Source organism: Myxocyprinus asiaticus, chromosome 42, assembly GCF_019703515.2.
Source record: "Myxocyprinus asiaticus isolate MX2 ecotype Aquarium Trade chromosome 42, UBuf_Myxa_2, whole genome shotgun sequence".
NCBI classification, from domain to species: Eukaryota; Metazoa; Chordata; class Actinopteri; order Cypriniformes; family Catostomidae; genus Myxocyprinus; species Myxocyprinus asiaticus.
Window position 1 is genome coordinate 26,769,770 of NC_059385.1, and position 140,539 is coordinate 26,910,308.

Here is a 140,539-nt window from a genome sequence, read left to right on the forward strand (position 1 = left end):
AAGTGCAGGCTTTTAATTAAAATTCAGAAAAATAAACACAAGAAACCAAATCCATGAGTACAGAACAAACCTTTTTTTAAGGTAATGCTCTGTCGATTTTAATATCAACAAAACCGACCTCCCTACTTTAAACCTTAAACCTAAACCTAACCGATAGTGTCATTAAAGCAAATGTTAGAAGAATTATTTTTTTCTGAAGCAACTACGTCTTTTTGTGGTGTTCTGTGACACTTTCAGCTCACATGTTGACTTGTGTGCTTTTCAGGACTCATACCACGGTCCTGCAATGCACTTGAGTTACCGCACAATTTGATCGCACTTGAACAAGCTTTTAAATGTAGTTGGTTATGTGATGCAAACGTTAAAATGTTTTGCCTTACAAGTCATGTGCTGCAGTAAAAGTGTTTAGATGTTATAAGATAGTATTGTGTGAGGAACAATGTGAAAAGTGTTAATGAACTGGTAATCTGCCATTTTACTTGTGATTTGTGTGAAAGTGAATAAAAGTCAAGAAACTACCAGGATACGTACATCTATACAATTAAAAATCATCTCATAAAAATTTAGGTACTGTGTAGTAACGTGATTCTGTGAGAACAAGTTGGATTATTTCACAGACATAACTTGAAAACAAAGCAAAATATACAATTCTGCTTGTGCATATTTACTTACTACTCAGAGCCTCTGACAAAACTCTCATTCATAGATTTATTGTCACTCACCTGGAAAACTTTGGCAAACAACCATGGTACAATGTAAATACAACTTCCAGAAAGACTGTTGCAATCTGACTTCTGGAAGTTACAAAGCACCAGCCATTCAGATTGGAACTGCTGATTTCAACCAGACATTTGTGTGTGCAGTATGCATCAGATAGTCAGTGTATGGATTGTGTGCAGTCTGTGGGTATACCATCTGAGGCTGAGACCACGTTGGTACTAACCCCTAGATTACGAGTCTTGTCATTTTAAAAGACAAATGGTTTGTTAGTTTGATTTGAGAAGAAATCCATAAGTTACATTTGTAAAACAACTCACAGTACCTACATGGTAGAAATTACTAGTTTGCTCTCACATTCAAATTGATACATGTTCCATGTAATGCAATAGTTTATATATCATGTGAGCAATTTATACTTTCCATTATCTAATTAATATAACTCTGAGCTTCCTCTGATGATATGGACAATAATTATGCCTCAAATACACAAGTCACAAATTGATAACCTTATGGTTGAACACCTGTAATTTACAGCATATGCCTTTCATTTGTATGTGGATACATCACTGGATGTGTGGGTGAGATCCACTCAAGCAGCATACCTGTTTGCCATTTCCATGGTGATAAGATGCACCTTTGAGTACCTTTAATTCCATCTTTTTGTAGGGCATAGGGCATAATGACTAGGGCGGACAGACTAGTGCACACTACTTATTTAGTGATGTTGAATTCCATGGGTATATTGCAGTAGCTCACATTTCATTTTGATAATTACAATTCCTAGAAAGATTCTGAACACACCCATTTCTCGTGCAATGACAGAAACAAGTTTTAGGTCAATACATTGTTATGTTTGTCACGATTCACACAGCATAACTACAGCAACTAGATTGAACATATTTTGGAGGAAATGTTACTTTGGTGCTTGCCCATACAAAACTCACCATCACAATGTTAGGTGATAAACGTTTCTGATAAACAATGATATTCTGTACATTAGACAAAAGCTGTTTTTGTTAAGGGAATACACGTCCCTCCTGTCATATATTTGGATCGATGAGGGTTTACCGTTTCATTGATCCTTTATAGACTTATGACTCAATGGCCTTCATTTGTGTGGGAATTAATTATATAATGGCATACCTGCACGCTCGATCCCTCAACACACACACACTCAGACACATAGTATTACTCAAATAGACCTATGCAGTAGCCGTGGGGTTGCCAAGGGTAACACTTTGTCACAAACCACAAATAGAAAAATTATGCAGGGTGCATATGGCACAGCAGTGTTTAATGTTGTTTGTCTTGGAGTGCTTTTACTGAGTTTGATGTGTGACTTAGACATGAAAATAGGCTAGTTATTCTTTATAACTGGTGAATAAAGACATAGTCATGTATTTATTTTGGAATTAATGCAGAATAAACAAAAGCACATGTTTGCATTTACCAAATATCCCTCCAAGCGAGTAAGTTCAAATACAGTGATATTGATGGGCCTGGCAACCTTTGTAGTGCATTTGATTATTGTCAACATTCTGCGTATATTTTGCTTGGTTGTTTACATAAATTGTCAACAGGGTCTCAGGATTAGTATTTGTATGCAGTGTTAGGTATAATCTGATAACAAAATAATTTGTTACTGTAATCTGTTTACTATAATAATTTAAATTATCACAATCAGATTACAGTTACTGACTTTCAATTTAGTTTTAAATGTACTTTAAAAGTATTTTACTTAATCTACACATATTCCAAAAATATGAATAATGTACATATGTACATGTGTTTGTTTTTCTGTGATAGTGATAATAAACAAGGAGGAAACACAGACATCATTTTGAATTTGTGGAGTGAAAAAAAACAAACAATTTAAGCTCAATTGACAGCATTTTCCGATTAACACTTTTTATTGATTCAGACAAATGAAACAGAAAAGCAAACATATAAACACCAAATCAGCTTTTAACCCCCATTATTCCCTTTCCCCCTCCTAATCCCCAACCCCACCCTGACCCTTAACAAATATCCCTGTGGTCAAACATAAGAATACACACACACACACACACACAAAAAAAAAAAAAAAAAATATATATATATATATATATATATATATATATATATATATATATATATATATATATATATATATTTTTATTAAATAAATCCAAGCTTCCCAACCTTCTATATGAAATTTTTTCGAATGCTGCCACCCTGCCCATCTCTATGCACCACTCTTGAAATGAGGGCGCTCCAGCTGACTTCCATCCCCTAAGGATGACCTGTCTGCCGATCATAACACTGGCTAGGACCCAATTTTTTATGTATTTATACCCTATGTTAATGACCACCCCATCGCCTAAAATACAGAGTCTGGGGCAAAATGAAATTTGAGTGTCCAATACATCACAAATAAAACTCTGAACCCTCAACCAAAAATCTTATATCTTAACACACCACCAAAAAACATGGGTTGTGTCCCCATCTTCTGATTGGCATCACCAGCAGGTGAGTGTGTCTTTAAGAGTAGGCAAGGCTTTAAATACCTCGCCAAACTCCTCCAAGGTTATCTCAGAATCAAGAGAATTTTTTTGCTCAGTCGTCAGTTTAGGAAGTTCTAATGGTTCCACAAAGTTTCTAATATCCTCATCAGTAGACGAAGACGTGGAACTGTAGAGATCAAGATAGAATTCTTTAAAAGCAGTATTAATATCTATGGCCGAGGTAAATATTTCACCATGGTTTCGATGTAGACATTGATTTCAGTCTTTAGCATTTGTTGGAATTCAGGATTTTGCAAAAGGGATACATTAAAATGCCAGCTACATAATTTATTTTTCTCCATATGTGGCAACACCTCAAAACACACCAGGGCGTGATCTGAGACTAAAATGTTTCCAGTTGAGCAATCAACAACAGATGAAATGAGGAACCTAGAAATAATATATATATATATATATATATATAGAGAGAGAGAGAGAGAGAGAGAGAGAGAGAGAGTAAATCTTATGGAGCATCAATTTTGCTCTAGGGGGCTTGCACACTTTTGCTTCACTATGATCAAGGACTGAGTCCATCAAAAGATTAAAGTCTCCTCCCAATATTATATCATGAGGGGTGCCAGTGGCTTGCAACATCCCTTCAAGATCTATAAAAAAGCCCTAATCATCAATGTGAGGTGCATAAATATTAGGCAAAATAAGACTTTGTCCCTGAATTTCTGCTAAAACAACAATGACTCTTTCCTAATTTATCTTTACTCTGTTTGAGACATTTGAATTGTAGATGTTTACTGATCAGTGTAATGACTCCCCTGCTCTTACTCGAGCCAGCGCTATAAAAAAAAATGGCCACCCCATATCTTTCCAAATTTTTCAGCTTCCTGCGGAGAAAGGTGCGTTTCTTGAAGAAACACTATATCATATTTCTTACGCTTAAGAAGAGAAATAACCTTCCTTCTTTTTATGGGGTGCCCCAACATTCCACGTGGAGAGAGACAATCCACTCATATTAACATTTGACATTTTGACATATAAGAAAAAATAAATTGTGTGACAAAAACAAGATTAGAAAGACAACATTCCAACATTAGTGCAACCCTCAAAACCCGAACATCCCCCTGAACAAAACAAACAGAAAAAAGAAAAACATGCGCATTAACCCTGCGCACGACAGCGCCAACTGGCATCCATCCCTCCGAACGTGGACTGTGTTTCACTTGGATTTCATACTTGTTGAGGTTTGATGATAAGCTATAGAAAGTGGAAATGATTATTCCTGTTTAGTTCCATCTCTATGTTATTTATTTACAAATATGCCATTTAAGGGTCATTCTATTAAGTTTTCTTTCATTCACTAAAAAATAAAAATCCTGTTATGGGATGGTGTCGGAGTATTGAACAGGTTCACCTGCAGCAGTGTCCTCGAAAGGTTTGTGAATTTCAGTTCCAACCAGTCGTCAGTAAATTTGTAAAGATGTACAGTACATATGTAAATGCGGTGAATATATTGATATTGTATGTATGTTTCAGTTTCCATCCAAATGTACAAAAATGTATGTGTAAATGCAAACATACAAATCTATTTGAATACTAATGAGATCACACCAAAATTTTATATATATGACATTTTAAAGACTTGCTGCCCTTTTAGTTCCATAAGAGATGATGTTTTATTACTTTAAGCCTTTATATTTAATTATTTTGCCCCATGTAAATTTGTCCTTTATGCTTTATATTTGTTTTATTTTAAGTCAATTTTGTATTGAGCTTTTCTGTACACAGAAGGTTTATTTGTTCTTTTATCTGTTTAAAATTTGACAAAAAAATAATTTTCACTGCAAGCTAGTTATACTATATACAGAGCTATACAGAGAGCTTTTTTGCATATAAGCTGCATTTTAAGATACAGAATGTTATATGAGGCAACAAAAGTAATTAACAAGTTCACTGGTTCATGAAATCCTACTCCTGGAGCGCATTAAGGTAAACAGACTTTGCGTGCTGTCCAAAATGGATGGGCTCGAGCACAGGACTGGGCTTGAACTCTGAGATCACCCCATCCCATTATAAAATTAGAAAATTCAACCAAATAATTTGAAAAGCCACAACCATAAAGCTATCCAAATCTAGCAACCTGGTGTCATAGTGAAAACGTGACTATGTACATTTTTGCCAAACTTTTTATACATGTCTCCAGGTAAAATTCCCTGCAGTGGCCAGGTGAAATGAACACTAGAGGTGCTACAACAACTGTGTTTTATTCACTTTCACTCAAATCATGACTTAAATGGCTGATTATGACTTTTTAAATACTTATTTTTTTCTCTACTACTCAGACCCTGCTATTTTATGATATCCACATACTTTTACTCAAACATATCTTTTGAAAAACAATACATTTGAATGCTTGTATTACAGACTCACCTACATATGCACACTTATTCTAACATGACAAGCTTGCAGGGTAGCTCACCTGATAGGGCGTTGGACTTAGTGTCGGAGGAATGTTGTTTAAGTCCATTCATGAATTCAAGCTAACACGTGCCATAACAGAGTGATAGAAAAGGCACGAAATGAGGTGGACGAGGCTTCAGCATTTTAAAACACAAATGGTTAGGTTTAGGCATTGATTTGGTAAGGATGTCTTTTTTAAACGTTTCATTTATATTTGAAAACACTGTTGGTTAGGTTCAGGCAAAAGTTTAGGTTAGGGAGGTATGTTTAAAATAATAAATAATCTAAAATTCACCTTAAAACTGTATCTGAATACGACACCATTTTACTTGCTTTTGGCGCCCCCAGCTGGACATTTCACTGGAAACCTGCAGCCAATCGTGAAATGCAGCACGGAAATTTTGCATTGCAAACATTTTGTCATGTTCATGTAAATTTCATGAGACCAGGCTGAAATATAACCAAGGCTTTACGAAATCCTCTAGAGTTTAAAACAGCCAAGCAAAAACAGCAACATCAAAGGTCAATTTCTGTCTTTTCATGCAAAATTGATTTTGCTACAAAAGTTAATCTTGCTTATGTGTGAAGATCTGGATGTAGATCTTACAGTCATGTAGTCAGCGTGGGATGACAACGGTTATGCCTGCAAGTGTATCCTTGCACATGTATAGTACAGCCTACACAATAGTAACACATATATGTTGTATTATATTATGTAGCCTGCTTAAAAAAGCCAGCATGGCAGGTCACCAGCGTAAGATGCATTAGGATGCATGGGATGCTGGTCCCCCCGTAACCAGCAAGACTACCTTGGTCAGCCAGGCCTGGACCAAAAAGACTATGTTGGTCGACCAGCTTCACCAACTGGATTTTCACAGGTGTACAACATACTACGCTAAACCAATACCACACCAGCACTAACTGGACAAGAATTGAAATTCATACAGGGTGGCACATCTATATTCAAACCCCTTTGTGCATGCAGTTTAGATGTGTTCATCTGGAGATGTCTTGTTGAGTCACAATGGATTTCACATACAATCTAATCACTTGTGCAGAAATTAATGACTTTTGTAGCAGGTTGATGTCTCCATATGCATGTCTCCTGTCAGATTGTGTTCTTATTCTGTCACATGAATGGACTTGCCTGTGTGCCCATGTCATGCATCAATGGAAAATGTTTACTCTATGTAGACAAATTTGTGTTTAGTCAACACAATATTTCAGTTGTTGGCTGTGTGTTTCTGTGTTGTGTGTTGAACATGTAGGGCTTTACTGGTTGTTTAGATCAGTGTTACTATCAGAAATAATTAATAATTATTTCTTTAGTTATTAATTAACATTTAAATTAATTAATTTAATCTAACTCATTAAAACCTCATATGGGGCTCCAGTAAATGTAGTGCGCTACGTTTAGGAGCGGGTTTGGTTATTAGCAATAATTAATAATTATCAAAGATAATTATTAATTATTAAAATCAATAGAACATTGATGAGAATCAAAGTTAGCTTTTTTAATCCTTTAAATCAACAATTATCAAAGATAATCACCAATCATTAACATCTATGATACATTAATTAAAATTAACACTAGCTTACTGATCCTTCAAAATCAACAATCGTCAAAGATAATAATCAATTATCAAAAATCAATAGAATATTAATAAGGATTAACATTGACGGGGCACCACCCTGGAATCAGGGACTAATAACCAGATAGTATAACAGTCTCAATATTAGATTGTTTTCTTAGGAAAATCGACATCTGAAGAATATCGATTTTCGGGAAGAAAACAATGAATGAAGGCTTGAATCCGAGCACTGACATGCCGTCAGCATGACACAGGCATATGCAAAACAAACCAAAACACTTCTCTTTGTAATATAAACAAAGTTTATTTATGCAGTAATATCAATTAATAATTCATACAATGCAGTCAATAAACTTCCGATTTACAACTACAAACTAAACAGTGATATGATTAGATATGGAAATCAAAATAATCCTATAACACATGAGGGTATGTGTGTGAGAGTGTGTGTGTGTGTGTGTGTGTGTGTGTGTTAGTACGAGAGAGAGAAAGAATTAAGTGATGGCCCCAAAGCCGATTTCATGATCGTGGGAGAGAAAGCAGATGTTAGTTTATCACTCAGAGACGCGGTGGACGGCTCGTAAACCGTCCCGCGGTCTTTGATTCTTTAATGGATAAACTCAGTTTGCCGGTCTCACCCGCGATGGCGGAAATGCACAACAGTCCAATGTGGTTGGACTACAATACAGCAAATCAAATTTGTGATAATTAATACCCTGAGTATTAATAATGAGCGGACATGGCGGTCCGTAAACTGTACAAGCAAAAACCTTGATACACAAGAATAACACACTATAATATTCTATCTCTGCCCAGACGTAAACCTCTTACTTGAATCGCATGAGGACACAGGTAGAATGTGTGTTCATCCCTCCTTTAACTCCGACTCGGTTCCTCGAGGCTTGGGTGATGACGTTTCCTCGCTCTGTCGGCGGGCGGTACGGCTGCTGATTCTCGGCGGGCTAGCGGAGAAATTAGCAATGTCGACTTGATTGAAGATGGAAGAGAAATCTTTTCTCTCTTCACTTCTGCAGATCCGTTAGAGTGTTCGGTGGAACACAGAGTAATCTCAACTCGTCCAGCAAGATGGAGATTGTATGACCACAGTTTCAAGTCGGACGTTACTTCCTTGTGCCACGAGGATGCACCTGAGAGCAGCGATGAGCTGCGTCTACACACAGCGAGCAAAGTTGCTGGAAGCAAATCCCGGAAGCATTTCAGAGGTATTTCTACTCCTGATGATGTCATGGTTGAGGTGCGTTCTGTCGTGTGCCTCATCCAGTAGGAGTTGAGAGTTCGATCCTTTAGTGAGCAAGTTTTCATGGGATTTGTAGTCTGTTTTGGACTCCCTTTGTTTGATTTTGGTGCGGTTTTTATCAGTAAGATTTATGACTTGATATGGGGGCCTGAGTTAGGTTTTACAACTGTGTTAGGCCTGCCTTTGTCTTCTGTCTGAATACATGAGGCCCAATATACATATTTAACATATTCTTCATAGAGTAATGTAATTACAGTATCCCCGTGAGAGACTGCTACACACTAATGGATAACCTGTTTGGGTTCATTGAACTATAGTAACGTGCACATGCAAACTCTGTGCATAAATGCTGTATTTTTACTGGATTTACGCTTGACTCTGCGCTCATGTAAAAAAACAAAAAATGGAATTGTCACTTTTTAATCACAGAGTCCCAGTATTACTGATCTTTATAGGTCAGTGCTCACAAACAAGATCATCAAGAGTGTGCCAACGGGAATAGCAAACTGATTTCAGCCAAATATCAAACATTAGCTCTGACACACAATTAATGTTGCCTGCTAGCTGGCTCTCTCACAATCAAATGAAAACCAACAGTCCTGTTTCATTTCCAACCCGGATCGATTGATTGCATTCAGCCACAGGACGAATCCGATTAGAAAGGCCTAATTTGATTTTTGAGAGCAGAAGGACTCGAGGACAGCTTAATTGATTGGCCGAGACAGATGCCTCTCAAAATAAAACACTAAAGGAGTTTCAAGAAGCCTTCAGGGTTTGGAGGGTTAATTTTAAAATGTACTCTAGATAAAAAAAAATAATAATAATTAAAAAAAGCTGTAAAATGTTATTTGCAAGACATTCAGTTAGATTACTCACGGTCAGTAATGTAAACAAAATACTTTTGATTACTTATTTAGCGCTGGAAGATTTTTTCACTTGTTTTGAATATAACAAGTGGAAAACTCTGTTAGTACAGTCAGACAAAATAAACGTATATTAAAAGTACATTATCTGAAAAAAGCCTAAATATCTTCTGTAGCGTTGCTTCAAGTACATTTTTCATGTCCTTGTGCTTAGCAGTCTTTTGACGTGGGGGTGTTTATTAAATCATACTTTATTACTTAGAATTACATACTTTATCATACATATTAAATAATTATGTCAAATCCAACTTTTCACCCATAATAGCGCTCTCTGTCTGCTTGCATGAATGTAACTTCTTAAGAAAATTTTTCACTGCTGTTTAAACGTTCCTCAGATTGCATCATTTATATGAATAAATGTTTTTCAACTGAATAGACTAAATATTAAAGGTGCTGTAAGCGATTTTTTTTTATGAAAAGTATGCAAAAAATGTTCCTACTTCCTTAAATATATTAATAAGTGTCCTGAGATATCTCACTGGTCTCTGTGACAGCTGTAGACTTTGTAAACAGCAAAAAAAAAATATGTCCACGGACACTGACGCTTTTCACCTGTCAATCATTTTGCTCGTTCTCATAGTGTTGTATATGAAGCGGATCATTGAGGCAGTGATTCATAATGTTTGTCAGTTGAGGTCGCTATTGTGCCACTGTTGAATTTGACAGCCACAGGAACAAACAATGCTGCTATTTTGTTCGGTTTTGGTCTCAAAATTATTTTCATAGGGCGAGGTTTTGGAATGATGGGACGTGGCTAATTCAATGGCTCAGTCACGTGAAAGCTTCAGAACGCTAAAATCGCTTACACCTTTAAATGAAAGAAATAATATGCAAAATAGTCTCTTAAGTAATCAAGAACTTTTTTTTATGTAACTGTATTCTGATTACCAACTATTTAAATATTTACTTTTATGGAATACAGATACTTATTTTCAATTTTTATTTTAAATACGTAATGTCGTTGCATGGATTCTATCACTCCCCAAACCTGATAGTCTTTAAGACAGGGTAAAAATTTAATAAAAGGGTAGATTCTGAAATGTATGTGCTGTATCTGTTTTCCATCCCGAAAAGATTCCAACCCTTTTATTATAACAGCTTAGAAATGAACATTTTGGTGCAACATGTAGTTTATGCCATCCAACAGTTTGATAAGCCTTTTTACAACAAAACCATTTATTAAAGCAGTGTCAGACAGAATCTGCAGAATGACTTCTGAAAAATACTATCCACAACACCTCTCAAATTAACTTGTGGATTATGCATACCAGGAACATTGATCACAGCAGAGGATTTTGATGTCCGACAGTGAACAAATGGCGCTTCGTTGGCTGTAGCAGCGGTGCATTAAAGGACTATACGTAAAGAATTAAAGAGACAAAACTTCTCAGAGAGAAAACCTGTTAGTGTGGAACACTGCACAAATATAGCTCCCTGTATTTATCTATTAATAATTGTATTTATTTAATGTTTTTCATTAAATAAAAAAATCTATTTTTCATCACAATTTTAAAATAATTAAGAATCGCGATTTGTAACAGAATAAAAAAATTTTCCCAGCCCTACTGTGCAGCATCAGTCCACTCCATCACTGCACGAAGACCAGAATCTGCTCTTTAAAATGCTGAAAGAGCGCTTGACTGCACAGCATGTCTGGATACAGTATATGCCTGGTTATAACACTCTTCTCCATTAATTGATCATCATTTGATGAATTATTGCTGCCGTAATCGTTCTTTAATGTACACAAACATCTGTTTTATACAAAATTCCATTTACTGCCTGCTTTCTGCTTATGGTAATTTGCCATCAATTTTATTGCGTCAGGCAAATAGCGCAGACTTTTGTGAATAAGGTGCATTCTACTGTATAGTAAGCCCAATTTGCATAGAAATGAGTCCTATTTGCTCTGAAAAGAATGACAATGACTTAATAGGCCTTTATCACACTTCCGAAGCTTCAGATTGCAGTGTTATTCAACTACCATCAGAATCGGTATGGCAGTGTCAATAGTGTGGAATTATTGTGGTCTATTTATGTACAATTCATCTCAATTACTTAATATTACAGACCTGCCTCAGTTTTCAATCATTACTCAGGGATGATGAAGCAAATAAAAATTGTGTTTATATAAATAAAATGTTATTCAATGCATTTTATGATTTTAAAGGGGAGTGCGTATGTGAGTAAGCAGCACTTTGCAGATTCAAACTACTTTGCAAGAATATACAGTAGTACAATCAACAGTACATAAACCACATGAACAAGCACTGGGGGTATATTTCACAAAAAAAAAATAAAAATAAAAAAGATACGAGTAAATCGCATTGCTTTCAAGTCCTTGGTTTTAAATATAATCTCCAGGTATTTTATAAGGTCCATTTAAAAACATTCAAATAAAGGATTATTTCCACCCCAGAGTCCAATTAATGAAAATAACTGGTTCAAACCACTTAAACATGTAGTGATCCTCCCGGAGTCCCGGTTTGAGTGCAGTGATTGGGGAAGCGTTCACTAAATTGCAGTCATAAGGTTTTAGAAAACAGATTTTTCTAAAAATTTAGAAAACAGACATGAAAAGGTGACTGTCTGCTACTACATCATACCCTCATGCCATCCCAGATGTGTATGACTTTCTTTCTTTTGCTGAACACAAATGAAGATTTTTAGAAGAATATTTCAGCTCTGTAGGTCCATACAATGCAAATGAATAGTTAAGAAAACTTTGAAGCTCCAAAAAGCACATAAAGGCAGCATAAAAGTAAACCATACGACTCCAGTGGTTAAATCCATATCTTCACAAGTGATATAATAGGTGTGGGTGAGAAACAGATCGATATTTAAGTCCTTTTTAACTGTAAATCTACACTACACAGCCCTCCTGCACGTTCACAAGAGTTCTTCTTCTTCTGATTTTACCGATTAGCATTCTTCGTGCATATTGCCACCTACTGGGTAGGGCTGGGCTATATGGAAAATAAATTAAATCTCGAATTTTATCAAACTTATAGACGATTCATGATTCGATTTTTTCAACTTTTAAATGTACTCCAACGTGATTCAAATTGCATGTTCTTTATTAGAATGTAAGGCAACCTGGTTAGAGAAATCCAAGTTCTTTTCATTATAGGAAACAAAAGTGTGCAAGAACAATGTACAAATGCACCACAGGGGGAAGTTGTCAACAGAGTGTAAATGTAAAATAAATTAAAATCTAATAAACCCAGATGTTCAGAAATAATAGAATAAGAAAACTGCTAAATAATTGTGAGCCAGTGTAGGTATTCATTTTATCTAAACCAAATTAATCTAGAAAGCTATCTAGAAATCAATATCTATAAATGATCAAGTTAATCTAGAGAGTACTCATTGTATATCAAACAATTTGTGTGTATATTCAAAAACCCCTGCTGATAGTATGAACATAAATCAGTAGCAAAACTCGAGAGCTTGCATATTTGGATTTGAGAACTTGTACAATAAATATGTGTACTCGTAAATTGAAATTTACACTCACAGCAACGATGTGAAAACGTGTAAAATAACAATTTGAAGTTGAATGTTGCAAACTGCACTCACAGATAATAATTCAAAGCTTGTGTTTTGAATTCACAATTGCATAAAAGTAGTCACAAATGTGTAAAATGACATTCACATAAATACAACTACAGACACAAACTTGTATTACACATTAACTTTTGCACTTTAATTCATTTTCGCAGTACAACCACAAATCAGCACTTACAACCTCTCAAATCTGGCTCTGCAACAGAGGTCTGCCGGGCTGGAATGACGCACGCCCGGTCCCCAATCAGCCTGATGGGGCACGCGAGGGATAAAGGCGCCCGGGGACGACAGTTCGAGAGAGAGAGAATTACAGGCAGCTGCGCTGTGTGTTTATGGTTGTGTGTTTTTGGTTAAGTTGTTCATTAAATTATTATTTAAGTCGTCAAGCCGGTTCTCGCCTCCTCCTTTCCCACTGAACCCCCTTACACTGGTGCCGAAACCCGGGAGGGAGGAGGGATTCCCGTCGCAGAGTCCTCGACACTGCTGTCCACCCAGGGGAGCATCGCTGCCATCCAGCGGGGGACGGAGTAGCCCGACCACCCGGACGTGGGGAACAGCCGCCGTCCGCGAGGCGAGTGGGGACTGGACTCCCCGACCGCCTGGAGCGATGGAGCCGCTGCCGGGGGCAGAGGAGTGCCCTGCCGTCCCCCGGCAATGCGGAGGGGTCGAGAGAAGACCGCCGTCCATGGGGGGAGGAGGGAAGCGACTCCCCGACCACCTGGAGTGGTAGGGCCGCTGCCAGGGGCGGAGGAGTGTCCCCACGAGATGCCGGGAACGGGGAGGGGTGTTCTGTCCGCTGGGGGTCGGAGGTCTGACTCCGGTCCGCCCGGGGAGGAGCGGCTGCCGTCCGCCTGAGAGGGTGGAGGAGTGATCGAGGACCACGCGACGGCGCATCAGAGAACCAGTGAGTTTCTTTTTCTCTCTCTCCTCTCTCTCTCTCTGTCACTCCGTGTTGGCCTTTCCCTTGCCTATTTTGTTTTTGTTGTTGTTTTTCCGCTCCTGTCTCCTCCCAGGTCAAGGAAGGTGGGGATGATCCGCCAGCAGTCGGGGCGCAAGGCACGCCCCCCGGAGAGGAAGGGGGGATGTACGTCATGCCGGGGGCTACCCGGCCTGAGGTAACTCCGGGAGGAGTGTAGAGCCGAGGAGGGTGGGGCCGGGCTGGAATGATGCACGCCCGGTCCCCAATCAGCCTGATGGGGCGCGCGAGGGATAAAGGCCAACAGTTCGAGAGAGAGAGAATTACAGGCAGCTGCGCTGTGTGTTTATGGTTGTGTGTTTTTGGTTAAGTTGTTCATTAAATTATTATTTAAGTCGTCAAGCCGGTTCTCGCCTCCTCCTTTCCCACTGAACCCCCCTTACAGTACATTATAAAATACAATATAGAATACACATACAATAAAATATTATATATAGTATATATAAAATGTACAGTAGGTTGTATTGTGCTCTATTGACATTCAGGCTGTTGGTTGATAGTAAGTTGCCAGTGTGTTGTTAAGAGAGAATATAATTTATGACAGTCCAGTGTGAGATATAAGAGTAATAAAGTGCAGTGCTGATGTATTTTGATCATGAGAGATCAAGAGTTCAAAAGTCTGATTGCTTGGGGGAAGAAGTTGTAATGTAGTCGTCTGGTGCACGTCCTGATGCTGTGATACTGCCTGCCTGATGGTAGCAGTGAGAACAGCCCATGGCCCGGGTGGCTGGAGTCTCTGATGATCCTCCGAGCTTTTTTCACACACCGCCTGGTATATATGTCCTGGAGGGAGGGAAGCTTACCTCCAATGATGTGTCTGGCAGTTCGCACCACCCTTTGCAGGGCTTTGCGATTGTGGACGGTGCTATTGCCATACCAGGCGGAGATGCAGCCAGTCAGGATGCTCTCTACAGTGCTGGTGTAGAACCGTGTGAGGATGTGGTGGTTCATTGCAAACTTCCTCAGCCGTCTCAGGAAGAAGAGGCGCTGATGAGCCTTCTTCACAATGGCCTCAGTGTGGACGGACCTTGTGAGTTCCTCAGTGATGTGGACACCCAGGAACTTGAAGCTGCTGACTCTCTCCACTGGTGCTCCAGTGATGGTGATGGGGCTGTGTTCTCTTTCTCTTCTCCTGAAGTCCACCACAAGCTCCGTTGTCTTACTGACATTGAGGGAGAGGTTGTGCTCCTGACACCAGTGTGTCAGAGTGTGCACCTCCTCTCTGTAGGCTGTTTCATCATTGTCAGTGATCAGACCTACCACTGTCGTATCATCAGCAAACTTAATGATGGCATTGGAGCTGTGTGTTGCCACACAGTCATGTGTGTACAGGGAATACAGGAGTGGGCTGAGAACACAGCCCTGCGGGTCTCCAGTGTTGAGGGTCAGTGATGAGGAGATGTTGCTGCCCATTCTAACCACTTGGCGTCTGCTTGACAGGAAGTCCAGGATCCAGCTGCACAGTGAGCTGTTTAAGCCAAGAGCCCGGAGTTTCTCATCAAACTTGGAGGGCACTATGGTGTTGAATGCTGAGCTGTAGTCTACAAACAACATTCTCACATAAGTGAACACTCCCCATAGCGTCAGCTTCCTGATGCAATGTCAATTGTACTGAGTCATAAGGGAACATCTCAGGTTACTTGACTGTAACCCTTGTTCCCTGAAAAAGCGGAACGAGATGCTGTGCTTGATTAATGTGAATATGTGTGCTACACATCAATGAAATTGACTAGAACCTTTATAGCTTCTATTGGTGACATCATCAGAATGCGCCAGTACCAGGGGCTATAAATAGATGTGCCACAGGTGCATCATCAGGTATATTTGTCTGAAGAGCAGTCCTGGGACATCCTCAGTGCGGCAATGAAGCGCAGCATCTCATTCCGCTTTTTCAGGAAACAAGGGTTACAGTCAAGTAAATCGAGACATTCCCTGTCAAAAGCTACACTTAATGCTGCGCTTGATTAAGCACTTATGGGAACGAGAATACCGCCACTGCACTGTTGGTGTCTGGACCCCTTACGGTTGTGTAGTGTGTGCTCACAAGAACGCGAAAGGTCTCAGACATGAGCTTGTGACGTTGACTCAAGGACGTGAGAGCCCGGAGTGGCATGAACATCCAAACTATAAAATCTTATGAACGTGTGCAGAGAGAACCAGCCTGCCGCATTACAAACATGCTGCAGAGGGGCACCCCCACCAAAGCTTTAGAAGAAGCGACCCCCCCTGGTAGAATGAGCCCTGATGCCTACTGGCGAAGCTTGAATGCATGCCTCATAGGCAAGGGCAATAGCATCCCTCACCCAATGTGACATTGTCTGTTTTGTGGCGGCCGCCCCCCTGTTACAGCCCCCATGACAAACGAATAGTTGCCCTGACTTACACCACCGGCTAGTACAGTGGACGTAGGCCTGAAGAGCATGGACTGGACACAGTCTGTGAAGTCTCTCCTGATCTGGCGTTGTGAACGCCGGAGGACAGAAGGCTTCAAGAGTGACCGGATGTACAGTCGAGAAAGGAACCTTAGGCAGGTAGTCAGGATGAGGATGCAATATTGCTTTCGCCATTCCTGGGGCAAAGTCTAAGCAGGATGGCAAGACAGACAGAGCCTGCAAATCCTCAATTCTTTTTAAAGAAGTGATAGCCATAAGAAAAAACATCTTTAGAGTCAGGAGCTTGTCAGACACCGACTCTAGTGGTTCAAAGGGGGTCTCAACCAGACCCTCAAGGACTATAGCTAAGTCCCATCAAGGGATCCTGGTTCTAACGGGATGCCTCAGTTGCATGGCCCCACGGACGAAGCGAGCAAGCAAAGGATGTTTCCCCAATGGCACCCCATCAATCAAGGCATGGCAAGCCGACAGAGCGGCCACATAAACCCTGAGAGTGGCGGGGCATGTGCCTGCTGATAATTTCTCCTGCAGGAAGTCCAGAACTGAAGCAATCTGGCAATTAGCTGGATTTGCATTATGTGCAGTGCACCACCTTTCAAAGTCACCCCATTTATTGGCATAACTTTTTCTGGTGGAAGGATCCCTAGCACTCAGAATGGTCTCAATAACTTCAGGTGAAAACCCAGTGTCCCTCAGTTGGTACCCTTCAGGGGTCAAACATGAAGGTTCCACAGCTCGGGCTGGGGATTAAATATTGTCCCCTGCGCTTGAGACAGAAAGTACCTCCTCTCCGGTATCGCCCAAGGCCTGCCGTCGAGGAGAGATATTATCTCCGAGAACCATACCCTGTTCGGCCAACACGGCGCTATCAGTAAGAGGCAAGATCCTTGTTGACGAACTCTGGCTAGAACTCCTGGGAGCAGAGAAACTGGAGGAAACGCATACAGGCGCATTTTGGGCCATGTATGCACCATCGCGTCCAGAGCCAGGGGGGCTGGGTGACTCAGAAAGAAGTAGAGGGGACATTGCGCTGTCTATTGGGAGGCGAAGAGGTCCACCTTTGCTTCGTAAAATCTTAACCAGATTTGTTTCATAACCTCGGGGTGGAGTTTCCATTCTCACGTTGGTATTTTTTGTCTGGACAGTAAATCAGCTCCCACATTCAGGCATCCAGGGATATATACTGCTTTGAGTGACAGGAGCTTGCCCTGGGCCCAAAGAAAAATCTGCCCGTTGAGGGGATGTTGGGTGTTCCGTGTCCTGAGCGACAACAGGAAGCATCGGGACACTCAACATTTCACTGGAAACCGCTGCCCCCCAAAACACCAGAGGCGGTGGGGATGGAAAGGTTTCGTGGGGGTGTTGGGAAGGAGTGGGTAGATGTTTTGCACATCCCGTCAAGAGGGGGGCTACCCCCACAATGCTGTGCGCAAGACCGCCAGGACTTCTTTTTGGAAATAACGGTCCTGAGGTCTTGCTTTGGAGGCTGCTGAGGGTGACGAGCCGGTCCCCAATCTTTACAAGGAGGAGGGTGACTTGCCACACCTTGTTTTTGAGCCTCCCTTCTAGAAGGACCAGGGCGAGGCTGGGTGGCCGGTAGCCCCTCCCCCTGAATGCGGCGAGGAAGGAATTGCACAAAGGCTTCCTCGTGTTTTTTCACCTCCCGAAACCTGATGATGACTGTATTCACCGAGTCGACAAACAGGCCGGAAGGTGAGACCGGGGCATCAAGTAGGAATACTCTGTCCTTATCCTTGATGCCCGTGAGGTTTAGCAACAGATGCCTGTCCGTGCTGACCAAAGCAGCCATTGAACGGCCGATAGCACGAGCCGTCTGCTTGGTTGCACGGAGAGATAAATCTGTGGCTCGTCAAAGCTCTGAGAATGCTTCCTCGTTGATTGTACTACCCGCACTCAGGTCCTTCAACAGATCAGCCTGGTATCCTGTAACACCGCCATGGTGTGTAGCGCAGCACCAGCCTGACCTGCTGCTTGATACGCTTTCCCCACAAGCATTGAGGCGGTTCTACACGGCTTTGTGGGGAGAGTTGGTCTTTTTAATGATGATGTCGAACCAGGCAAGAGGTAGCCCACAAGCATCTCTTTTACCTGTGGCATCATTGTATACCCCCGTGCCTTAGCACCCATGATAGTCGAATATGTCGACGTTGAAGGCACAAAGATACGGGAAGTATAAGGTATAAGAATAAGAAGAGGAGAGACTCATTTTGTGTTCCCTTCCCCTGGCCACCAGACAGAAATCTGTCTTCTAGTTTCGATCATATGGGGGTCTCTTGTTCGCATGGCCAGTCTAGCTGTAATCTGGCCACCGCACAAGTAACCACCTCGAGTAATTCCTCAACCGCTTTGTCATCACGTGAGGAACATTCAGAGGTGGGCAACTCAAAGTCTGCAGACCCAAGAGATTCATCGTCCCCTTCATGAACTGAAGAGGCACCGGGGCACCTGGAGAGAGAGCGAGGGACGGACCCGTCTCTCGCTCCTCAGCCAGATCCATACACAAGCACCACAAAGGAATGGTGGGTGCTGGCTCTTGGAAGTAAGCGAGACAAGCGTGCAGCGTCTTCACTGTGAACAGCTCACAATGCTCACACTGTCCTTGCTCCAATGCAAGAGCAGCGTGCTCTTCCCCCAAACAAACAAAACAAAACTGGTGTGTGTCCGATTCAGCCATAGGACGTAAGCATGGAAACACACACCGTTTGCTTTTTTGATCGCTCATTTTTTCTTTCTCTTGTCTTTTCCACACTTGAATGACAGAGAAAGAGAAAGTTTTCTGCACACTGCCTGACAACTAATTAACTCCTATCAGAAGAAAAATAGAGAGCTGAGAAGCTGTAGAAGCACAAACACAACACAGAGTGGTCTGAAGACAAAAGACCTGATGATGCACCTGTGGCACATCTATTTATAGCCCCTGGTACTGGCGCATTCTGATGATGTTACCAACAGAGGCTATAAAGGTTCTAGTCAATTTCATTGATGCGTTGCACACATATTCACAGCTGGTTACTTCTAAAGACATTCCCATAAGCGCTTAATCAAGCGCAGCATTAAGTGTAGCTTTTGACAGGGAACTGGTGATTACACTTGTCAGAGCAGTAAAAAAGTGGAATTATTTTATTTGCAACATTAAAGTATCATAGGCTGAAATGTCTCAATAATATACTTTCAATTTTTTTTATTTCTTTATAATGAATAATGACTTAATTATCCTGAAAATCAACAAAGTTGTTTTAGAAGGAGCTGTGATGCTGGTCCAGTGGTTAGGCTCACTGGTAGTACATTCAGCAACCTGGGTTCAAATCCAGGGCAGATAGGATACATCTGTAGCTTTGCTGCAGATTTTGATGTATTTTTAACAGATATAATGAAAACAATTTTGTAAAACACACATACACAGACAAACAATTTATAAAATTGTTTTAAATAAATCAATCAAAATTGTAACTGAATCTGACAGCCAATCTATTGAATTTTCTGAGAATGCTTGAATTACTGAGAAAAAAAAATATGAACTACGTTTTCCATACATAGTTAAGTGGCTTTTTAAAATTGTCAAACCAATTTAAGATTTAAAACCTTAAGATTTTGCCAAATAAACAGAATTATTACGCTTCTGAAGAAATTTCTCATGCTTTCTCAGGGTTTATTCTTATTTATGCTCACCCATTGGTCAATTTGGCATTTGTACTTGCTCTCCACAAACAAACAAAAAAAAAAGAAAAAAAAGAAAATGTGCTGTTCTGAAAGATCATTTTTTGGCAGTGTCATGGGTAGTTTTGAACATATGACATTGTCATGCACAGAACCTTTGAAAAGTAAAAGATGCTCTTATAACAATGTAAATAAAAATGCAGATGTTCACAGGAGATTTGAAACTAGGCCAATATATATGGTTAGCAGACACATTACCACTAGACCAACAGAACCAATAATAAGAGATCAGTCATTTTATCAAGATATTATTTTTCATACATAATGTAATTTAAGTGTATAGGCCAATTATTGAGACATTTCAGCCTATGATGCTTTAATTTTGCAAATAAAATAATTCCACTTGCGATTTACTGCTCTGACAAGTGTAAAGTCCCATTCAAACCAATGTCCCACATTAACATACTTTACCATGTTACTTTGTGAAACTGTTAAAATCACTCTTAAACAGTGTCAAATTCATTAGAACAGACATCAATGAATGAAAGCGGGTTAATAATGTTACCAAAAATTTTTATAATGTGCAAAACGTCTTTACTTTGCTCCTTGGCAATTCACATTGAAGGAATCTGCTAAAAAAAAGGCAAGTGAAATGATTCTTATGCAGGTGCACATCCCCAGTTAACACGATCCACATCGGTGGCATTCATTGGCTAGGCATCAACCAATAAAATGACAAGTGAGTGCACAAGTGAGTTTTGCCACAGGTTTTTCGCAAAAGTAGTTGCAAAAGTCAAGGCGGGAAGATATGAAGTTGCAGTGCCAGATTTGAGAGGTTGTAAGTGCCGATTTGTGGTTGTACTGCGAAAATGAATTAAAGTACAAAATTTCATTTGTAATACAAGTTTGTGTCTGTAGTTGTATTTATTTGAATGTCATTTTATACATTTGTGACTACTTGTCTGCAATTGTGAATTCAAAACACAAGCTTTGAATTATTGTCTGTGAGTGAAGATTGCAAAATTCAACTTCAAATTTATATTTTACAAGTTTTCACATCAGTGCTGTGAGTGTAAATTTCTACTTAAGAGTACACATATTTATTGTACAAGTTCTCAAATCCAAATATGCAAGCTCTAAAGTTTTGCTACTGATTTACCTCCATAATATAGAGGCACACCCTCTAGCAGTTCACGCTGAGCAGCATGAAATAATTTATCATAACAATTCAACTATCAAAGCTTGTCAAAATGATCGCTTGCCAAATGTTGGCTATAGATTCAGTCCACTTGAAACACGTCACAGCATAAAGCAATAAGTGAATTAGTGAATTTGCCCTCTGTTCTGGTTAGTGGTAGCGTAATATTTAAGGATCTAAGCTGCTAAAACAAACATTGCAGATTGAATTTTAGCGGTTACTCCAGATTCAGAAACTGAAGTGGTACTGTAATTACTATGCCGCTCTTGTATAATTACTCCTTTGAACAAGGCACTTAACCCGAGCATGGATTTCCCCTCTCCATATTCTGCTAAAAGACAACCAGATCTTCATCAATTTAAAATACTATTCTTTTATTCTCTCTCCATCAACCACACCTTTTTTTCTTCATCTTCTATATTATCTTACCCGTCCTTTTAATCAGTCATCTGAGTCTCAGTCAAAAGGTATCTCTCAGTCATTTCCTCTTCTTCTGACCTTCATCATCTGTTTCTAGGGTCTATTCGGTTTCTCTCTTCCGTTTGTTCTATCCATTCACATTCATCACACTCAACATGATTTTAGTATTCAAATCATAAGTGCAGAGAAACGTTTATCATGCTAAAAGGTCCATAACATTCTTCTGATACATTTGATTGAAGCTAATGGAGTTCAATAGCACATGCAGCGATTGTATGGAGGGTTACTTTGATGTCATCAGCAACTTCAAGGACGTTTCTTGCTAGTCTAATGTCTATTGCCTTCTTCATTTCTATAACTCTGTTTTCTTTCTCTTTCTCAGGGTGTTGATGGAGAGGCTTTCGAATGACAGCCGGGACAGTGGTTATTACAGGTGGAATTCTAGCTACAGTAATCTTACTGTGCATTATCGCGATACTGTGCTATTGTAGGCTGCAGGTGAGACCTTGACTGCAACACAATGGTGCTCACGTCACAAAGAGGATTGCTCCTCTCTTGCCCTCTTTTGTTCCTCCATCTCTTTCTCATTTGGAGAACTGTCATGCCTGTCTTTTAGGAATAATGCATGATTTAGTACCTTTTCTCTTCCCTTAGAAGTGGTGTCACAGTCTTTGTTTTCTTTAGATCTCTTTAGATTCCAACAAGATTTCAAGGAGGTAGCTCATACTGTTGATTAGCCATGTACTCAATTCAATTAGTTTGAATAACTTTCATTGCTTACAACTTACATTACATAATTTATTGTGTTTTACTTTTGCCAGCAATTGTGTTAAATTCAGAAGGCCTAGGTCTGACATGTTCTTGTTATAAATTTTATCTCTCAAATGTTAGTCATGCAATAACAGTACCGATTATTAACTTAAAATGAGGTCATGAGCCTATCTACGTATTTTCCATTGCAGAGTTGCAATAGAAACTATTAAAGTTGGAGTTTTGTGGCTTTTAGTCCATGTCTGTTAGCTTTGCGGCCATCTATATATACTAGTGGACACCTAAAAGTTGACAATAATAACTTTTTTGCAGGTGTACACTAGTGTTGTCACGATACCAAAATTTCAGTAGTTGGTACCAGTACCAGTGAAATTTCACAGTTCTCGATACCAATTTAGATACCACAGCAAACATATGCTAATATTGTAATGTGCTGTTGAACACACTCCTTTAGACTATTTAAAAAGATACACCTGAAGGTAGATTATACATTAATACAAACGCACGTGTCCTTCAAGTGTTTCTCAAGGACGTATGCATTGCTTAAGTGTTTTTTACTTAAGTTTTTTTTTTTTTTTTTTACTGAAATCTGTTAGTTTTTTTCCCAAATCTTGTTTTCATTTTATTTTATTTTTTTCAGAATGCCATGTTTTGAAGTTTAATTTAATTTCATCATCAAAATGGTGTCTAATCAAATTATTTCCTAAAACTTTTAACAAATAAAAATAGAACAATTACTTCTCAACTTACCATTTAATTTTTTTAACAAACTTTTATTCAGTGCAAAAGCACTCTTACTTTTGATACATGCTTAATTATTATTATTATTATTATTATTATTATTATTATTTATGTTTTTTATGATTAACATTTTATTGATTCATACATCGAACACAGAAAAGCAAAACATATATACACAGAATCAACATTTAACTCCCAATACCACCCCTCACCATCCCCAACTCCACCCCGACCCTCAACAAACACCCCTGTTGTCACACATGGGCACATACACACAAAAGAAAAAAAAAAGAAAAACAAATATAATAATCACACACATTAACTACCCCTCTCTCTCTCCACTGCTCCACTCTGAGAACCCTGCAAGAACACCAAATATCTGCCCCATTTCCCAACAAATAAATCCAAATTCCCCAGTCTTCTATATGACCCTTCTTCAAAAGCCACCACCCTCCCCATCTCCAAGCAGCACTCCTGAAATGGGGGTGTTCCAGCTGACTTCCAACCCCTTAAAATCATTTGTCTGGCAGTCATAACACTGGTTAGGACCCAATTTGTTATGTATCTATTCCCTATATCGATGACTGCCCCATCACATAAAATACAATGTCTGGGCCACAGTGAAATTTGAATGCCCAATACATCACACATAAAACTCTGAACCCTCAACAAAAATTCTTGGATCTTAACACACTACCAAAAAACATGGGTTGTATCTCCATCTTCTGATTGGCATCGCCAGCAGGTGGGTGTGTCTTTAAGACCAAGCCTATACAATCTAGAGTGGGTCCAATAGAATCGATGTAAAATCTTCAGTTGTATAAGGCGAACCCTTGCATCTCTAAACTTGATGTTTTTTAGAATCCTAGCCCACACTCCCTCCTCCAATACCAAGTTTAAATCTTTCTCCCATAATCTCTTGACAGAAGTTAAAGCTCCATCTCCCAGACTCTGAATTAGCAGGGAGTAATACACTGATGCCTCATGACCTTTTCCAAAAGCAGTAATCACCACTCCCAGAGTATCTGCTGCTTTAAGGTGTGTATGCTACTCCCAAAGATAGTACAGAGCAGGTGGCGCAGCTGTAAATACCTAAAGAACTGAGATCTGGGAATCCCAAAATATTGAACCAAATTTTCAAAGGATCTCAACACTCCACTTTCATGGGAGTCACGTGGTGCCATGCGAGAGTCAGACGTGTGAACGGCGAGCTCTGCGCACTTTGCTAGTTTTTAATATTTTTTGTGTAATAAACCGGTGAGATTCGATACACCTTGTTCCACAACTGTTCTATGAAGACAATATTTCAAAGAATTTAAAATCCTCGGGCTCTGGAGACATTAAAAGACACAAACGTGCTCAAGCTGATACCCCTGAGAGGGCCGCAGACCAGGAACTCAGTTTAGACAGTGCGGTGGGAGAGATTCAGCGCCAACTATCGAGCATGTCGGCAATGCTGGTAGTTGCTAACTTGGAGGATCTTGCTGTAATACAGTATGTCGATCGACCACTGCCATGGAGACAAAATTCTCTGAGTTGATTAAAAAAGTGGGGAATGTCGAGAAACGGATCGATTATCTGGAGTCATCGGAGAGGGAATTAGCTGCTAACCCGCTTGCGACCAAGATGGACTTTTAGCGTGTTTGGGAAAAGTTGGAAGACCTTGAGAATTGTAACCGGCGAAACAAATGTCCGAATTGTTGGAATTCCTGAGAACGAAGAAGGCTGAGATATGGTGAAATTCCTAGACGAGCTCTTCCTGAGTCTGCTCGACATAACAGGCCATAAACTGGAAATCGAGCGAGCTCACAGAGTTCCGGCTCGGAGATCTGCAGAGAGAGACAGACTCCGATCAGTTCTGGCCAAATTTCTGAGATCATCTGATAAAGATCTTGTGTTATGCGAGGAGTAAAGGAAGGCTTTTGTGGAAGAACCATAGCATTTTCTTGTTCCCAGACTTTGCAAATTCAACATGAGAGAAACATGATCGATTCAAGGAATGCAAGAAACTCTTACATCAACAGAAGGTCGCTTTTGCACTGATGTTCAATGGCCAAATTGATAATAGATACTAAGGTTGGCTGCAAAATATTTACATGCCCACGGCAAGCAATGTCCTTCATAAAGTCAATGACTGAGTAAGTTATCTGTGGTTCTCATGTTACAGCTGAGTGGACCTGACTCACTGAACATTTACTTGACTGTCCGAGGAACTGAGCACCTTTTTTGTTTCTTTTTGTGCTGGTTCTGCCTAGCGGCTGGTGTTTGTTTTGTTTTGACTCTTCCTAATTTATCTTTACTTTAATTTATCTTTACTCCCCTGCTCTTACTTGAGCCAGCACTAAAGAAAATATGTCCACCTCATATCTCCCCAAGTTTTTCAGCTTCCTGCGAGGAAAGATATATTTCTTGAAGAAACACTATATCATATTTCTTACCTTTAAGAAAAGAAATAACCTTCCTTCTTTTTATGGGGTGCCCCAACCCATTTACATTCCACATGGAGAGAGACAATCCGCTCATATTAACATTTGACATTTTGACATATTAGAAAAAATAGATTTTGTGTCAAAAATAAAATTATAACAACCACATTCCAACATTAGTGCAACAATCAAACCCCGAACATCCCCCAGAATAAAAAAAATGAAAAAAGAAAACCGTGCGCATTAACCCCACACATGACAGTGCCAACAGCCGTCCATCCCTTTAAACTCAAACAGTCCAGGTACTCAAGGATTGCTCAAGTCCAGTGCTTCTATACAAATTTTGTGACAGAATTACACAACAGAAAATAATCTATAAAATAAACTCCAGCCAAAAGGAGGCATAAGCCCTAAGAGCGTGTAGATTCATCCACATAACTGTCCCAAAGGTGTGCTCCTCCACAAAACAAGCTCCAGCCGCTAGCGGAACCAGCACAAAAAAAAAAAAAAAAAAGGCGCTCAGTTTTCTTGGACAGTAAAGTGAATGTTCAATGAGTCAAGCCCACTCGGCTGCAAAGTGAGTATCACACAATGACTTACTCATTCCATTGACTTTATGAAGGACATTGCTTGCTGTGGGCATGTAAATATTTTGTGGCCATCCTTAGTATCTATTCTCAATTTGGCCAGGAACATCAGTGCAAAAGTGACCTTCCATTGATGTAAGAGTTTCTTGCATTCCTTGAATCGATCACGCTTCTCTCTTGTCAAATTCGCAAAGTCTGGGAATAAGAAAATGCTGTGGTTATCAGATGATCTCAGAAATTTGGCCAGAATTGATCAGGGCCTGTCTCCCTCTGCGGATCTCCGAGCCGGAACTCTGTGAGCTCGCTCGATTTCCAGCTTATGACCTGTTATGTCAAGCAGACTCGGGAAGAGCCCATCTAGGAATTTCACCATATCTCGGCCTTCTTCGTCCTCAGGAATTCCATCAATTTGGACATTGTTTCACCGGTTATGATTCTCCAAGTCTTTCAACTTTTCCCAGATGCGCTCCCAAGTTTTCCCAGATGCGCTCCAAGTCTGCCTTGGTCGCTAGTGGATTAGCAGCTAATTCCCTCTCTGATGATTCCAGATAATCAATCCATTTCTCAACATCCGCCACTTTTGTAACAAACTCAGTGAATTTCGTCTCTATGGCAGTGATCGATCGACATATTACAGCAAGATCCTTCAAGTCAGCAATGACCTTCATCAGCATTGCTGACACATTCATCAACTGACACCGAATTACCTTCACGTCACCCTCCAAATTGACTCCTGGACTTTCGGCCTGCTGCTCAGGGGCTTCAGCTTGAGCAAGTAAGTGTCTTTTAATATCTCCAGAGTCCGAGGATTTTGAATTCTTTGACATATTGTCTTCCTAGAACAGTTAAGAATCAGGGTGTCTCGAATCTCACCAGTTTATTACAGAAAAAGTATTAAAACTAGCAAAGTGCGCAGAGCTCACCATTCACACGTCCAACCCTTGCATGGCACTACACAACTCTCTCCCATTATTATTATTTATTGAATCATTTTTATGTACTATTACTATTATTACTCCTACAGTGAATATTACATTTTACTTCACAGTTGTAATAAAATTCTGTCGCAATTTCTTTAATTTCAGCCATCTGGCTTTTATTTTGAATTGAGCTTTTATTTTGAAGTGTGTTATTTATAGAAGCCTTACACCTCTGGATAAACATTTCACTACATGATCTAGTGTGGTCATTAAAGTGCAAATGCTGTGATTTAATTATATAAATATTTTGTCTACTGTACATGTGCTGTGCGCTTCACAGTGGCTTAGTGCCCTGCTTTGTCATCTTATACAACACGAATGATTCTCAATGTCTGTGGAGTCTCCAGTGAATGAGCAGTCTGCTTCAAACATTCATTTAAATCATGCAGACTAAGATTGAAGCCTTTAGCAGTTTAATAAATCACACTAAGACAAATCATCAAGATTTAAATTTGATTAATTTTGCATTAATTTTTCCCCAAATATGTCAAATTCGTGTGAGAGCATTTGGAAGCAGTCGTGTGTCAGTCAGACAGTGTGCGGGTATCGAATTTAGTCGGGATTACTGGCACTGCAGAAACACTGGTATCATGGCATCTTGTTCATTTTAGTACGACTTGTTTCCGAAGTACCAGTACTTTTGACATAGTGTAAGCATTTACATATTACAGTCCTTCTCTTTGGGGAAAACAGACCGAATATATTTCATGATTCATCTTTCACTCATTGGCGTGTCCAGTTTTTTAACCAATAAAATACTGCCTAGAATGAGAATGCCACTCCCCCTAATACCACCTTCCTCTGACTAGCTCTAGCATGAAAATATTTTTTTCACAACTGTAATGTATCTAAAACATTTATTATTTAACATAAAACATATTTTGGCTAAACGATTAAGTAAAGTTATGAGGTAGGGTTTATTCGGGGCCGCAGCTCTTCTGATAACATTAGGTGTCTCATCAATATTATGTGGTCAGTGGCGAATGATTAGACTCTGGTTGCGGCCATCTCACTTGATGCTGAAAAGGCGTTTGATATGGTAGAATGGGATTATGTTTTTAAGATTTTGGAAATATATGGGTTCGGGAATACTTTTATTGGATGGATTAAGTTAATTTATAGACACCCGGTAGCGGTGGTACAAACAAATGGATTAATTTCAGATTATTTAACTCTGGATAGGGGCACTCGGCAGGGTTGCCCTCTTTCCCCATTATTGTTCTGTCTTGCCCTGGAACCATTAGCAGCCGCGATAAGAAGGGAAGATGATTTTCCAGGGGTGGTGGCGGGAGGTGTGGCGCATAAGCTTTTGCTTTACGCAGATGATATTTTATTATTCGTCTCCGACCCCACTAGATTTATGCCTTGCCTCCACAGAATTATTAATTCCTTTTCTAAGTTATCAGGATACAGGTTAATTGGTCTAAATCCGAAGCTTTGGCTCTGACAGCGTACTGCCCAGTAATGGCTTTCCAGCCTGGTGCCTTCCAGTGGCCCAAACAGGGCATTCAGTATTTGGGCATTTTATTCCCAGCAAATTTGTCTGATTTAGTTAGTTAATTTTGATCCCTTAATAAAAAGTTTTTTGAGTGATGTGGTCAGGTGAGCTTCATTACATTTATCTATGATTTGGAAGGTTAATGTTATTAAAATGAATTGTATTCCAAAATTTAACTACCTGCTACAATCTCTCCCTGTAGATGTCTCCCTCTCTTGTTTCAAGCAATTTGATAGCATAGCGAAGTCCTTCATTTGGAATGGTAAGCATCCCAGATTACATTTCAATAAATTAAACAGGCCGATTGACAAAGGTGGGCTAGGCCTACCCAAGATTTTGTTATATTATTATGCATTCAGTCTCAGACATTTGACTCATTGGTCACTTCCACCTGAGAGAGCCCCTCCCTGGTTTTGTATTGAACAGAAGTTCTTGCCCCTATTTCGCCATTGCAAAGTATTAATAAGCCCCCTCTCTGCTGGTCAGAGTGGATTGTGAGGGAGGTTAATACGCTCGGTGACCTAAATGAGAGTGGAATGTTGAGATCTTTTGAAAATTTGGTTCAACATTTTGGGACTCCCAGATCTCAGTTTTATAGGTATTTACAACTGCGCCATCTGCTCTGTACTATTTTTGGGAGTAGCATACATCCCCCTAAAGCGGCAGATACTCTGGGAATGGTGATTACTGCTTTTGGAAAAGGTCATGAGGCATCGGTGTATTACTCCCTGCTAATTCAGATTCTGGGGGACGGAGCTTTAACTTCTATCAAGAGATTATGGGAGAAAGATTTCAACTTTGTATTGGAGGAGGGAGTGTGGGCTAGGATTCTAAAAAAAACATTAAGTCTGCATCTAGAGATGCAAGGGTGCGCCTTATGCAGTTCAAGATTTTACATACATTTTATTGGACCCTCTCTAGATTGTATAGGCTTGGTCTTAAAGACACACCCACCTGCTGGTGATGCCAATCAGAGGATGGAGACATGGCCCATGTTTTTTGGTGGTGTACTGAGATCCAGGAATTCTGGTTGAAGGTTCAGAGTTTTGTGTATGATGTGGTGGGCACTTGGGTTTAATTTTGCCCCAGACTCTGTGTTTTGGGTGATGGGGCGGTCATTGATGTGTGGAATAGTCTCATAGAGAATAGGGTTCTAACCTGTGTGATGGCTGCCAGGCAGATTATTTTGAGGGGTTGGAGGTCAGCTGGTGTGCCCCTATTTCGAGAGTGGTGCACAGAGATGGGGAGGGTGGCGGCTTTTGAAGAGGTGTCATTTGAAAGACGAGGTAACTTAGATTCCCTATCTGTCACTCACTCAACGTTGTGTCGATGTAGTGACACTAGGGATCGCTCTTGGGAGCCCGAAACACCTCTGGTCTTTGAAAAAAGGCCAATGGGAATTGGCGAGTGGTATTTGCATACCACTCCCCCGAACATACGGGTATAAAAGGAGCTGGTATGCAACCACTCATTCAGATTTTCTCTTCGGAGCCGAACGGTCGATGCTTACTGAGCTGAATTCCCACGGCTGCCCATTCACATCTGCTGGATCTGATGGCGCATTTCAGCGGTTTCTCCCCCTCTGCACTGGTGCACTGCAGAGAACGCCCCTGGGCAGAAATATTCTAAAAAAGAGTATATTTCTCTAAAAGAGTGGCACACACGGAACGTCTTTTTAAAGATGCCCTTCCGTTTGTGTGTTATTCCTGGTTGCAGTCATTACCTCTCGCCTTCTGACGTCACGATCGCTGTCTTTCGTGTCTGGGCGCTACCCACGTGGAGACAGCGTTCATGGATGGGTCATGTACTCATTGCGAGAACATGACCATGGCAACGTTGTGGTCGCGGCTTGCCTTTGTAAGAAAGCAAGCCACCCCAGTGGCTCCCCGCCTCGGTCCTTCTACCTATGGGTATGAGACCAGCGCGGCTAGCACTGGGGGCGATTTGGGGACCTCAATGGGACCACCTCTGCCGGGTATCCCCCCAAGGACCTTCCATTCCCCAGCACGCTCGTCTGCCCCGATCGGGCTTCCGGATGAGTCCGCCGGCTCATCTCCGCCCTGCATGCCATGGCTCTCCTGCAAGTACACCAAGCCTGGGTGCTAAAGGAACTGAACAAGGGTAGTTCCACCCCGAGATTGATTCAGGAACTGCGCACGGCGACCGACCTAGCCCCCGGGCAACAAAGGTCACGGCGCGGCCTCTCGGACGGGCGATGTCCACCTTGGTGGTCCAGGAGCGCCACCTTTGGCTCAACCTGTTCGAGATGGGAGAGGCCAACAAGGCACGGTTTCTTGGTGCCCCCATTTCCCAGGTTGGCCTGTTCGGCGACACTGTCGAGGACTATGCCCTGCAGTTCTCAGCGGTGAAGCAGCAGACGGAAGCTATCCAACACATCCTGCCCCGGCACGGCTCAAGATCCCGCACCCCGTCTGCTCGTTGCCAAGGGCATCCTCCGGCGGTGACTGCACCAGCTCTGCCGCAGCACGCCCCCGTGGCCCTGCCCTGGCATGGAGCCCTCCGCAGGAAGCAGACACCACCCGTCTCACGGCCGGCCGCCAAGAACCCGAGAAAGGCTTCGAAGCGCCACAGAGACGGGCGACCCAGGGGCAAGGAAACCCGCTGCTCTGGAGCTGGTAAGCAGACCACTCCATCCCCATGAGGGAGGGCCGGGAGGAGAATCTTTTGTTACCTTTTCATTTAATTTCGCCGCATGCCCAAGTGGCTGTGGTACCCAAAGTTTAACAAAAGAGAGGTTTCCTTGTTCCCTGGGTCACATACTGTCATCACGACCGCCATCCACCATTCCGTTTCGGTAGGTTGAGGAGAGAAAAAAAAAGGATAAGAGGCCACGACTGGGCTAGCCTGACCCTATCTTTTGGGCAGTCGACTTGTCCCTGAAGGGCCGTTCGACGCTCATAACAGCGTTGGGGGAGGTTACGTGTCGGCCTGGTGTGCTGGCTACGAGGCACATAGTGGTCTACCCGTCTCGCACCTGAATGAGTGGTTGCATACCAGCTCCTTTTATACCCGTATGTTCGGGGGAGTGGTATGCAAATACCACTTGCCAATTCTCATTAGCCTTTTTTCAAAGACCAGATGTGTTTTGGGCTCCCAAGAGTGACCCCTAGTGTCACTACTTCGACACAATGTCTCATTCCCTCCATCAGGGAACGGAGGTTACGAAAGTAACCAGGACGTTTGTTTGTTGGGAAATGGGGCAGTTATTTAGAGTTTTTGGAGGGCTCTAGGGGTGGGGCGTGGAGAGAGTAGTATAGTTTTAATTGAGTATGATTATTATATATATATATATATATATATATATTGTGTGTGTGTGTGTGTGTGTGTGTTTGTTTGCTTGATTGTTTGTTTGTGTTTTTGTATATTTACTCATGTGTGACCACGGGGATGTTTGTTGGGGGATGGGGTTGGGGATTGGGAGGGGGAGGGGGAGGGGTGGTTGTGGGGTTTAAATGTTGTGTGTGTGTGTGTGTGTGTGTGTGTGTGTGTGTGTGTGTATATATATATATATATATATATATATATATATATATATATATATATATATATGTATGTATGTTTTTGTTTTTCTTTATTATTGTAAGAATTCATAAAAAAAAATGTAATGACAAAACAAAATATAGGGGATAAACACATAATAAATTGGGTCCTAGCCAGTGTTATGATCGGCAGACAGATTGTTCTAAGGGGATTGAAGTCGGCTGGAGCACCCTCAGTCTGTCAATCTGTCTGCTGATCATAACACTGGCTAGGACCCAATTTATTATGTGTTTATCCCCTATATTTTGTTTTGTAATTACATTTTTTTTTAATGAATTCTTACAGAGATGGGGAGGGTGGCGGCATTCGAGGAAATGTCATGTGGAAGGCTGGGGAACTTGATAGGAAATAGGGCAGCTATTTGGCCTTCTTGGAGGGCTCTCGGGGAGGAGCAGTGGAGAGAGAAGTATAGTTATAAATGTGTGTGATTATTATTATTATTTTATATATATTTTTCTGTATACTCATGTGTGACCACAGGGATGTTTGTTGAGGGTCAGGGTGGGGTTGGGGATTGGGAGGGGGAGGGGTAATAGTGGGGGTTAAATGTTGATTCTGTGAATATATGTCTTGCTTTTCTTTGTCAATTGTATGAATCAATAAAAACTGTTAATCAGAAAAAACAAAGCAAAAATTCCTTCAATAGTCCTGCCCCAACTTCCTATTTTACTAAGAATTACATCAACATAGGAAAGAAAATGATGTTCATTAAGTGATTTCATGGGGTCTTTAAAAGAGTTTCTGTCGTCTCTGTTTTGGCATTATTCTAAATTATCTATGATGAGTCTAGTTGTTTAACTTTTAGTTTGTACTTCAAATAACACATCATGTGGCACTGGAGTGAGCTACTTACAGGCCTAAAGGAAAAATCAATTATACTCACCCTCATTTTTGGGGGAACTATCCTTTAACTGTATTTTATCCACAAGAGCACCACTACATCTTAAACCTCACATGTTTTTTCCCATACTCCCTGTTTCAGTATTATTGCTGTAAGAAGGAGGAGTCGGAGTCAGAGGAGGAGGAGCCTGACTTCGCCGTCACGTCCCGCCTGCCGGCGGAGCATTCAAACCACAACATCCTGGCGGCCACAGTCCCCACAGCAACCACCCCCAATGGGCCTGGCCTCTTCACGCCACCTCGGGCTCGAAAACTGACACGCTCGCAGACCTACTGTCCTTGTACGCATTATGATCTGCCCTTTTACCTGCAACAACCCGAGGGCCTGCGGAATGGCGGTGAACGCATTAGCTACCGCAGCGTGCATCAGCAATATTTGGGGCTGCCCACTCCAATACCCACTCCGCTGCCAACCTCGATGCCCACCCAGCTGCCAACACCACTACCCAACTACCACAAACTAAACCTCAGCCGCTCGGTCACCATGAGGGAAATGTTCCAACGGAGTTGCAGCATTAGCACTGACGTCTAGAAAGTCTTGCAACTTAGACTGGACATCCAAATGATGAGCTCTGGCAACAGATTTAAATGTCAAACAATGTACTTCAGTGTTTCATAAAACTCTGTCTTTTGCCTGCATAAAGTCAATGGACTCAAGAAAATTACTAGAGTGTCAAGTTTTCAGGAAGACTCCTAGTGCATTTGTTTGTAATACGGCCGCACAGCTATTGTTAATGCTGCTAAAGAACTACAAGGGCAAAATAGGATGAGATGGAAGATTCAGACCCCTTTGCCCTACTTCTACCCCTCTGTTTTAGTTCTCTTTCCCTAGTTTTTGTTTTTGTTTTTTTGTTTTCTAACTGGAAAGACTCTGACTAAAAGACACAAGGAGATGACTGTTTTTTATGCTTTCCTTGCATTCAAGACACACCAATACAAGGAAACTGCTGACATTTACCATTTTGAATATACAGTCTAAATTGAAACTTTTCTAATGTTCATGTGGCTTATGTATTGAATTGAATTTAGCTGAATTATAGCTTAAAAAACTGCTACCAACATTGATTTATCAAACCAACATATTCTGAAAGTCTTGGGTGGGCTGCAATACAACTGCTGAATTTAAACATGATATAAGCAGAACATTACATAATGTATTAGAGTTTGATTATGAGGAAACATAACGGGATGAGAGGCGTTATTTTTTACTGACAAAAGTTTTGGGGCACCACTCTGTGTGCTAATATAAATATTAATTGATGTTTTTCAAAAATGCTAAATATTTGTTCTGTTTTGGATGTTTAAATAATTTGTTCTGCTTTATTCACTTTTCTGGTTTCTAAAAGGTTCAGATTTTTGGTTCATCCAAAATGAAAATTCTCTCATCATTTACTCACCCTCATGTCATCCCAGATGTGTTAAACTTTCTTTCTTCTGCAGAACACAAACAAAGATTATTTAGACAATTTCTCAACTCTGTAGGTCCAGACAATGCAAGTGAATGGTGACCAGAACTTTGAAGGTCCAAAAAGGACATAAAGATAGCATAAAAGTAATCCATAAGACTACAGTGGTTTAATCTATATCTTCAGAAGCAATATGATAGGTGTGGGTGAGAAACGTATACAAATATAAGTCCTTTATTTCATATAAATCTTCACTTTCACATTCTTCTTTTGTTTTTGGTGATTCGCATTCTTTGTGCATATTGCCACCTACTGGGCAGGGAGGAGAATTTAAAGTAAAAAAAGACTTAAATATTGATCTGTTTCTCACCCACACCTATCATATCATATCAGAAGACATGGATTAAACCACTGGAGTCATATGGATTACTTTTATGATGCCTTAATGTGCTTTTCAAAGTTCAGGCCACCATTACCTTGCATTGTATGTACCTACAGAGCTGAAATATTCTTCTAAAAACCTTCATTTGTGTTCTGCAGAAGAAAGAAAGTCATACACATCTGGGATGGCATGAGGGTGAGTATATGATGAGAGAATCTTCTTTTTAGGGTGAACGATTACTTTAACATATCATAATCTATACTGAATGACCAAATTTACATGCACATCATTTTCCGATTTTAGTCCATATTCTGGTTAAACTTTTATTCTGAAAAAGACATTCACATGCTCCAAAGCTATTGGAATACCCCCTCTATATGTGTCATCGGCATATTGTAAATAAACTAAGACATGCGTGATCTATTCCCATTATTCTCATCAGGGAAAAATGGAGATTGTCGGTCTTGCCATTTATTACACTGCATTCGAGTAATTTTGGGTAGTAACTCATTTATTCTCATTTATGTCCTTATTTATAACACACAAGAGCGCAATGATTTGGAAAATGTAAGAGTTAAGAGAGAGAAAAAGTCTCCATGCTGTCCTCCTAAAATTCGATTCTTAAATAGAAAGTCTGTATCAAATACCACCTAGAATAACCTTTGTTTATACATGAGCAGATATATACAGTACTATAAATTAATGTTCATTTTCAATGGATATTCTGAATAAGGCATTTACATGACCCAAAATTCAGATTAATATAGTGTTTACACCAGCTATCTTGTCAGAATACTGACTTAATCTGGTTTTGCCAATCAGCTTAATCCACATACTGTACATGACATTTACATAATCGGAATATGACAAAATTCTGATTAATATTGGAATACTCTTGTGCATGTAAATGACCACATTTACTTGCACATCATTTTCTGATTAAGGTCCATATTCTGGTTAAGCCTTTATTCTGAAAACACATTTATCTGCTCCACAACTATTGGAGTATACAGGTAATCCGCATATTCTGAGTGAGTCCATCCAGCTATCTTATTCGGATTTCTAGAAACTGGAATATTGGCTTAAATGGATTATGGCAAACAGGTTATTGTGTTTACGTACATAACGCATACATAAACGGAACATGAACAAATTAGAATTTTCATGTTCACGTAAACTTGGTTAATGATGTTCATGTTTCTTGATTATTTTACAAACCTGGATGTGAGATCAATGCAAGGGCCAAGGAGTTGGATTCTGGATTTCAAGAGCTGCATTTGCTCTTTCTAATGCAGCTTGTTGGACTCAGAACATCTTCTCCCATAGGGATTTTTCACTGTACTTTCCATTCTTACAGAGGCATCAATCAGCCTATTTCCTGCCTTGTGTTATAAAATAAGTATATATTATAAAACAAGTTATGTTACAAGGTGATACAACTTTCCTCTTTTTAATAATGACATTGATGATCAAGAATATTTGTTCTCTCTTTTACTCCTTTGTTTCTAGCTTTCTTTCTGTGTGTAGCTACACACTACATTCCTACAGGTGACTTCTGTGATCACCATGTGGTAGAGTTGTGTTGGCTGATTTTAAATTTCTATCTGAGCTCTTCTCTTTCATTCATCATGACCCATTTATGCTTCACGCTCTCTCATGTGTGCATACACACGTTTCAGTGCCTGTTAACCAACTGTATAATTATTTTATGAATTTACTGATTTATTTTGCATCACTGTTTTATCACAGTATTTTAGTTTCAGCCATAGGTAAATAATATTGTTTTTATGTTCTAAGTGATGCCGAAATGTTACAGTAATGGATTATACAATTAAGAACACAATGTGGAAAATAAAACGTGTGAAATGTTTTTTGGATTTTCACTAATGGTGAAAAATGTGTTCATAATCATGGTTGGTTTGTTATAAGAGTGTTATTGCCTGGAAAAGCTGAATTTGTTGGTGGAATTATTTATGGTTTTCCGAGATATATATTCTACCTGAAATATAGAGTAGTATCAGAATTAGCAATTACAATATTCAAATGTTATGATATTACATCATAAACAGTTGGTTATGTCTAGTAAAACACATGATGTCAGGAATTCAAGCCACACAAGTTGCAGTTAGTGAAACCAAGTGCTAGAGCGTTTACTGGGACTCACAGGGTTTACACAGTGAGATCAGTGGTACAGGTGATTCACAAGGTTAATGTCCACAGAACTGAAGAAGAGGTACCTGGCAAAGTAGCAGGGTAAACACTGAACAGACATTGACGAAGATCAAAGCGCAAATAGAGACAAGGTAAATAAACACTGCGTGAGAGCAGTGCAGTCAAACTAGAGTCCTTTGTGAGACTTGACAATGAAGTGGAGTGAAGGTGAGTTATTTATGCGGGCTGTGATGTGCGAGAGAATTGAGTGCAGGTGCGGTAAATTAGAAATCGGGTGAAGAGGAACGGAACACTGAGGGAGGTGGAGAGCCCGAGGGAGGCGTGACACATGAACCATTGTCTCTTAATATCAACATTTTCCATTACATTTTTGAAGGGAGGGACACAAACTCTAGCCTCAAGTGTTTCAAGAGACATCGTGCACAATTTGTGAAAGTGAAGGTCTTCACATTTTACCCATGTTTGACTTCGGAATGGCTGAGCTATGATGATTGTGGCTACTTTTTTATTTATTTATTCATTTTTATCTCCTTTTCTCTCAATTTGAAATGCCCAATTCCCACTACTTACTAGGTCCTTGTGGTGGTGCAGTTACTCACCTCAATCCAGGTGGCCAAGGACAAGACTTTGCCTCCACTTCTTAGGCTGCCAATCCACAGATCTTATCATGTGGCTCGTGTATGACACAGCAGAGACTCCGCATGTGGAGGCTCATGCTACTCTTCGTGATCCACAAACAACTTACCACGCGCCCCATTGAGAGCGAGAACCATTAATCATGACCACAAGGAGGTTACCCCATATGACTCTACCCTCCCTAGAAACCAGGCCAATTTGGTTGCTTAGGAGACCTGGCTGGAGTCACTCAGCACACCCTGGATTCGAACTCGCAACTCCAGGGATGGTAGTCAGCATCAATACTCGCTGAGCTATCAGCATCACACACAAAGGATGACAGATAACTTCTTGTTATCTACCTGTAAAAATCTCAGTCAATGCATTTAGCTTTCACTATAAGTTAAAGCAATACTTCACCCAAAAATGAAAATTCTCTCATCATTTATTCACACTTATGCAATCCCAGATATGTATGACTTTCTTTCTTCTGCTGAACCCAAATTAAGATTTTTAGAAGAATATTTCAGCTCGGTAGGTCCATACAATGCAAGTGAATGGTGGCTAGAACTTTGAAGCTACACTAAGCACATAAATGCAGCATAAAATTAATTAATACAACGCCAGTGGTTTAATCCATGTCTTCTGAAGTGATATGATAGGTGTGGGTGAGAAACAGTTCAATATTTAAGTCCTTTTTTTTATCATAAATCTCCACTTTCACATTCTTCTTTTGTTTTTTGGTGATTCGCATTCTTTGTGCATATCACCACCATCTGGTAGAGGCTGGTCAAAGGTGGAGATTTATAGTAAAAAAATTTAATATTGATCTGTTTCTCATCCATACCTATCATAAGTGGGGCTATTATTATCAAAAGAAACAGAGGATCTGAAGTTTAGTGTGTCATAGTACAAGGTCTCAATACTAATGTAAGTGAATATATCAAAATTTCTTCACCTTAGATCTACACTTCATCATGAGCCAAAACTTCATCATGGCTTTGGTTTTATACAACAGTTCAACCAACTAGTAAATAATATTAAATGACTTACAATTCAGACAAAAATTGGCCAGTTAGTTCATGTATTTCTCCTTTGCCAGCGAAAATAGCTCCAAAAGAAACTAAGCATCTAGAATAACTTGCTTTCTGCACTGCACTCACACTCTTGTTTTGAACTAGTGGTGTTTCGTTCGTTAACAAATGAGTGTTTTTGAATTAATCTTACAAGTGAAAGAATCTTTCTCATTCACTTCCACTGTTTCTGTGGTGAATGATTAAATTGGTTAAATCAATGATTACATTTCTTGCCATTTAAATATCTTAGAGCTGAGTGTAACCACAAAAATATATATTCACAATAAAAACGTCCATGAATTTTAAAGATTTAAGTTCTTTCCATGACTTTTCCAGGCCTGGAAATCTCCATTTTAAAATTCCCTGATATTTTCAGATTTTCTGTGATCTTGAGAACCCTATATATATATATATATATATATATATATATATATATATATATATATATATATATATATATATATATATATATATATATATATATATATATATATATATATATATATATATATATATATATGTAAGCAAACTAAAGATGCTTTAATTATTTCAACAATTTTGTGTTTGCTTAATTTAAAATGGATGAAAATAAGCAAACACAAAATTGTTGAAAAAAAAAAGGGGGGGTCTAAATGGTAAAAACACATAAATTAGTTATTTTATTACAGTGTGTATATGTTTTAAAATGAATAAGAATTCAGATCTGAATTTTCAATGAAATTCAGTCTGTATCTTCCTGTAATGAATTATTTAAGACCACAATGTTCCCCAGCATACAGTTGGGATGGTCACTGGAGGAGTATTGATGTTTTATGACATGCCTTGAATTATCACTCCCCGAGATGAACCTCTTTCTCTCTCTCTGTATCGCCCTCCACAGAGAGCCAGCATAAAGGAGGGTATGTCGGGCTGTGTATTTTACAGTCCTTGACAGTGATATGAGTGAAGAGATGTATCTCAGAGGTGGGTGACCATATAAATTACAAACATGATGAAATGCAAATACACTGCAGGCTCTGCTCATGCTGTATCTTTTCCTTTAGGATGAAGCATTAGATTCTGCTCTAAAATAGTGCTTTAGGTAGGTGTACACTATTCTTGGAGCTTCTTGTCAGTTTAAGATGGTTGCAGACCCTTTCAAAGATAAAAGAAATGGAGTTCAGGCTCACTGCATTAGCTTGCCTTGTTTTCCAGCCAAGCATCAGATGCTGCCAACTAAATGCCAACTGAAGTTGTTGCAGTGAAGAGTGAATAAAGCAAGAGGCTAAGGTGAAAATAACAATAGTAAGAGATGAAAACACTATCATGCGAATTAAGTCTTGTTAGTTTGAATCTGGAGAAAGAGACTGGAATGACTGACTCTGTGAATTTTTCCTCCTCCTTACTCACTCTCCTGCAGCTCTTTGTGTGGAGAGAGAATAAATAAAGCATGGCTCAAGAGGGCTGGCCCAATGGACTAATTTGTCCTTTTCCTTTTATTTATTTATTTTTTCTCTTAGCCGAAACCCTTCTTCCTTTCACACTGCCCAGTCAAGCATGGGCACACGGCTCTTTTTACATCTACTGTGGAAATGGCCACGAGCTCTCGAGCTAGTCTGCGTCAGATAGTGGACTTAAACACATAATACAGAGCTGTGTCCCGTGAATGCTGAGTCAACTTGTGTCAAACAACCAAGAGCAAGATCAATCTGAATCAAACCATAAAATTAGTATTTTGCTTAGTTGTCAATGTTCACATCATAAACTATTGTAGAGTGTAGGGAATTTAGTTTAAGATATACACCATCTTTTATCACAAGACCTTTCAACTTTTAAACACATGCAGGATATGAATTACAGATATCCGTAATTTCATTTTCACTGCTAATTCTTGATTTCAGTCATTAGGTTTGTACTAGTAAAAACAATTTTTTTTGATATAAAACATAAATTCTTTCTTGAGTAAAAAACCCATTCTTGAGTAAAAAAACATAATTCTTAATATCTGTATCTGTATTTTCACTTGTTGAATTTCACAATGATCAGAAATTAAATCCTATTCAAAACCCAATTACAGATATTATTAATTTCTTCATAGTTTAAATTCCAATTTCACATAGCAGCAATGCTACTTACTAGTAAAAAAAAATATTTTTGATATCAATAATTACATTGTTACTAGTGCAATGTTAATTTCAGATATCTGGAAATGGATTTCAGATATTAGTAAATTGAAGAGTAACTACAAATTTTGTAAAAAGATTTCTTACTAGTTACAATAACATTACAGAAATCTGAAATTAACATTGCCATTAGTGAAAAAAATTGCATTTTTACTAGCAGAGACTAAAAACAAAATTTTTGCAGAATGTAACCAAAAACAGGAACGAAATCCCTTTCAGTTGTTCCAGAGTGAAAATATACTTATTATTTTTTTAATCCCCTTTTCTCCCCAATTTGGAATGCCCAATTCCCACTACTTAGTAGGTCCTCGTGGTGGCACGGTTACTCACCTCAATCCGGGTGGCGGAGGACAAGTCTCAGTTGCCTCCACTTCTGAGACCGTCAGTCCGCACATCTTATCACATGGCTCGATGTGTATGACACCGCGGAGACTCACAGCATGTGGAGGCTCATGCTACTCTCTGTGATCCACGCACAACTTACCACACTCCCCATTGAGAGCGAGAACCCCTAATCGCGACCACGAGGAGGTTACTCCATGTGACTCTACCCTTCCTAGCAACCGGGCCAATTTGGTTGCTTAGGAGACCTGACTGGAGTCACTCAGCACGCCCTGGATTTGAACTCGCAACTCCAGGGGTGGCAGTCAGCATCAATACTCACTGAGCTACCCAGGCCCGAAAACATTATTTTTAAATGCTGATAACCGGTTAATTTTGTTGTAATAATTTTTCATGAAACCAAAGACAGGGTTTATCACAGTAAATTTCTGAATTACACCTATTTCTGTTGCCCAATAAAACAAGGCTTCTGTCTTTTTAGAATAATATAAGCATGTACTTTGATTCTGAAGGACACTGCTAGTTTAAAACCAATGTTAAAAAAATCAAGATCATTCTGCGCACATAAGATGACCTTTAGTCCAAACGCACCCATGCAGTGTGTGCGTACATGCAGGAGAGAGAGATTTGGGCTACTCATTGATTTTAGGTGGCCAAATTAATATTTTAAATATTTTTGGACATACATTATATGGCCAAAAGTTTGTGGACACCATATGTGCTTGATGAATATTTTATTTCAAAACCATAGGCATCAGTTTCCCCCTTTGCTGTAAAAACAGTTTCCACTCTTTTGGGAAGGCTTTCCACTATACTGTATATTGTAACATGGCTGCAGGGATTTGCTCTCATTCAGACACAAGGCTATCAGTGAGGTCAGGAACTGAAGTTGGTCGATGGGGCCTGATTTACAGTTGCTGTTGCAGTTCACCCCAAAAGTCATCAGTAGGGGTCAGGTCTGGGCTTTGTCATGCTGGAACAGAAAAGGACTATACCCAAACAGTTGTCACAAATTTGGAAGCGCACAATGCCCAAGCTATTACATAAAGAAACATTACGATTTTTCTTTACTTGATTTAATGGAGTAACCAAATTCGTTAATTAGAAGGGGGTGTCCACAAACTTTTGGCCATATAGTGTATGTTTAATACTAAGAATAGATATATTGAAAAGACATTATTTTATATAGGCTACTGTATAACTATCCATGTTATGATTTCAATTCTGAAAATTGCCCCACGAGAAATAAACTGAATTGCTCGTTTTGGGTGAGGCAAGTCCCTTATTTTGAGATAGTTTTTCCAAAAGAGGTGCCTTGTTTCTCTTGTGAGATCTGGAAACACTGCAGCTGGTATTTCACCCACCCTTAGCCCATAGTACTGTCATTTTAAAAAGAACGTTATTAACCATTCTTTTATTTCATTATAACCGGTTACCATTTAGAAATGAGGCTGTGGAACGACAGGCCCGGAATGAAAGAATACTGTTTCTGTTTAGAAAGAACCGAAATGAAAAACATTTCGTTTTATTCCGTTTACTAGTTGTAATTCAATTGTTGATATCAGGAATGGCCATTTGTACTAGTGACAATGCAATTATTGATATAAAAAAGTAGTTTTTGCTAGTAAGTCATACACTGCTAATATGTAAAATAGGAACTGGTAAGAAATTATAGATTTCTGTAATTGTGTTTTGAACAGGAGTGAATGACAGATCATTGTGAAATTCCATTAGTGAAAATGTAGTTACAGAAATTAAAAAATACAACTTTTACTAGTTGAAATTCCATTTTTGACATCAAGAATGGGTATTTCTGCAAGTAATAGTGTAATTTTTGCTATCATGAGTTCACATTTTTACTAGTGCAAACCTAATTACTGATATCACGAATTAGCAAATTCACTAGTAGTAAATTTATTCCTGAAATCAAGAATGAAGCATTTTATCTAGTGAAAATGTATCTCTATAATTCATATCTTGCATTAGATGTCGAAATAGCTTGCAATACTGAGAGGGTACATAATTATTTTATTTATTTATTTTATCCAGTTCAGTGGGTGAATCTCACATATCCGGGGTCACGTTTCACTCAAAATCAAGCATATAATAAATTGCATAAAGAATATGAAGCCTACTTTGGGATCAATATTTTGACATTCATTTCATGACAGCTCATTTTCAGCCCAGTACCATGGTAAAATACATGTAAAATAGATATATACAGGACTGGGAGTAACGGATTACGTATTTAAAATACAAAATATAAGTATCTGTATTCCACTACAGTTACAATTTAAATCATTGGTATTTAGAATACAATTACATTCAAAAAGTATTTTGATTACTGAAGAGATTACTTTGCATTTTATTGTCATTTGTTTCATTTAATATTTAGATCTTTCAGATGGAAAACATTTATACATACAAATGATGCAATCCAAAGTGCATTTGAACAGCGGTGAAACACTTTCTTATGATGTGCTACATTCATACGAGCAGACAGAGAAGTCTGGAGCAGAAGAAATAGAAATAAACCTTGTGTAAATTGTAAGCATTACGCTAAGCTAAAATGCTATTTCTATCAAATCAATCAAATCAAATCACTTCATTGTCACACAGCCATATACACAAGTGCAATGGTGTGTGAAATTCTTGGGTGCAGTTCCGATCAACATAGCAGTCGTGACAGTGATGAGACATATACCAATTTACAATAACATCAAATTAACACAGCACAATTTAAAGTCTGATATACACATAATTACACACAACAATATACAAATAATAACATACACTGTACAGAATACAATACGCACAATATAGATACACATTATTCAATAAAAATAAAAAAATATATAAAAAAGTATATATTTCTAGCCATTTTACATACACATGTTAACCAGGCACGATCATATTTTTTTATCAAGAAAATTCATGTTGGATCATAATTTCTTTATTTCTAGTAAAACCTTTGATATTAGGGCAAAAATCTTATTCTTGATAATAATGTTTGTATTGTTTTCCTGTAAAAATATCTAAAAATCTTTAAAACAAGATCAGTTTGATATATCTTGTTTTAGAAACAACACTGCATAAGATATTTAGGTTTTTCAGAGAATGTATTTTTAACATGTGTATTTTGTCTTACCGTACTGGCAGAGTTTTTATAGTCAAAACAAGTGAAAAAAATCTACCAGTGCTGAAGAAGTAATCCAAAGTATTTAGGATACGTTACTGACCTTGAATAATCTAACGGAATGCGTTACAAATTACATTTTACAGCATGTATTCTGTAATCTGTAGTGGAATATGTTTCAAAAGTAACCCTCCCAACCCTGGATATATATATATTGTATTACAGTATAAAAATTGAGGGCAAATGTGCTTAGTTTTCATGAAAATAATGTCACAAAACAAGAAAATCTTTAGGTTCCTAAAACTAGGCCTAATTTTCTTTATTTCTTTCATTTGGGTGAAATATTACTTGAACATGCTCTTGAGAAGTGATTAATTTTATGCATTAGGCCCTCTGGATATCACTTCTTCTTTTATGTGAGGCCATCAGTGATCTGTTAGTCATGCAACATCCACCCTTAAAGGGATAGATCACCCAAAAATGAAAATTCTCTCAATATTTACTCGCTCTCATGCCATCCCAGATGTGTATGGCTTTCTTTCTTCTGCAGAACACAAACAAAGATTTTTAGAGGAATATCTCAGCTCTGTTGGTCCATACAATGCAAGTGAATGGTGATCAGACCTTTGTAGCACCAAAAATCACATAAAAGAAACATAGAAGTAATCCAAATGACTCCAGTGGTTTAATCTATATCTTCAGAAGCGATATTATATGTGTGGGTGAGAAAAAATCAATATTTTAGTCCTTTTTTACTCTAAATCTCCACTTTCACTTTCAGATGTAAAATTGAAACTAATTAGGCACCACATGTAACTTTCAGATATAAAAGTGCAAGTTAAAGTAGAGATTTAGAGTAAAAAAGGACTTAAATTTTTCACACCTATTGTTCCGGTCCGCCTCTGATGACGACATCGAGGTGTACGCTGATAGCGTAACGTGTTTCATAAGAAAGTGCATAGAGGATGTTGTTCCGACCAAAACAATACAGATCTACCCCAACCAAAAGCCATGGATAAATAGCGATGTTCACGCCGCACTTGATGCGCGGACCTCCGCTTTTAATTCCGGGAACGCGGAGGAGCATAAACAAGCCAGTTATGCCCTCCGAAACCAGTACAGGGACAAGATTGAAGGACAGTTTAACACCACCAACTCTAGAAGCATGTGGCAGGGAATTAATATCATGACAGACTTTAAAGGGAATAAAAACTCCACCATGAACACCGCTGCCTCTCTCCCGGATGAGCTAAATACTTTCTATGCTCGTTTCGAGGGAAACAACACTGCCCTTGCAGAGAGAGCTCTCGTGGCCGAAGCTACAGAGGTTAGTTCACTCTCCGTCTCTGTAGCGGATGTAACCCGATCCTTCTGACAGGTGAATATCCGTAAAGCCACGGGTCCAGACGGCATTCCGGGCCGTGTCATCAGAGCGTGCTTAAAACAACTGGCTGGTGTTTTTACGGACATTTTCAGCCTTTCCCTCTCCTTGTCTGTGGTCCCCACATGCTTTAAAACATCCACCATTGTGCCTGTACCAAAGCAATCCAAAATCACTTGCTTAAATGACTGGTGTCCTGTTGCTCTGACCCCCATCATCAGCATATGCTTTGAGAGTCTAATCAGAGATTACATCTGCTCTGTGCTGCCTCTATCACTGGACCCATTGCAGTTTGCTTACGGCAACAACCGCTCCACTGATGATGCCATTGCATCTACAATACACACTGCTCTCTCCCACCAAGAAAAAAGGAACACTTATGTGAGAATGCTGTTTGTAGACTACAGCTCAGCATTCAACACCATAGTGCCCTCCAAGCTTGATGAGAAACTCCGTGCTCTAGGCTTAAACAGCTCGCTGTGCAGCTGGATCCTGGACTTCCTGTAAAGCAGATGCCAAGTGGTTAGAATGGGCAGTAACATCTCCTCATCTCTGACCCTCAACACTGGAGCCCCACAGGGCTGTGTTCTCAGCCCACTCTTGTATTCCCTGTACACACATGACTGTGTGGCAACACATAGCGCCAATGCCATCAAGTTTGCTGATGATACGACGGTGGTAGGTCTGATCACTGACAATGATAAAATGGCCTACAGAGAGGAGGTGCACACTCTGACACACTGGTGTCAGGAGCACAACCTCTCCCTCAGCGTCAGCAAGACAAAGGAGCTTGTGGTGGACTTCAGGAGAAAAGACAGAGAACACAGCCCCATCTCCATCAATGGAGCATCGGTGGAGAGAGTCAGCAGCTTCAAGTTCCTCGGTGTCCGCATCACTGAGGAAATCACATGGTCCGTCCACACTGAGGCCGTTGTGAAGAAGGCTCATCAGCGCCTCTTCTTCCTGAGACGGCTGAGGAAGTTTGGAATGAACCGCCACATCCTCACACGGTTCTACACCAGCACTGTGGAGAGCATCCTGACTGGCTGCATCGCTGCCTGGTACGGCAATAGCACCGCCCACAACCGCAAAGCCCTGTAAAGGGTGGTGCGAACTGCCAGACACATCATCGGAGGTGAGTTTCCCTCCCTCCAGGATATATACCGTATACCAGGCAGTGTGTGAAATAAGCTCGGAGGATCATCAGAGACTCCAGCCACCCAAGCCATGGGCTGCTCTCACTGCCACCATCAGGCAGGCGGTATCGCAGCATCAGGACCCGCACCAGCCAACTTCACGACAGCTTCTTCCCCCAAGCAATCAGACTTCTGAACTCTTGATCTCTCACGATCAATATACATCAGCACTGCACTTTATTAATCTTATAATCTTATTATCTCACACTGGATTGTCTTAAATTATACTCTCTCTTACAACCGACAGCCTGAATATCAATACAGTACAATACAACCTACTGTATATTTTATATATACTATATATACTATTTTTATTGTATAATGTGTATTCTATATTGTGTGTATGTGTATTCTATATTGTGTGTATTATATGCTGTATATTGTATATTGTGTTGTGTGTAATTATGTGTATATTAGATATGTAAATTGCGTTGTGTAAATCTGATGTTTATTGTAAATTGGTATATGTCTCATCACTGTCATGACTGCTATGTTACTCGGAACTGCACCCAAGACTTTCACCCACTATTTCACTTGTGTATATGTTTGTGTGACAATAAAAGTGAAGTGAAGTGAAGTGCACACGGAGCTGGCCCAACCCTCCTATAGGGAAACCACGCCCCTCCTGGAATTACCCCGCCCTCTTTTGGATATCTCCGGGCAGCAGCTTTACCTATGGATAATCCGCTTCAACTACCACACTAGCAGTCCGTCAAAATGACTGACAGGCAGAAAGTTAAAGTTTTCTGATTGGCTGATCAAAGAACCTGTCTGTGACCCACTGTCACATTTTTATTTGCTGTTTAGTCTATTGCTGTCACAGCTAGACCGGTGAGAGAGATATCTCAGGACACTTATTTCAGTTTTCAAAATTTTTTGTATAACATTCCATAAAAAAATCACTTGCAGCATCTTTAATAATTATTCCCTAGTACTTTCAGAGGACTGAGTTTGAAACAGCTGTAAAATGCTTTTCCCTCATAAAATGTATTTAGCCTACATTGTGAAATGCTGCCATCTACCGATCAAAAAAAAATTGAACTGCTCTACAGTTACACATTCCCCTTCCTTCTTTAACTATTCTGTCTGTAAAAACCTTGTAAAAACTTAACAACATATTAAAGATAAACATATAACTATTTAAAACTTCAAGCGTTCAGGTTTTAATGGACATATTTCCACATTGCACCAAACTGTACGTGTCACGTGAACCGGAAGCTCATCGACAGACCAATCAGTGATCACATGATGAACCAATCAGCGAATTCTCATGTGATGACGCAGCATGGCGGGAATTTACTTTCACTGCCTGCGACCTTAATCCTCAACTACCGTGCAGAAGTCAAGTGAAGCAGCTGTTCGCATATTATAATCAATGTACCTGGGTTTTAAATGGATGAGACAGCGAAACTAGTCACGAGCGTGAGTGTTGATGACGCCTCCGTCAAATGTACGCCACAACAAGGGGGCGTGTCTTCAAGAAGAAGGTAAACAAATGCAGCCAGCAGTTTGTTGTGCACATTTTTGAGTACTTACTGGCATATTTTAATGAGTAGCATCGTTTGTTTATTCAATGCAGACCTCCAGATTCCAGATGTAGCGCCAGGAACGTAAATTCTGGCTTTAAATCTCCTGTAAGTAAAGTTGACTCTGAAACGTGGTTAGAGGGCTTCTGTAGTCATACAGTTGTTTTAATACTAATGGAAATTGAACAAGTAAAGGCCTTATAACTACAAGATTTCCATGATACTTGCTGATCTGTAAGATAAAGAAATCAGAGAAGTGATTTAAGAGTTGCATGCATATGTGACATCTAACAGTTATAAATGTTATGTGTGACAAAAACAGTAGTCTTTGGTCTATCATAGGTTCAGAAACCCAGTATGGTGAAATCTGCAGTCTGCCCAAAGGAAGAGGTCAAAGCGCTCAGGAAAACACTAGATCAGCTTGACTCTGAGATCGCCCTGCTGGAAGAGGAGTAAGTAGTGAATTGGGGAGACAGAGACCATTTGGAATAACAGGTGCCTTGAAGATGTTGTATGAATGTATAACTATTAGGCTTTGATTATTCTTAAATAATTGTCAGTTTAAGGTGGTTGGGAAACCATACAGTGGATATAAAAAGTCTACAGTCCCCTGTTAAAACAGCAGGCTTTTGTGATGTAAAAAATTAACCAAGATAAATCATATCAGACTTTTTGCACCTTTAATGTAAAAATGACAACCTATGCAATGCCACTGAAAAAAGTAACACATTTCAGAAAAAAAAAACTTAGAATAACTTAACTGCTATGTTCAGAATCAACCAATCATCCAGCTCATGTGAAATAGTACACACCTGTCTTCACCTGAAGTGACTCTGATTAACTCCAAATAAATCTCAGCTGTTCTTGCAGGATTTTTCTGACATCTTGGTTGCATGCTACTACAAGAGTCATGGGCCACAAAGAGCTTACAAAGCATCAACGGGATCTCATTGTTGATAGGTATCGCTCAGGTGAGGGCTACAAAAAAATGTCTTAAGGCATTAGATATACCATGGACACAGTGAAGACAGTCATTAACAAGTGGAGAAAGTATAGCACAACAGTGACATTTTCAAGAACAGGACATCCCTCCAAAATTGATGAGAAGACTGGTCAGGGAGGATGTCAAGAGGCCTACAGCAACATTAAAGGAGCTGCAGCTCTTTCTAGCAAGTACTGGTTGCTCCCTATATGTGACAACTATCTCCCATATTCTTCATCTGTCTGGGCTATGGGGCAGGGTGGCAAGACGCAAGCCTTTTCTGACGAAAAAAAACATCCTATCCCGCAAAAACCTATATCCAGTCTCCCAAAACCATGTGGAAAAACGTGTTATGGTCTGATGAGACCAAGATTGAACTTTTTGCCCAAAATTGTAAAAGGTATGTTTGGTGCAAAAACAACAGCACATCAGCAAAACAACACCATACCCACGGTGAAGCATGGTGGTGGCAGCATCATGCTTTGGGGCTGCCTTTCTTTAGCTGGAACTGGGGCTTTAGTGAAGGTGGAGGGAATCATGAATAGCTCCAAGTACCAGTCAATTTTGGCACAGAACTTTCTGGCATCTGCTAGAAAGCTGAAAGTGAAGAGACCTTTCACCTTTCAGCATGACAATGATCCAAAGCACACATCCAAATAAACAAAAGAAAGGGTTCAGCAAAAAAAGATTAATGTTTTGGAATGGCCCAGCCAGAGCCCAGACCTGAATCCTATAGAAAATCTGTGGGGGGGACCTGAAGAGGGCCATACACAGGAGATGCCCTTGCAATTTGACAGATCTGGGACGTTTTTGCAAAGAAGTGTGGGAAAATATTCCCAAGTCGAGATGTGCCAAGCTAATAGACTCCTATCCAAACAGACTGAGTGCTGTAATAAAATCAAAGGGTGCTTCAACTAAGTATTAGTTCAGGGATGTGAACACTTATGCAGTTAGGTTATTCTAAGTTTTTTTTTCTTTTCTTTTTTTCTATGAAATGTGTCACTTTGGTTTTCAATGGCAATGCATAGGTTGTAATTTTTACATTAAAGGTGCAAAAATTCTGATATGATTTATCTTTGTGCAATTTTTTACGTCACAAAAACCTGCTGTTTTAACGGGTGTGAAGAAATGTATATCCACTGTAGCTCTGTTTAACCCAGTAAAACACTACCTACAAGACACATCAATGCACAAAATATAGTATTGGTGGTCTGTAAAGTAAGGGAAATTCAGTCTGGGATGTTAAGTGAAAATCATGGACAGCTGTCAAAATTCCTGTCAATGCACCTTTAACATTTAATTAGAAACGCTTTAAATTGTGTGCTGCAGGAAGGTGTTTTTTGACCCTTAAAGGAATAGTTCACCCAAAAATGAATATTTTTAGCATAATATTTCAGCTCTGTTGGTCCACACAATGCAAATGAATAGTGACCAGAACATTAAAGCTTCAAAAAGCACATAAAGGCAGCATAAAAGTAATCTATACCACTCCAGTGGTTAAATCTGAAGCAATTTGGTACGTGTGGGTGAGAAACAGATCAATAATCAAGTCCTTTTTTACTATAAATTATCCTCCCTGTGAATGCGAATCACCAAAAACAAAAGAAGAATGTGAAAGTGGAGATTATAATAAAAAAGGATTTAAATGTTGATCTGTTTCTCACCCACACCTATAATATCACTTCTGAAGACATGGATTAAACCACTGGAGTCGTATGGATTACTTTTATGTTTCCTTTAAGTGCTTTTTGAAGCTTCAATGTTTCGGTCATTATTCACTTGCATTGTGTGGACCAACAGTGCTGAAATATTCTTCTAAAAATCTTCATTTGTGTTCTGAGGAAGAAACAAAGTCACACACATCTGGAATGGCATGAGGGTGAGTAAATGATGAGAGAATTTTCATTTTTGGGTGAACATTCCTGTAAATGAATACAATGAGGGATACAGTGCATCCGGAAAGTATTCACAGCGCTTCACTTTTTCCACATTTTGTTATGTTACAGCCTTATTCCAAAATGGATTAAATTCATTATTTTCCTCAAAATTCTACAAACAATACCCCATAATGTCAACGTGAAAGAAGTTTGTTTGAAATCTTTGCAAATTTATTAAAAATAAAAAACGAAAAAAATCACGTACATAAGTATACACAGCCTGTGCCATGACACTCAAAATTGAGCTCAGGTGCATCCTGTTTCCACTGATCATCCTTGATGTTTCTACAAATTGATCGGAGTCCACCTGTGGTAAATTCAGTTGATTGGACATGATTTGGAAAGGCACACACCTGTCTATATAAGGTCCCACAGTTAACAGTGCATGTCAGAGCACAAACCAACCACGAAGTCCAAGAACTTGTCTGTAGATCTCCGAGACAGGATTGTATCAAGGCACAGATCTGGGGAAGGGTAGAGAAAAATTTCTGTAGCATTGAAGGTCCCAATGAGCACAGTGGCCTCCATCATCCGTAAATGGAAGAAGTTTGGAACCACCAGGACTCTTCCTAGAGCTGGCCGCCTGGCCAAACTGAGCGATCGGGGGAGAAGGGCCTTAGTCAGGGAGGTGACCAAGAACCCGATGGTCACACTGACAGAGCTCCAGCATTTCTCTGTGGAGAGAGAACCTTCCAGAAGAACAACCATCTCTGCAGCACTCCACCAATCAGGCCTGTATGGTAGAGTGGCCAGACGGAAGCCACTCCTCAGTAAAAGGCACATGACAGCCCGCCTGGAGTTTGCCAAAAGGCACCTGAAGGACTCTCAGACCATGAGAAACAAAGATTGAACTCTTCGGCCTGAATGGCAAGCATCATGTCTGGAGGAAACCAGGCACCGCTCATCACCTGGCCAATACCATCCCTACAGTGAAGCATGGTGGTGGCAGCATCATGCTGTGGGGATGTTTTTCAGCAGCAGGAACTGGGAGACTAGTCAGGATTGAGGGAAAGATGAATGCAGCAATGTACAGAGACATTCTTGATGAAAACCTGCTCCAGAGCGCTCTGGACCTTAGACTGGGGTGAAGGTTCATCTTCCAACAGGACAACGACCCTAAGCACACAGCCAAGATAACAAAGGAGTGGCTCCGGGACAACTCTGTGAATGTCCTTGAGTGGCCCAGCCAGAGCCCAGACTTGAACCCGATTGAACATCTCTGGAGAGATCTGAAAATGGCTGTGCACCGATGCTCCCCATCCAACCTGATGGAGCTTGAGAGGTCCTGCAAAGAAGAATGGGAGAAACTGCCCAAAAATAGGTGTGCCAAGCTTGTAGCATCATACTCAAAAAGACTTGAGGCTGTAATTGGTGCCAAAGGTGCTTCAACAAAGTATTGAGCAAAGGCTGTGAATACTTATGTACATGTGATATTTTTTATTTATTTATTTATTTTCATTTTTTTCTTTTTAATAAATTTGCAAAGATTTCAAACAAACTTCTTTCACGTTGTCATTATGGGGTATTGTTTGTAGAATTTTGAGGAAAATAATGAATTTAATCAATTTTGGAATAAGGCTGTAACATAACAAAATGTGGAAAAAGTGAAGCGCTGTGAATACTTTCTGGATGCACTGTATATAGGTAGGCTTCCATTACAGATACATTATATAAATTATATACAATGTTATATTATACAACAGTAATATGATACCCTAAAAAATATCCAAAAATAAAAAATGCATTATCTGATCCTTTAAAGTCAATTAGAATGCTTGGCAGTCTTGTTTGTTGTTAATTACATTGTTATACTACCAGTACTAACTATTCAAAGCAAGTGCATCATTGTGATTAAATGTCTGATTAAATGGTGCTTTTGTTATTCTGTTGTAGAGGATTTGTTGTGCAGGAGTTGGATCAGCACATAGATTTATTACACGAATACAATGACATCAAAGACATTGGACAAAGTCTTCTGGGCAGATTAGGTAAGGCTTGTTGCCATTTGAATATTAAAATATGTTCCAAAAGTCAGTGGGAAAGACCATTTGAGGATGACACAAATTTAAATAAAGGTAAACATGCATGTGGGGCATTCATGGTTCGATCTGATTATACACACAACCTAGAAATATAAATTGCACATTTCATTCCATGTTAGTTGTTCATCTCATCTCCATAAACACTTGTGGCCTACACGCTTCTACCATCCCACGTATACCAGGGGGTTACAGCTTCTGTACGCTTGGCATTTCTCTCTAGTGTCAAGATTATGTTAATGGCATCCTCCAGGACTAAATATAATGCGTCCCTTTCAGGCTCTCAGACTGCTGAGTTTCTTGTCTTCTCTGGCCTCGTGGTGACTTCAGCTGGCCTGAGAGCTGGAGGGGGTCTGTGACATGTCATCCTGCCACATGTGACCACTGACAAAGACAACTGTCTCTCTGTCTCTCTCTCAGCCAGCCAGCGTGGAGCTACCACACGAGACTTGTACAGTCACTTCGGCCTTGGGTTGGATGACTGAGCTGCATGAGAGAGCTGTGGAGAACGAGAAGCTGGAAGGAAGGCCTCATTGAATACTGTGACGCTGTAAAAGCACTATTTAATTATTTTCTGACCCTCATGTTGTTCCAAACCCTTATGCTATTATTGCTTCTGTGGAACACAAAAGGAGACTTTTTGAAGAATTCCACACAGATCTTTTTCATATAATCTTCAAAAATTACTAAAAGAACCATAAAAGTAGTTCATATTATTCATGCACTATATTCCAAGTAATTTGATAGGTTTGTGTGAGGAATAGACTATAAGCTGTTATTCACTGAAAATCTTGCTCTCAGCCAAAGCTCTGAAATGATTCAAAAGTAGCACGCCAAGGTGTAATGAACTGCTTTGATGTCTGACACCAAACAGCATTGTTTCTTGCATGTGTTGCAACCAAACGTGACGCGTGTTCGAATATGTGGACTTGAGAATGACATTTGAGATCTGTGGAGTGGATGATTTTTAGTGAATAACAACTTAAAATATGGTTTGTTCCTCACACAACGCTATCATATGGATTCAGAAGACTTGGAAAATAGGGCTACTTTAAAGGTGATTTATATATATATATATATATATATATATATATATATATATATATATATATATATATATATATATATATATATTATTTATTGTTTTTATTTTATTTATTTTTTTGTGTCCTTTTGAGCTTGACAGACATGGCCACTATGAACTGTTATTATATGGAAAAGAGCTGTGTGACTTCTTTAAAAACAATCGCCTTTTCAGTTGCATGGGAAAAAACAGCATAAGGGTTTGGAACAACATGAGAGTGAGTAAATAAGACAGAATTTTCATTTTTGTGGGAATTATTCCTATAAATGGGTGGAATGTACCATTTGTGGCCTTGACTGTAGTCATTCATATGCAATAATTTTATTTATAACAAATATACTAGCTAGTGTTGTTTATCTTCACTGTGTTTTTGCTGAATATCTGCCTTGTTTCAGTGAAATGAACATACTCAAATATGTCAAGCTGATACTACATTGCAATTAATTAAACTAATGTATTATTGTTGTCCCAATATTGCTTAGCTATAAATTAGCTAAATTAAATTTCATTTAACAAATATTATTATTACTTTTAAGTGTATATACCATACTTGTCTGGTGGCTCAGTTAAGCTCTAAAGGTCATGTCCTGTAACTTTAAAATGGCTTGTCCAACTGTAGGAAAATTATGATAGAGGGTTATGGATTGTGTCATAATATTTGTGGATTGCATAGATAATACTGCCTGCTACACTGATATCAAGCTGCAAAAGATCGACAGTCATACAATACTTTGTGTTATCTAACATGATAATCAAGTTTGAGTATAGTTTTTGCTTAGTAGAGGTGGTTTTCAAATTAAGAAATGTGTGTTTGCTCTCTTTTTGGTAATGAAGCAAAGAAAATACTGTGCTCATCAATAAAGCATGAATTAATTTGATGAAAATTAATTTGTTGGGCAAAGCAGCCCACTGCTCTGCTTTTTAAAAACCAATTATTTATTTCTGACTTCCGACTGGGGGGGGAATGTAGCTCGGCTGGACATCATTTTGTTAACTGAGAATTGATTAGATGGTGAAAAGTGGTGTCTTACATGACAAATATGAAAAATAAGAGGGCTCGGTGACGTCAGCGGAAAAGGAAAGTACTTTAAGCATCACACAAAAGCAAAGGTTTTCGGTTACCGACGCCATCGAAGAAATTAGCTTTTTGCAGTCAGCCATGATTTATGTTCTGCGAGAGAAAGTGTCAACATAGAATTTATTAACTTCATGCATGCTTTGTGGTCTTAAACACCACATGACGAACAGTGGCCATTTTGAGCAAAAAATTTAATAAAACACACACACAAGTCTGTCACTCACAACCCTGTAACATTTCTCCTCTGTCGTCCTGTGACGGGGTTCAATGAATATTGTTCCAAAAATATGGAACAGTCAGTATATTATACATTACAAGTACTATGTATTTATTTACTTGAATGAAAAAATATTTGGTAGAAGCCTAGTGGTGGGAGAGTTGTTACGGGGTTGAGAAGAGAGTGACAATATTGGATAATTAAAATGGGAACACAATTAAAAATCAATGTTTGCTGAGCACAGCCTGACATCTTAAGGGCTAGCACAAAAAAAAAAGTTGGGGGTTTAGTTAAAAATCTGACTTAAAACATGTTTAACAAAAATAATGAGACTACAGACACAATTTGCCTATTTGTAGCTTCATCACATAAAAATGATAAAACTATCATAAATGTCATATTTGTAGTCATTAAATTGGTTTGAGGAACACATGAGCAGTAGATTGATGTTTATTTTATAATCAGTATTGCGTAGTCATTTTCAAACCACTTCCATAAATGTCGGTGACGGGGTTGAGAACAGGTGTCCAAAAAAAAAAAAAAAAAATTATATATATATATATAATTTATATTAAATGGGTTTTGATGTCTGAGGTGAGAAAATAGAATTTGTAGGAAGTTTAATATGTGCCTAATGCTGTGGAATATTCAGACAATTAATAAAATGTAGTTAAAATAATAATTATAAAGTTGAAATATCACCGAATCCAGACCCTTTTATTAGTCTACAGATACTGGAGTCTTCATCTCGTGTGTACATGATTTTTTTTTTTTTTTTTTACATAATTTTCAAAAAAAAGAAAAAAATTCTTCTTCCAATTAACATTTTTTATTGATTCATAGACATATCACAAAGAAAAAACACAATATATATACACTGAATCACATTAACATTTAACCCCCAGTATTACCCCTGAGACCGAATGCATAATAATAAAACTAAATCTTGGGTAGGCCTAGCCAACCTTTGTCAATCGGCCTATTTATCTTATTAAAATGTAATCTAGGATGCTTACAAAAAATGGTTCATTTTAATGTGTGTAAAACATTTGAACAAGAATAAATTACTGAGTGCACCTTTAAAGGATTAGTTCAGAAACAGATCAATATTTAGGTCCTTTTTTACTATAAATGCTCCTCACTGCCCAGTAGGTGGCGATATGCACAAAGTATGCAAATACCAAAAACAAAAGAAGAATGTGAAAGTGGATTTTTATGGTAAAAAAAAAAGGACTTAAATATTGATCTGTTTCTCACCCACATCTTCTGAAGACATGGATTTAACCACTGGAGTCTTATGGATTACTTTTATGCTGCCTTTGTACTTTTTTAGCTTCAGAGTTTTGGTCACCATTTAGCCTACTTGCATTGTGAGGACCTACAGAGCTGAAATATTCTTCTAAAATGTTTATTTGTGTTCTGCAGAAGAAAGAAAGTCATACACATCTGGGATGGCATGAGGGTGAGTAAATGATGAGAGAATTTTAATTTTTGGGTGAACTATACCTTTAAGAAACCCACTGGTAAGAATAATTAGGGTGTTATCATCTGGACCCCGAACACTTGACCATGTTAGCGTAAATAGGTAAAATGAGGACTGTTTCTCTGAAGGAAATTACCGGTAATATATTCTGAATAAAAATCATCAGTCTCATCCATGTATATATTGCCCTTGATTAAAACACATTTGAATTACCATATATTTTCTATCATTTTATTTCACACAAACAGCTGTTTTGCCACTACAATGGCCATCAGCTTGACATAAATGTGACAATCCCCCCCCCCCCACCACTCCTCCCTCCTCCCTCCTCCATCACGCCTCATGGTCCTGCAGGGTTTTGCAACTACCGGGTGGAAACTGCCGTGATGATTCGCTTGCAGTGCACCATTTCCTTGACAGGAGGTTAAGCCCCGCCTTTCCTGAAAGCAATGCAGCTCTCCGAGAACGCGATTGGTCCAGAGAGCTATCAATCACTATTCACACACAACGGCGAACAGAGAGGGGGCGGTCTCAAGTAAGAAAATTATAAGGTCATTGGAATTACCAGGGTTACAATGAAGCGATAGCAGATAAGAATGAAAAAAATGAATTAAACGGGAGCAAAGTCCAACCAAAGAAGCCGTACTTGTTAGGCAAACACAGGCGTGTGGTGGTTACACACCGGCACGTGTGAATCAGCGCAGGTAAACGCGGTGGAGGTTTCGCTTAAGCCGATCAAGGTGGGATTGAACGGAACAGGTTCCCCTTCTGCCTTAATACACGCGCTATCGTCATCACGGAGACCGAAACTGAGGTATTTCACGGAGCACAGACACCTACATTTACAAATATGCTACCAAATGTCCATTTCCGGAATCTCCTGAGTGATTAATCTTCATGCTCGCGGAGGAAGCCTCTGTCAACTGCCAGTTAAAGATGTGACTGTAAAGTCAACATACATTGTGTGGTGTTTGCCTATTTAACAATTTAATTGACCATAATCCATATAAAGGGAAACAGGATGCCAGCTATCCGCACTGGGCTTTTTTCCACTATAAAACACCCAGTACATCCTTAAGGGGCCGTTCACACCGAACACTTTTTGCGTCAGTCCGCGCTGTTTTCTATGTAAACATGCGCTATAGTCTAAACGGACGTCTCACACAGGAGCGCAGCGTTTTTTAGACGCCGTATCAGGTTAAAAAGAACGTCAACTGTTAAGAACATTTCAGACACCTGCGTTCTGATCTATTGTTTTTTTTTTTTTTTTTTTTTTTTTTTTTTTTTTAGCGCGTGAACGCATTTGGTGTGAACGGACCCTAAAATGTGCTTGAACACAGCGTTTAGAACGCGATTTATACATCTGATTGTTCTTAGACATGATACAGTGAATTTTATGATTAATTCTGATTCTGATTGTAATTGTAAAGTGAAGCTCCTTGTACTGCAGTGCTGTACGGCAAATGCGCGCGCTGTAATTTCCGGGCCCGGAGCAGCGAATCAGAGCTAGAATGCAGTAACCTTCGCGTAATGATGATGATTACACTTCTGAATTGCTATAATATGCATCCGGATCCACAACACGCCTGGTTGTCGTTCTTTTGTCTTGCGTCAACACATGGCTGAAGGATTTAACAAATGTTAAAATGGATTTTCCACGAGTAACCCTTATAGACAGACAGCCTGGCATTGCAGGATTCCCAGCGCTGCGGAGAAAACGTATGATAGGGGTGATGATGTGTAAACACCCGTATGGTCATTTCTGTCAGTCATCTGAATAAGAACATGTGAAATGGCTTAAATCTAATTATCAGTCCTGTTTTAAAGTGAAAGTTCACCCAAAAATAAAAATTCTCATCATTTACACACCATCATGCCATCCCAGATGTGTATGACTTTCTTTCTCCTGCAGAACACAAATTAAGATTTTAAGAAGAATATTTCAGCTCTGTAGGTCCATACAATGCAAGTGAATGGTGACCAGAACATTGACGTTCCAAAAAGCACATAAAGGCAGCACAAAAGCAATCCAGAAGACTCATATATAAAAATATATATATTTTTTGTTTTTGCTGTACATCTTGCCATTGCTGTCTCCAGGCACAATCATGATTTCGATCTTGATTACACTTCCTAGTGCTTGACGCATGCGCAGAATGCTAGATGTCGCTGGGAAGTGTAATCGAGCTTGAAATCATGATTGCCAAAGAGACTAAAGATTTATAGTAAAAAAGAAATTATATTTTGGTCTGTTCTCATCCATAATCAATTGGATCGCTTCAGAAGACATGGATTAAACACTGGAGTCATATGGATTACTATTATGCTGCCTTTGTGATTTTTGGAGTTTCAAAGTTTTGGTCAGAATTCACTTGCATTGTATGAACATACAGAGCTGAAATATTCTTCTAAAAATCTTCATTTGTGTTCTGCAGAAGAAAGTAAGTCATACACATCTGGGATGGCATGAGGGTGAGTAAATGATGAGAGAATTTACATTTTTGGCTGAACTATCCCTTTAACTATATAGGTGCCCACGTGATGTTTCTGTGGTAATTCAGCAGGTGTAAGCTGCCACTGCATTCAAATGACCTGTCCAAAACAATAGGACAGATCAGGTAGCTCTGTTGACTTTCGTCACTGAAATTCAACCCACCCTAGTTATTTTACAGGTGATTTCATCAGGCATAGAAACATCTCAAATACTTTTTTAATGCAAAAGGAGCGTATTAAGTGAGAGTGTGATGGACTGGCCACTTGTCCAGGGTGTTTCCCTGCCTTTGGCCCGAGACAGCTGGGATAGGCTCCAGCACTACCCACGACACTGCATAGGACAAGCGGCTATAGAAGATGGATGGATGGATGGATGGAGCATTTAAATTGATTATAATATTAAAACGTACTATTAAACCTTATATTCTGTCAAGTTTTGTGTGAGGGTTGGAGCACCCATATCTATCTAATTCACACCAGAGATTCAGAAACCGAGCAAATATACCATTACTAGTATATTTGTATGATTGGCAGATGTAACAATGACCATCACAATTCAAAGCAACATTGTGATTAAATCTATATTGCTTGATAAAATACTGCTGCAAATTTGACTTTATTCCTGGTTCAATTCAAGTTAAGCTCAGTTTACAGCATTTGTGGCATAATGTTGGTTACCACAAAAATTATTTTGACTCATCCCTCCTTTTCTTAAAAGAAAAAAAAAGAAAAAAAATCTGTGTTGCAGTGAGGCATTACAATGGAAGTGAATGGGGCCAGTCCGTAAATGTGGCTATACTTTTGAAACAGTGAATGTTTTAACAAGATGTAAACATTATACAGTACATGTTAACATGATTGTAGTGTGATTAAAATCACTTATTAACCTTATCTGTGTAAAGTTATATCCAATTTTACAACTTTACGTCGTAACACTGTAAACCCAGTAATCCCAGTAATTCAGTAGTTCTCTGTAAAAATGATGGTTTAAACAGCTTTACAGCTCAAATAATATGAGTTTTAACAGAAGAATTAAAGTGCTTTTGTAAAATTCTAAGTTTCACATTTCTACATTTAAACCCTCCAAAAATTGGCCACATTCACTTCCATTGTAAGTGCCTCACTGTAACCTTGATTTTAAATTCTTTAAGAGTAAAGGAGGGACGAGTCGAAATTAATCTTAAAAATGAAATTCAACTTAAAAACCTTTCGATCTCATCTAAACCTCCTTAAATCCTTGGTTTTGTAGTCAAATATGAATTGTGCCTATGAATACATTTCTTTACAACACGAACATTTTAGTTAATATATTTAAGGATGATTTGCTGCAGATAGTGAGGGGAAATCAGCCAACAAGTGCCCAACATACATATTAAACTCTTAATTTAGCTTGGTTCCATTGTATTCATTCTATTATGAACTTTTGCAGTGTCATTTCACTTACTATATCTTTTTATATTTAAATAATGTGTATAAGTGTTAGAGGGGTTGTCTGATTTTTCTCCCAGGTCACATAAGTCCTTTGGACGTTTATATGGTCAAAGTTTTTTTTTCTTATATCTTATATCTTGTTTTTATACAATTCTTTCTTATCTTGTGTTGATCTTTGAATCAGTGTATTGTAAAGCAAGACCTTTACTTAATCCTACCAAGGATTGGAATTATCAGGTTATAATGATTATTTTATGGCTTTTATCAATAATCAAGTTTTTTTCAGTAGCGAGTTATAATGACACAAAAGCCCAATAAAGCACCTGTGCATCATTTTGACCCACAAATAATCTAATGCTGTCGATAGGATAAGTGATGTTGAAATTGGAGATACAGTATCGATGATTGTCCTGACTGATTGTTTCTGTGTTTTTGTGTGTGTGTGTGTGTGTGTTAGGATGTTTAGGTTGGCATGCTCCACGGCCCTGCTCTTCATTCTCAGGCTGCTCATAGCCTTATCCTGGTTCCAGGTTGTACCAGCCATCCTCATTTTCTATCTGGGTTCTGGAGGATGGAAGACCCTCGATGTGTTCGTAAAGACCATTTACCGTGACTTGCAGTAAGTATATATATGTTACAGTGTAAATTTTAGGGCTGTCAGTAGTTTAAAATAATTAAGCTCTTGATTTGTCTTTGTAATAAATGTATTAAAGGAATAGCTCACCCAAAAATAAATTCTCTCATCATTTACTCACCCTCATGCCATCCCAGATGTGTATGACTTTCTTTCTTCTGCTGAACACAAATGAAGATTTTTAGAAGAATATTTCAGCTCTCTAGGTCCATACAATACAAGTGAATGGTGACCAAAACTTAGAAAGGATCCAGTCGAATTTGGGCGAGAACAGACCAAAAAAATAAATAAAATTTCACTGTATACCTTGCCATTACAGTCTCTAGGCACAGTCATGATTTCAAGCTCGATTACACTTCCAAGTGTTTGACGCATGCGCAGAGTGCCAGATGGTGCTATAGGACATGTATTCGAGCTTGAAGTCATGATTGCCAAGGAGACTGCTGATGTCAAGGTTTAGCTATATTGAAAAAGGAGTTATATTTTAGTCTGTTCTCAATCAAAACCCATTGGATCACTTCAGAAGACATGGATTTAACCACTGGAGTCTTATTGATTTAATTTATTTGTATTTTCTTAATTTCTTTATATGCTTTTTGGGGCTTAAAAGTTCTGGCCACCATTCACTTGCATTGTATGGACCTACAGAGCTGAAATATTGTTCTAAAAAAAATTGTGTTCTGCAGAAGAAAGAAAGTCATACACATCTGGGATGGCATCAGGGTGAGTAAATGATGAGAGAAGTTTCATTTTTGAATGAACTATTTAAACACATTCAGTTCCAATTTTAAGCTTTTAAGTGTGTCATTTCAGCACCACTTCATCAACAAACAGAAGTGCTGTACAGAAATAATGACTGTTTTCAAATAGGTTTCTCAAACACTTCTTCCATTGGTCAGAAGCAAATTTTCCCGCCCTAAACTCATGCCATTGGTTGAGCCAATGTTGTAATATCAGGCTGGTTGGGATGCTCAAAGAAAAATAGCAATGTTTTAGTTGTGCCACAGAGCCATACTGGACTACAAAGGCAAAACACAGGACCTACACCAACACTGAAACTCTGTGGATGTGGATTTTTTAGTTACTGGAATTTTCACACTAAGAGTTGTGTCTAAGGGACCCCATTTCAGTCATAACTAAATTTTGACAAAATGTGTAGTTACTGCATTTTGCATTGGCAGGGCAATACAGGATATATACCTTTTAAGGAAATGAATGGCTTACTTATATTTTTCCCTGCATATTAAGATAAGGAGAAATTGTTTTACCATACAAAACGCAGACTATGTATCTCAAACTGTCTTAAAAGGAATGCAAACACTAAAAAACAAATATTAAACAGTCTAACTAAAAATTAATTTATATCTACTTTATAATGTTAACTTTATATAAAACATACTGAACAGAATGAATGTAACAGAATAAAACCATGAAGGTTTTATTAAATTCATAAATCAGATTTATCATGGCATATGTGATTTGTAAATAATGGTCACATAATTAATTTGGGCTGAACAGTTACTTGTAAAAGTGGTTTCTCAACAAGTACAACCACACATTCCTGTATTACAAGCTGGACATTTCCAAAGGGGAGTGAGTGGTTGAGGTGGATTTCTGGGCAGCTTCCTGGCAGGTTTGACTTGTTTTTCCTCAAAGAGTAGCTTTTGAAATATCCATTGAGTAATCTAAAGCAATGATGTGTCTTGAGACATCTTTTTGTTTCTACAATCTGAACTTCCTTGTTCTGTGGTTACTTTAAAAAACAAAGTATAAAGGGGCCTGGGTAGCTCAGCGAGTCACAAGTTCGAATCCAGGGCATGCTGAGTGACTCCAGCCAGGTATCTTAAGCAACCAAATTGGCCCGGTTGCTAGGGAGGGTAGAGTCACATGGGGTAACCTCCTCATTAGTGGTTCTCGCTCTCAATGGGGCACGTGGTAAGTTGTGCGTGGATTGCGGAGTATAGCATGAGCCTCCACATGCTGTGAGTCTCCATGGTGTCATGCACGACGAGCCACGTGATGAGATGCGCGGATTGACTGTCTCAGAAGCGGAGGCAACTGAGACTTGTCCTCCGCCACCCGGATTGAGGTGAGTAACCGCACCACCACGAGGACCTAGTAAGTAGTGGGAATTGGGCATTCCAATTTTGGAGAAAAGAAAAAGTATAAAGTACTAATTTTAAAAGAACGGTTCACCCAGAAATTTCTCATTTTGTTCTCCACGGAAGAAATAAAGTTATACAAATATGACATGACATGAGGGCAAATAAATTATGACAATTTCATTTCTGGGTGAACTATCCCTTTAAGATCAATTTAAGACATTTAAGTGTAGGTCTCAAATTTCTACATTTTATCTTATTTAATTTGTTCCATTTGTTCAAATATAATCATAATCCCACTGATGTATTTGTTTTCTTTTACAGTGCAGCCAGTGTTTTGCTGAGGGTAAAACTGAATGTCAAAAAGCATCTACGTGAGCGGAACACCGTCCCCAAACTTTTCGCCAAGTCTGTTCAGAAATACGGTGACAAGACGGCTCTAGTTTTCGAAGGGACAGGCGAGAAATGGAGCTTCAGACAGTTAGATGATTACTCCAACCGTGTGGCTAACCTGCTTCTTCAGAGGGGCTTTAAGGAAGGCGACGTGATCGCTCTGTTCATGGAGAACCGCTCGCAGTATGTGGGCCTCTGGCTGGGCATGGCAAAGATCGGAGTGGAGGCGGCACTCATCAACTTCAACTTGAGACTGGAGGCCCTGGTTCACTGTGTTAACATCTCCAGCGCAAAAGCTGTGGTGTTCGGCATTGAACTTACAGATGGTAAGAATTTATTTGACAGAAGTTGCCAGTGCTGGATAAGCTACTTTAAAACTGTAGCTAACATGCTTTTCACGATTTAAAGTAATTAAACTACAGTCAACTAATATAGTAGCATAAGTTTCTAACTAGTACTGGGGAAAAGTATAGATTTTCCGATGCATCGCTTTCATTTGAACAATCTCAATATCGATTCTTTAATCCCAAGATTGATCTTTTACTCGATGCGCAGCCCTCTTCTATGCAAGTAATTCTTTTGCATATGCAACCAAATTTCATGACATAAAGTTTGTCATTAGCAACTGGCTGATAAATGTTCAAATTTCTCTCACCAGTGATTGTGTAGTATAGTGGTGAAGATGTTTAGCAGCGAGATCTTTTCACTGCGTATTGAGTAAAAGTTTGGTTTGACTGTAATGTTTGTCCAAAGGCGAGACTAATGCAATCCATTTGTCATTGAATAATGTCTCTTTTAATGTCCTTTCTGTTATTTACAGTCAGTTGTTTGATCAAAAACAACCAAAAAAAAAAAAACATTTCATTATAATCACGCTTAGCATGAATGCCAGTCAACTCCAATCTCATTAATATGTGTTCAACCAAAACACTTCTGTGAGATGCTCACTGAACTGCCACTATTCTTAAAGAAACAGTACTGTTTTATCACATGTTCTTCAAATCAATGTGGAAAACTTGTTAATAGTACAAATTATGGATGTAAAAAAATAAGCATGTAACTAAATATATATATATATATAATATATATACACACACACACACACTATAGCACTTTATTAGGTACACCTTTACACCTACTTATTCATGCGATTATCTAATCAGCCAATCATGTGGCAGCAGTGCAATGCATAAAATCATGCAGATACAGGTCAGGAGCTTCAGTTTATGTTCACATCAACCATCAGAATGGGGAAAAAACTGTGATCTCAGTGATTTCGACTGTGGCATGATTGTTGGTGCCAGATGGGCTGGTTTGAGTATTTCTGTAACTGCTGATCTCCTGGGATTTTCATGCACAACAGTCTCTAGAATTTACTCAGAATGGTGCCAAATACAAAAAACATCCAGTGAGCGGCAGTTCTGTGGACGGAAATGCCTTGTTGATGAGAGAGGTTAACAGAGAATGGCCAGACTGGTTAGAAACTGACAAAGTCTACGGTAACTCAGATAACCACTCTGTACAACTGTGGTGAGAAGAATAGCATCTCAGAATGCACAACATGTCAAACGGAGGCGGATGGGCTACGACAGCAGAAGACCACGTCGGGCACATTATTAGGGCCATAGTTTTCCTAATAAATTGCATATATGTACAATTTCAAGACATCATATTTGAGTACATGGATTTGTACTTTTAAAAAAAAAAAAAAAAAGCTAAAATTTGACCAAAATGCTGATTTAAAAAAAAAAAAAAAAAAACATTTGTAAAATTAAAATGTTAATGTATCTTGTTAGAAGGTCCCCTGTATAATTAACAGCATTAGCTGGGAGAGAATTCCTTCATACTGTATACAGTTGTGCTCAAAAATTTGCATACCCTGGCAGAAATTGTGAAATTTTGGCAATGATTTTGAAAATATGACTGATCATATAAATTTAAGGATAGCGATCATATGAAGCCATTTATCATCACATAGTTTTTGGACTCCTTTTTAAATCATAATAAATATATATAGTTCCATAATGTGACATATTGCTGCATGAAACAGTATATTCAATGAGGAAAAAAATTTAGTGCTGGACTTGATTCGTTTTAAAGCGCATTGATTTTGCTATGTTTACACCTCTCATTCACACTGGAATGAAACGCTTAAAAACTGAAAATGTTTCAAAAAAGCTCTTAATTGCTGCATCCTTTGGAAAACAATGACATTAGAAAACTGAGTTTTCAAATATAAATGGATTAGTATGGACGTGACCTTAGTTCTTTAATATTTTGCAAGAGAATAAAAAGGTGAATTAATGTATTTGATTGAAGTCCGCAACCCATTTTAGTTCCTTAATTTGACATTTCCAAGTGAAACAAAAATATAGGGTGTGACTTAATTTTATCTGTCTTGAATTGATTTGGTCTTGAAAAGTGGGCATTACACACCTGAATGGAGCCAGGAGAGGAGGGATTGAAAAAGTAAGATGCCTCGATGACATCAACCATCAACTTGTTTAAGAGGCGGAGCAAGTTATTGAATTTTGATAAAAGACTACGAAGACAAACATATTTTGGAAAAACGTGCACCAATTTATCATGCGTAAAAAGACCAGGGTGTGTATTAAGAAAGTAAATAGGGTAAATTTAGATTTTATATTGACTTTCCGGTTTTGTTTCTGACTACTAGAAACAAAAAAGGAACTGACACTTGTGCTGAGGTGAGAATGTGTGTACTGTGGAGAATAAATGAGTAGCGTAGAGCACAGATTTATAGAGGGCAGAGGTCACCAAGCGTAGAGTGAACAGTACGTCTGAGATGATAATGGTATTCTGAGACAGGTGGCTTAGTAGGAGAAAGGGAATTCATATCAGAAGTTACAAAATGTAGTAAATCTTAATGAAGTCGAGTTTCCTAGTTGCCTGTTAAGTAATTGGAAACTGACTCATAAAGCATGCCATGTTGAGTCCACTTTGTTTAGTATTGATTTCATACTGCTGGGCGTTTGTTTGTCCTGTGCATCATCTGTGGAATTTTCGAGACTCATTTTGTCTCCTTATATCTGTTTATTTGTCTGTCCGTGTGAGGGTGCTACATTTGTCTCACTTTTTCTCTCACTTTTTAAACATCTCAGCAATGTGCGAGGTGCACAGCTCAATGGGAAAGACTGTTAAGCTGTTCTGCTCTGGAGAATGGGACCCCAAACGGGTTCCTGAAGGAACAGAGTGTCTCGAACCACTCCTGGAGGCGGCCCCTACATACAGGCCCGAAGAACCAGATCGCAGCTTTACAGGTAAGATCGCCCAACATATACATGCAACTGTTTAAACCAATTCATTCAATACGAAAAGTGTCAATACAAACAGTTCCATCAAATAATCAAATCCTGTTGTTTTGGGGTCAGTTTTGACCCGTGAAATGTAATGAATACGTTATAAATACTGCATTGTTTTTGGTACTGGAACCAACCGTTGTGACTTTGTCAAGACCATTAGAACAAACAAGAGAGAATAGGTCAATGCTTTGAAACAACAGGTGATGTTGCCAGAAAGAAAGGATCTGGAAGGCCCAAAGCCTCTTCATGCAGGGATGACCACCTGCTGAAATGTACAGTTCTCAAAGAGAGGAAAAAATATAGAGCCAGATTTCTGCCAGAAGTAAACAAACAAACACAATCCGCTTCGCAAAGGAAAACTCGACTCTCAAACAAACAGAAAGCGATTTGCAAATACAAAGGGCCATTTGAGAGAAAATGAAGAGTAGATGTCATGTATCACTGTCTTAACAAACAAATGTGCTGTGTGTTACAAATATAAAAATGTGTTTCATATGAGCCTACATCATATTTCACAAATAAATACAATCTATTCTACAAATTCTACAGGATTGTTGAACAAATACAAAATCCGATGTGAACCAGTGGTTGTCTTGCGATCGACGTAATTCTTGCTAATTTCTTGACCAATGATTTGTTGTGAAATTTTACTGGTATTGGTCCTACTTAAATTTTGGTGTTGTGACAGCCCTACTTATGAGATGCAATTTCAGTTAGGATGCTGCCTAAGTAGGCAAGATACCTCACTAGGTTTTAAAGGAAGAGCCACCTTGTTTGAAATATTGTGGTGCGGGAAATTTCATATGAATACTTTTTTTCAGGAGTCCAAACTTTTTTCGAGAATGAAAAAAGTTCCTCATCCAACTCGATGTGAGAAATTCTTGTTTGAAAAATTGCTGCAAATATTGACTCTTTTTTTCTTTTTTTTTTTTTTGCATCGGACATAGTGTAAACAAGCCATTCAGGATTGTAAAAATCATGTGACCAACTTTTTTTTTTTCTTTTTTTTTTCCTAGATCGCCTTTTTTACATTTACACATCAGGAACCACTGGAATGCCAAAAGCTGCTATCGTAGTGCACAGCCGGTAAGAATATACAGTGAAGTTAATAGTTCTTCTCCCTCAAAATCAACTTTCCTGGTTTTCACCCCGTCTCTTCCCTCAGGTATTACCGCATGGCTGCCCTGGTGTACTATGGCTTCAGAATGAAGTCTGAGGATGTGCTTTATGACTGCTTACCACTGTACCATTCAGCAGGTACATTAATGAACACAGCCTGCTTTACACCCTCATGACATGTGCATTTCCTGTCAACAGTGTTTTGGTGAATGCTACTTCCTGTTCAACACTGTTTTGAGGTTGTTCGACGATGTCTAGATAAGATTCTTTAAGCTGTGTCCAGTGCTGTTAAAGCTGCGATTTTAAAGACCCCATGAAATTCACACATTTCCTATAGGATCAGGAAGTGAGGGTGGGACTAATTGAAGGGCCTATATCCTTTTTTTTTTTTAAATGACCAATAGGCTTTAGTTTACATCACAGCCATGAACCATGATTTGCTACTTGCAATTGCAAGTCAGTCTGAAGCTGGTGGTATTAGAGTGAGGGACATTCTCGTTCTAGAGAGTTTGATTGGAGAAAAAATTTGGTCATCATTAGTTTTGGTCCATTTTCCCAGAAGAGAAAGGCTGTTGCGTACATTAGCTAAAAGTGAATTTTGTCAACTTTTAGGAATATACTAGCATATAGGTAGCTTCAAAACTAAAAGACATAGAGTAAAAGCCACAAAACTTCAGTTTTGGTTAAAAAATTAGGCTTAGGTTTTTGTTTTTCATCTGAGGATGATTTGAGTCTTTAAACTGGAAGTAAGGAATAGGTATGTGCTGAGGTTAGATTTGTTCTCTGTCACAGGTAATATAGTGGGGGTCGGCCAGTGCCTGGTCCATGGAATGACAGTTGTCATCAGGAAGAAGTTCAGTGCTTCAAAGTTCTGGGATGACTGTATCAAATACAACTGTACTGTGAGTAATAATAGATATATGGAAGATTTAATTTTGTGCATAGATTTCTTTGTGAATAGAAAGTTGTTTTGAACCTTGAACATTCCTTTAAAGGAATATTCCGGGTTCAAAACAAGTTAAGCTCAGTCAACAGCATTAGTGGCATAATGTTGATTACCACAAAACATTTATTTTGACTCGTCCCTCCTTTTCTAAAAAAGAATAAAAGCAAAAATCTGGGTAACAGAAAGGCACTTACAATGGAAGTGAAAGGGGGCCAATTTTTGAATGTTAAAATACTCACTGTTTCAATATATAGCCACAAGACATAAACCGTATGCGTGTTAATATGATTTTAGTGTGATAAAATCACTTTCTAACCTTTTCTGTGTAAAGTTATAGCCAATTTTACAACTTCGTTGCCATGACGATGTAATATCGACAAACCCTAAATTGACTGTAAAAATTACGATTTAAACAACTTTACAGCTCAAATAATACATGAGCTTAAACAGTAGAATTCATGTAAGTGCTTTTATAAAATTATAAGCTTCACATTTCTACCTTTTTAAACCTTCCAAAAATTGGCCCCATTCACTTTCATTGTAAGTGCCTCACTAGAACCTTGATTTTTGCTTTTATTAAGGAAATGGATGGACGAATCAAAATGATTTTTTTGTGATAAATCAACATTATGCCACAAATGCTGTCGATTGAGCTTAACTTGTATTGAACCATTAATATTCCTTTAAGGCACAGTTCACCCAAAGATGAAAACTGTCATAATTTTCTCTATAAACAGTTCCTTTAAAATACACACAACTTTGAAAGTATAGCCTAAAGACTTAAACATTTTACGTGTTAACAAGAAACTAGTGTCTTAACGTTGTCTGTGGCAAGTTACATCCAGTTTTTCAACTCATGTCATGACTGTGCAAAGCCAATGAAAATGTTAACCTTTGCATGATGTGATTAAAGACACCAGAAAGGGTCTGATTGCATTGAGATAAATCCTTATGCAGATTATTGACAAGTAAACTGTAATGTTATAGTTGTATGATTGTAAATTATACCCATGTAGTATGAAACTCTGTGCAAGTTTTTGTGTGTTTTTGAATATAATTTCTGGCCTTGTCTCAGATCGTGCAGTACATTGGTGAGATCTGTCGCTATCTGCTCAACCAGCCAAAGAAGGACACTGAGCGACAGCACAAAGTGCGCATGGCCCTCGGTAACGGCCTCCGCCAGTCCATCTGGGAGGAGTTCACAAGCCGCTTCAACGTACCACAGATCGCAGAGTTCTACGGAGCAACCGAGTGTAACTGTAGCCTGGGCAACTTTGACAACAAGGTCGGCCCAAACAAAAGTGCACTTTGAACTGTCTGTAAAAAGCCTTTATCAGTTGCACGCTTTTAAATCTGAATGGATAATGCATATGCAAGAAGATACAAGAACATTTAAGAAGCTGCAGCAATTTTGAGGCCATTTGCGAGATGTTCAATATTCAGGCATAGCTGGATATGAGCCATTTCAGCCGATATACTTTTTATATAGCTGGGTGCTGTAATTTAGTTTTAAAGAGTCTGTGGGATGGGGTCAACAGATATAGACTGCGATTTTTAAGGGAATACATGGCATTTTGTCTACAGACGGGGGCTTGTGGCTTCAACAGCCGGATTTTGCCCTACTTCTACCCCATCCGCTTGGTGAAAGTGGACGAGGAGACCATGGAGCTGATCAGAGGACCTGATGGAGTTTGTATCCCATGTGGCCCAGGTACATTTCTTAAACAAAGTGAATGTACTTGCATTTTCTTGAGAAAATTTTAAAACTAGCTGTAGATGTGGAATAAAATTATCATTGTTTATATTTCCTAATTTTGTGTCTCAGGTGAACCAGGTCAGTTGGTTGGCAGAATCATTCAGAACGACCCTCTCAGACGGTTTGACGGCTACGTCAACCAATCAGCCACTAATAAGAAGGTTGCCAATGATATCTTCAAAAAGGGAGATAGTGCCTACCTGTCAGGTATTGTATATTGTCATCATCAAACACTCAGTGCACTCTCATATACAACCAAGAGCGAAAAGACAGCGCTAAACAAGTCACAGACAAAATGTCTATTTACACCAAGAGCAAAATGAAAAAACACTTCAATCATTTAAACGATTTATAGATACAATCCATCTGACAATAAAGATATCACTCACTTAATGCAAAATAAAACACATTTGCAGTGTTAATTTTTGCAGGTTTTTGTTTGTCTTGAAAAAAATGTCCTTTAAATTTATTGAATATTTTGCCCTGTCATATTCATTTTAGTAAATTTTACTAAAATGGCATGTAATTTTAGTCAGTAAAAAAAGAAAATCTTTAGTTGACAATAATGTGAAAAATGACAAAAACGTATCAAGCGGTAACAGACCAAATTTTTTAAAATATTTAAGCATTTGGAAAAATGCATAAGCATATACACCGATCAGCCACACCATTAAAACCACCTGCCTAATATCGTGTAGGTCCCCCTCGTGCCGCCAAAACAGCTCTGACCCGTCGAGGCATGGACTCCACAAGACCTCTGAAGGTGTCCTGTGGTACCTGGCACCAAGACATTAGCAGCAGATCCTTTAAGTCCTGTAAGTTGCGAGGTGGGGCCTCCATGGTTCGGACTTGTTGGTCCAGCACATCTCATAGATGCTCAATCGGATTGAGATTTGGGGAATTTAGAGGCCAGGTCAACACCTTGAACTCTTTCATGTTCCTCAAACCATTCCTGAACAATTTTTGCAGTGTGGCAGGGTGCATTATCCTGCTGAAAGAGGCCACTGCCATCAGGGAATACCATTGCCATGAAGGGGTGTACGTGGTCTGCAACAATCTTTAGGTAGGTGATATGTGTCAAAGTAAAATCCACATGAATGCCAGGACCCAAGTTTTTACTGCAGAACATTGCCCAGAGCATCACACTGCCTCTGCCGGCCTGCCTTCTTCCCATAGTGCATCCTTCTGCCATCTGTTCCCCAGGTAAACGATACACACGCACCCGGCCGTTCACATGATCTAAAAGAAAACGTGATTTATCAGACCAGGCCACCATCTTTCATTGCTCCATGGTCCAGTTCTGACGCTCACGTGCCCATTGTAGGTGCTTTCGGCGCCTGACCGGTTTGCGGCTACGCAGCCCCATACACAGCAAGCTGCAATGCACTTTGTGTTTTGACACCCCTTTATCATGGCCAGCATTACATTTTTCAGCAATTTGTGCTACAGTAGCTCTTCTGTGGAATCGGACCAGACGGGCTAGCCTTCCTCCCCACGAGCATCAATGAGCCTTGGGCGCCCATGACCCTGTCACCGGTTCACCGGTTGTCCTTCCTTGGAACACTTTTGGTAGGTACTAACCACTGCATACCGGGAACACCCCAAAAGACCTGCCGTTTTGGAGATGCTCTGACCCAGTCATCTAGCCATCACAATTTGGCCCTTTGTCAAAGTTGCTCAGATCCTTACGTTTCCAACACATGAAATTCAAGAACTGACTGTTCACTTGCTGCCTAATATATACCACCCTTGGCAGGTGCCATTGTAACGATATTATCAATGTTATTCACTTCACCTGTCAGTGGTTTTAATGTTGTGGCTGATCAGTGCACTGTTCTTGATGTGACAACCGAAGCTCATGAAATGATGGCATAAAATTAATATACCGAGGCTACTTTTTAGAAGTTACTGTGTTGTGAATTCTTTATTTTTTATTGACTGCTATTAAATTGCCATGATTTAGACTAGAATTAATCGAATTGAATGATTGTTTTTAAAATCTATTTATATAATTTTTCCTTACTATAGCGGGTACAGACACAGAGGCTACAAGAGTCCAAAATGAATAAAATCACAGTTGCATTTGTTCAACCAAAATCCTGGAACAAAATGAAGATTTTGTGCATAATGTGGTTAAAGTCCAAAACACAATGGAGACTCTTATTTTGAAATGATGGCCCCTTTGTAATGCTCTATTTGAAGTATTAACCAAATTAAGCTTTTTTTAGCCTATATATAAACTAGATAATTTGTGTGTGTGTGTGTGTGTGTGTGTGTGTGTGTGTGTGTGTGTGTGTGTGTGTATACACACACACACACACACACACACACTGGTGGCCAAAAGTTTAATAATGTACAGATTTTGCTCTTATGGAAAGAAATTGGTACTTTTATTCACCAAAGTGGCATTCAACTGATCACAATGTATAGTCAGGACATTAATAACATGAAAAATTACTATTACAATTTGAAAAAATGTACAGAACTTCTTAAACTACTTCAAAGTGTTCTCATCAAAAAATCCTCCACCTGCAGCAATGACAACTTTGCAGAACCTTGGCATTCTAGCTGTCAGTTTGTCTAAATACTCAGGAGACATTTCACCCCACACTTCCTGTAGCACTTGCCATAGATGTGGCTGTCTTGTCGGGCACTACTCATGCACCTTACAGTCTAGCTGATTCCACAAAATCTCAATGGGGTTAAGATCCATAACACTCTTTTCCAATTATCTGTTGTCCGATGTCTGTGTTTCTTTGCCCACTCTAACCTTTTCTTTTTGTTTTTCTGTTTCAAAAGTGGCTTTTTCTTTGCAGTTCTTCCCATAAGGCCTGCACCCCTGAGTCTTCTCTTTACTGTTGTACATGAAACTGGTGTTGAGCGGGTAGAATTCAATGAAGCTGTCAGCTGAGGACATGTGAGGTGTCTATTTCTCAAACTAGAGACTCTGATGTACTTATCCTCTTGTTTATTTGTACATCTGGCCTTCCACATCTATATCTGTCCTTGTTAGAGCCAGTTGTCCTTTGTCTTTGAAGACTGTAGTGTACACCTTTGTATGAAATCTTCAGTTTTTTGGCAATTTCAAGCATTGCATAGCCTTCATTCCTCAAAACAATGATTGACTGACGAGTTTCTTTTTTGCCATTTGTGACCTAATATTGACCTTAAGACATGCCAGTCTATTGCATACTGTGGCAACTCAAAAACAAACACAAAGACAATGTTAAGCTTATTTTAACGAACCAAATAGCTTTCAACCGTGTTTGATATAATGGCAAGTGATTTTCTAGTACCAAATTAGCAATTTAACATGATTACGCAAGGATAAGGTGTTGGAGTGATGGCTGCTGGAAATGGGGCCTGTCTAGATTTGATCAAAAATGACTTTTTTCAAATAGTGATGGTTTTTTACATCAGTAATGTCCTGACTATACTTTGATTAGTTGAATGCCACTTTGGTGAACCAATTTCCTTCCGAAACAGCAAAATCTGATAATAGATAACAAATAGATAATAAAAGTTGCTTTTTATTTCTCCCCCCTCAGGGGATGTGTTGGTGATGGACGACTACGGCTACATGTATTTCAGAGACCGTACAGGAGACACGTTCCGCTGGAAAGGGGAGAACGTCTCCACCACTGAGGTGGAGGGGACACTGAGCCGTCTGCTGGATATGAAGGACGTGGTGGTGTACGGAGTGGAGGTGCCAGGTAATCAGAAATTCCTCTCCTTTTTTTGTGTTTGTATTCTAGGGATAGGTTGATATATCGAATTTCAATATATCTAAAACCAAAAAAATGATGAACCATATCGAGGCAAAACTTTATATTCCTAAATTTGAAACATTGTTTTCTGTCCATGTGATCATAAATGAAATGACCCGTCAACATCATAATCTCTCTATCTCTGGATTTTTACCCCTACTGCACTTTTTTTCTAAACTGTTTACAGAGTTCACACAAGGTCCTTGAAGTTCTTAAAGTGCCTAAATTTAGCTTTTAGAAATTTAAGATCTGGAATACCTGGAAAATCGCCTTGTTTTGTTGAAAAGTGCTTGAGATTAAAACTGACCATTTCTTCTGTGTAATATGTATGTATCTAAGACGAGATCCCATGCTCCACTTTCATTGAATAATGTGTCTTTTAATATCCTTTCTGTTCTTTACAGTCAGATAAAAAGTAAAAAGAAATATTCATATTAATCACAAATAGCACAGATGTGCTAAAAAACCGAGACTTCTCTCTCGCTAATAAATTAACCGCAACAGCTGTGCGAGTCTGTGAGATGCATGTAAAACTCTTAAAGTGACAGTATCTTTATAGCACTTGTTATGCAAATAAATGTAAACTTAATGTTATTACTTGTAAATTGTACACATTATTGTTTACAGCTCATATCATTAATATATATTATATTTCAAGAAATAATATTATTAAAAGAAAGTAGTTTTAGATTTTTTTTAAAAGTTGTGATTTGATGTGATTATAATAATCAAGACAAACAAATTATTTTCACGTACTTTTTTGGGACAGGTTCTGTTCAGCTCTGTTGCTTATTCTGCACCTGATCTGCCTAAATGTAGTTCACTATTTTTGAAGGCTTATTTGTTTGTGATCTTTTCTTATAGTGAATGTATATGAGCAACTCTATTATTTAAACTTTGAGCATTTAAATTGTGAATTAAAGAACTTTATTTTGATGAGAAATTATCATTTGCATTTTGCGCAAACATTTTTCAAAAAATAAACGAAATTTTCTGCCATACTTTTTCATTAAGTGTTATCAAATCAAGATATCGAATCGTGAACCTCATAACGTGTATATAGATCCTGAATGCTGATAGGTCAACCTTAAAGATACGCTATAATCAGTTAAAAAACAGCTAAAGCTAACCGTAAAGGAAAAGTAGTATTCTAGCAGTAAACGTTTTGATGTCTTTACAGAATACAGTATGCTTCAGTTGGTTTTAGATCATTATTATGTATTAAATTTATAATGTAGTAACATGAATGATTGGCTGCCCAGCCAGTGTGCAGTGGAGAATAATTTAGATGAATAGAGCTGACTGCAGCATCTTTAGAAGACCTTTAGAAGGTCTCTGGGACTGCACAGCCAAACAGTCTTGCCTTGGCCCGCCTCTGGTTCTGCTTATTACACTAGATCTGAACAGGAGCGCTGAATATAGCGCTGTACATTTGAGACTGCCGGCTGTAAGACACACTTTCACCTTCACAGCAAAGGCATTAGCACTTCTTGTGAAGTTGTTGGTGTGCTATATATGGACATATGTGTGGGGGTTTTTTTTAGGGGTGGGGGAAAAGTGACCCTACCCAACTGGTAAATTTTAATCCTGAACTTGAAATCCTTCACTATTCATAAACTTGTAAACATTCAACTATTAATCAAAGATATAAATGCTTTACATTTTCCAGCCCTAGTAAACGTAAACAGTTTTGACAAGGCACGGCGGCGTCTTGGTTCACCGGAGTAAAAGTGGAAAAAAACATTGGCTCACCATTTATCAAGCACTGAAACTTTGCTGGGTCGCATGAAGTCCTCTTTGCAACCTGAACTTCTTCAAAACATTGAATATTTATGACATACAGCGCAACAAATGTAACCGAATGCAGGTGTCTCGAGATGCACTTCTAAAAATTAAAGTTCTTTGACAGTGACTAAGTGTCCAAAAAAGAGGTGGTCCTGTGTAAGATGCTGTAAAAACAGCAAGACGTGGTGCAACAGTCAAAGATGTCTGTCCAACATGTTTACAAAGGGAAAATAACTGAAAAACAGTGCAGATACATGCAAAAATGCATTTGGTGAAAACGGCCTCTACAGTTCCCATCTGGCTCTGGTTGGGTAGTAGACCTCTGGTTTACATGCGCGTCAACTTAAATTTTCATGTGTTTGTTCACACTTTTTTACAGAAGAATTATTATAAGCCCTTTTTGAAAATTCGAGCTTCACAATTCTACTTTCGCCCCTCTTGCCCCATAGCCTTTAATTTTAAGTTCATTACTGTAAATATTGTTGCTTACCGGTATTTTTACAAAATGAGTTATATTCTGTGGTAGTCAAAATTTCTCGGATGGTGTTGATAGAGCTAAAGTTGCGCTCAGCTCTCTTCTTGTTTGCAGCAGTTCATAGATCTCTGTTCTTAGACCAATGACATATGACCTGACCACACAATGATCTCCTTATCCTTACTCCGTTTATTTTAATCCACTGTGACTCAGCATCTCTTTATGCTAATAGGCATGGCTTATGCAATTTAGCTTCCTGTGGGGTTGGTACGGGACCTGAGATTGTCTGATGGTGAGGGAAAGGTGTGTAAATGGCTTCAAGGGATTTACATGGATGTTTTACCTCAGGTGCTGAAGGTAAGGCAGGGATGGCGGCCATTGCAGATCCATATCACAGCACAGACCTGGAGAAGTTTAGCAGGGATCTGGAGAAAGCTCTTCCACCCTACGCTCGACCCGTGTTCCTACGCTTCCTACCAGAAGTGAACAAAACAGGTGACCATCTGATGCATATTGTACGCTAAAATGGTGAAAGCTGGCGAAAAATGGAAAGGAAAAAAAAAGAATGTAAAAATTTGGTTTTTAATAATATGGACAGTTATGGACAGTTGGTACTGTACCAGTAAGATTTTATATCCTCAATTTAGAGGGATATTTGTGGTACACACAAATGTATAAAATTCTTTTTATTTCTTATTTATGTTCTTTCGGGAACTTTCAGGAACTTTCAAATTCCAGAAGACGGACATGCGACGGGATGGATTTGACCCCAACATCGTTTCTGATAAACTCTACTTCTTGGACTGCACTAAGGGAAGGTATATAGAGCTGAATGCAGAGCTCCACCGCAACATCGTCTCAGGAAAGCAGAAATTATGAGACCACTGCCGACCTCCGCCCATTCTCTCACTCTCCCTGAAACTCCGCCTTCAGCAGCCCTCAAACCCCGCACCCATCCAAGCCCGCCCCTCGTTACCTCAGCAAACACAGTGAGGGGCTGCAGGAATACATCGTGGTCATGTTCAAGTCCTCATTGGTTAATTTGGACACCCAAGCAACCCTGTTGTCGACAGCCAACCCCTTCTACGACGAGGATGGGACTGGGACTGGGCTGGGCGAGGATACGACCATTTTGAATGCAAAAAAAAAAGGTGGAAATATAAAAAGAATAAAAGCAATTTAGTAAACAAGAATAAAAAAAATAAAAAATTGCAATGAAAAAGCAAAAGGACCAAATACACATGTCTGTCGAACAGTAAAGCGTTCCCTTAGCCTGAGCTGCACAATGCTTGCCTAGCTACAAGATTCAGGATTTGTGATTGGCCCTGACTTGTTTTGATGGGTTTGACGAGTAGCTGCCATTGTGAATGCACCCCATTAAGCCATGACCAAAAACCATGTGAATAGACGTCCAATACAAACCCAGCACTGGCTCTGCACTTGTCTAGCTCCATGACTTGATCAGTGCTATTTATTTAAATGTAAAACATGCACCACATACAGTATATTTAAGTTGTAGAGTAGCTTCTCATCTATTTCTGCCATGATTCTGTGTGCTACATTGAAAACGTCTTGTACGATTGCACTGCAACAGTGTCCATTTATTTAAAACTTTAGATCCAAACATACTATACAGAAGTACATTAACTCATACCCTTCTGGCTATGTAAGCACATTTTTTATGTGTCGTTGTGTTACAAAATGTCAGACCGCAATTTGTATTGCAACACGTGTACACGCTGTATTCTAGTTTGTTTGTTTTCTAAACCGACACCAGCGTAAGCGGTCTTCTTTTATAGTACATTTTCAATTTCAAGTCAACTACTATCATGGCAGAGCAACTTTTTAAAGACATTCTTGTTGCGCAAGTTAGTTTTACATAAATATTATTTTTTTAAATGTGTAACCCATGTAATGTACTTAAAAAGTAATTCACTTAATTGAAAGTTAGTTACTGTAATCTGATTACAAGAATTTAAAATGTAATGCATTGCACTACTTTTTGACTAAAGTAATTAACTACAGTAACTAATTACTTTGTAATCAGATAACACCCAACATGATGCATCGAGTTTAATGGCACAAACATTTAAAGGTAACTCTATCGCTCCCTTGTGTACTGACTCTGAGGTTTGTTACCACCACAGTAAATACTGTATGTTCAATTGGAGCCTGTGCTTGCAGTGTGTTGACCAATCGTTCACGCTCATTCATTTGCATACTTGTGTTAAATATGTTTTGGTCCTTAGTGTGCACTGACAGCATGAAAACTTTCATTTTCATCAGTGTTTATGCTGATCGTTAGCGTGTGGCAGGGTGTAGGCCTGGTGCAACATTGTGCAGACTGGGCGGCATGGGTTTGCTTAGTTTACTAGACGTGTCGACCGTTGTGTTTTCCGACAAGGACATCATGGATTCTCTACAGTACACTATAGTGGACTTTGCATGGAGGCTTCTGGAAGTTGTGTAATACTCTGGTGCTAAAGAACGCATCTCTTTTCAATCTGCGTAGTGGGGGCCGACTTTACTGGATAAGCTGTGAACTGGCCTTGCTCCTTAATAGGAAGAGATTGGAAGCAGGAGAATGAAGGGAGTGTGATGTTTATGTCATCTGTACCTTCTGAATTCAAGTTTTTCTTTCAGCAGCATGAATGATTGATGCATACAGAGCACTGTGCCTTACTGTCAGGTCACCACGTAGTGTTATTGCTCTTGTCCTGTATCATTACACTCGACTCAGCCTGGTCATCATTCATTTAGCTTATTTACCCCATTCCATGTCACTTTAAAGCGATAGATCACTTAAAAAATGAAAATTCTGTCATTATTTACATCTGTCATCAGTTAACAGCCACTTAAGGGGACAGTTTTTTGTGAACAACTTAAATTTCAATCTTTTCCTCACACAAAGCTGTCAAAAAGAAAGTCATATGGGTTTGGAATGATGAGGGCGAGTAAATGATGACAGAATTTTATGTTTTTGGTGAACTATTCTTGTAATATTTTATTCTGAAGCTTGCTTCTGCTGTCCTAATAGGCATCCTTTCCCTGCTGTGATAATTTTTCCATGATCTTCTCTTACAAACTTTCCCACTCTCCCTCGTCCACTGACAGTTTATTTATATCGTAGCAAGTATTTAAGTGTGTGTGTGTGTGTGTGTGTGTGTGCACATGCGAGGAGATGATTTTGTGCGACAGCCCTTGAATTTCTCCAGTCACCATTTTGTTTGCCACTGCACATTAACATACAGCACAGATGAGAGGAAAACAATAAACTGTGTTGACATTTTATGGGTGAATCTCACAAAGAAATGTCAAGGTCATATTTTACCCCAAAATAAAAAAATTAAGAAATTTTATTGAACATAAGAATATGAAACTATTTTTAGTGCCTAGCCTATTTGTCATGACAGTTAGGCATGTCCCGTCCCCCCCCATTCTCATTTCCGTAATGACAAAAATAAAAAAAAATCTCATTCTCATTACCGTAATGTGAAAAATCGCATCCTCATTTACAGAACTAAAAATCTTTTTCAGATTACCGTTAAAACAAAAACCATTCTCATTACCGTAATGGGAAAAATTTTGTTCTCTATCATAACAAAAAATCGTATTTTCTTTGCCGAAATAACACAAATTTTCATTCTCATTACAGTAATGACAAAAAAACGATCATTCTCATTATCATAATGACAAAAAAAAACTATCATTCAATAATGATGATCTTGTCCAGACACCATGATTTTTTTCAAATCAACAAACTCTCTCTACTGTACTTCTCACATTAAAATCATATATATATATACACACACACTACCGGTCAAAAGTTTTGAAACACTTGACTGAACATAATTTCTATTTGTTTGTTTGTTAGATTTTGGGGTGAAATATGAATAGGGCATGTTTTTGACAGTTTAATGAGATTCACCTAAATTGTGGTACCGGAGATCTAGACATTTCATTCATCAAGCCCAGGGCACAGCAGTGATGTAACTGGTTAGTCAGCCATTAGTTTTCATGTGATTTGTCCTTTCATTATCGCTTGAATTTTTTGACTTGGATTTTTTAAGTAATTTTGTCAAATAATGAGATGTTCTCATTTGTTGTGGGTTGAGCTTTATTTTTCCTTTAAGCTTGCTATCTTTTCTGTTTGTCTTTGTTCTGGGTGTGTGAAATAGAGGGAAAGCACATCTAACACCACATTGAGAAAGATCTGAGACTTAATTTGAAGTCTGAAATCTACTCTTCATATCTTTCTCATTACGGTGTGTATTAGTGTTTGTGTCCAATGACAGCAAGAATCCTTACTAGGGAACTTTGCTGAGGCCTTTCTTGATAATTTCTCTCCGTTAAAAGGTTAGTTCACAGTTCAAAAAAGAATCTTTCAGCAATCATTTACTCACCTTGATGTCATTAATTTGTTCCAGTGGAATGCAAAAGAAGAATTTTAGAGGAATCTTTATGCAGCTCTTTTCCATACAACAACATTTCATAGAGACCACATCTTTCAAGTTTCAAAAAGGACCAAAAACACCATACGAGTAGTCTACACACTACTACAAGTTTTCTAAAGCTGCATGATAGCTTTGTTGATGAAAGATCAAAACTGAATACTTTTTCACAGAAAATCTTAAAATACTGATTTGAAATGACTCGAGGCTGAGAAAAATAAGGATACCATTTCCATTTTTGGGGTGAGCTATTCCTTTATAATCTCATAAATAGACACATACTTGCGCACGCACACAAAAACTACCTTCAGTTACAATAATTTCCTCATAAATTATGTATTGCTGCATAACTTTTGTATATTTGTAAACATTGGCTATGTGAAATGCTGAAGGCAGTGTTGTGAATAATTTTAAAGAATCAATTTAATGTTTTCAGTCTGAACATCAAAACTTTTAAAGGGATCACTTTGTGTGTGCAAGTGTGTGTCGGTTTATTTTTAGGTAATGTATGACGGTGTGTGCGCAAGGTCTTGCGTCTGTCCACGAGGTTGTACTGTTGCTCATTCAGTGGACCTCAGATTCACAGATTCCAGGCCCCATTCCACAAACCTTCCCTCTTCATGCTGAGATTCAGAATGGCTGTGCAAATCTCAATGCACTGATATTTTCATGATTTACATTTAACTTGATTATTTACTAAGGATTTTTCACATGTTTTGGTAATAGCTTTAATTTATGAAGCCACAAAGCACCATTTGCAATGGTTTGTTCAACATTAACATTATATTGCTTTATTTTTATATTGTTTTATTGAGCACCAAAGCCGATGCAAATTTTTAAGCAAGGAACACTGTTTGTATTATTTTTAAGAATTTTAGCTGTACATTTTATTCTCAAAATTGTATCAACTGTACCAATTTGTCACCATTTTCAAACGACTTAAATGCACTTTTGTTTTGCCATTTTCTGTTCGGTACTCAGGAACAACATGCAAAGGCAGATGAGAGAAGGCAAACGGTGAGCTGGCTGCTCCGTTAGTCAACAATGTGTCTGTGTGTGTGAGCGAGTGTGTGTTTATGTAGAGGTGTGTGAGGTGTGCCGTGTCACACTGATGTCCTCTTGTCTTTAAGACTAGCTGTAAATCAGGCTCTTTGAAAAACAATGGCATCCAAGAGTACATATTAATAAAACAAAAATATTAATTCTACAAAGTGTCTCTTTTATTTGCCCTTTTTTTGTGTATAACAAATGAAATTGTGTTAAAAATGACTGCATGCATTAGTGTATTGAAAAAAAGCAGGATATGTACAAGTGCACATTTTTATGATATTTTGTGTGCGGGAAGTCTTCATTTGGAACAGTTTAATTTGTAATGAAAGGCTCTGCTTGAAAAGTGCATGTGCTTTCTTTCTTTAAAATAAATGCCTCTTGATTTGATATTTAGTTTTTTAATGCATAGACATTCGTATATTAAGGGTGGCTTAAGTGTTCAAATATATTTGAGGCCACTGTAGAAATGAATGGTGCCTCTGTTGGTTGTGTTCTTTCATTTGATTGGCTAGATTGGTCAGTGGGAGGAGCCTATATGGTTGGCACCCCCTTTGGCAGAATCTGCATAGTCCAGAATCCCACTTTCCTGGCTGTTTCTCTTCCACGCAACCATGAAGATCACCTTGGTGACCAGCTCTTTGGTGATGCTCTTCTTGATAGATGTCCACGCCAATGTCCAACCACAGAAGAACTTTGACCTCCAGAGGGTGAGAACATTTGCCGTCTATTTTACATGGTGTTTTGGAGGAGAGAGCAGCTTTTCTTTTTGCATTGACCAGACATGAATAGGCCAGGTGTTTTGGTTTTTTGTGTTTTTTTTTCTGTGGAAGTTTAGCATGTAACATTATGGTGTTAAAGACTAGTAATAACAAAATATCATGATATATATCACAGCCATTTGAAAATCGTGTCATTTTTTTGTGGGTCTAGGCTGTGACACTTGCAATTTTGACACCTCTATAGACATTCCTTCAGTGATATCCCAGCTGAAATATGCCATTTAAGGAACTCTTGAGGTGTTTTTTTTTTTTTTTTTTTTTTTTTTTCTCTCAATGCTAAATATGGACAAATACAAGATTTTAGTGTCTGTTTAGATATAATAGAACAGGGTAATACTCGACAGAACAGCGATTGCAGTTACAGAAGAGAGAGACAGTGTAGACAAAAAGACCTCAGGGTCATGCAGTCAGTGTTGCAACAAGGAACGGATGATTTCTTCCAAGTTTTCAGGCCTCTAATAATCAGTGTTGGGTGTAATCTGATTTCAAAGTAATTAGTTACTGTGCTTTTAGCAAAAAAAGAAATAAAAGACTATTGTAACGCATTACAATAACCGGCAGCTGTGCAGCATACCTTTTATATTTTAAATACAAAATCTTTACAATATTTTACCATAAAATAACATGTATTGGTAAATATATATATTTTGTAATTTACCGTATACTATGTTACTGTAACTACCCGTTAACCAATTAATGTTTTTTTTTTTTTTTTACTGTAGCATTTTTATATTCGTTTACCATTAAAATTACGGATTTTTTTTTTTATAGTGTAGTAATCATTACAGCTACTGACGTTCAATGCAGTTAATCTCTTTTACGTACTGTACATTACTTGGACTACACATTTCTAAAATAGAATTATTTATGTAGAATTTAAATTATGTTCGTATGTGCGTCTGTTTGTGTTTCTGTGACAGTTTCTAATGACTCACTGAAAGGGAGAAATATAAGGTGCGTGTATGCGTGCAACAATGAAGAACGAGGAAATATACTGCAGACATTATTTTGAATTTGTTAAAGTCAGAAATTAACTTTCCTGTGAAAAGTGTTTTAGAAATTAACTTAAAAGTAAATTAGGAATGTGATTACTTTCGATGAAACAGTCACTTAAGTGAGCTGATTACAATTTTATAAAAAGTCATTTGTAATGTGTAGTGGATTGCATTTTATATAGCAACTTTCCCAATACTGCTAATAATACTGAGATGTTTCAAGGTTTATGTAGAAAAGTGCTGGTTCTTGGTTTGGTTTGTGTACATTAGTTTATACATGGAATTATTTGTTTAAAAAATGCCACTGGAGAACATGAAATATTCTGGGAAGTACAAATTTAAATGTGTGTACAACTCTTTAAGTACAGGAGACTGGTACTATATATAGATAGATATAAATAGATACAAGTATAAATCCAAAGGCATTACAACTCTAGACCAGTGGTTCTCAACAAGGGGGGCACAAGATGACTTAAATTATTTAAAATATGTTAGATTATAAGAATTTAGGTAAATAAATAAAAAATAATAATAAACAAAATTGGCTTAACATCTAAACTGGCATACTTTTTTTATTATTCAACAACTCAATGAAACAACTTGTTTGTTGATCATTCTGCAAAATTTGATCCATTTCAAAAAGGTAATTTTTTTTAAGTAAATTCCTGCAAGATTTTAACATTGTACTGGACAAATAATGTCTAAGTGTTAATAAACTGCATTATATGAAACTGCATTTATACAGTATGTATGTAAGATATAGCTATGCCTTTAAAACAGATATGGGGTTAACAGTTTTACAGTTCATTCAGCAGTCACTAGATTTATGCTCAAGATCATCACTAAAAGGTGTTTATTAGAAATAGTATTTAATACTGATATTTCTACAAAACAAATAGTTGTTTTATGTACAAAATCATGGTAACAGGAATGCCAAGTTGAGACAAAAGTTAAAAAAAATTAAAAAAAAGTGATAAGAGAAGCTTACCTGTACTGTTTATATACTAAGACAACGAAGATGTCATTATGACATTTATGGAATTATACATTATTTTAATAAAAGAGAGTTATAATGGTAACAGGGTTGACATAAATTGGGGACACAATTTTAAGGACCCTATTTTAAGAGCGCTATAGCGCTAATCGCAGCACTATGCAATACGTCAGTGGGCATGGCCATCACGTTTTGGTATTTTTGTGCAAGCATGTGCTAAGTCTAAGCCCAAGTGAGTTTGGCAAAATTGTTGATACATTTTTGTTTCATAAAACAGCTACGACAGTGATCAGGGACATAATTTGATGTTCCACTATATTTTCAGGAACTGAGTTTAGACTTTGCACTGAAAACAGACGTGCTTTTGAAACATCTTAGCGTAACGACCTGTTTCTCAGGAAAATAGCAAACTGCACTTTGTGCCACTTCATTAACTTACAATACACCTACAGTTTGCGTGCATACACCTATGCCCACCTGCATTTTGCACTGGCATGGAAATTGCTCTTAGATTTAGCGACCATGTGCACGGTTGTTGCACATACACAATCATGAAAATAGAGCGCTTAATCTCTGTACTGTAAGTTCTGCACCACAAGATGGGCTGTTTATGTTCAGTTTGCAGGAAAGTGGTATCGGATCGGCCTCGCCTATGATTCTCCAGGTTTTGTTACATTTAGAGGCAGACTGACCATTTCTATGGGCATAGTGGAACCAAAGGAAAATGGGGATGTCAACATGACAATGTGGAGTTTAAGGTGTGTAAGAGAGAGTCTCTTTAAAAAGCAAAACTAATTGTAACCTTACATGATTGAACTTGGCTGAAGAATGCTTTTCCTTACATAGTTACTGACCATTTATAACTTAAAATCTAGTAATACACACAGTGTGTTTTGCTGTTTGGCCCAGTTCCATGTTTCCTGTCCCCCTGTTACATGTGATTACATGCAGGTCATCTGGTTGCCAGCGTAAGCTCTATGTTTATGAGAAGACGTCTGTGCCTGGCCTATTTAACTACTACAGCACTCGTAAGTTGATAGCAGAGATTTTTCACAGAATACTGAGACATCATCGCAAACTTTTTTACATAACAGACCAGTGATTGATATCTGAACTTTGGAGAAACAATAATAATAATTGTCCAAGTCCCATCAGTTTTTATTATTATTTAAAGGTCATAGAAGAGTAAAGGATGTTACTGTGGTGGAGACAAACTACACAGAGTATGCCTTGGTCCTCAAACACAGGAAGTTCAACAAGAAGTACACACAAGTATCACTTTATGGTAAGATTTTCATTAACCACAGTGTGAATGTGCACTTTTAAAATAAAACATTTAGGGTCAGTGTATGTGTTCTGCCTTTGTAACTTATTTTCACTGCCTCCATTTTCATTGTAGGCCGCACTAAAAAATTAAGAGCCGATCTGATAGAGAAGTTCAGAGCATATGCCACAGCTCGAGGATTTTCCAAAGACTCCATACTGACTCCACCACCACCTGCTGGTAAACATGCAAACTGCAGTATAGTTACACATTAGCACCGTTCCAAAAACCTATTAAGCTGGCTATTTTGACAGCATTTTAAGGCATCATAAGCCTGCTCCACACACGAAAACTGTTCCCCCATTGGCCCCTTAGATTTGCCTCGAGACCCTCCAGAAACCTGTGATGCCCCCATCCTGATAGACAGTGAAATTGAATTGGCACCCCTGTGAGTGTCAGTCGAGTCTCTGATGAACTTCTCATGCTGTCTATGTAAAGCGGTTCAAATCTGTCACATATTGAGGTTCTATGATAGTTAAAATGCTACCTTAGAAGTTGGTTGCTTGATGTAAGCAGTAGGCTGCAAGGCAGCACACTAGGTTTTGGAACAAAGATACAGCAGCCAGTAGCAGTTCTAGCTTGTATGGCACCCTGGGCGAAACCTGCTTCAGTGCCAAAAATCTAGAGTTCTGACAAACTTACTGCAAATTTTCCACTCATTATTTTCACATGCAAATGAGCTTGCGATTCAATACAAATGTTTGGCAGAACAGGGTTCCCACACGTCCTGGAAATCCTGGGAAACCTGGAATTTTGCAAAGCAGTTTTCCAGTCATGGAAAAGTCATGGAAAATGAGAAAAATAGGTCCTGGAAAATAATTATTTGTCCTAGAAAATATTTTAGTATGATAAAACTTTCTGATCCATTCACTGACAGTTTTTGTACAAGTATTGATATAGTGCAATTTTTTTCCATTCCAACTTCCAACACTGCTGTAGTGTTAACTACAAAATCATTTGAATTATCCAAATTTTATTGAGTAAACTTTAGACAACGACGACGGTCAGACCACAGATTGAGGTGGTAGTGTGGCGATACGGCCTTTACACCTCGGTATGTAAATTAATTTTCAATAATTCAACGATCAGAGTCTGCTTATACTGCCGTTACCACATGTAGGGCCCTATGAATTCCACGATGCGGAGAAAACAGATAAAATCACTGAATCCAGCCATAAAAATGTAAACTGGTTTGAGATATGATGGGGGTCCAGTATTCAAAAAAAGGCTGAGAACCACTACATTTGAATACAATGAGCAGAGCATTCTGAAGAGTGCAGCACATGCAGACTTTATATTTATTTTAATGGGGTTAAATAATCACACTGGGACAAGTAGCAAACTACTTATCCAAAGGTGAGAAACTACCGTCAAAAGCACACAGAAACACCAAAATAAAAGCTCAACTTAAATTAAAGCAATATCTCACATTTGTGATGTTATGTTGTGCAGACTTCATTTGACAAAAATATCTCCAGTGTTGTTTCAGATTGTGCTGTAAAGATTTGGTAGAAAAGCACTTCATTTGATAAAAATAATGCAAAGTTATTTTGAAAAATGTATTTACTTAAAAGAATTACATTTTTATTTGATTAAAATGTTTACAGATTCATTTGATTAGACACCATTTCTTTTATGAAATTTAATTAAACTGTTGAAAAAAAATAACTCCCCAACAACCACAATTTGAATGACCTCTCATGTGTTTTTTCTTAAATATTACAACCATGTGACACATAAAATGTCCTGGAAGATTGTGCCTTGAAAAATGTGGGAAACCAGTTTGCAGCTCTTTACCGTTAGTGGTGAACCTGCAGCAAACCTTTGGCAACAATGATGAGTTTAACGCAAAGCTCATTTGCATGTGAAAATAATGATTGGCAAATTTGCTAGAAGTTTGCCAGAACTCTCGATTTTTGAAAGGGAGATCAGTGGACGTGATTGTGTTGCTGAAGTAGCTGATTTATCAGTTACTTGCAAAACCTTTCATTTCTGTTTTTCTTTCTGAGATCATTGTCCTTCTTCAACAAATTAGGCAAGCAAGAGCTTATTTCAGGACCTGATTCCCTTTTAAAATCAAAGACATACAGTACTGTCCTCCACCACAATGTGTTACAAAGTTATCAACTAACAAAAGCCTTGACCTGTACTGTAGTTTATTTAGTTTTCTCTTGTATACATTCAAACCGTTGTTCTGTATATCACTTGTTAGGCTAAATGAGCTTACCTTAATGAGCTGAAATGACATTGGTGGACTATGTTTAATAATTGGTGGTGATATTGTAACTGATCATGAGGTGACTGTCTGAATTGTTATATTTCATTGTAAACCTGACTAATTATTGAACCATGAACACAGAAGAATGGAAATATAGAGGAAGTGATGACTTCTCTATACATCTTAACTTGTACAAATAAAAACTGTATTCTGTTTATGATGTACATGTGTGCATGTATGTATGTTTGGCTCTAGAGTTCTGCCAATAGAGGAGAGAGCAGTATCTGTGTGTAATGAAGAGGGGGTAAGGAAAGAAAAAGAGAAATGTAGCAAGATGTATCATAATTGTAAGAAAATGTAATACTATGAAGATATGGTAGGGTGAACACAGGTAAAGTGGGACACTTAAAGGATTATTCCTGGTTCAGCATTTATGGCACAATGTTGATTGCCACAAAAATTAGTTTTGACTCATCCTTCTGTTTCTTTAAAGAAAGCGAAAATTTGTAAAAATGTACGCATTGATTTTGGTGTAGTTATCCGTTGTGTTTATGGTGATGTACATGTTCGAAGGCAGAAGACAGCACTATTTGCTCCTGGATTGCTCTAACTATACAAGCCCTACTTTGCTTCAATTTCATCCTTATAAACTCTTTGTAAAGCGTAATAATAATGTTTAGACTGAGTAGAGATGTCGTGAATAAATAGACAATTAAGAAAATATACTAATGGTTTGTCTATATTTTCCTAGCAATCACTGGTATTTTTATTGATCTGTTCTCTGTATTAAACAGTTCTGTATTTATATCTGTCATTTGCTTTAGGCTGCATATTCAATAAAAAGCATGCTTTCTGCCTCTTTCTATGAATGGGATCCCCATGAGGTCAGTAAAAGAAGCTGTTATAATCACTCAGTGATAATTAAAAGATATTTGCAGTAGATATGTCATGTAATTTGTAATGTTTACATGCTGCATGTCACTAAGGCTAACAGCATGCTAACCTTGGCCATATGCATCTATTACCCTCTGTTTTTGTATTTTATGATGGAATGTGTGAAAAAGTCCACATAAGATCATGAATACGTTTTTTATATTTGTATTATTAAAGAAAGACATTTATTGCTACTACTGTAAAGATTGGTGTTGGGTGACAAATATTTACATGTATGAATGTTACTATGACAGACAGATAGGAAAATTAGTCAATGGACAAAAGAATAGTAATTAGAGGCATATCAATGTGTCACATGTGTGAATGGTTTAAAGACTGCTGATCCATCCATCGCTGCCAAAGGAGACAAATCATCCTCCGAAAGGCATTTCGAAGGGAGGACAATCATCATAGCCATTCTGTAAAATTGTTTCAAATTGAATTTCCAATAAAAGATGATTTAAAATGTGAGTTCTAAACAAAAAATATTTTTGAGCCCTGCACCTTTCAGCTCTCCAAAGCTCTCACAGTGGATGATAAAGTCTGTGAAGGGAATAGGGCATATGGACGATCACTTCTGAATGAAACACACCCACTGTGTTGTTGTTGCTGCTCTGTTCTGTTTTTTGGGTTGTGTTCGACTTCTGGTTAAATACACGTTGCGAACTTTGTTTTTTGGAGGATGCACATAAGGCCTATTATGGACCGATTTACGTATTTACATGCTAGACGGAACCGATCTACAATCGTATTCTCCAAGTCTGTTTGTTTGATTTAGCAAAAAGGCAGACTGGAACTATTTCAGTCAGACTAACACGTTTACATGACATTTTAAAAAGACAAATTATTGCTTTATTCTGACTGAAATCAGACTTTTAAAATGCATGTAAATGTACTCATTGAGGCACTCACAATGGAAGTAAATGGTGTTAATCTGAAAATGTTAAAATACTGTTTCAAACATATTGCCACAAGACACAAACAACATGCATGTTAACATGATTTTAATGTGATAAAATCACTTACTAAACTTTACTGTGTGAAGTTATCTCCTATTTTATAACTTTTTTGCCATGAAGACATAACATTGTGAGCCCTTAAACGATCATAACAACGACGATATAAACAACTTTACAGCTCAAATAATACATGTGTTTTAACAGAAGAATTAATGCAAGTGCTTTTCTAAAATTATGAGCTTCACATTTCTGATTTCAAACCCTTCAAAAATTGGCCCCATTCACTTTCATTGTAAGTGCCTCACTGGAACCACAATTTTGCTTTTTTTTTTTTTTTTAAGAAAAGGAGGGACGAGTCGTAATTATTTTTTTGGTAATCAACATTATGCCACAAATGCTGTCTATTGGGCTTAACTTGTATTGAACCCGGAATATTCCTTTAAGTTTAATCATCTATCATTATGTGGTTTTTTTTTCTTTCATTACTACAAATCACCATTTGGTTCATCGAAAACTGATATAGGATGACATTGATTTTGCCATTTGTATCATATTTTAAAAACAATTCCAATGAGAAGAAATTGTTCCATTTTACAGGAACCCACCCAGAGCAAGTTATATCTTTTTTTTTTTTTTTTTACTTTGTTGAAACATTCAGTATATAAAGTCACTTTTTGACTCTCACATACTGTAGTGAATTACAGGAATATTATTTGTCCTTATTACTTATTTTTAAAGACCAAAACCCACAAAGAAAAATAAGGCACAGAAACAGAAGAACTTTGTTCTATTTGTTTTGTTGGTGTGTTTTTGGGGGTGGTGTTGCACACACGGCCGGCAGGTCAATGACCTGCAGCTGTGGGTCTTGTCTGGATTAGAGATCAGAACTTAAGTTGGATCACAGACAGAATGCTGCGTGTTTTTCTGGTACTGGCCTTCAGTGGCCTGCTCCATGCTGGACCTCTGCCCTCTGAGCCTCTACTGCAAACCCAAGAGAACTTTAACTTAAACAAGGTAGACTGTAAAGTGACATTCAAGTTGTCAGCCAGTTGTTGTTTCCCTACAGTGTTGGGAGATGGTGTCATGAAGTTAATAATGTCTTTCAGGCCTCTCCACACTGATGCAGGGTCGTTAGCTGAAAACTTGTTTTTCAGCTTCTCAGAATATTTTCTTTTAGCCACTTTAACAGTGTGTTTTGGCCTGATTATACAATATTTTATCCCTGCTTCTGTAAGCACCCTCTTTGGCATGATGAAGCAGTCTGAGTTTTCCTGTAAACCATGGTTTGTCATTGTTGAACATTAAATAAGTCCTAGTAGGAATGCACATATCCTCACAGAAACTGATATATGATGTCACAGTATCTGTGAGCTCGTCCAGGTCTGTGTCTGCAGCTTCAAAAACACTCCAATCAGTGCAGTCAAAGCAGGCTTGTAGTTCCAGCTCTGCTTTCATTTGTCCATCTCTTTACAATCCTTACTACAGGTTTAGCTGATATTAGTTTCTGCCTGTAGATCGGAAGAAGATGAACCAGACAGTGATCAGAGAGTCCTAAAGCTGCACATGGGACAGAGCGATATGCATCCTTTATTGTTGTTCAACAGTGGTCCAGTATATTTCTGTCTCTGGTGGGGCATGTAATGTGCTGTCTGTATTTTGTCAGTTCACGGGTGAGGTCAGCTTTGTTAAAATCGCAGAGAATAATAATAAGTCCGGGAATTGTTGTTCCGTGTCTGTGATCTGATCAACCTGTTACAGCGCTGCATTCACGCATGCGTATGGAGGAATATAAACACTCACCAGAATAAACTTAACTCCGCAATGCGATCCGCTCTGAACAGATGGAAGCCTGGCAGATGTAAGGCGCTGTCTGGAATGGCTTCACTCAGCCAGGTTTCTGTGAAGCACAAGGCAACAGAGTTTGAAAAGTCCTTGTTTGTATGGGTGAGGAGATGTAGTTCATCCGTTTTGTTAGGGAGAGATTGGAGATTCGCTAGATGAATACTCGGCAGCACTGTTTGAAAGCCACAGTCGTTTATTATTACTGGATAAGGATTTTAAAAAATAATTTTATAGATAATGCTGAGGTGGATTTCATTCACAGGTATGAATCCTTGCAATTATCAGTTTTTATTAAAAATAACCATCCAGTGTAAAATGTCTCCAATGGATATAAAGCGTTCTTCGATTTAAATGCGGATGAATGGAGGATTCAGTTTTAAAGGTTCAAGCGCCCCCTGCAGGAATAAAACTCACAAGACAGTTAATGGCTGACAATTTACAATTTCGGTCTGTAGGTCTGTTACCTACACACAACATTGGTATGAATTTAGAAAACATGAAATATATCACACAAGTCATATGTGGAGTCAGTGAAGGTGTTAAAGGCGTCCATAGAAATGATCAGTTGTGTTTAATGGTGAGGAAAGCAGACAGGCATTTCAGATGTGCAGGTAAGAATTGTAATTTTCTGAACGGGTAAAATTTTTCTGAAACATTAACTCTAATGCTTTTTTTGAATGTTTGATATGATATAGTGTATAAATATTTAAGAGTATGCATTGAATTAGGGATGACGCGATTTTACGGTTTTACTATTAACCGCGATTAAAAATATCACGGTTGATTTAACCATAAGAATTTAGAATCCGTGAAAACCGTGAAATGCTTTATTTACATGTGGCAAAATATTATATATAATGTATAAATGTATAATATAAAAGAGTTTTTCATAAGATTATGTAAACCTAAATGGGAAAACTCTGTATGGGTACTGGAGCTGTTGCTATGGTTACGGACGGTGGCCGCGTGGTGCTTTAATGGCAAAGTGTCACGGACTGAACGTGAACTTTCAATTCACGTGAAACTGAAGCTTAAACACACGAATTCCAAAATATAACAGAGGAATTCTATCTACCAGACTCATATCCATCAAAAAAGCGACTTAAATCGGCTATTTGGCAGCATTTAAATGACTGACTGAAGACGACGGATGTAAAGCAAGCAGACAGAAGTCCTAGACAGACACATTCTACAAATTGGACAGGATGCTCCACTAGTCGTCCAACAACAAACTAGTAAGTTTAATATTTTTTATCTGTGGTGATTTTAAAGTGACGAATTAAAGATGCCACTTTTTGTAATGTTTAAGCGTGCTGGCAGCGTATCATATTCAAAAGCACTACAAAGTGTAATTCTACTATGTACTGTTGTTAGTATGTATAGGCAATTGTAATTTGCACTATTCATTAACTTCATACTGTATTCAAAAGGTAGATCACACGTTATTATCATCATCCTCGTTATTATTGTCATAATTAAATGCTGGAGTGTGTATTTCTTCTGATTGCTCATGATCCAAAGTCAAACATCACCAGCTAACAGTTTATGCCTGATTTTTATGTTTATGTTTCTGTTTAAGGAGGATTTTAAAGGGGGAAAAAGTTTTGATTCCAAATAGAAAACAAAATGTAGTTTTAAAGAATAGATCAAAACAGATTAAAATTTTTAATTAATTCTCTTTTCAATTACTTATTCCTAATTACTGTGAGTGTTGAACATGTTACATTTAACAGAATGTCTCCCATTTAACATTCCTGTGGTCACACATGAGTATATACACAAAAAAAGCAAACAAACAAACAATATATATATATATATACAGTTGTGCTCAAAAGTTTGCATACCCTGGCAGAAATTGTGAAATTTTGGCATTGATTTTGAAAATATGACTCTTTTATTTAAGGATAGTGATCATATGAAGCCATTTATTATCACATAGTTGTTTGGCTCCTTTTTAAATCATAATGATAACAGAAATCACCCAAATGGCCCTGATCAAAAGTTTACATACCCTTGAATATTTGGCCTTGTTACAGACACACAAGGTGACACACGCAGGTTTAAATGGCAATTAAAGGTTAATTTCCCACACCTGTGGCTTTTTAAATTGCAATTAGTGTCTGTGTATAAATAGTCAATGAGTTTGTTTGTCTCATGTGGATGCACTGAGCAGGCTAGTTACTGAGCCATGGGGAGCAGAAAAGAACTGTCAAAAGACCTGCGTAACAAAGTAATGGAACTTTATAAAGATGTAAAAGGATATAAAAAGATATCCAAAGCCTTGAAAATGCCAGTCAGTACTGTTCAATCACTTATTAAGAAGTGGAAAATTCAGGGATCTCTTGATTCCAAGCCAAGGTCAGGTAGACCAAGAAAGATTTCAGCCACAACTGCCAGAAGAAATGTTCGGTATACAAAGAAAAACCCACAGGTAACCTCAGGAGAAATACAGGCTGCTCTGGAAAAAGACAGTGTGGTTGTTTCAAGGAGCGCAATACGACGATACTTGAACAAAAATGAGCTGCATGGTCGAGTTGCCAGAAAGAAGCCAATGCCACAAAAAGCCCGGTTACAATATGCCCGACAACACCTTGACACGCCTCACAGCTTCTGGCACACTGTAATTTGGAGTGACGAGACCAAAATAGAGCTTTATGGTCACAACCATAAGCGCTATGTTTGGAGAGCGATCAACAAGTCTTGTGCTCCTTGAAACAACCACACTGTCTTTTTCCAGAGCAGCCTGTATTTCTCCTGAGGTTACCTGTGGGTTTTTCTTTGTATCCCAAACAATTCTTCTGGCAGTTGTGGCTGAAATCTTTCTTGGTCTACCTGACCTTGGCTTGGAATCAAGAGATCCCTGAATTTTCCACTTCTTAATAAGTGATTGAACAGTACTGACTGGCATTTTCAAGGCTTTGGATATCTTTTTATATCCTTTTACATCTTTATAAAGTTCCATTACCTTGTTACGCAGGTCTTTTGACAGTTCTTTTCTGCTCCCCATGGCTCAGTAACTAGCCTGCTCAGTGCATCCACATGAGACAAACAAACTCATTGACTATTTATACACAGACACTAATTGCAATTTAAAAAGCCACAGGTGTGGGAAATTAACCTTTAATTGCCATTTAAACCTGCGTGTGTCACCTTGTGTGTCTGTAACAAGGCCAAATATTCAAGGGTATGTAAACGTTTGATCAGGGCCATTTGGGTGATTTCTGTTATCATTATGATTTAAAAAGGAGCCAAACAACTATGTGATGATAAATGGCTTCATATGATCACTATCCTTAAATAAAAGACAGTTTTTTGGCATGATCAGTCATATTTTCAAAATCAATGCCAAAATTTCTGCCAGGGTATGCAAACTTTTGAGCACAACTGTATATATAATAATCACACACATTTATACCTCTACCTCTCTCTCCACCTCCCCTCCCCGAGAGCCCTCCAAAAACTCCAAATAGTTGCCCCATTTCCCAACAAACAAATCGAAGTGTCCAAATGACACTTCCTCAAAAGCCACCACCCTCCCCATCTCCGTGCACCACTCCTGAAATGGGGGCACCCCAGCCGACCTCCATCCATTAAAATAATTTGCCTGGCGATCATTACACTGGTCAGAACCCAATTTTTTATGTGTTTATTCCCAACATCGATGACCACCCCATCGCCCAAAACACAGAGTCTGGGGCAAAACAAAACCCGAGTGCCCAAAACATCACACACAAAACTCTGAACTTACAACCAAAATTGCTGGATTCAACACACCACCAAAAAAGATGGGTCATGTCTCCATCCTCCGATTGACATCGTCAGCAGGTGGGTGTGGTTTAAGACCAAGCCTATACAATTTAGAGGGGGTCCAATAAAATTGAATTGCATAAGGCACACCCTTGCATCTCTTGATGCAGACTTGACGTATTTTTTTTTCTTTTTCACCCAATATTGGAATGCCCAATTCCCAGAGCGCTTTAAGTCCTCATGGTCGCGTAGTGATTCACCTCAATCCGGGTGGCAGAGGATAAATCCCAGTTGCCTCCGCGTCTGAGACCATCAACCCGTGCATCTTATCACGTGGTTTGTTGCGTGCGTTGCCATGGAGACATAGCACGTGTGGAGGCTTCACGCCATCCACCGCGGCATCCACGCTCAACTCATCACACGTCCCCCCGAGACGAACCACATTATAGTGACCACGAGGAGGTTACCCCATGTGACTCTACCCTCCCTAGCAACCGGGCGAATTTGGTTGCTTAGGAGACCTGGCTGGAGTCACTCAGCATGTCCTGGGATTCGAACTAGCGAACTCCAGGGGTGGTAGCCAACGTCTTTTACCACTGAGCTACCCAGGCCCCAAGACTTGACATTTTTTAGAATCCTAGCCCACACTCCCTCCTCCAATACCAAGTTTAAATCTTTCTCCCATAATCACTTGATAGAAGTTAAAGCTCCATCCCCCAGACTCTGAATTAGCAGGGAGTAATACACTGATGCCTCATGATCTTTTCCAAAAGCAGTAATCACCATTCCCAGAGTATTTACCGCTTTAGGGGGGTGTATGCTACTCCCAAAAATAGTAAAGAGCAGGTGGCGCAGCTGTAAATACCTATAAAACAGAGATCTGGGAGTCCCAAAATGTTGAACCAAATTTTCAAAAGATCTCAACACTCCACTCTCATACAGGTCACCGAGTGTATTAACCTCCCTCATAATCCACTCTTACCAGCAGAAAGGGGACTTATTAATACATAACTTTGGGTTCTGCCATATGCTCGAGGCAACATTTATTTAAATGTCTAAATTAAACACACTGGACACTTTTGTACATACCAAGTGCAAAAGCGAGATAACGGGGTGTAACTTCTCCGATTAGTTTGATAGAAAGGCTTTGCAATGGCGAAATAGGGGCAAGAACTATCTGTTCAATACAAAACCAGGGAGGGGCTCTCTCAGGTGGAAGCGAACAATGAATCAAATGTCTGAGAGCAAATGCATAATAATAAAACAAAATCTTGGGTAGGCCTATCCCACCTTTGTCAATCGGCCTATGTAACTTATTGAAATGTAATCTGGGACGCTTACCATTCCAAATGAAGGACTTCGCTATGCTATCAAATTGCTTGAAATAAGAGAGTGGGACATCTACAGGGAGAGATTGTAGCAGGTAGTTAAATTTTGGAACACAATTCATTTTAATAACATTAACCTTCCCAATCATAGATAAATGAAATGAAGCCCACCTGCCCACATCGCTCAAAAAACTTTTTATTAAGCGGTCAAAATTAACTCTAACTAAATCAGAAATTTTGCTTGGAATAAAATGCCCAAATACTTAATGCCCTGTTTGGGCCACTGAAAGGTGCCCGGCTGAAAAGCTGCTTCTAGCTGGATCAGGGAAATTGGACAGTAACTCTTACACTCACTTGGATCTTTGTCCTTTTTAAGAATCAAACTGATCCGGGCTTGTGTCATGGTTGGCAGAAGCTTTCCATTCTTTAATGATTCCATATAATCTTCTAACAAAAGTGGAGCCAGTTCTGTTGCATAAGATTTAAAAAATTCAGCGGCAAAGCCATCTGGCCCCGGAGCCTTGCCTGTAGGCAAAGCCTTAATTACCTTGCCAAGCTACTCCAAGGTTTTCTCAGAATCAAGAGAATTTTTTTGCTCAGTCATCAGTTTAGGGAGTTCTAATGGTTCCACAAAGTTTCTAATATCTTCATCAGTAGACGAAGACGTGGAACTATAAAGATCAAGATAGAATTCTTTAAAAGCATTATTAATATCAATGGCTGAGGTAAAAATGTCACCACCAGCATATTTCACTGAGGGAATGGTAGAAAAAGACTCTCTCTGCTTTATATATCTAGTCAAAAGCTTCCCTGCTTTGTCCCCCAACTCAAAGTTTGACTGTCTCCTGAATAGCCAAAACCCCACCTTCCGCGACAAAATAGTATTATATCTGTATTTCAATCGGGTCAATTCTCTGAGGCCATCAGACGACATTCGGCGCCTCAGCTCTGCCTCAGAACTTTTAATATTCCCTTCCAACTCCACAAATTCTCGTGCTTTGGAGTTTTTGATGAATGAGGGATACTGTATGATCCGACCCCTAAGAACCGCCTTAAGTGCCTCCCAAGCCACGCCCACAGAGGATACTGAGGACCAGTTGGTCTCCATATAAATATTGATTTCAACCTTTAACATTTGTTGGAATTCAGGATTTTGCAAAAGGTATACATTAAAGCGCCAACTATATGATTTCTTTTTCTCTGAAAATGGCAACACCTCTAAACTCACCAGGGAGTGATCTGAGACTAAAATGTTTCCAATTGAGCAATCCGCAACAGATGAAATGAGGGACTTAGATATATAAAAAAATCTATTCTAGAATAAATCTTATGGACTGATGAAAAAAATGTATAGTCCCTACCAGATGGGTTCAAAAGTTTCCAAATATCTGTAAGACCAAGATTTTTACACATCCTGTGAAGCGTCAGTGTTGCTCTAGGGGGCTTACACACTTTTGCTTCACTATGATCAAGGACTGAGTCCATCAATAGATTAAAGTCTTTTAAATATTATATCATGAGGGGTGCCAACGGTTTGCAACACCCCTTCAAGATCTATAAAAAAAAAAGCCCTGATCATCAGCGTTAGGTGCGTAAATATTAGCCAAAATCAACCTTTGCCCCTGAATTTCTGCTAAAACTATAATGACTCTTCCTCATTTATCTTTACTCTGTTTGAGAAATTTGAATTGTAGATGCTCACTTATCAGTGAAATGACTCCCCTGCTCTTACTTGAGCCAGCACTAAAGAAAAACATGCCCACCCCATATCTTCCAAAAAATTTCCGCTTCCTGTGGGGAAAGATGTGTTTCTTGAAGAAACACTTTATCATATTTCTTATGTTTAAGAAGAGAAATAACCTTCCTTCTTTTTATGGGGTGCCCCAACCCAATCACATTCCACGTGGAGAGAGACAATCCACTCATATTAACATTTGACATTTTGACATATTAGAAAAAATAGATTGTGTGTCAAAAACAAAATTATAAAGACCACATTTCAACATTAGTGCAACAATCAAACCCCGAACTTACCCCAGAACCAAACAAACAGAAAAAAGAAAAACATGCGCATTAACCCCGCGCATGACAGCGCCAACCAATGTCCATCCCTCTAAACTTAAACAGTCCGTGTACGCCTACGAGAGCCCCCACGACAACTTTGCCATCAGATTGCTCAAGTCCGGTGTTTCTATAAAAATTTTGTGAGACAGAATTACATAACAGAAAAAATCTATTAAACAAACTCCAGCCAATAGGCGGGATAAACACAAAGAACATGTAGATTCATCTACATAACTGTCCCGAAGGTGTGTTCCTCCACAAAACAAGCTTCAGCCGCTAGCGGAACCAGCAAAAAAAAAAAAAAAAAAAGCTATTCGGTTTCCTTGGGTAATCAAATGAATGTTCAGTGAGCCAGGCATTCGACTGTTACCCGAGTGCAACAGATGACCCAATCACTCCAATGTCCTGCAAGAAATACTCCACAAAACAAACTCCAACCAATATGAGGCATAAGTACAAAGAACGTGCAGATTCATCCACAACACTGTCCCAAAGGAGTGTTACTATACAAAACAAACTCCAGCCGTTAGGCGGAACCAGCACAAAACGAAACAAAAAAGGCGCCCAGTTTCCTTGGACGGTCAAGTGAATGTTCAGTGAGTCAGATCCACTCGGCTGCAACGCGGGCACCACACAATGACCCACTCACTCCATTGACTTCATGAAGGACATCGCCTGTTGGGCACATGTAAATACTTTGCAGCCATCCTTAGCATCTATTCTAAACCTGGCCGGGAACATCAGTGCAAAAGCAACCCTCCATTGATGCAAGAGTTTCTTGGAGTGTTACTACACAAACAAACTCCAGCCGCTAGGTGGAACCAGCACAAAAAGAAACAAAAAAGGCACCCAGCTTCCTCGGACGGTCAAGTGAATGTTCAGTGAGTCAGGCCCACTCGGCTGCAATGTGAGAATCACACAATGACTTACTCAGTCCATTGACTTTATGAAGGACAAAGCTTGTTGGGGACATCCTTAGCATCTATTCTCAATTTGGCCGGGAATATCAGTGCAAAAGCGACCTTCCGTTGATGTAAGAGTTTCTTGCATTCCTTGAATCGATCACATTTCTCTCGTCAAATTCGCAAAGTCTGGGAACAAGAAAATGTTGTGGTTCTTCCAAGAAAGCCTTCCTTTACTCCTCGTCTCGCGTAGGAATTTGGCCAGAATTGATCGGGGCCTGTCTCCCTCAGCGGATCGCCGAGCCGGAACCCTGTGAGCCTGCTCGATTTCCAGCTTATAGCGTGTTATGTCAAGTAGACTCAGAAAGAGCCCGTCCAGAAATTCCACCATATTCTGACCCTCTGCTCGCTCAGGAATTCCAACAATTCGTAAGTTGTTCCACCGACTACGATTTTCCATATCCTCCAACTTTTCACGCCAAATCTCTTTCACCTCTCTGGCCAAGCTGACTCCCTGGTCCAAAGCCTCTGGAGGGGCATCAGCTTGAGCACGTAAGTGTCTTATAATGTTTCCAGAGCCCGAGGATTTTGAATTCTTTGACATGTTGTCTTCCTAGAACAGTTATGGATCAGAGTGTATCAAATCTCACCGGTTTATATAATTAAAAGTATCAAAACTAGCAAAGTGCGCAGAGTTCGCTGTTCACATGTCCGAACCTCGCATGGCATCACGTGACTCCCCCGCTTTTCACTTTTAAAGAGCGAATAATGTCGAAATTTTCAAGAAAATAATGCATGTTCTTCCTGGCCATCGCTATGAAGCAGCTGTTTGCCTCAAGAGCAGAGTGTTGATGTGAGACAGGTCTTATTTGCTCATGTGACAGTAGGAGGCGCTTCTGACTCAAGTGAGTCATGAGAGAGAACCCGAAGAGAAAGCGCATCTAAACCATCTCTCACTCTAAAGGCCGAAACATACGCAAGTACACAGGCGCTTGGCCAGCGCATGGCCTACACATGGTCCCATTAAAACCTACTTTATATGCGCTCTTGCGTTGCTCTGGCGGTTACAGACCTTACACCACATTGAAGTTTGCTTTTAATAACAATAATAAGCGTTCTTATGATCAGTCACATTAAAACAACATTACCGAATCACGAAAATTTGACTCTGCGGTCCGGTGTTTTATGAAGTCAAAAAACCATCCCAACATATCCAAAATGACTGGATATCCACAGCTACTTGCGGCATCTCCACTGCAGACGCCTTTCCATTTCTTCCTGGCTCGGACAAATTGGTCCCATAGTTGTTTCCATTTTCTCTTTACAGTGTCGTTATCAGAATTTAGGGAAGCTGCAATTTCTTGCCAAGCAAGTTGTTTTATTCAAATGGAGAGGGGACGAGGGGTCGAAAATATGTTTGTATAACTTGTTCGAGAGACGCTCCTCAAATTTCTGCTCCGCCATGACAGTTGTTGACTGAAAACTCCGCTCAAGCACCCCTTGCGGCAACACAGAGAATGCAGCGTGTACCTGCTTTTGATTATGAATTGAGCGTTGACACATTTCACTACGCAACGACGCGTGGAATCGAGTTTGCATAGCAAGGTGCGTCTGCGTTCGCGTACTTGCGTGAAGTATGTTTGGGCCTTAAGGCTGTGTCTCGTTTAGAAGGCTGCATCCTCCGGAGGTTGCATTTGTCGGCCACATACGTCATCGAGGCTGTCTCGTTTCAGAAAAACAAGTAGGACACTTCAAATGCAGCCTTCGAATGCAACATTCTTTCACGGGAATTGGAAGGATACATGAGGTGTATCCTCCGTGGGCACTCACAAACCACAATTCTTTGCTTCAACGGAAATGAACATCATTTGTCTAAAAAATTACGCCAATTTGCCCAAAAATATGATGTTCAAACGCAAGTAATGTTAATTCCCAAGTACTTCAGTAGACAGGTGTCGAGTTTATAATATGTATAATTATAGTAATATATAATTAAAGTATTATAGATTAAATGTACACCTGTAAAATCAATTTCAAACTCTCCTAAAATTTACCTCATGCACTCCCTTCCAAAGGAGTCTAACTCTGTTAGAGAGTGGCGTGCTGTCATAGCAACCATGTTACATTCTGTTTCCGTTTGTCCTACGAAGGCCGTCTCGTTTAAATGAGGCTTGTTTAAAGGAGGACGCTCGGTATACTGCAGCCTTCAAAGGACGCTTCCCAGCTAGCACGCAGCCTTCGAAACGAGACACAGCTTAAATCAGGGGTCGGCACCCTTTTTGACATAGAGTGCCATTTTTTATTTTCCTGGTCAATGGCTGTGCCGACGCTCCCCTTCTTTGATTAATGATCATGAAAGTGTGTGGAATTTTAAATATTTCTTATATTATGTCATACATTTTTCAAATCACACTGAGGGGTAATTACTAGCACGCAAGCAACACCGAGAGAGAAACAGGCTATTTTATTTATATAAAGTTTTTCGCACCTGACCTGCATTCCAATCTACATCTTGATGTAATCCTTCCTCATGATCACGCAGTGTGTTTTCATCAGCTGAATGGGAGACTAAACACTATTAAAGTGTGACGAGACTCACGCTGCACATGCAAGCCATTCACGCATCACAAGCCGATCAGCTGTTTAGCCCTTTTTCATAGAATTTCACCTGCAGAATCCTAAAACTTTATTTTCAGGTTTAATTTATATTTTGAATAGACTCTTAATCTCACGTTGTGGGTTTGTGCTTTCTCTTTTAATCGTTGAATGCAATTTTGTGTGTGACTATGGTTTAAGGAGGGTGTACTTGTATGCTGGGTTGGAAATCTCAAGGATTAATAGTGGTGTTTTCCTTATTACATCACATGTTGTTCTGAAAGCAAAAAGAAACAAATGAAACACAGAATGTAGGCTGTCATCCGTGCAGCCTGACCCAAGCAAAGGGATCGTGTTTACTCGTGTGATTAATCGAAAGTGATGTGCTGCCGGCTCATGATGAGCGAGTGGTTTGTTTGGTATACTGCAGTCTCGTCACATTTTAACTTTTTGTTTAGTCTCCCATTCAGCTCATGAAAACACACTGCTTGATCATGAGGAAGGATTGTATCATGATGTAGATTGGAAAGCAGGTGTGGAATTTATATAAATAAAATAGTCTACTTCTCTCTCGCCGTTGCTGGTGTGCCAGGGATTACCCCACGCGTGCCATAGGTTGCCGACCCCTGTACTAAACAAACAGCTGTCTGTATCACTTTATGTCAGGAAAATTTCTTTTGTCAGAAAATAAAACTTGTAATCCTGAAAAAGTTTTTGAAAATGTAACTGTAATCTGATTACATTTTTTATGTAACAGTTAACACATTTTTGTACCCTGATTACCTAACACCATTACAAGCAGTGGCGATTTTAGGGGGTGGCCTGTGGTGGCCTGGGCCACCCCTGAAAGCTCATTGGCCACCCTGTGGCCACCCCAGAACTGATTGGTAGTTCATCATGTTCATCAACACAAGAACGAAGAACCAATAGAAACGCCTGTCAATCAAAGATGACATCTCAGGTCATTTGTTGATTTAGAGCCACACTGACCCAGGGTCAGTTTTATATTTCTGACCATTATAGTAGTGGTGGAACTGAAGCTGTGTGAGCTGATCTTTGATCAGTGGGGGGAGGGGCAGGCCGCGGGTGGCCAGGCAGGTGCCGCAGGTCGCGGGCACCAGGTCTGGAGTATAATGGTCGTTCAGAAGCACGAAGCTGATGTGAGCTAGCGTCTACCTCCAAATCGACGACGTCGATTTGTGGTCAAAAAGAAAGCTGTTATTTGAGAGGTATGTTCATCTAATCTATCGTTTAATTTATCCCGAATTTTTTCATTGTTACAGTAGCTAGGTTAAAGAGTAAGCTAGACCCTACACATTCAGCATGTTGTCTTTATATTGACATGAAATATGAAATGCCATGTTTTCTGATTTAATGACGGAGGTGTGTAAAGCGTTTTACAGATGTATATGTTCAATAGCTAAAGTTATATATATATGGCTAACCTGTGTGTGAAATGGAAGGGTTTGTGCTGTGACTGTACTTAAAATCTTTACATGAGTTATTTATGAGCTCTTTATGTGTATTATTGGTCAGTCAGACCAATAAAATCTTCAACGTTTTTATTATTTGACATTTTAAATATGCAGAGGCAGGGCAAATTGCACTTAAATGCCGCAAATGATTTGACTAATTATTTTATTTGGTAATATTCAAAGTAATTGAAGCTATCAGAACATGTGGAAAATAAACCTGAGTAGACACTGTAAATAGAGTTTTGGTTTTTACTGTATTCAGAGCTCAATCTGTAATTTTGGGGTTTCAAGACAGACACCTATAAGCCCTCGTAGCCAATTTCACAGACTGATTTGTACCCAATTTAACAATATTTCTGCTGGACAGTGCAGTTATAGCTAATAAATGAATGAATAATTGATTGAATTATTGATTGAATTGCGCCTCAATCAGTTATCACCTGTACTTGTATCTTTTTATGATTATACACTATACCTGATGTTATATGTAGATTAATTCTCTACAATGAGAATAGCTCTTAAAAATGTGTAACTGACTTTTCCTAAACAATTACTGATTTAAAAATGGATGTTATGTTAAAATAACCAGAGATTCCCAGAAACTGTAATAGGTTGAAATAGAACAGGAATAGAAAACTGTCAAATGTCAAAACAACAGTCTGATATTGAATACAAACAATTCAGTGAATGCTAACATGAGTTTAAGAATTCATTTATTCTACATGTGTAGATGTTGAAGCAAAGCAATGTGATATTTACACATTTTAATCATGTGCCATTCATAAAGGTTCTCCTGGTATCGCCACCCCACACTAGGTATGTGCCCCATCTTGGCCACCCCAGTAAAAATGTCCTGGATACGCCACTGATTACAAGTAATCCATTATTTCCCAAGCCTGTCCACAGGTTTATTTGTAAGGTGTTGTGGACAGTATTTAGAGTCTGTTGGTGATTCTTTATAGGTGTCTGACAGAACAACGGATTGCTTTAATAAACTGATGCAGAAGAAAAAACTGTTTAATGCCTTGAACTACATGTTGCGCACCCACAATAATCTTACATTTACGCACTTTTGAAGCACTTTGTTTACACATAAGCACATCACTGAGCTCGGGATGCGCATAAGCGATTGTGCCGTAGATTGGGGCGTCTCTTATTCTATACCACCTCTTTGTGTGTGTGTGTGTGTGTGTGTGTGTGTGTGTATTTATCAGTTTTCTTGTTATAGGGCTTCCCTTAGCATCCACATATCCCCCAGAAATACATTCACTTAGACGTTTTTACAGTTGTTATATGCATTTTTTGCATCAGTGCTGTTGCATAATAAGAAAATGTGCAAATAACTGTAAAACGGTGAACCGCGATTTATTTATTTATTTATTTATTTATTTTTCTCAGACGGTAATCTAACCGTCAAAAACTCACACCGCGGCATCCCTACATTGAATATACTTTATTTATCTGTGCATTAATTTAAACTGTTATTATGCATTGTGTAATGTGTTGTAATGAAACAGAACACTTCCCAAACCATATCCCCCCCACCCCCAAATCCACATTTGGTCCCCCTCAGTGTTCAAACCAAATCTACACCATTGCTTTCTAATGCATCCATTTGAAACTCTAATTGACCTAATTTCTCCTAATCTGACCTCTGACTCCTTTCCTTCACTTCTCTCCTCTAAAAGTTCATGGGAAAATGGTATGATATAGCGGTGGCATCCACGTGCCCTTGGCTCAAGCGTCATAAGGGAGATGCACCCATCGGCACTTTAGAGCTGCAGTCCAGTGACTCTGCCAAAACTGTCAGCATGACCCGCACTGTCCTCAGGTACGACACAGTAATGCAGCATTTCATCTATAAATCTTAAAGGGATAGTTCACCCAAAAATAAACATTCTGTCACTATTTACTCAACCTAATGTTGTTTCAAACCTGAATGATTTTCTTCCGTGGAACACAAAAAGATACATTTTGAAGAATGTACACACTACTGTTTTCCAGCCCATGAAAGCGGGGACTGTTATCATTTTAGCTTTTCAGTCTGTTCCTCACACAAAGATATCGAATGGCTTCAGAAGACTTGGAATACAGCGCTCGAGTCATATCCTCATGCAACCCTGCATCCACATGCGTGTACATTGTATTTTGGCTTCACTATACGCAACACATAATTTAATTTAATTTAAATTCAGAAGATGCTGGGCTGTCAGTAAAGGGTTAAACTTTCAACGCACGGAGTCATGTGACAAAACAACATGGTGCCGATCACAGTGGAGTTTGTCTTTGGGAGAAACAGCAACAAAACTACATCTGGTAAGAAACCTAATTAAGTGTTTACACCGAAAACTGTTTGAGTCAAAAGATTACAGTCTCTAGTTTTAGCTGATATGCCATTTTTAAAATTTGAGCAATTTATTGCGAAACACCACACCGCTGAACACAATGTACACTATAGTGTACAATAGCGCTATTTTTTTTCATTAGAAATTCTATATTTACTGTGCATCACATATCATATTGAGAAAAAAATTTGCTTTCAGAGGCTTTATATGGCGTTATGATGAAAATAAGGTGCATTTCGAACTGTTCTGAGACCAGTGCAGACAGACAGCACACTGGAGGTTAAATCATTCACTAAATAGGGAGCAAGGTAGCATCCTATATCTTTCCTATGCAGCTAAGTCCATTCACTCCTAAAATCCGACCAAAAGTTCAGTTTTAGGCTGCAGATGATGTTTGGACTGCTTAACATGTTTGGCAGACATGGGACAATGGTAATCAGAACTTAGATTCAGAATTGGTAATGTATTATTTTATTTTAACATGGTTGGCAGTGATTGGATGATGCTGGCCTTTGCTTTGAATAATCAGAATCAGAATGAGTTTTATTGCCAAGTGTTCTCATGTACACAAGGAATTTTGTTTTGGTGATAGGAGAAACAAGTGCACACAAAACATTACAGTGAGACACAGAATATAAAACAAGGTAAGAGTATAAATAGACATGCAAATAATAGGACATATAAAAGAATGGCATATGTACAAGTGCAAGTGGTAATGTATGTGCAAGGTAGGGGTATGTACAGTTATTAAATTAAATATGTGAATTTACATATGTACATGAAATATGTATTTACATTATTGCACTATGGGGGAGTCCTGAGGCAGTTTAATTGTTCATGTGGAAAATGGCCTGAGGGTAAAAACTGTTCTTGTGCCTGGATGTCCTGGCGCTCAGTGCTCTGTAGTGCTGGCCAGAGGGCAACAGTTCAAAGAGGGAGTGGGCTGGGTGTGTGGGGTCCAGAGTGATTCTACCTGCACGTTTCCTCACTCTGGAGACGTACAGGTCTTGAAGGGTGGGCAGGGGGGCAACAATAATCCTCTCAGCAGTCCTGACTGTCCGTTGTAGTTTCCTTCTGTCTGATTTGGTGGCTGAACCAAACCAGACAGTTAGAGATGAACACAGGACAGACTCAATGACGGTCAGGTTGAACTTCCTCAGATGGCAGGTTGAACTTCCTCAGCTGGCGAAGGAAGTACAACCTCTGCTGAGCCTTCTTCACAATGGAGTCTGTGTGGGTGTCCCACTTCAGGTCCTGAGAGATGGTAGAGCCAGGAACCTGAATGTCTCCACTGCTGCCACAGTGCTGTTCAGAATGGGTGGGGGGGATTTCTCCTGAAGTCCACTATCATCTCCAGTGTTTTGAGTGTGTTCAGCTCAAGGTTGTTGTGACCGCACCAGACAGCCAGATGATCAACCTCCCATCTGTATGCAGACTCGTCACTGTCTTGGATGAGGCCGATGACTGTGGTGTTGTCTGCAACCTTCAGGAGCTTGACAGCGGGGTCCTTTGCAGTGCAGTCATTCGTGTACAGGAAGAAGAGCAGTGGAGAGAGAACGCATCCCTGAGGAGCACCAGTGCTAATAGTGAGGGTCCCGGATGTGAGTTTACCCAGTCTCACTAGCTGCTGCCTATCTGTCAGAAAGCTGGTGATCCATTGACAGATTGGGGTGGGCACGGAGAGCAGGGTCAGTTTGGTTGAGAGAAGATCAGGCATGATGGTACTGAAGGTTGAACTGAAGTCCACAAACAGGATCCTTGCATAAGTCCCAGGTCTGTCGAAGTGTTGCAGGATATAATGCAGTCCCATATTGGCAGCATCATCCACAGACCTGTTTGCTCGGTAAGCAAACTGAAGGGGGTCGAGCAGGGGTCCAGTGATGTCCTTCATGTAGGCCAAAACCAGTCTCTCAAATAACTTCATGACCACAGACGTGAGAGCGACAGGTCTGTAGTAATTAAGGTCTGTAATCCTGTGATTTTCTTTTTTTTTTTTTTTTCTCGGAATGATGGTGGAGCATTTGAAGCAGCAGGGAACTTCACACTGCTCTAGCAGATCTGTGTGAAGATGGGGGCCAGTTGGTCAGTGCAGACTTTCAGACAGGCAGGTGAAACTGTCTGGGCCTGAAGTCTGAATAAGAATTATTTATGTTAATTTCTGATGGTAAAATGCTTCTTGTTTGTTTGACAGTGTAAAGAGAGAACATTGAGATTTTGTTGCCAAAGAAGAAAAAAACACTGTAACAAGTCAAATCAAGTCAAATAAATTTTTTGTTTAGTTTTTTTATGTGCTTTTCCCAATACACATTGTTCCAAAGCAGCTTTACAGAAAAACAGCTGTAATGTCTGTAACATCTCAAAAACATGAAAAAACAATATACTAACCATATGTGGACATACATTTTTAGGAAAACTTTTTGCTCTAGAATTTTCTATTTTTTGCATGTTTATTAGGTGCTACAGTTTCAAATCAAAAAGAGAAATGGAAAATGCACACAGCAGACATGCTCAGGTTTCAGGATATTGTCATGATCCTTCTCTGTCTGCCCTTCTGTCCTTGTCGGTTGTTTGTTTGTGTTATGTATGAGCACATGGCTTAGTCTAGTGTTTTTGTTTGCCATGTGCTCTCCCAACTCCACCCCCTCATTCCCTCTGGCCTCACCCCTAGATTAGTCCTCCTTATGTTGATTGTCTTCACCTGTTTCCTCTTGTGCCTTGTCTGTATTTATTGTGCTCCCTTCCTCTTGTGTTTGTCGGATCGTTTTCGTTCCCATGTCTGTTCACCAGTGTTTGTGTGTTACTCCACTGTCTGGTTAGTTATTTTGTTTATCAATTATCAGTTTTTGATGTTTTGTTTGGTTTCTTACAAGTTTTCTCCCACGTGAAAGTTTTGTGTTTCATGTTTTTTTGAGGGGTTTTTTCTTAATAAAATAATTTGTTTCACTCATTCCTGCATTTGGGTCCTCCTTACTGTGAATCCCCTGACAGATATGGACTACTTTTATAGTACATTGTGGAGCTTGACAGCTCCAGTCCCCATTGTATTTCATTGCATGGGAAAACAGCGACAAGGACAATACATATATATATGTCCTTTTGTAGTCCACGGAAGAAATAAAGTCATACAGGTATGCAATGGAAAAAAACAAACATTTTCATTTTTGGGTGAACTTTTCCTTTTTTTAAAAGACTTATTATATTTCATCAAATTAAAAATGAAGCCAGTTGGTGTGGAACAATGTCTTTTAAGTATCAAACTTATTTGTGTCATGACACCATGTATGCCAGTTATTATTCACTTATTTTGCAGGCATGGAACCTGTATGTCCATCAGTGGAGAGTATCAGCTCACCAAAACACCTGGAAGATTCCAGTGCCACAATGCCAGTGGGTACAACATTATAACTGGCTCATAAGCCAATTCATAATCATAAGTGTTCTCCGCTGAAGTTCAAGGATTTGTGACTGTTGTGTCTTTCCTATAGAATGGAAGGCTGACGTTGATGCCTACGTGGTGCATACTAACTATGATGAGTATGCACTGGTGGTGATAATTAGTCACAAGACAGGTGGCGACAAATCCACATCTGTGAAACTCTACGGTAAGGAATCTAAAACTGATATCTTAAGGAATAAATGATTAGTTCAATATACACTGTTTTCTGTGGTTATATGAGAACAGAATTTTTTTATAAAGTTTAAATCTGTCTGTCAAATCGACAAAATTTCTCGATTTCTGTTACTCACATTACATCAAATTGCCAACTCTCCTTAAAAATAAATGACTTCGGTCTCTTTGTCACTGCAAATCGCTGTCAGTATGAACGCCCTGTTTAAGCAATGAGGATCTTGTTATACTCCCCTCTGTAGGTCGTTCTACGCAACTGCGACCCACACTCATCGAAGACTTCAAGACTCTGGTGGCAGAACAGGGATTGAGTGAAGACACTATAGTAATCAAACAAAACAAAGGTACCTTGATGATACAAAAACCAACATAAAACATGCCTTTTCTGCCAGCCCTATGTCATTATTACTGTATTATCCTTTGTGTCTTTAGAGGAATGTGTTCCAGGTGAACAGATCACACCAGAACCACAGATCCAGGTAAAGACCTCATCACTGCACTGTAAAAGCGATTAAAAGCTTCCCTTACAACATAAATAATAGATGTTTTCATTTGTAGTGAAAGTATTAGTGACTATTAGATAAGCTTTATTTATCCTGTCATTTGATCTGATCACAATAGAGGGCGAAGAGGAATGTGGTTCTGTCACCCCCTGATGAAGGATCGGGTGATGACACGCCCATGTTCAGAGGACCTGGTAAGTAATAGTGCCACTATCATATATAGAAGTGAACAATCATGATTCATATGTATGTGTTGACAAATAACATGTTTTTTCAGTGTCAAGATGTTACAAAAAAAATGTATATGAATGAATGAGGGAGAGTGTGTATTTTTTGACATTGTGACTGACTGGTCACCATTTTCTTTAAGTTTTTCCACTTTAAAGGTCAATTAAGTATTCCTCCTGTGTGGCAAATTATGTTTTAAAAGTACAAATTTGGCAGTTGTAATCACACACAATCCCTTTGAAGCAGATCTAGACATGTGGTGCTGGAGAGGAGGAGGGTTTCAGAGTGAAAACTCTTGTAGCGTGCAGCAGCGAAAAGATCAAGTTGATTGGCTAAGAGATTACATATCAAAGGACCTATCTACTGTACTGCACCGCACCATGTAGAGTTTCATGAATGCTAATAAATAAAAATTATTTATGCTGAAAATCTTTCTGTAATGTTTGATGTTACACAGCATGACTGAATAAAGGAACATGGAAGTATATTCATGTGAACATTACAAGTTTAATTAATAGTGTGAGATCAAACTTAACCTTATTTTATTACATAACATTGTCGAATGCTTGATTCTGAATGTTTAAAGGCATAGTTCACCCAAAAATGAAAACTCTCTCATCATTTACTCACCCTCATGCAATCCCAGATGTGTATGACTTTCTTTTTTCCATAGAACACAAACAAAGATTTTTAGATGAATATTTCAGCTCAGTAGGTCCATACAATGTAAGTCAATAGTGACCAAAACTTTGAATATCCAAAAAACATATAAAGGCAGCATAAAATTAATCCATATGACTATAATGGTTAAATCCATATCTTCAGAAGCAATATGATGGGTGTGGGTCAGAAAAATATCAATATTTAAGTCCTTTTTTTTATTATAAATCTCCACTTTCACTTCCACATTCTTTTTCTTTTGTTTTTTTGGCGATTTGCACAATATAGTAATACATTGATGCAATGTACACACAAACATGCTGAGCCGTGGGAACAAGTGCGATCGACTGACCCCGCCTCCAGATCAAACCCTTTTCTGCACTCCCTGACATTCACCGTGACCAAATCACTGCGATGAAATCAACATTTCTATTCATTTTTATCTATTTTAAGTAGTATTAAAGGAAATATTAAGAGTGGAACAGGAAATCAGATGGGGAAAAAGAGTGGGACAAAAGGCAGAATCGAACCACGGTTGCTAGGATGACATTACACGTTCACACCATCGCTGCAGCAACACCTATTGACTAGTTCGTGCTATATTTCGGTAGTTTCACCAGACTATTGGAGAAGGATATAGCTGCAGGCATTGCTCCAAACCATTAAAGATATAGGGAGCCCCTTACCATAACCGTGAGTGGACCTGACACCCCTTTTGGAGTTGGCGCAACCCCCTTTTGGAGTAACCACGCCTCTTTTGGTCTAACCCTGCCGTCTTTTGGAGATTCTGCCCTAATTTGGAGGTCTCCGGCCTGTAGCTGTACCTACTTATACTATTGGGGTGCAAATAGCTGCACTGTGTGTAATGCTATTTTTTAAGGCATAATTTACAATCACATTTTTTTATCAAACCACAGAATGTAGACTTTAAGACATTACAGACATTACAGCTTCATTTTCTGTTAAAACATGATTTCCTGTAAAGCTGCTTTGAAAGGATGTGTTGTGAAAAGCACCGTACAAATAAAAATGATTTGACTTGACAAAAATCTGTGTAGTGCAGCATGATTAGAATTTCCGGTCCATTTTTCTGGAAGAGAAAGACTCTAAAAGGGAATTTTGTCAACCTTTAGGACAACATTAGCAAATAGATGCCATCAAAGCTAACACACATGGACTAAAGCCACAAAACTCCAATTTCGATTTATAGAGTTTAAAACCAAATCACTATTTGAATAGAATTTATTTTCCTCACGAAAATTTGTGTTCTTTGCAGTCCAGCCAAATTATGAAATTCTGTGATAAATATATGGCCGTTTTCCTTTATTTGTGTGTGTGTGTGTGTGTGTGACTATAGAAGCGTGCAAGGCTCAGCCAGATTCCGGTCCGTGTTTTGGAATGTTCCAGCGGTACCATTATAACTCGTCCATCATGACCTGTCAGGTGTTTACCTTTGGAGGCTGCATGGGCAATCAAAACAACTTTGTGACCGAAAAGGAGTGTCAGCAGAGCTGTCGCACTGAGGGTAGGTGTGTGTGTGTGTGTGTGTGTGTAATCATGAGCATGTTACGCTGACATTTCTGTACTATGGTATATTGGGAGGTCCGAGGCTTTGGTTTGGGAATGGGAATTTAGGATTTGTGATCCTAAAATTTACACTATACTCCTCTGTTTTGTCCATCTAGCTGCCTGTAGGCTGCCCATGGACGCTGGCCCCTGTAAAGCATTCTCAGATCTGTGGGCCTTTGATTCAACCATTGGAAAGTGTGTGTCTTTCAAATATGGAGGCTGCAAGGGCAACGGTAACAAATTCTACAGTCAGAAAGAGTGCGAAGAGTACTGTGGAGTTCTTATGAGAGATGGTAAGAGACACACACACACACTCACTGTTTCTTTAAAAGGATGGTTCACATTTTTTCATTTATCTCACCCTCATGCCATCCCAGATGTGTATGACTTTCTGTCTTCTGTAGAACACAGATTAAGGTTTTTAAAAGAATATCTCAGCTCTGTTGGTCCATACAATGCAAGTGAATGGTTACCAGAACTTTATGTCCAAAAGGGACATAAAGCAGTTTAAAAGTAATACACACGACTCTAGTGGTTAAATCCATGTCTTCTTAAGTGATATGATAGGTGTGGGTGAAATACAGATCAATATTTAAGTCCTTTTTTACTGGTGTGGAAGTGACTTTCACATTCAGCCACCTACTGGTTAGGGCTAGACTAAGGTGGATATTGATAGTAAAAAAAATAAAAAGCATTTAAATATAGATCTGTTTCTCACCCACACCTGTCATATTACTTCAGAAGATATAGATTAAAACACTGGAGTCATATGAATTACTTTTATACTGCCTTTATGTGCTTTTTGGGCCTTCTGATTTCTGGTCACCATTCAATTGCATTGTATGGACAAAAAGAGCTGAAATATTCATTTAAAAATCTCCATTTGTGTTCAGCAGAAGAGAGAAAGTCATACACATCTAGGATGGCATGAGGGTGAGTAAATGATGAGAGAATTTTCATTTTGGGGTGAACTATCCCTTTAAAAAACATTATGATGTTCAATTAATAAGAAATATTTAAGATTCTGCACTATTTGTAGGTAACTAAGCAAATTTGTAACATTGATCATGTTAGCTCCTTTATACAAAAGGTCAGATTTTCTTGCTTCTGTTGATGCACACAAGATGCTGTATGAAACATTCTCAAATCATGCTGGATAACATGATCATCAGGTTTCATACATATTTGTTGAGTCCATAGCAGCTTGATTGCATGCTGTCATTAAAGTGAAAGGGGGACCTACCAAAGAAATGACCAATACATTTAGAAATTCATATAATTTGTCAGTTCAACTCTTCACTCAAATTGTTGTGCTTAAACACTTGTATTAAATAAACAAATGCAAAATAGAAGCATTTACACAATTGACCTCTGACCTTTGGACCCCTCTGCATATTATTACCAATATAAGGAGCAGATTAAATTGTGAAACTTGTGTATTGATCAGTATTTATGTACATTACAAAGGACCGATTTTGCTTTTATGTGCTTACAGGAGATGACGAGTTTATGAAAGTGAACTGAGAATGAAGTGATGGAGCATAATTTTTCAAACCATAAAGTGCAACACTGAGCAGTTTCCACAGGCATTAACTTCAGCATTAATACAATAAATAGAGACCTGTTTAATCATCTGTCTCTGCACTTTATTTTTTTAACCAATATACCATCATACGCTGCTGTGATGCTGTAGGGGACACCTGGAGTCATAGTAAGATTTTGTACTGCATATTTTCCCTTATAGCTTTTAGAATACTACAAATCTACCTGCCTCTTCATGGTTTGATGTCAGATGTTACGTTAACATGGTTTTCTTGCTTTGTCTGTTTGTTTGTTTTTAAATAAGCTCCCAGATATCACACGTACATCTCTGAGATGTCTGTTTTACATCTTTTCATCTGGAAAGCATCACAATCTGATTAACATCTGCTAAACATCTTAAGATCAGATTTACAAACATTCTAAAACATAAACGTCTCAGAGACATCTGCTGAATGTCTTATCGACAACTGAGAACAAACAACTTATAGATGTATTGCAAATGAGCAAACAACGTAGAAAAAACATCTTTCAGATGTAAACACACACATCGAATAGATGTCTGTCTGGGTGAAGTACGTGTGCTATCAGGGCTGATTTTTGGAGTTATCAGCATATTGGTGTGCATGTAAACAGGCTCACTGTGCATGTTTAAATACTCACCAATATGCTGATAACAATCAAAAATTATGACGTAACGAAACCACGTTTACAGGAGTTTTGGAAAAATTAGATTTTTCTCTGCCTTTGACTTCAAAACGTAAACAGGCATGCGCACAACACTTAAGTTCATTGGATCCAGCAGTAAGATCGTAAGTGAAGGTGTTTACATGCACGCGAATTTGCGAAACTATGTGCGCCGATCAGTTTTTGCTTAAGCCTTTTATGACCTTACACCAATAAAGAAAAAAAGGTTTAGGGCATTTACATGACCACACACGTGTCAGTTCGTAAAGCATAATCGGTGTAAGATTGTGTATGTGAACGCAGTTTACATTCAAAGACATCAAAACTTTAGAATGCAGAAGATATTAAAAAATAATGGACATTCTAAAAATCACTTTATTTTTATTGTGCATTAGCTTAGAATGCACAATCAAGAAGTGTCACTTTAGCCTGTTTGTGGTTGAAAGACTTTAAAGGAATAGTTCACACAAAAATGAAAATTCTCATTTAATCACCCAAAGCCATCCCAGATGTGTGAATTTCTTTCATCTGCTGAACTCAAACTAACATTTTTAGAAGAATTTTTCAGCTCTTTTAGACCATACAATGCAAGTGAAAGGGTGCCAAAATGTGTAAGCTCCAAAAATCAAATAAACCAGCATAAAAATAATCCATATGACTTCAGTGGTTAAATCCATGTCTTCAGAAGCAATATGATAGGTGTGGATGAGAAACAGATAAATATTTAAGTGCTTTTTTACTATAAATTCTCCTCCCTGCTCGGTAAATCTCCACTTTAACATTCTTCTTTTGTCTTTGGTGATTCACATTCTTCATGCTTATTGCCCCCTACTGGGCAGGGAGAAGAATTTCTTGGGAAAAAAGGACTTAAATATTTATCTGTTTCTCACCCAAACCTATCATATCACTTCTGAAGATATGTATTAAACCACTGGAGTCATTTGGATCATTTTTATGATGTTATGATATGCTTTTTTGGAGCATCAAAATGTTGGCACTCATTAACTTGTGCTCTATGGACAAAAAGAGCTGAAATATTCTTCTAAAAATCATAATTTATGTTCAGCAGAAGAAAGAAAGTCATACACTTCTGGGATGGCATGAGGGTGAGTCAATTACACGAATTTTCATTTTGAGTGAACTATCCCTTTAAAGCCATTACAACTGCTACCTGATACTCTTCTGACAGAGGCCAGTAGAGGTCGGTGTTGTCTACTAAAGTGGCTCTTCTTACCAGCTCTGATGAAATTGCCTTTTTACTGCTGATCTGTGATCAGTTTAGGAGTCTTGTTATAATGTCAACATTACATACAGGCAGATAAAGCTGGTCCTCCATCCAATCTGAGTAAAGCTCCAAACAGCCCAGCCTGGCTTCCTGCCCTCTGTTTCCCTGAATTCACGGCTGGTGATGTTGCCTGGAGAATGCTGGGAATATCCGGAGAGGAAAAAGGAACTGACGGCTTTGAGTGACCTTCCGGCCAGGGCCACATCACCTGCTCACACACACCCTCATATGGACACAAACGCCAAAGACAACCATGTACAGGGGCCCCTAAACGTATTTGGATAATTAAGCCACACTTAAACATCTATGAATGTCATTGCATTAGATAACAAAATATCAAACCTAGTGTCATTTATTTTAAAGAAATATAGCAGAAGCACACTTTTCAAGCAAAACACTTTAACAAAAGGAAGTTTGATAGGTTTTAAATAGTAAATCAATAAATATATAGTGAAAATGAAGACAAAATGTATTTGACCGCATAAGTCACACTTAATAATCATGTATTTCACTGCATTATTACATAACAAAATATCAAACTAAGTGTCATCCGCAAACAATTGTTCCTAGTGCTTTTCTGAGCCATTTATGCAATGACTTTTAACCAACTGGTGTCAAGGTGATTTTTAGTGGATGTATAACATCAGTTTCTCTCAGATTCACAGAAGTGTCCAGAGTAAGCACAGGTGTAGTTCATTGCATTAACTACTGACATGTTCCACTAACATTTAACAGCTAGAACGTGTTCAAATATTTTGTCTTCATTTTGAGCATTATATTGCTTTATAATGTAAAACTTAAAATTAGTTTTGACAAAAGTGTGCTTGTGCTCTGTTTCTACAATAAATGCCACTTGGTTTGATATTTTGTTATCTAATGCAACGTCACTGACATTTACATGATTTTAAGTGTGATTTAAGTGTCTAAATATTTTTAGGATGTAAGCATACAATCAAACTGCACAAGATGCATACACTGCAGAAAATCATTTTTGAGTGTTTTGTGTTATTTTCTAGTAAAACTATCCTTAAGACAAGAAATAAATTACTTGTGAGGCAGAATGATGTTAATCTAACAAGATTTTATGGGGTTTATGCTTAAAACAAGAAAGAAAGAAAAAAAAACTGCCAAAGGGGGGAAAAACATATTTTCCCTTTGAGTCACTTTTTTTTTTTCTTACCCCCTTGGTAAATAGATTTTTCTTGTTATAAACATAAACACTATTTTGTATTTCTTTTCTCTCTTAAAACAAGACAAAATATCATAAGCCATTTTGCTTCTCAAGTAAATTTATCTTTATATATATATATAAGCATTTTATTTATTTTTTTTGCATTTTATTTTTTATTTTTTGCATTGTACCCATACAAACACACACAACCATCAACATTTGTAAAAACATGCAAACCCACAAAGAGTCACTCCAGCACACTACTAATCACGCAAACTCACAATCTTAGTTTGACAACCACAAATACACTACAAAATCTGAATTTACCTTTGAATCGCATTCATTTGTCACACGCATTCACAGAATGTACTGTGTGGAAATACAAATACTCATTTTTAGCAATTGCATCTAGACTTCCTTCACTACTAATTTATTTTATAATACTGCATCCACCTATACAGTTATTCTTACAGTTATTAATAGTGTTCATGACCTCAAGACTAGATTATTGTAATGCATCACTGGGAGGATGTCCTGCAGGTTCAATAAATAAACTTCAGTTGGTTCAAAATGCAGCAGCTAGAGTGCTGGCCCAATAAATATGACCATATCAGCCCCATTTTATTGTCACTTCTTTGGCTTCCTGTTCAATTTCCGATTCATTTTAACATTTTGTTAACTATGTGCAAAGCTTTGAATGGTCTAGCTCCACAGTGCCCTTCTATTACACTATATTCCATCGTTCACTACGATCACAAAATTCTGGCCTGTTAATAGTCCTTAGAGTATCAAAATCCACAAAAGGAGGTAAATCCTTTTCCTATTTGACTCCTAAAATATGGAATAGTCTTCTTAGCACTGTTCGGGACTCACTCAAGACACACTCAACTTATAGTTATGCTGCTTTAGTTAGGTCTGCTGGAACCAGACACACTTCTCATAATCTATAACTCTGCTTTAAACTGAATGACATCTACGCTAATATTATTCTATTTGTTTCCCTGTCTCAACCTCGGGATACATATTGCAATGTTTCCAGAGCCTGCCAGATCCAGCTCCCCTCCTGCCTGTTGTCCGACTCCCACTGCTACGTGTTGCTGAGTGATGATGACCAACTGCAGCCTGTGCCAGCCAGACATCACTTTAGTCTATTACGATGGACTTCACAGAGGATGAATTGATGCCAACTCCAACCGTAAAACATGGGAGACTGCATGTGCCACTTTCCGAATCTTGGATTTAGGATGAACCTCACCGAAATGAGCTTCCAGTCGAATTGCAATGCACCTCAGTGATCTCTCCTTGCATCACCTTGGTCTAATGTGACCACTAATAAAGGACAATGCATCTATGTGAAATTCTGCAGTTAATCCAGGATGGACCTCAAAGATATTATCATTGATCTTACAGTTCATACAAAATCATTTTGTTTAAACATTGGCCCTTAACACTTACTTAGTTTACTAATTTTAAACCATGACTTGCACTACACATAAATAACCAATATTGGCATTATATTCATGATGTTAGCCAGAGGGGAACTGGCCCCCCACATTGAGTCTGGTTTCCCCCAAGGATTTTTTTTCTCCATTAAGCAACATCTTATGGAGTTTTGTGTTCCTTGCCACAGTCGCATTCGGCTTGCTCACTGAGGGTCTAAATATAATTATTATTTACTTATTTTTTTAATTATTTGTTTTAAGACACAATTTACAATCACATTTTTATCAAACTGCACAATGATGACTCTAAGACATTACAGATATTACAGCTTTATTTTCTGTTAAAGCATGATTTTCTGTAAAGCTGCTTTGAAATGATGGGTTGTGAAAAGTGATAAGAAAAATACAATGACTTTACTTGACTTGTTTACCATGGCCATTTCCTTTTGCAACAACCCCGCCCTCCAACCCCCAAAGGTCAAAATGCCCCCCAAAAGATCACATCCTGCAGGCCCTGGTGTTTGCAAATGCAAGCATGACTGTTACTATTGCTCACAGAGTTAAAGATTTGAACAAACCCCTAAACCCAAGTATTAAACTTCGACACGTCCCACTAGCAATGCACTACAATGTTTTGCAAGGGCAAGTAGCACTCACAATTGCTTCAAAAAGTATAAAAATACATATCTTATGAGTGATCAGTTAAATAGTCTGGCACAGTTGACAGGTGTTTAGACATAATTGAGCCTTCTTGCTATATACATGTTGAGTCATGAACACAGATGAGTCTTCCAGCTGTGGGGTTCCTGCAAACCTTTGATGTGCATGCTTCCCACAGTGTTGCAGTGGTGTGGGTAAATGAACGATACAGAAAGCATCTCGCATATGTGCGTCTGCATGTGTGCGTTCGACTGGGGCCAGTTAGGGTGCGTGTTGTAGGAAGACTGCCGGTGTATAAATATGAAGTGTGTGTGTGTACATGTGTCATATCTGTTGGCAACGCGGGAAAAGGGTTTCAGACCACTGAACAGGATCAAAGTGAGTCAGCTCTGACACGAGGGTTCACTTCTTCCATATACACACGGTCACACACACACATATACATTTTCACACACACATTCAATCACATCCAGACTTTCCCACAGACGGATACGTCATATGTGGTTATGCTGAGTATTAAAGATCATGCGCACACCATTTAAGGGATATTTCACCACAAGATGAAAATTTTGTCATGATTTACTCACCCTTGTGTCGTTCCAAACCATGGAACACAATAGGACAAATACCAAAGTCATTTATTTTCTGTGCAAATACAATGATCAGGGACTGGAGCTTTTGAGCTTCAAGCAGGCCACAAAAGCACCATAAAAGTAGTCCATATGACAGTCTTCTGACGCCATATAATAGCTTTGTGTGAGAAACAGACTGAAATTTCAGTTGTTATTCACTGAAAAGCTTGACATTCACCCTAGCTCTCTTTAGCACGTTCATGAGTATAGAATGATGTGTAATTTGTGAACAAATCATTATTCTGAGTCAGATGAATCACATATTTATTCACGAATCGGACTGATTCAACTCTCTAGTTCAACTCATTGAGTCTATGATCTGGTCACACCAATTTACAGCTATCTGGAGGGGAAGATTATCAGTGAATGGGTCATTGACAAACAAGGTTGTCTGAGGTAATACAAATTAGAAATCTTTTAAAACAATCTAGTTTAAAACACTGAAGTTGGTAGAAATGTTATCTATGTGTCCATATTTTATATTCAATTTATTTTTTACGTTTGCTCAGGGTCTACTCCAGATGACCTGATCAAAGTGTGCCTTTTCATAAAAATGTCTTGAGGGTATAAAAGGGGTCCTCTTTGTTTTATTTTATTTGTTTCAAATGACAACAAAATGGCTACCTACATATTGGTAACACCACATGACTTTGATTTGGTAGACAAAAGTTAACAATAATAAAATAAAGAATATTTTATAAATATTATTTAGTTAAATATTTTATTAAATATTATAATATTTATAAAATAATAATGTTTTAAAACAAAACTGTTTCACTGTTTATTTATTTTAAAATAATAATGTAAGATTATTTTGGAGACCACACACTCTGCAAAAACTCTGTGAAATAATAATAGCCACATAAGGGTTGGCACTCCTCAGAACATTTAATATTTAATTTCTATTCTGTCATTTTTACATTAATAAGGAAAAAACGCCATTGTGGACATGACAGTTTGTAAAAGCAGCACTTAATGTTGAAGATGAGGAGAAAAACATCCTAAAAACTTTTAAACCTGCAGACTTTGACCTCTGAGACATCGGTAAGATATCCATTAAAGAGATAGTTCACCCAAAAAATGTAAATTCTCTCATCATTTACTCACCCTCATGCCATCCCAGATGTGTATGACTTTCTTTCTTCTGCAGAACACAAAGATTTTTAGAAGAATATTTCAGCTCTGTAGGTGCATACAATGCAAGTGAATGGGTGCCAAAATTATGATGCTTAAAAAAGCACATAAAGGCATCATAAATGTAATCCATACTACTCCAGTGTTTAATCCATTTCTTCAGAAGTGATATGATAGGTGTGGGTGAGAAACACATCAATATTTAAGTCCTTTGTTGCAAGAAATTCTTCTCCCAGAAGGGGGCGATATGCATGAAGAATGTGAATCACCAAAAACACAAGAAGAAGAATGTGAAAGTTAAAGTTAAAGTGGAGATTGACTGAGCAGGGAGGAGAATATATATAGTAAAAAATGACTTAAATATTGATCTGTATCTCACCCACACCTATCATATTGCTTCTGAAGACATTGATTAAACCACTGGAGTCATATGGATTACTTTAATGGTGACTTATGTGATTTTTGGATCTGCAAAATTTTGGCACCCATTCACTTGCATTGTATGGACCAAAAGAGCTGAGAAATTCTACTAAAAATCTTCATATGAGTTTAGCAGATGAAAGAAAGTCATACACATCTGGGATGGCATAAGGGTGAGTAAATGATGAGAGAATTTCCATTTTTGGGTGAACTAACCCTTTAATGCTGCACGATTGATTGAAGTAAGATGAAATAGCAATTTGGCCTTTGGCGATTATTAAACAGTAAAATGGAATGACATGAGGGTAAGTAAAGACTTAATCTTAATTTTTGTGTGAAATATTACTTTAAGTCAGTTTCATTATATCAATACAAACGCTCTCAAAAATACAAACTTCAACACACAGTGCATTATCTCTTACAGAAGCCCTGATCAGAAGAAAAAGAAATAAGACCAGAGATAAATTGCACCTTCCCTCTTTTACAAAGCAGTTAAACTCAAATTGCAACTAAAAACAGACACTGGGGGCTTGAAATCCTTTCTACTTACAGACTCTGTGCTCGACTGTGACCGCAGGAAAAGCAAAGGCACTGATTGGTCAGTGAGTCTCCACTACAGCACATTTGTCGGCTCGGTTGTGTACATAATAAAGCCCTCAGCAAAGGTTGGAATTAACTTCGTCAAACACTTCCCTTGCATATGATCAAAGCGATGGCCTCTTAACACCCTTCCTGTCTAGATTTGCCCTTCCTGCCATTTGTGACTGTTTCTTTTATTAAACATAATAACTTAGAAATGTATTGGAAAATCATCCGTGCTTGAATGTGAACAATGCGAGAAATCAGCATCTTCAAAATTCTTGCTTAATTTGGAAGTATTAAAAATCAGTTAAATTGAGGACTTTTTATTCTCTGCTGTTTAGAAATGTATGTAAACACACAGCTGAAGTGTGTATTTCTATGTCACTAGTGGCACCATACTAAGTTGCAAAAATAATGGCTTTGAAACAGAATATTAATGGAAACAGCCTATAATGGCACTTTTCTGCCTTATATTGCAGCATGAATCTAGTTTTAGGATAGTTTTAAGTTTTATACATTTTTAAATTATTTTTGTCAATTTATAATATTCTTTGTGTTGTATTACTCTGGCACTGCCGTGATGGGGTTTTAAGTACTGTTAATGGAGAGTAACTTTGCCATCTATCTCTCTTCTGACTGTTGATTTTCACCACTGAAAGTTTTGTTAACGTAATAGTGGATTTTCTAAATTTTTGTTGGAGTAAATGGGAACACAAAAATAATATTTGATATGGTCTCCCATTCACTGCAATAGAAGTTTACTTCACAGTAGTTTACTTCCATATTCCAAACCCAGAAATACAAAGAGGGTCAATGATAAACATTTAAAAAAATCATATGCTACACTGTTATCACATGTCCAGGTATTCCATGAACAGGTATACATATTATGTATTCAAAAAATAGAAGTATGGTAAGACGTATGTTATGTTATTCCGAACATAGCCATTCATTATATTTAACAAACACTCCTACCGCCTCTTCCACCCCTTATCTGCCATACTACTTTGGGACATTGACATGTTGGACTGCCTAAACAAATGCAGCAACAATGATTACACATTTCAGGTGATTCAACCTAAGAATGGCTTACTTATAGATATAGGAGAAAGAATTTTTCACACTGAAAAAATTCACCTTTGATGTATTTTATTATTATAGCTTATCAAGATTAATTTCTTCTTCAAAGTATAAAATAAAACTATCACAATTGAGGCTGTTTTTCTGTATGATGGAAAATCTTCAATCTTTTGATTTTGATGAGCTAAAATTGAAACGAGAAAAGGTCCTAAGATGTAGCCTTGGGGTACACCTATCACCATCCATCATTAAAACATGTTTACAGTAACCAACGACCAACCATGAAAGTTTATGGTTCGAAGATGGGGTTTCAGGGGAAATTAGAAAGACCTGCAGAGATTTCTGTTGTTTTTTACTTCTCTCTCTCTCTCTGTCTCCATTCAGTCTTTCCTTGTTCATCCCATCCCCCACTCCTCTTTCCCTCCCAAACATCTCTTTCTCTCTCTCTCTTTCTCTCTCTCTCTCTCTCTCTCTCTCTCTCTCTCTTTCTCTCTCACTCTCCCTCTCTCTCTCTGTCTTGGGTTGTATAGGGCAGCAGAAAGAAGGGGAGATGACAATGGATAGAAAAGAGGGTTGCAGTTTTGGGGGTTTGCTGAATAGTCCCATTCAGCCTGCCCAGTCAAACAGAAACACATCTCCCCACTCACTTACAACCCATAGTTCCACTGCAAACAACCAGGGCTTTATTCCCCACAACCACTCACCGGTGCACACAGTCACACTTGTGTAGTCCACAAGGAGTGATGGCATGGCCAGACATACATACGTACATGCACTCACACACAAACAAGACGAAGAGCGCTGGGGGTGACATAAATAAAGCACACTCAGTAACAATGTGGTGCAGAAGTGGAACTGGTGAGTGCGATCTAAAGTGCTCTCCTGTGCTGTAGTGCTGTGTCGACATGTACATGGTCACATGGAATAATCACAGAGTCAATTAATTCCTTACATTTATATAGCGTTTTTCTAGCCACTCAAAGCGCTTTACATAGTATGGGGACAATTGAAGACATGGATGTGTTGACGTGGTGGTCAAGAGGTTTGTTGTCTATGTGTCGAGCTGTCGTTTTCAAAGTAGAAGATGCTTCCAATCCTGATTGCTATTGGAAGGAGAACTAGTACATTTCAGCAATGCAAGATGGTTTTACAGCAACAGGAAGAACTTTTGCTGAAGGAATTTAATAAATGGCAGCAAGTTGCTCAAGGCAAAAACAGATGCTTACTTTTAAATGTCAGTTTTTTTGAATGTTTTCAGAAAGTTTATATAGTGTGTTTATTGCTCTCATTTAGTTAATTGATTGTGTTTATGGAAAGAAACACATTGTTGCAAGGTGTTTACTTACTGGCCCAAGCTAAAAGAACCCACCCTCAAGTCCCTAGGCATGGCTCGGGTCTATGGGATATTTTCGCCCATTTTATTGTCCGCTAGGTGAAAATTGTTCATCCGACACTTCTCCTCAACAAGCTGTTTCTGCCAAACCCAAATCATAAAGGCCCCGGCACGCAAACACCGAAGTGCTTCTTTGAAGTACTTCAAAAGAAGTTCGAAACAGCTGAGCAACAACATACTTTTTGCGAACATTCAGATACATGCTGCTGGAGGCGTTTAGAGGAGCATTTAAATATGAGGATGCTCAAGACTACATGTAAAGCATCAACTAATATGACATTAAAATATGTTATCAATGATTTCATGCCTCATTCTATGAGTAGAATTCAAACAAAATCAGTAAAAGAAGCTGTTTTAACTACTCAGTGAGTATTAAATACTGTTATTGTGTGAATGGCTTTAAGCTGTTGACGGCACATAAGTGAATGGGAAACTATGAATATTTGAGTGTATTTATTACACACATTTCAGTTCATTCATAGTGTTTATCTAGATGGTTGCTAGGGTGTTTTGGGTGGTTGTTAGGTGGCTGCTTACTAGCCCAAGTCAAAAGATTCCACCCCCCAAAATATGGTATGTGTCCCTCCTTGTCTCAATAACTGGGTTTCCATCCACATATGTTTTATGCAAATTTTAAGATATCACATAAAAAATGCAATATGCAAATTAATTCTCCAAAATGTGCATAAAAATACATACATATGCTCGCTTGAGGTGAATAAATTTTTATTCGATAAGAAGACATGCACATAAACTATGATGAAAACACATTTACAGAATATATTCTTATAGAATTTATATTGGAATAAAGATGCAGATCATTTAATAAAAGAGCCACAGTGGCTCAGATTCCATTTTTATTTCTATTTAAGTGACATTTGTTTTCTAAAACAGATGTGCTGCTTTATAAGCTTTTTTTTTTTTTTTTTTTCAAATTTGCACATAAATTACATTTGTAACTTGGATGGAAACATGAATATTGTTTAATTTAATATTTTTTTAATGCACTAATTTCAGTTCATTGATTGTGTTTACAAGATATTTATCAGTTCATTTTTAGTACTTTAATGAAAATTTTAAACCATTTTAAAATCTGTTAGTTATATTGTCCCCATAAAGACAAACCAAGACACAGACTGACTCTCATGTCAGAGTGTCCAGCTGGGTGAGGTCAGTGCCCTGTGGTTACAGAGACCTGAACATGTGTAGAGAGGAGAAAGTCTGACACCACCGCTCGCACCCTACTCCTTAAACTCAGCTGTTTGTGTGTGTGTGTATGTGCATACACAGGGTATTGCCCTGCCCTTGAAGTCTTTTGTACGAATACATCACTGACCAGACATGCCCTCCTAAACACACACACCCACCCTCTTTATGGTCTGTGCAGGAATGAGGCAAACAGCAGTGAGCGAGACACACAATAGCAGAACAAAAGGTGCAGGCAGCAGGGTACAGCGATGTGACAGGGCGAGGGCCGTGTGTACGAATGTGCGTATTCTCCATATGGGTGCTCCCTCGCGCAAAAAGGCAGATGTCACATGGGTGGCCCCGCCCTGCAGGCCATTGGGTCACGCCGCTCAGGGACAAGTCTAAATAGCTGAGCAGGAGCGAGGAGAACAGGGGCCTCTCCCCAGCTGCCTGGATAACCATATCCATGCACCCTCTGCCATACACCAAAGGCTTGAGTTCCCCTGCTATTCTCATTCCTGCTCGCTCGTCTTTGTTTGTATGTTTGTTTACTTTTTCGTGCTGATTTCTGCTCAACTGTTCTCCGTCTATCATGCTTATCATGCACACACTTCACTCTTTATTTGTGTACAAACATCAACCATACTATTGATTCAATCCTCAAACAAATTCCAGTTATAGAGAGTGCTTCAAAAGTGGGGATATAAACTTAAGGTGCTCTGTGGTCAAGGGTTCACCCCTTCAAAAAATCTAGAGCTGCTGCAAACTTGCCACAGATTTGCCACTCATTAATTTTCACATGATAATGAGCTTTACTGCAAACTCTTCATTGTCACCAAAGGTTTGCTGTAGTTTCACCACTACATTTGGGGCAAATAGCAAGCTTATTTGCATGTGAAAATATTGAATGGTGAATTTGCGGAAAGTTTGCAGCAAGTTTGCCAGATCTCAAGCTTTTTTGTAAGGGATATTAGACCGAAAAAAGCTCATATTTTTTGTTATGTTAAGTTGATCTGAAATTGGTTTATTGTCATACCAGAGATTTACAAGTATATAGTAGCAAAATGCCATTATACAGTATATACACCTACAATATATAGCAAAATGTCAATAGAGAATGGCCTTGAGTCCCTTTTTGCTTTTCCAAAATGGTTACAACATAATACAAATTTCAAATGTTAATGTGGCAGCGGGGTGTGGTTGAGCATCCGTCCGGAGAGAGAGAAAGCGGTAAGGGCGCTTACACCTGAGCTAGATTATGTGTAACACCTGTCTCTAATTCCAGTGAGCATGGGGAGAGCGGCATATAAGCAGCCACACCACCAGCAGAGAGGGTGAGAGAGTCTGGCACAAAGAAGGCCACGGTGCTCCTGAAGCTGTTACGTTTAACCTGTTATGTTTATGAAGCTGATTTGTGAAGTTGTAAAGCACTGAAGTGGCCTATTAAAAGTCCTACCTGAGCCAGGAAAAAACTGCTTCCCTGTATTCTCCTTCCCGCCTGTTGTGAAGCTGTTCTACACTGGTGCCGAAACCCAGGATCATTGAGGTATGCCCCATGGAGCCCTCCCAGTTGGCCGAGATCCTCCAGTCCCTCGCCAGCCTACAATAGAGAAACCAACAATCATTGCTTGAGCTCCGCCAAGACCAGGATCACCGCTTCTTTGAAATTCTGCGAGCTCAAGCAGAGGATCGGCATGCAATCCGGAGCCTTCTTGGACAGGAGAGAGCCCCGGCTGCGACCCCGGACAACAGTAGCCCCCTGCCCCCACCCACGATCCTGAAAATGGGGGCGGAAGAAGACGCGGAGGCTTTTCTTGATCTTTTTGAGTGGACGGCTGAGGTCTGGAGCTGGCCGCGTGATCAGTGGGCGGCCAGGCTTCTTCCGCTCTTGTCCAGGGAAGCCCAGCTTGCTGCCCAACAGCTGCCGGCAGCTAACCTCCTAGCTTATGACGACCTGAAGAAGGCCATCTTGCAGCGGGTGGGTCGAAGTCCAGAGCAGTACCGACAGCTCTTCCGGACCTTGAAGCTGGGGAAGTCCGACCGCCCGTTTGCCTTTTCCCAATGGCTCCGAAACGCATGTTGGAAATGGCTGCTGGAGGGGAACCGCGACGTCATGGGAGTCATCGATCAAGTGGTACTGGAGCAGCTTATCCTTCGTCTGCCAAAGGGAACGGCGGAGTGGGTCCAGTGCCACCCCCCGGTGTCATTGGAGGAAGTTGGAGGACCATATGGCGGTGTACCCGAGGGCGGAAGAGCCCTCTTCTTCTTTCTCCCTCTTCCCCCTCCCCCTGTGTGTTCCCCCCTCCCCTCTCACTCTGCTCTCTCTCCAGAGCCTGTTCCTGCCCCACGAAGGCGAGGAGCTCCGCCACCGTGGCCAGTTCCCCGGGCGAGGTGGGGGACACATCCCCCTGCCCCTACAGTGCCCCGCCACTCTCCCCCTCAGGTGGAAGTGTCCGCCAACGCAGGTGCGGGCGTGGCGCCTGGGCCGGTCTGCTGGAGTTGCGGGGATCCGGGACACTTCCAGGATCAATGCCCTGTGATGGAGCTGGGAACGGTGGTCCGGATCCCCGACACTCCGCAGGCTGCCCGCGATCGGGCCGGAGCGTACCGGATACCGGTAAGTGTCAGTGGGGGTACTCACCAAGCATTGGTGGACACGGGTTGTAACCAAGCCACTATCCACCAACACTTGGTTGAACGCGAGGCTTTGGGCACAGCTAAAATGGTGAGGGTGAAGTGTGTGCATGGGTATATTCACAACTACCCTGTGGTGACACTTGTTATTACATTTCGGGGAACAAAACATAGAGTGGAGGCTGCGGTTAGTTCCCGCCTCACCCATCCGCTGATTTTGGGGACTAATTGGCCTGAATTTAGAAATGTATTAAAGGGAATATTCGCGGATGGGTCCTGCACTAAAGCAATGAGATGTGAGATGTGCGATGCTCTGGCAGGGGAGGCGGAGCCAGGGCCGTCTTCATCTGCTCCACATCAGGATGACATGGGGGGGGAGAGGCTGCAGCCCCTCCCGTCCTCGGGGGATTTCCCGAAGGGGATTTCCCTTTGGAGCAGTCATGAGACGAAACACTCAAGCATGCCTTTGATCAAGTGAGAGTGATCGATGGTCAACAACTCCAGCCATGTGTCGCCCTTTCATATCCTTATTTTGCAATATATTAATGAGCGGTTGTATAGAGTGACGCAGGATGCTCAAACAAAGGAAGATACAACCCAGCTCTTAATACCGTGGAGCCGTCGGGAAATGGTGTTCCAGGCAGCTCATTATAATCCCATGGTGGGTCATCTAGGGGTAAGAAAAACACTGAACCGCCTAATAGCCCATTTTTATCGGTCATTGGCGGCGATGTCCGCAGGTGGTGTGCGGCATTCCGCGAATACCAGCTGGTGAATCCACCGCCACCCCAAAAGCGCCATTGCGCCCTCTTCCGCTGATCGAGGTCCCCTTCGAGAGAATTGGAATGGACCTCGTCGGGCCATTAGAGCGGTCAGCACGCGGACATCGCTTTGTATTGGTCCTAGTGGACTATGCAACGCGATATCCGGAAGCAGTGCCTCTGCGCAACATCTCAGCACGCAGTGTTGCGGAGGCCCTCTTCAAAATAATCTCCCGGGTGGGGATTCTGAAAGAAATCCTCTCCGATCAGGGCACAACCTTTATGTCATGAAGACTACGCGAGCTTTACGAATTATTGGGCATTAAATCAATCCGCACCAGCGTTTACCATCCACAATCAGATGGCCTGGCGATTTAATAAAACCCTTAAAAATATGATTCGTAAGTTTGTGCACGAGGATGTTAGAAATTCAGACAAATGGCTCGATCCCCTGTTATTCGCAGTATGAGAGGTCCCGCAAGCCTCCACGGGATTTTCCCCATTCGAGCTGCTATATGAGCGGCGCCCGTGCGGCGTGCTTGATGTTATGCGTGAAGCTTGGGAGGAGGGACCTTCTGTTCTACAGTTAATAAATGTTATTTTACAAAGCAAATTAATTTAGTGCTATCCTTCTGCTAGAAGAAATAGTCCCTTGTACGTAAACTAAGGTTAATAGTTGGCCTCTATGGACGCTGCGCACTGATGTTAACAGGTGTTTTGCATCATTAACAAGATAAGAACTCAGAAATTCTACTCTGAGCTGTTCACATCCTCAAACTGAATTATTTGTTTTTATGGCAACACTAATAGCACCAAAACGGATCCATGTGTTGCTGTGTTGTTGATGACATCAAAATATTTAATCACAACATTAATTCATAAATTCACTTCTATATGTTCTTGCAAAATTTTTAAGAACAAAGTGCTCCAAGTAACAATGGCAAGTGATAAAAAAAAACAAAAAAAAAAACAATTACAAGTTCTATGAAGACATTACAATTTTTTACTGCATTGTGTACTTTCACTGATTCTAGAGTTAAGGGACGAAACATATCTTACATACAAAAGTCATCAATCTCTATGTTAAAAATCAAGAAATTCATAATAATAAAAATACTGTAAAAGTTAAATCTAAAGGAAATTTGTATGCATTTATTACTTGTATTTTTAAATCATTTAATTAGAATTTTTTTTAAATGCATGCTGTATACTTGGAAGCAAGCAAGAGGTCACAAAGTCAACAAATTCATAAATATAAATATGAAATGAAAGGTAGGAATCTGTAATTTCTGCTTAGCATTGCTTATTCCTCTACGCTCATAATTTTATCCTTTGCCATTTCACTGCGTTCTTTGGTTTTTTTCCCTGCTTTTCTACTGTTTAAACTGCATGTATATTACCGTGCGCACCCCTTTTCTTTTTCTTTTCTTTTTCCCGCATGTCTACATCTCACATTTCGACTGCGTGCATTCGTTTTCTCCTCTGTGTTTTACACGGATTATTGTGTCAATCTCAAACATCTGCTGATCAGGAACCAACACAACACCAAACAATTGCATGCGGGATTCACATCGATCTAAAACCCTCGCCGCTCAAGAACAACAACAACAACAAACAATTGCGGTAAGTCATGGCATCCGCTCATATTATTGCTTCCTGCATTGCATGCCACGTAGTTTACTATAGCTTCTTCCATCAGCAGTGAGGGGTTTACATGTGATAAATGTAAGGAATTAGTCAGGCTGATGGAGAAGGTTAATGAGTTAGAGGCATGCATTCGAATGCTAGTGGAGGTCAGGAAGAAAGAAAAGCCAGTAGATACTCTTTCGGATGCTGGTAGAACAGGGAGCAACGCACACACTTCCGGCTGTAAAGCCCCGTAGCAGGGTGTTTGGGTGACGTCTTGGCAGCATACTCGCTCAGCAAATCGACACCACTCTCCCATTCCTGTTGAGGTTTCCAATCGATTCTCTCCACTCAGTGATGCACCCACTGAGAATCATGTTGAAAGAACCCCGGTTATAGGAGATTCTGTTGTAAGGAACGTGGAATTAGAGACTCCAGCCACTATTGTTAACTGCATTTCTGGTACCAGAGCATCTGACATCAGATCAAATTTATAAGTGCTGGCTAATGCTAAATGTAGATTTTCTAAAATTGTTATTCATGTCGGCACTAACGATGTCCAGCTTTGCCAATCGGAGGTCACTAAAGCTAATGTTAAAGAGGTGTGTGAACTTGCAAAAATGATCAGACACTGTAATATGCTCTGGCCCCTTCCCTGCTCGTCATGGTGACAAGGTTTATAGTAGATTAGTGTCACTGAATGGCTGGATGTCTGAGTGGTTTCCAGAGAATAGCATAGGATTCATAGACAATTGGAATACTTTTTTGGGGTAGACCTGACCTGCTAAAGAGAGACAGACTATATCCTTCCAGGGAAGGTGCTGCTCTCCTCTTTAGTAATTCATCTTATAGTCTTAATAGTAATAATATTTGATTAACTGGGGCCCAGGTCAGGAAGCAGACAAACTGGCTAATCTGAACGTCTGCTAGCTGCCTTGAGACATAACACAGGTCACATAAACTCAACACATAGAGACTGTATCACCTAGATATCACCTAGAGATTGTGTCTGTTCCCCAAACTACCTAACACAAACCCCTCACTAAATCATTTAGAAAAAATTTGATTAAGGTAAAACTAAAAAAAGTAAAATAAATAAAAACAACTTCATGACATCTCATATCATTACCTCGTCTCTTGTATGCTGCGATTAGCTAATGTTACTCAATCTACACCACGCTATCGTTCAGGTGGAACTATTCTTTTGACCACTAAAGATAGCTTCACTAATAATCTTCCAGATTACAAGTAATAACAGAAAATTATCTTCTCTAGCACTCTTGATAGTGTCAATTATGCAATTGTCTGTCACAGTACCACAGAAAGCACAGGCTCATAATTTTCCTCACAAGCAACTTCAGTCCTTCACTGTCATAGGTCATGAAGAGCTAACAAAACTTATTGAAACATCAAAGCCATAACATGTATGTTAGATTAAATACCAACTAAGCTCTTAAAAGAGATATTCCCTGTAATCATTAACTCCTCGCTATCCTTAGGACATGTCCCAAGAAACTTTAAAATGGTAGCTATCAAACTGCTTATTAAGAAGCCACAGATTGATCCTGGAGAACTGGCTAATTATAGACCGATTTCAAATCTCCTGTTTTTGTTGAAAATACTAGAAAAGGTAGTATCCTCCCAAATATGTTCATTTCTACAGAGAAATAGTATATATGAATAATTTCAGTCAGGATTTAGGCCCTATAACCGTACAGAGACTGCACTTATCAGAGTTACAAATGACTTGCTCTTATCGTCTGATCGCGGCTGCATTTCTCTTCTAGTGCTTTTAGATCTTAGTGCTGCCTTCGACACCATAGATCACGACATTCTCTTGAATAGGCTTGAGAATTATGTTGTCATTTGTGGACTTGCATTAGCATGGTTTAGGTCCTATTTAGCAGACCATTAACACTTTGTCTGTGTAAACGAGAAATTGTCAAATCAAACAAAAGTATGGAGTGCCACAGGGATCTGTTTTAGGGCCTCTGCTTTTCTCCTTATAAATGCTTCCCCTGGGAGATTTTATCAGGAATCGTGGAATAAGTTTCCACTGTTATGCCGACGATACTCAACATTATATTTCTACGAATCCCGATGAAATTTCACAGTTCTCCAAATTAGCAGAGTGTATCAATGAAATCAAAGATTGGATGGACAGAAATGTTTCCTTCTACTCAATTCCAACAAAACAATAATACTAATTATTGGACCAAAAACCTCTAAAAATAAGCCGCTAAAATATAATTTGACTCTTGATGGATGTACTGTTACATCGTCTTCTACAGCGAAGAACTTAGGTGTTATATTTGATACCAATATGTCCTTTGAAAATCTAATTTCCAATGTTTATAGAACAACATTCTTCTACCTCAGAAATACTGCTAAGTTACAACACATGCTCTCTGTTGCTGATGCCAAAAACTAATTCAAGTGTTCATGACCTCAACACTAGATTATTGTAATGCATTACTGGGAGTATGTCCAGCAAGTTCAATAAATAAACTTCAATTGGTTCAAAATGCAGCAGCCAGAGTGCTGACTAGAACCAAGAAATATGATCATATTAGCCCCATTTTATCATCGTTACATTGGCTACCTGTTAAATTTTGTATTAATTTTAACATTTTGTTAATTACATACAAAGCTTTGAATGGTCTAGCTCCGCAGTACTTAAGTGACCTTCTACCATGCTATATTCTATCACATTCATTACGATCGCAAAATTCTGGTCTGTTAATACTTCCTAAAATATCAAAATCCACAAAAGGAGGTAGATCATTTGCCTATTTGGCTCCTAAACAATGGAATATTCTCCCTAACACTGTTCGGGATGCAGACACACTCACTAAGTCTAGACTAAAAACTCATCTATTTAGCCAGGCATACACCTATTTATCCTTCAGCTCACAATTAGGCTTCTTTAGTTAGGTCTGCCGGAACCAAAAACATTTATCATGATCTATAACTCTGCAAAATAATTGAATGGCATCTACACTAATATTATTCTGTTTGTTTCCCTGTCTCAACCTCGGGATTCATATCCCGAGGTTACCAGAGCCGACCAGATCCAGCTCTGGTCCAGCTTGGTGTCAGACATATGCTACGTGTCTCTGAGTGATGACGACTAAATACAGCCGGTGCCAGCCAGACATCACTTCAGTCTATTACGATGGACTTCAGGGGATGAATTGATGCCAACTCCAACCATAAGGCATGGGATACTTCATATGCCACTGCCTAAACCTTGGACTTAGAACAGACCTCACCAAAATGACCTGCTGATTGAACTGCAATGCACCTCACTGATCTCTGCCTGCATCACCTTGGTCTACAGTTGGACTACACTCTTAAAATGGAATACATAGACTATCAATTAATTGCCAACAAAAGCCTTCATCAGCCAACTAACTAGGACAATGCATCTATGTGAACTTCTGCAGTTAATCCAGGATGAACTTCAAAGACATTAGTCATTAAACTTACAGTTCATACAAAATCTTTGTATAAACACTGGCCCTTAACACTTACTTAGTTAACTAATTTCAAACCATGACTTGCACTGCACATAAATAACTAATATTGGCATATATTCATGCTGTTTAGCCAGAGGGGAACTGGCCCCCCACAGTGAGCCTGGTTTCCCCAAGGTTATTTTTCTCCATTAACCAACATCTTATGGAGTTTTGTGTTCCTTGCCACAGTCGCCTTCAGATTGCTCACTGGGGTTCTAAATACAATAATTATTTAATTATTTAATTTTTATACACAATTTACAATCATATTTAATCAAACTACACAATGATGACTCTAAGACTTTACAGATATTACAGTTTTATTTTCTTTTAGTGCATGATTTTCTGTAAAGCTGCTTTGAAATGATGTGTTGTTATCAATTTTGGCATTTTAGTTTAAGTTATCGAAGCAGCTTTAACTGAGGAAAAAAATAAATGGCTCCAGTGTACAACACATAGTTAAGATTTTGTCAGAATTTTCAGAATAGTGTGAAAACAGAAACAAAAATGTATAAGACATATTTTATCACTTAACTCATTTACTGAACACCATATTACAGTAATTGATCATTAAAGAATTTACACTCTTGTTGGATGAATCATATTAAAATAGTATCCTTTTTAGTGTGTCTGACAGAGTTGACACAAATTACAGTAAGATGTGATTTATGAAGTGAACAAATGTCAATTTTCAGAATAAAGCGTTTTTATAAAAACCTGTTCCCATACATGGTTCATTAGCTGAGACTTTGTCTGCAAATATATCCATTTCAAATTAATTTAGTATTAAAAAATTAAACTAAACATGTTTTGTCCCTTATCTCATGAATCAATGCTTTATTTTGGCTGGAAGTTTGTACTGGCTAATCAGCATCCAGCACTTCATTTTGTTATGAAGATACAGAAGTATGAATTCATGTTATGATTTTCTCTCTGTCTGTCATTTCCATCTCTCTATTGCTGAAGTTCATTAGCATAGCAGCTGCTGAGTGCAGGTTATTTGAGATGGAGATTGCTGGTGTGTGTGTGTGTGTGTGTGTGTGTGTGTGTGTGTGTGTGTGTGTGTGTGTGTGTGTGTGTGTGTGTGAGAGAGAGTATGTTTTGTGGGGGGCTCTAATCAATGGTGGTCCGTCTGGGGCTGAATAGCGATGAAGCAGAATCCAGCAGGCCGGACAAAAAAGGAGGAGAGCAGAGAATAGAGCGAGAGAATGAATGCGCTTGTCACAGTGTGCTTGAAAAAGCACTGAGCGGAGCGAAAGAATGAAAGAGAGTTCAAACGGGAGAGGAGGGTAAGGAAAGACAGGCCTAGCCACCTGTCTCATTCTCTTGCTATCTTTCCTCTCGCTGTTCAACGAGAAACACTTTGTTTTACACGTTTAATAACATGCATTTTAATGCGGTTTCTCGCATTGAACAAAAGTGTGCAGCTTGATTTTGCATAGGCAGGGTTTAAGATCACTTATGTATAAAGGAATGTTTCAGGTTCAGTATAAGTTAAGCTCAGCCGACAGCATTTGTGGCATAACGTTGATTACCACAAAAATGAATTTAGACTCGTCCCTCATTTATAAAATAAATAAATAAACCAGTTACTGTATCATGGTTACAATAGAAGTGAATGGGGCCAGTCCATAACCATAAACATTAAAATACACACGGTTTCAAAAGTCTTGAATAAACTCAAATCAGTAACTCTAGTTCATTTATATATATATATATATATATAAATATAGACACTCAGGACATCATTATTTGGACAACCTGTGATTGCAATTTTTGTATGATGGTGATGATCATTTTAATATTACTTTCATTTATATTGTGTTACATTTGATAAACTGAATGCAGTGTTGGATTGACTATCCAAATTATCTCAAATTAAATACCTTGAGAACCTCAAATGAACTTTTAAAATCGTCACATGTTTTTCATGACTATTTCTAATTTCCAGTGTTGGATAAGTTACTCAAAAAAGCAATCCACTACAACTTACTAGTTACTCCTATAAAAATTACAATCAGATTACTTGACTGATTACTTAATCAAAAAGTAATCACATTACTATTAATTTTACTTTTACGTTACATTCTAAAAGACTTTTCTCAGAAAGGTTTTTGTTTTTTTGCTTTATTTTCCTCTTGTTAGTTGTCACACACAAGTCATACACTCAGAACCACACGTTTCTCCCTTACAATAACTTATTAGGGGCTGTTTGCTGAAATTAAGAACATATGATAATTCACGATTTAAATTCTACAATACTACTATAGAAATGTGCAACCCAAGTAATGTACTTCAAAGTAACTAACTGAACTGAAAGTCAGTAACTGTAATTTAATGACTGAATGTAACAGTGAACAGTTACACTGTTTGTAAACTAAAAGGTGATTAGATTACAGTAACTAATTACTTTGTAATCAGCTTACACCCAGCACTGCTCATTTCTTACCAGAAACCAGCAGATTATACTTTTCCTGGTAATATTTGTGTTCATGTCTAAGCCAGTGGAACAACTATTCATCTCGATACCCTTCTGGCAGTAATGTTCCTTTTGCTCTGTTAATTTGCAACCATTTTAGGTTAACATGGCCACAAACATGTTTTCCCTGCACGAGTATACTTGCAGCAGGGCAAACAATCTTGTAGGCTTTGAGCATTACATGCGAAAGTATGTGAAACCACTGAGAGGTAGTTTTTGAGTTCTGGAACACTTGATGGATTTGCAGAGCTCTGAAGGTACAGAAAAACTAAACATTCCTGTGCACCTAACTACAAACAAAAGGCCCACTTCACATTCTCCACACTAGGAGAGGAGCATGTTTCCTTCTCTCTGAAGTACATTCACAAAATTCTTGTTCACATCATTAGGTTCGTACCATTCCTCCCTCTTTAGCTGGTGAAGGGGGAAGGCTAGCGCAAAGAGCGACAGGACTGTTAAAATAATTTCCAAATTCCTGCGATGATGTGTGTCGGGACTGAGGCACATGAAGAATCTATTAGGGGGCCTCTCTATTGCACTCTGGGAAGGTGGCCAACTCAGCCGCCGGACAATGGAAATCCAGCTCAACAATAACATCCTGCCCGGGGGATGGAGGGGGGCATGGAGGGGGGTGGAAACAGAGAGTGATGCCATTGATGTCACAGTCTTCTAGTGAAGGTTGTCTTCAAAAGCATGCAGGAAGCAGCTCTGTCTACCTGCAGAAAACTCATTCAAAGCAGTTTTCTCATGCTCTGTAAATGCAGTCGTTGGACGATAAGTCTATGCACAGCACAGCTTTTGGTTTATTGTGAAATTCAGAAATTTTACAAGCTGAACATTCCACACTTTGCACAACTAGTAAATCAGGAACAGAAATCAGCACGACATCCATCCGTGTTGTTTTTAGTGATAAAATGTACCGCATATTGGTGTCTGTTCAACTTCAGGCCATTTCATGTCCCAGGAGTTGATTTTTATCAAAACAAACATAATTATACTTTTGCCATTTTGATATATGAGGGTCTCATTAAAACCAAATTGGAAATTTTTTACCAGGCCTTCATTTATTTTTGGTACTTTTCAAATGCCTTTTATGTGCAGATTTTACTGTTTTAGCCTTATCCTAGACCCAAACTTTCAATATTAAATTAGGAAAATCCATTATGTAAATGCAAGTTATTACATATTAAAAACTATGGTGATCAACAAAGAATGGAAAAACAAAAAACAAAACATGAACCATTTGAATATTATGTATTATTGAAAATTATATCAATATATATATATATATATATATATATATATATTGTAAGCATAAACATTTCAGTAGATCGTATGTTAATGTAATCTTGTGTTGAAGCAGTAAACATATTTGGCTTGCTGTCCGTATACTGGAGGGCTTGGAGCTCGAGACTCGACTCGAGTCCTGATTACCCCCCGGACTTTACTTATTTAGATAATGAATCTAGAGAATAGGTGGAAATGGGGTGGAGATGGGATGTCAGGAGAGTTGTCACAGAAAGCAGGTAAGCAGCGGCTTATATACTCACACTGCTCATGGGCTGTGATTTGTCAGATTAAAATTAACATGCTCCTCCCGAACCTCTGTTAATTAACTCCATTTGTAACTGAATAAGGATGCGATTCATAAAGTAACTTTGCCCTGTAAGTGTGTGATTGTGCATTTATCCCCTCAGGTTTGCCGTAGAAAGCAAGTGCACATACGGAGCTTCAGTGAGAAAATTAGTTGTGTTCAATAAACAGACTGTTCCGTCTGTGATTGCTCGGTTTTCTACATTTTATTGTCAATTATCCTCCTTTTAGTGTATTAATATCGTGGTGTCGCGTCACGCCTGGTGTGGACAGTCAGATTGCTTGTCGCTGGAATCGTATCACGCCTGGTTAGGATGGAATCGAGTCAGTTTCCATACACTCAAACTACTTTATACGTATATTTTAAACTTGTATTTGTGTATATCTGAATATTTTGCAATAAAATTAACAACTTAACCTAAAATAACAAATCTTAACATATATACTATCATGGTTTTTCATTTGATTACATCATTCACAATGCATCATGGGATTGTAGTTTATTCCCTCATAGTTAATTCCCCTTTTGCATCAAATCGACGTT

General features: G+C 38.8%; 5 protein-coding genes across 8 annotated transcripts in view; all 5 read left to right on the plus strand.

The window, feature by feature from the left end:
- The window catches only part of LOC127432975 (protein FAM163B-like), a 54,871-nt gene extending 20,303 nt beyond the window's left edge, over window positions 1-34,568 (plus strand). The window contains exons 2-3 of the mRNA XM_051684530.1: window positions 22,063-22,178; window positions 33,227-34,568. Coding sequence (XP_051540490.1) covers window positions 22,086-22,178; window positions 33,227-33,676 — 543 coding nt within the window. The 5' untranslated portion in view covers window positions 22,063-22,085 and the 3' untranslated portion in view covers window positions 33,677-34,568. The remainder of the gene's footprint in view (window positions 1-22,062; window positions 22,179-33,226) is intronic.
- A 13,727-nt stretch (window positions 34,569-48,295) lies between these two features.
- Window positions 48,296-55,484, plus strand: swi5 (SWI5 homologous recombination repair protein). 2 transcript variants are annotated; one of them, XM_051684532.1, is made up of 5 exons: window positions 48,296-48,499; window positions 48,592-48,646; window positions 48,881-48,990; window positions 53,351-53,445; window positions 53,917-55,484. In XM_051684532.1, the coding sequence occupies exons 1-5, from the start codon at window positions 48,405-48,407 to the stop codon at window positions 53,979-53,981; spliced, it is 420 nt and encodes a 139-aa protein (XP_051540492.1). In that variant the 5' UTR covers window positions 48,296-48,404; the 3' UTR covers window positions 53,982-55,484. The 2 variants fall into 2 exon arrangements, with proteins under 2 accessions (XP_051540492.1, XP_051540491.1); XM_051684531.1 differs by lacking the exon at window positions 53,917-55,484 and adding an exon at window positions 53,776-53,916.
- Window positions 55,485-57,853: 2,369 nt separating this feature from the next.
- Window positions 57,854-83,244, plus strand: slc27a4 (solute carrier family 27 member 4). 2 transcript variants are annotated; one of them, XM_051684523.1, is made up of 13 exons: window positions 57,854-58,172; window positions 61,740-61,901; window positions 64,343-64,737; window positions 67,534-67,692; window positions 68,751-68,820; window positions 68,900-68,991; window positions 69,646-69,755; window positions 70,875-71,084; window positions 71,384-71,510; window positions 71,625-71,762; window positions 75,104-75,268; window positions 77,931-78,077; window positions 78,304-83,244. In XM_051684523.1, exons 2-13 carry the CDS (start codon window positions 61,741-61,743, stop codon window positions 78,459-78,461), a joined length of 1,932 nt encoding a protein of 643 aa, XP_051540483.1. In that variant the 5' UTR covers window positions 57,854-58,172; window position 61,740; the 3' UTR covers window positions 78,462-83,244. The 2 variants fall into 2 exon arrangements, with proteins under 2 accessions (XP_051540483.1, XP_051540484.1); XM_051684524.1 differs by lacking the exons at window positions 57,854-58,172; window positions 61,740-61,901 and adding an exon at window positions 63,672-64,005.
- A 96-nt stretch (window positions 83,245-83,340) lies between these two features.
- ptgdsa (prostaglandin D2 synthase a) lies at window positions 83,341-89,610 on the plus strand. 2 transcript variants are annotated; one of them, XM_051684528.1, is made up of 6 exons: window positions 83,341-83,790; window positions 86,470-86,609; window positions 86,761-86,879; window positions 87,026-87,136; window positions 87,251-87,355; window positions 87,491-89,610. In XM_051684528.1, exons 1-6 carry the CDS (start codon window positions 83,695-83,697, stop codon window positions 87,565-87,567), a joined length of 648 nt encoding a protein of 215 aa, XP_051540488.1. In that variant the 5' UTR covers window positions 83,341-83,694; the 3' UTR covers window positions 87,568-89,610. The 2 variants fall into 2 exon arrangements, with proteins under 2 accessions (XP_051540488.1, XP_051540489.1); XM_051684529.1 differs by having other exon boundaries at window positions 86,803-86,879.
- A 2,524-nt stretch (window positions 89,611-92,134) lies between these two features.
- Window positions 92,135-115,803, plus strand: LOC127432973 (protein AMBP-like). Its single transcript, XM_051684527.1, has 10 exons — window positions 92,135-92,299; window positions 106,927-107,069; window positions 110,894-110,970; window positions 111,069-111,185; window positions 111,454-111,555; window positions 111,644-111,690; window positions 111,833-111,908; window positions 113,960-114,127; window positions 114,288-114,464; window positions 115,667-115,803. Exons 1-10 carry the CDS (start codon window positions 92,195-92,197, stop codon window positions 115,693-115,695), a joined length of 1,041 nt encoding a protein of 346 aa, XP_051540487.1. The 5' UTR covers window positions 92,135-92,194; the 3' UTR covers window positions 115,696-115,803.
- The last annotated feature ends 24,736 nt before the right edge of the window (window positions 115,804-140,539 follow it).

Coding starts and splice junctions, on each gene's coding strand:
- slc27a4 (XM_051684523.1), top strand. CDS start 61,741: ATGTTTAGGTTGGCATGCTCCACGGCCCTGCTCTTCATTCTCAGGCTG. Junction 68,992..69,645: donor ACCACTGTACCATTCAGCAG/GTACATTAATGA, acceptor TCTCTGTCACAG/GTAATATAGTGGGGGTCGGC. Junction 69,756..70,874: donor GTATCAAATACAACTGTACT/GTGAGTAATAAT, acceptor GCCTTGTCTCAG/ATCGTGCAGTACATTGGTGA.
- LOC127432973 (XM_051684527.1), top strand. CDS start 92,195: ATGCTGCGTGTTTTTCTGGTACTGGCCTTCAGTGGCCTGCTCCATGCT. Junction 107,070..110,893: donor ATGACCCGCACTGTCCTCAG/GTACGACACAGT, acceptor CTTATTTTGCAG/GCATGGAACCTGTATGTCCA. Junction 110,971..111,068: donor ATTCCAGTGCCACAATGCCA/GTGGGTACAACA, acceptor TCTTTCCTATAG/AATGGAAGGCTGACGTTGAT.
- swi5 (XM_051684531.1), top strand. CDS start 48,405: ATGGATGAGACAGCGAAACTAGTCACGAGCGTGAGTGTTGATGACGCC. Junction 48,647..48,880: donor ATTCTGGCTTTAAATCTCCT/GTAAGTAAAGTT, acceptor GGTCTATCATAG/GTTCAGAAACCCAGTATGGT. Junction 48,991..53,350: donor ATCGCCCTGCTGGAAGAGGA/GTAAGTAGTGAA, acceptor ATTCTGTTGTAG/AGGATTTGTTGTGCAGGAGT.
- ptgdsa (XM_051684528.1), top strand. CDS start 83,695: ATGAAGATCACCTTGGTGACCAGCTCTTTGGTGATGCTCTTCTTGATA. Junction 86,610..86,760: donor ATGACAATGTGGAGTTTAAG/GTGTGTAAGAGA, acceptor TGTTTGGCCCAG/TTCCATGTTTCCTGTCCCCC. Junction 87,356..87,490: donor GACTCCACCACCACCTGCTG/GTAAACATGCAA, acceptor TTGGCCCCTTAG/ATTTGCCTCGAGACCCTCCA.